General features: G+C 43.1%; 2 protein-coding genes and 1 long non-coding RNA gene across 7 annotated transcripts; 2 read left to right on the plus strand and 1 right to left on the minus strand.

Moving 5' to 3' along the window:
* Positions 1-16462: 16462 nt before the first annotated feature.
* On the plus strand, positions 16463-76271 carry VKORC1L1 (vitamin K epoxide reductase complex subunit 1 like 1). 2 transcript variants are annotated; one of them, XM_061401805.1, is made up of 3 exons: positions 16509-16996; positions 68500-68609; positions 72450-76271. In XM_061401805.1, exons 1-3 carry the CDS (start codon positions 16629-16631, stop codon positions 72674-72676), a joined length of 705 nt encoding a protein of 234 aa, XP_061257789.1. In that variant the 5' UTR covers positions 16509-16628; the 3' UTR covers positions 72677-76271. The 2 variants fall into 2 exon arrangements, with proteins under 2 accessions (XP_061257790.1, XP_061257789.1); XM_061401806.1 differs by lacking the exon at positions 68500-68609 and having other exon boundaries at positions 16463-16996.
* A 1633-nt stretch (positions 76272-77904) lies between these two features.
* On the minus strand, positions 77905-90409 carry GUSB (glucuronidase beta). The gene is made up of 12 exons (XM_061401804.1): positions 90102-90409; positions 88308-88493; positions 87778-87959; positions 87452-87594; positions 87088-87275; positions 86595-86747; positions 86201-86379; positions 85731-85877; positions 83874-83958; positions 82021-82197; positions 80147-80282; positions 77905-78431 (listed from the first exon to the last, which is right to left on the minus strand). Exons 1-12 carry the CDS (start codon positions 90312-90314, stop codon positions 78262-78264), a joined length of 1959 nt encoding a protein of 652 aa, XP_061257788.1. The 5' UTR covers positions 90315-90409; the 3' UTR covers positions 77905-78261.
* Positions 90410-90424: 15 nt separating this feature from the next.
* LOC133238559 (uncharacterized) lies at positions 90425-120724 on the plus strand. Of its 4 annotated transcripts, XR_009733559.1 has the most exons (7): positions 90449-90745; positions 93805-94047; positions 98441-98487; positions 99361-99665; positions 104513-104747; positions 104837-115803; positions 116820-120724. It is a non-coding gene; the product is annotated as an uncharacterized LOC133238559 (long non-coding RNA). The 4 variants fall into 4 exon arrangements; XR_009733557.1 differs by lacking the exons at positions 104513-104747; positions 116820-120724 and having other exon boundaries at positions 90425-90745; positions 104837-110716; XR_009733558.1 differs by lacking the exons at positions 99361-99665; positions 116820-120724 and having other exon boundaries at positions 90433-90745; positions 104837-110716.
* Positions 120725-126770: the final 6046 nt, after the last annotated feature.

A 126770-nucleotide genomic window follows, 5' to 3' on the forward strand; every position in this document is an offset into this window, starting at 1 on the left:
ACTGAGAAGCGTGGCAGACTAAAGTCCATGGGTCACCAAGAGTCAGACATGACTGAGCAACTAACACTTTCATTCTTGTCATCTGACTCTGATGAGTGTTCAGTTAGCAGAGGATTGAGGTCAGAGGGGACAAGAAAGGGAATAAAGTTTTGGAGACAGATTAGTCATAGACTCATTAAGGGAACTCACTTTTAGAGGGGCTAGGTTTCAATCCTACTGGGAATTTGGCAACTTGGTATGGGTTTATTTATTATGTTTTCCTTTAAACCAAAAGCATGCATGTTGATTAGCTCAAATGTGTTCTCATCCTCATATAGTGTAGAAAACAAATGCAAGAAGAGAAGTGTGTGGAAACCTGTTGGTGGTGCAGTGGTTAAGACTCCGTGCTTCCACTGCAGGGGGTGAGGGTTCCATCCCCGGTTAAGGAACTAAGATCCCACATGAGGCGTGATGCAGGAAAAAAATAAATAAATAAAAAAGAAGAGAAAGTGTGGTATGGTGTGTAAGGAGGGTCAGGTGCAACTTGTATTTGGCTTCACTGCTGACTGGAGTGCAGCTTATGAGAAATTAACTCATCTCGTTATGGGTGGCACACGATCCCCTTTAAAGAATCTCAGAAATTCTTAGAGAAAGACCCTGTAAAGCCAGGGCTTTCTACAGTCACATAGATTGAGTATTCAAGGTGATAGAATGTGGGAGAACACACAGACATACAGGTTAACCCAGCAGGATGAAAAAGTGATCTTGAAATTGGCATGAACATTGGTTGGACATCAGGGAGATGTCCCAACCTTTCTCGTGCTGGGACTATGGGGAAAACATTGATTAAGACACAGCAGGTCTCTATGGAGAGACTAGGTTTGGTGAGTGAGAGAATCGAAGAGCTAGAAGGAGAGAAGGGTGTTTCAATTATTCTTACTTCATAATATATCACTTGAAAACTTTAGAGGCTTAACACAATAATCTCTTTTTTTTTTTTTTACAACTGGATTCTGTTAGGTGGTTCGTATGTGGGTCTCTGATGCTGTTGCTATGGCTGGGGCTGGAGTTATCATAAAGGCTTCTTCAGTCCCATGTCTGGTGACTGATGTTGGCGGTCAGTTGAGACCTGAGGCTGTTGGCATCTCTGTGTGGCCTGGGCTTCCTCACAGCATGGTGACTGGCTTCAACCAGCAAGCACCTCAAGAAGACCGCGGAGAAGTTGTTTATGGTCTGGTCTCAAAAGATACAGAGTATCATTTCTGCCACAGTTAGACTCTCTCCGATTTAAGGGGAAGGAACATCACCCCAAACTCTGGATGGGAGCAGGGCCAATATCACGATGCAAAAGAGCATTTCGGGAGATCTGTTTGCCGCCATCTTGGAAAATGCAATCTGACGTGACAGGGAAGAACAAAGGGCAGAATATAGGTGTTTAAGATGTTAGAAACCTGGGCACTCAAAAGGACCAAAGGACCACTCCTGTCGGCTGTTGACGTAGAATGGCAGCAAAGGTCATCACAGTTGAGGAAGATACGGGACAACTAGTCAGGGGAGTTTCGTGGCCGTCTAAAAGGACACTGACATCCTTGGGAAAACAGGGGACTTGAGAGAGGTGTGCCAAAGGCAGACAGGTCAGATGCTATGGTAAAGGCTTTCTTGAGTTTTTGCCTTTTGTTCCCAGGTGGTGAAAGAAAGTAATCTCTGGTGGGGAGAACTTCTCTTTTATTTGAAAAAAGATATTTGCTGTAGGCTGGTAGCTTGTGCAAATATAGCTAACATTTTTTCATGCTCATACATTCATTTGTTCATTCCAAATGTATACTTACTGCATACCTGTTCTGTGGTCAGGTCCTGTTTGAGATTCTGATGCAGTAGCTAACAAAGCAGAAGATATCTGCCTTTGGGGGGCTTATATTCTAGTGGGAGAGATAGACATAAAAAAAGATTTTTTTTAAATAATACATATTATGTCATGTGTGTGTGCATGTTAAATCTCTTCAGTCGTGTCCGACTCTGTGCGAACCTATGGGCTATAACCTGCCATGCTTCTCTGTCCATGGGATTCTCCAAGTGAGAATATTGGAGTGAGTTGCTATGCCCTCCTCCGAGGGATCTTCCTGACCCAGGGATCAAACCCAAGTCTTTTAGGTCTCCTGCACAGGCAGGCAGATTCTTTACCACTAGCGCCACCTGGGAAGCCCACATATTATGTCATATAGTGGTAAATGCTAAGGAAAGAGAAGTCTCAATTCTATGTATGTGTATTAGCTCATAGCACAGGAGCTAGGAGCATGGATCAGGGAGCTAGCCTGCTAGAGCTTGAATCCCAGTTTGGCAACTTACTAGCTATGTGATTTTTGGCAGTTTATTTAGCCTCTCTGAGCCTCAGTTTCCTTATCTGTAAAACATAGATAACAATAGTTCCTACATCAAATGTTGCCGTCAGAATTACATACAGGTTAAGAACTTGAGAAGAAGATGGCAGGGGAGGAGCAAGTCGCCAACATCAGGGTTCCTACTGGAGCTCTGGGGCCATGCTTAGACTGGGTGGTCAGGGTGGCCATGCTGGGTTCATGGATCTTGGAAGCAAGGATCTCATCAGGGGCGCCTCAGGGTGCCATAGGGCGGTGTCTGGGATGGCAGTGAGCAGATGGAATTTCATCAGAGTTCAGCATTTAATCCTGGGTCCTGCCTACCACAGGGCTTCCCCAGTAGCTCAGCAGTTACCCCTGTAGCTCAGCAGTAAAGAATTAGCTTGCAATGCAGGAGACACAGGAGACATGGGTTCAATCCCTGGGTTGGAAGATCCCCTGGAGGAGAGCATGGCAACCCATTCCAGTATTCTTGCCTGGAGAATCCCATGGACAGAGGAGTCTGGTGGGCTACAGTCCATAGTGTCGAAAAGAGTCGGACACGACCGAGGCAATTTAGCACAGCACTCCAGCCTGCCTCATATCACAGGGCTATATTGTTTTTTACAGTACCCTGAAACTTGGTTACATGCAGAGGGTAGATGGAAGAGGAGGGTTGGTGAATAATCCATCCATTCTGGGGGAAAAAACAGAGCTTCCATGTCAAATTGAGAGATGTTTTCTCAGAAGGAAGCCACATCGCCTGGTAGAAAGGCGGGAATGCGTAAACCAGATGGGCGTAGGTACTAATTGAAGGTTTACCTCGTACAGTTATTGGGCCAGGTACTTAGCCCTCTGAGACTTACTTCTTTCTCATGGAAATTGCGGCTAATGATACCTACCTTGCATCAAGCTTATGAAAATATATAACATATCAAGAAGCCAACAAAGTGCTGGGCGTGTAGATGTGTGCTTAGTGGACAGCATCTTTGGTGGGTCGGCAGGTCATCTGTGCACATAGCATGATTTCTAGTCCACTCCTCATCTAGTATTTATTTTCTTTAATATACTTTTTGATGTGGGTGATTTTTAAAGTCTCTATTGAATTTGTTACAATATAGTTTCTGTTGTTTGTGTTCTGGTTTTTCGGCCATGAGGCATGCGGTATTTTAGCTCCCAGCCAGGGTTTGAATCCTGCCCCCTACATTGGAAGATGAAGTCTTAACCACTGGACCACCAGGGAAGTCCTTTATCCAGTGTGTAAGAAAGAGCATTTCCTCTGTACCAGCCATAATGAAATGATATCAGAATTCATTATCTCTTGAAAGAAAAATGGCACATCCATCCGATCTCAGTAGGATATTCGCTGTGAGTGGGATTTTCTCAAAGGACACTGGGAAGCCTGGGATTTCACAGACCCTGCTATAAAAAGATTCCTAGGGAATCCCGTGGTGGTCCAGTGGCTAGGACTCTGTGCTTTCACTGATGAAGGCACAGGCTGGATCTTTGGTCGGGGAGCTAAGACCCAGAAGCTGTGGGGCACAACCAAAAAAAAAGATTTCTAGCCAGCTACTGCCACACCTAAAGGGTCCCTCGGTATCCTTGCTGTGACCTTTCTCAAAACTTGGACAGGCTGCCCTAACAAGGGTCTCAGCACAGCGCCAGCACCCTGTGAGATGATCCTGCCTCCCGAGAGAGTCTTCAGTTTAAGAACTGTCCCAGGGCTTCCCTGGTGGCTCAGTGGTGAAAGATCTACCTGTAGTGAAAGAGACGGGTTTGATCCCTGATCCAGGATGATCCCGCATGCCCCGGAGCAGCTAAGCCCGTGCACCACAACTGTTGAACCTGTGCTCTAGAGCCCAGGAACCACAGCTACTGAGCCCACGTGTCACAGCTGCGGAAGCCTGTGAGCCTGGAGCCCATACTCTGCAGTGGGAGAGGCCACTGCACTTAGAAGCCCGTGCACAGCAACTAGAGAGTGGTCCCCGCCTGCTGCAACTAAGAGAGAGCCCATGTGTAGAAATGAAGATCCCGTGCAGCCAAAAATAAATAAAATTGTTTTAAAAATAATTAACAAACAAACAACAACATAGACAGGTATTCTTGCTGTGACCTTTCTCAAAACTTGGACAGAAAATATACAGTGTTGTAACCCAGCAGAGCAAGTTTGGGGTCATGAACAAGCTTGTAGAAATCTTTTGGGATTTCTGGTTCTGGTATGATGGATTGAGCCAACATAGAAAATACAGAAACACAAGATAAAACCTTCTAAGAAAAAAAAGCTGAGGGCATTCCCTGATGGTCCAGTGGTTAGGACTCTGCCCAGGGGCTGGGTTTGATCCCTGGTTGGGGAGCTAAAATCTCATAAGCCAAAAACAAAAAAATAAATAGGAGAGCTTAGGAGAAAAAAAAAGAAAGAAAGCTTAAATACATAGCCGAGCTCAGTAGGAAGACAGATTTCCAGGTGTGGATGAAAGAGACCTTAAAACCAGCCCTAAGAATGAAGGGCTGTAGCTGCAGTGGCCGAAGGGCATATGGCATGGGATGCTGGCTCCAGAAATTATGACGGTAAACTAGAGACTCTTTCCAACCTGAGTCTGTCCTTTCATGAAAAAGAATTGGAGGTGGCTCTTTGAGAGCACAGATGGGGAGAAGTTTCCAAAATGAGGTGGTATTTAAGCTGGCCCCATTCATTCAGTAACCCATTCATCAAATAATTCTTGAAAGTGAAAGTCAAGTCGCTCAGTCGTGTTCGACTCCTTGCGACCCCATGGACTGTAGGTTTACCAGGCTTCTCGGTCCATGGGATTTTCCAGGCAAGGGTACTGGAGTGGGTTGCTATTTCCTTCTCCAGGGGATCTTACCAACCCAGGAATTGAACCCGGGTTTCCTGCTTTGCAGGCAGATGCTTTACCCTCTGAGCCAATTGTGCCAGAACACAACACAACACGTGAGTGGTCAGTTGTGTCTGACTCTTTGCGATACCATGGATTGTAGACCGCCAGGATCCTCTTGTCCATGGGATTTTCCAGGCAAGAATACTGGAGTGGGTTGCCGTTTCCTTCTCCAGGGGATCTTTCTGACCCCGGGATGGAACTCAAGTCTCCATCGTCTCCTGCGTTGATATGTGGATTCTTTACCACTGGTGACACCTGGGAAGCCCATTGTTGTTCTAGGTACTACCTCCTACTGCTGGGAATACAGACGATCCAGGCACCCTCCCCACAGAATTTACAGTTGGTACAGGCAGACATTGGAGGAGGCAATGGCACCCCACTCCAGTACTCTTGCCTGGAAAATCCCATGGACGGAGGAGCCTGGTAGGCTGCAGTCCATGGGGTCGCTAAGAGTCGGACATGACTGAGCGACTTCCCTTTCACTTTTCATTTTCATGCATTGGAGAAGGAAATGGCAACCCACTCCAGTGTTCTTGCCTGGAGAATCCCAGGGACGGGGGAGCCTGGTGGGCTGCCATCTACGGGGTCGCACAGAGTCGAACACGACTGAAGTGACTTAGCAGTAGCAGCAGCAGAGGCAGACATTAAGTCAGCAATTATAACACAGAAGCTCTGTGTACACCAAAAAAAAAAAAAAAAAAAAAGTTTTACTGAGATATAATTTACATATCATAAAGTTTACCCTTTCAGAGTGGTTTTATTCATAGCGTTGTGCTTCCACCATTCTAGTTCCAGAATGTTAGATTACCCCCAAAAGAAACCTGTACCCATTAGCAATCACGTCACATTTTCCATCACCCCAGCTCTTGGCCACAAGTAATCTATTTTCTCTCTCTAGGGATTTGCCTGTTCTAGACATTTCATTTAAAAGGAATGATACAGGACTTTTCTAGTGGTCCAGTGGTTAAAAATCTGCCTGCCAATGCAAGGGACATAGTTTCAGTCCCTGACCCAGGAAGGTTCCACGTGCCACAGGGCAACTAAGCGTGTGTGCCACAACAAAGACCCAGTGAAGCCAATGAATAAATGCATAATTAAAATGTTAAAAATACATAAAAGGAATGATACAAAAATAAGCTTCAAGAATATATTGCACAACACAGGGACTATAACCAATATTTAATAATAATTTTAAGTGGATCACTCACTATATTGCACACCTGTAACATATAATACTGTATAGCAACTATGTGTACGTTCATGCTCAGTCGCTAAGCCGTGTCTGACTCTGTGACCCCAGAGACTGTAGCCTGCCAGGCTCCTCTGTCCATGGGATTTTCCAAGCAAGAATCCTGGAGTGGATTGCCATTTCCTCCTCCAGGGGATCTTCCTGACCCAGAGATTGAATCCGCATCTCCTGTGTCTCCTGCGTTGCAGGCAGATTCTTTACCACTGTGCCACCTGGGAAGCCCATTAGCAACTATAATTTAAAATAAATAAAAGGAGTGATACAATACTAGGCTGTTATGTCTGGGTCTTTCACTTTGCATAATGTTTTCAAAGTTCATCCATATTGTAGCATATAGCAGTGTTTCATTCCTTTTTATGATTGAATACCAATACACTATTGTATGCATATGCTACATTTTGTTTATTCATTTATCAGTTGATGGGCTTTTTTGGCTATTATGAATAATGCTGCTATGAACACTCATGGACAAGCTTTTGTGTGGACTTGTTTTCAGTTCTCTTGGGAATATACTCAGGAGTGGAGTTCTGGGGTCATATAGTAACTAGTAACTATGTTTAACATTTTGAGAAATTGCCAAACTGTTTTCTGAGAGTCTACACCCAGCAATGTATTGATGTGGTTTCCATCTGTGTATAGTGTGGGTTTTTTTTTTTTTTTTTTTTTGGCTGCATTATGTGGCTTGCAGGATCTTAGTTCCTCAACCAAGAATCGAACCTGGGCACTGGCAGTGGAAGCACAGAGTCCTAAGCACTGGACTGCCATGGAATTCCCTGAATACAAGTTTTAAAGCTTACATGTTTGGACTGGCGCAAAGTGACCTCCTGGAGTTGTGCCCATCAAGCACAGAAGGTCAGTTACCACTCGGCACTATAGAAAGGTTGATGAACCACTTACAAGACAGAGGAGCTTCTTCCGAACAGAGACAAGGGCTCTTCCTGGTGAGCCTCCAACAGTGACAGCCTCATCCAACTTCTTCCCACAGTAGCTTCCTGTCTGCCCAGCCACCCCTTTCTGCTTCTGGGAACAGTGCTTTCTTGTGTTTTTGGGAGAACTGGTTTTCATACACTCTCTTGTAGGGCTACTGGGGGCTAAGGTCTCCAGCACTCTTTCTTTCTAGCTACAGGACTCGTGAGTGATCTGAGTCTGGTCGAGCTGTCTGAATTCTTCATCAGGATTTTATCTTACGTTATGTATTTATTTAGTCTGCACTGAGTCTTCGTTGCAGTGTGTGGGCTTCTCCATTTGCACCGAGCAGGCTTAGTTGCCCTGCCACATGTGGGATATTTTAGGTCCTTAACCAGGGATCGAACCTGTGTCCCCTGCATTGGAAGATTATTTCTTAACCAGAGAAGTCCCTCATCAGAATTTTCAAAGTTGAATTTAAGGGAGGAAAGGCAGTCCTTTCCTGGTAGAGGGGAAAAAAAGGGTGCAAATGGAGAAATAATGGGACCATTTTTTCTTCTACAGGCAGAAAACTGGCTTGAGAAAACAAAATTGACACATAGAGATGAAAGTGGACAGAGAGAGTCTTGATGGGGTTTGAATCCCCAGCCTGATGAGCTGGGTTTGTGTCACCAGAGTCCCAGTTAAGACAATAGAAGTGGGAAAGTCTTCCAGGAGAAAATAAAAATCTAAGTAGTGCCTCAGTTAAGAGTATGAAAGCTCCAAGGTGAAGGTAGTAGAATGTGTATGAGGAATTCAAAGAAGTTTCTTCAATTGTTTGGCAAAAAACCACCATTAACAGGGAAAAGGGGCAAGCCAAAGTATTGGAAACAATATCTTCAATACACATATTGACAAAGATTTGTATCCAAAAAGTATAAAGACCTTCTATAAACCAGTAAGAAAAAGACAACTTGTTTTTTAAAGAGTGAACAAGGCTTAAATAAGCACTTCAAAAAAGAGAAAAATCTAGGTAATCAATAAGCATATGAAAGGTGCTCAGATTCATTGCTCTTCAGGGACAGGCAATTTAAAAACCACCACGATCCCTCTAGAGAACCACATTTTCTAAAACTTAAAGCACGGAACTTGCTGAGGGTTGCTGAGGATGTGGAGTACCCAGAACTCTCATTCTTTGCTAATAGTTTAAATTGGTACAACCACTTTGGAAAACTGCCTAACAGTGTGGTGGCCCTGGTAAAGCTGTTATGAACATTCTGTAAATGTTTTTTGGTGGCTATATGGACTCATGTCTATGGAGAATATATCCAGGAATGGAATTAGAGTCATACAGTATTAGTAAATACTGCCTAGGTCAATTCAGTCAGTCTCCCTTCAAGAGAATCTGCTGCAAAGAGGCTAGATGGCCAGTAGCCTCCAGTTGACACCCCTTTGGTTTTTGTTTTGCTTTTTTTTTTAAGTCTTAAAAAATTATTATTATTATTTTGGTTGCACTGGGTCTTTGTTGCTGCACGTGGGCTTTCTCTAGTTTTGGAGAGTGAGGGCTCTTCTTCGCTTTCGAGCACAGGTTTCTCATGGTGGTGGCTTCTTTTGTTGTGGAGCATGGGCTCTTGGTGCATGGGCTTCAGTAGTGTCAGCACAGGGGCTCAGTAGTGGCGGCTTTCAGGTTCTAGAGCACAGGCTCAGGGGTTGTGGCACATGGGGCTTTGTTGCTCTGTGGCCTGTGGAATCTTCCCCGATGAGGGATTAAACCTGTGTCCCCTGCATTGGCACACAGATTCTTATCCACTGTAGCATCAGGGAAGTCCTCAAGCAATGCTTTACTGGGGCCCTTGCTACAGCAGTGGGGAGTGAGAACAAGCAACAGGTTCCCTTGCTCCACACCTTTGGATCCATCACAGCGTTCATGGTGAGCCCGTGCTCTCCTCAGGCTGCTCCCAGTGCCTGGCAGGACCACTAGAACTGGGTCACTCCTGCCTTGGTCCCTGTCAGCCTGGCTAAGACTGCAGAACTTTCACAGTGGTCAGACCTGCCCTGTGATCTGGAGGCTCTCCATACCTGCTCTTCTTCCCTGTCCCTTTTATTCTTCAGAGACATCACCTCCTGTAAATATCTCTTAGACATCTGATTTCATCTTGGCATCACTTCTTTGGAGGACATGAATTAACCTAGGCAATATTTACTAATACTGTCTGACTCTAATTCCACTCATGGATGTATTCTCAATAGACAAGACACCATACAGCCACCAAAAGACATTTACAAAATGTTTGTAGCAGCTTTACTTATTATAGCTAAAAACTGGCCAAATGTCCACCAACAGTGGACAGACTGGATAAATAAAATTGTGGTTAATCGTATAATAGACTACTACACAGCTGTGTACAATAACATGAATAAACCTCTCAGACATAATGATGAGTCAAAGAAGCCAGATAGTCAATAGATCTCATTAAGTGAGTAGAGGAATCCTGAAGGAGGAGGGCTACCAGGAGAATGAGTGCATTCAGTTATATGAAAACCACCAGACAGTTAGAGCGGTGATCTTTTTGAGGACTGTGGTAGGCAGACTTTAAGATGATCCCAGTGATCTGTCTGCCGGTATTCATGCCTTTGTCTAATGCCCTCCCATTCAGCATAGACTGGACCTAGGGACTTCTTTTTTCCCCCAGTTTTATTGAGATATAATTGACATGTAACATTGTGCTAAGTTTAAGATATACAACATGATTTGATACATGCTGTGAAAGTGCTGCACTCAATATGCCAGCAAATTTGGAAAACTCAGCAGTGGCCACAGGACTGGAAAAGGTCAGTTTTCATTCCAATCCCAAAGAAAGGCAATGCCAAAAAATGTTAAAACTACCGCACAATTGCACTCATCTCACACGCTAGTAAAGTAATGCTCAAAATTCTCCAAGCCAGGGTTCAGCAATATGTGAACCGTGAACTTCCTGATGTTCAAGCTGGTCTTCAAAAAGGCAGAGGAACCAGAGATCAGATTGCCAACATCCGCTGGATCATGGAAAAAGCAAGAGAGTTCCAGAAAAACATCTATTTCTGCTTTATTGACTATGCCAAAGCCTTTGACTATGTGGATCACAATAAACTGTGGAAAATTCTTCAAGAGATGGGAATACCAGACCACCTGATCTGCCTCTTGAGAAATTTGTATGCGGGTCAGGAAGCAACAGTTAGAACTGGACATGGAACAACAGACTGGTTTCAAATAGGAAAAGGAGTACGTCAAAGCTGTATATTGTCACCCTGCTTATTTAACTTATATGCAGAGTACATCATGAGAAATGCTGGACTGGAAGAAACACAAGCTGGAATCAAGATTGCTGGGAGAAATATCAACAAGCTCAGATATGCAGATGACACCACCCTTATGGCAGAAAGTGAAGAGGAACTAAAAAGCCTCTTGATGAAAGTGAAAGTGGAGAGTGAAAAAGTTGGCTTAAAGCTCAACATTCAGAAAACGGAGATCATGTCAGCCGGTCCCATCACTTCATGGGAAATAGATGGGGAAACAGTGGAAACAGTGTCAGACTTTATTTTGGGGGGCTCCAAAATCACTGCAGATGGTGACTGCAGCCATGAAATTAAAAGATGCTTACTCCTTGGAAGGAAAGTTATGACCAACCTAGATAGCATATTGAAAAGCAGAGACATTACTTTGCCAACAAAGGTTCATCCAGTCAAGGCTATGGTTTTTCCTGTGGTCATGTATGGATGTGAGAGTTGGACTGAAGAAGGCTGAGCGCCGAAGAATTGACGCTTTTGAACTGTGGTGTTGGAGAAGACTCTTGAGAGTCCCTTGGACTGCAAGGAGATCCAAGCAGTCCATTCTGAAGGAGATCAGCCCTGGGATTTCTTTGGAGGGAATGATGCTAAAGCTGAAACTCCAGTACTTTGGCCACCTCATGCGAAGAGTTGACTCATTGGAAAAGACTGTGATGCTGGGAGGGATTGGGGGCAGGAGGAGAAGGGGACGCCAGAGGATGAGATGGCTGGATGGCATCACTGACTCGATGGATGTGAGTCTGAGTGGACTCCGGGAGTTGGTGATGGACAGGGAGGCCTGGCGTGCTGTGATTCATGGGGTCGCAAAGAGTCGGACATGACTGAGCGACTGAACTGAACTGAACTGATACATTGTGAAATGATTACCACAATAAGATTAGTTAATGCATCCATCACCGTATCTAATTACCTTTGCCTGGAGAGAGGAAATGAGAACATTTAAGATTTAGCAACTCTCTAAGCAACTTTCACATACACAATACATATTATTAACTACAGATTCCATTTGGTACATTAGAGCTCCAGAACTAATTCATCTTATAATTGGAAGTTTATGCCCTTTGACCAACATCTCCCCATTTTCTCTACCTGCAAGCCCATGCCAACCATCAATAAATGTTTCTATGATTTCAGCTTTTTTATTTTCCACGTGTGAGATTATATAGTACAGTTGACCCTTGAACAACACAGGTTTGAACAACACAGGTCCATTTGTACTTGGATTTTTTTCAATACACACATATACAGTACTACACAATCCTCAGTTGGTTGCATCTGTGGCAGTGAAACCTCAGATATGGAGGGCTAACTGTAAAGTTATGTGGATTTTTGACTTCGCAGTGAGGTCAGTGCCCCTAAACCCTGCCTTGTTCAAGGGTCAACTGTAGTTGACTTTCTCTGATTTATTTCACTTAGCATAATGCCCTCAAGGTTTTTCCATGTTGTCTCAAATGGGAGGATTTCTTTCCTTTTTTGTGGCTGAATAATATTCCACTGTGGATACATACCACATTTCCTTTATCCATTCATTCATCCATGGACACTTAAGTTATATAAGTAATCAGATCAGATCAGATCAGTCACTCAGTCATGTCCGACTCTTTGCGACCCCATGAATCGCAGCACACCAGGCCTCCCTGTCCTTCACCAACTCCCGGAGTTCACTCAGACTCACATCCCTCGAGTCAGTGATGCCATCCAGCCATCTCATCCTCTGGCGTCCCCTTCTCCTCCTGCCCTCAATCCCTCCCAGCATCACAGTCTTTTCCAATGAGTCAACTCTTCGCATGAGGTGGCCAAAGTACTGGAGTTTCAGCTTTAGCATCATTCCCTCCAAAGAAATCCCAGGGCTGATCTCCTTCAGAATGGACTGCTTGGATCTCCTTGCAGTCCAAGGGACTCTCAAGAGTCTTCTCCAACACCACAGTTCAAAAGCATCAATTCTTCAGCGCTCAGCCTTCTTCACAGTCCAACTCTCACATCCATACATGACCACAGGAAAAACCATAGCCTTGACTAGATGAACCTTTGTTGGCAAAGTAATGTCTCTGCTTTTCAATATGCTATCTAGGTTGGTCATAACTTTCCTTCCAAGGAGTAAGCATCTTTTAATTTCATGGCTGCAGTCACCATCTGCAGTGATTTTGGAGCCCCCAAAATAAAGTCTGACACTGTTTCCACTGTTTCCCCATCTATTTCCCATGAAGTGATGGGACCGGCTGACATGATCTTCGTTTTCTGAATGTTGAGCTTTAAGCCAACTTTTTCACTCTCCACTTTCACTTTCATCAAGAGGCTTTTGAGTTCCTCTTCACTTTCTGCCATAAGGGTGGTGTCATCTGCATATCTGTGCTTATTGATATTTCTCCCGGCAATCTTGATTCCAGCTTGTGTTTCTTCCAGTCCAGCATTTCTCATGATGTACTCTGCATATAAGTTAAATAAGCAGGGTGACAATATACAGCTTTGACGTACTCCTTTTCCTATTTGAAACCAGTCTGTTGTTCCATGTCCAGTTCTAACTGTTGCTTCCTGACCCGCATACAAATTTCTCAAGAGGCAGATCAGGTGGTCTGGTATTCCTATCTCTTGAAGAATTTTCCACAGTTTATTGTGATCCACACAGTCAAAGGCTTTGGCATAGTCAATAAAGCAGAAATAGATGTTTTTCTGGAACTCTCTTGCTTTTTCCATGATCCAGCGGATGTTGGCAATCTGATCTCTGGTTCCTCTGCCTTTTTGAAGACCAGCTTGAACATCAGGAAGTTCACGGTTCACATATTGCTGAAGCCTGGTTTGGAGAATTTTGAGCAAAAAACAAAATGGCTGTCTGGGGAGGCCTTACAAACAGCTGTGAAAAGAAGAGAAGCGAAAAGCAAAGGAGAAAAGGAAAGATATAAACATCTGAATGCAGAGTTCCAAAGAATAGCAAGAAGAGATAAGAAAGCCTTCTTCAGCCATCAATGCAAAGACATAGAGGAAAATAACAGAATGGGAAAGACTAGAGATCTCTTCAAGAAAATCAGAGATACCAAAGGAACATTTCATGCAAAGATGGGCTCGATAAAGGACAGAAGTGGTATGAACCTAACAGAACAGAAGATATTAAGAAGAGATGGCAAGAATACACAGAAGAACTGTACAAAAAAGATCTTCATGACCCAGATAATCACGATGGTGTGATCACTGACCTAGAGCCAGACATCCTGGAATGTGAAGTCAAGTGGGCCTTAGAAAGCATCATTACGAACAAAGCTAGTGGAGGTGATGGAATTCCAGTTGAGCTATTCCAAATCCTGAAAGATGATGCTGTGAAAGTGCTGCACTCAATATGCTAGCAAATTTGGAAAACTCAGCAGTGGCCACAGGACTGGAAAAGTTCAGTTTTCATTCCAATCCCAAAGAAAGGCAATGCCAAAGAATGCTCAAACTACTGCACAATTGCACTCATCTCACACACTAGTAAAATAATGCTCAAAATTCTCCAAGCCAGGGTTCAGCAATATGTGAACCGTGAACTTCCTGATGTTCAATATAAGTAATAGAATATGTAAAAGTGGTGGGCTGTCTCTTCTGAGAGTAGGTTACAAAAAAGACTGTGACTTCCATTTCTCTCTCTATCTTATCCCTTGCTCTCAGGGAAGTTAGCAGCTTCTTATGGAGAAATGCAAGTGGCCAGAAACTCATGAATCCAGTCTACAGCCATGTGAGTGAGCTTGAAAGAAGATTCTCCTGCCTTGAGATGCCTGCAGCCCCAGTGAACATCCTGATGGCATCCTTGTGAGAGACCTTGAGCCAGGGAATCCAGCTAAAAAGTTCCTGACCCACAGAAACTATGAGGAAATATGTATTTTCCTTTATTTTGGACTTCCCTGGTCGCTCAGCTGGTAAAGAATCTGCCTGCAATGCAGGAGATCTGAGTTCAATCCCTGGGTCAGGAAAAACCCCTGGAGAAGGGAAAGGCTACCCACTCCAGTATTCTTGCCTGGAGAATTTCATGGACAGAGGACTCTGGCAGGCTACAGTCCATGGGGTTGCAAAGAGTAGGACATGACTGAGTGACTTTCACTTCACTTTCTTTAAGTTACTAAGTTTGGCGAAGTTTGTTACAGATCAATACATAATACAAGGACATCAGTTACTCAAAATCACTACATGAAACAAATCTCTTGGACAGTTCAATTCAGTTCAGTCACTCAGTCGTGTCCAACTCTTTGCGATCCCATGGACTGCAGCATGCCAGGCCTCCCAGTCTATCACCAACTCCCGGAGTTCACTCAAACTCATGTCCATTGAGTCGGTGATGCCATCCAACCATCTCATCTTCTGTCATAGCCTTCTACTCCCACCTTCAATCTCTCCCAGCATCAGGGTCTTTTCAAATGAGTCAGCTCTTTGCATCAGGTGGCCAAAGTATTGAAGCTTCAGCTTCAACATCAGTCCTCCCAATGAATATTCAGAACTGATTTCCTTTAGGATAAACTGGTTGGATCTCCTTGCAGTTACAACCAGGAAAAAGCTAGCAATATCTAAGAACAATATGTTTCTTAGAGACAGTGAGAATAACATACATGTGTTTTTCTTTTAGTTTTGGCCACCAGGAAGCTCAGAGCCAGATTTGTGGCTCAGTTTTAATTATTATATGATACTCTATGGCCTACTTGTCTATGTTCTTACTCCTGGTCTTTCCTTATGTTTTGAATAGGCTTTTTCGTCATCCCAATTTTTTAGTTCATTTTTATATTTTACTGTATTACATGAAGTTATGTTGTTGTTGTTCAGTGGCTCATGAATGCTGGCGACTTCCCCCACCCCTGCCATCTTGTTCTCAAATTCTTAACTTGTATGTAATTCTGACAACAACATTTGATGTAGGAACTATTGTTTCCTATGTTTTCAGTTCAGTTCGGTTGCTCAGTCCTGTCTGACTCTCTGGGACCCCATGGATTGCAGCACACAGGCTTCCCTTCCCATCAGAAACTCCCAGAGCTTTCTCAAAATCGTGTCCATCGAGTCAGTGATGCAATCCAACCATCTCATCCTCTGTCATCCCCTTCTTCTCCTGCCTTCAGTCTTTCCCAGCATCAGGGTCTTTTCCAATGAGTCAGTTCTTCAAATCAGGAGGCCAAATATTGGAGCTTCAGCTTCAGTATCAGTCCTTCCAATGAATATTCAGGGTTGATTTTCTTTAGGATTGACTGGTTTGATCTCTTTGCTGTCTGAGGGACCCTCAAAAGTCTTCTCCAACACCACAGTTCAAAAGCATCAATTCCTCGGCTCTCAGACTTCTTTAGTTAAGCCATCTCAAATTCAGCTCACAGGGAAGCAAGGCATTCAGAAATAATTTTTAAAAATAGTTCAGCTTGCACTTGTTGAATACGAAGTGCGTGGAGGTGGTGATGGAGAACATCAGGGAACGTAAGCGTGGCTCTAGAGCTTGGCTCTGGAATTCTGGCCAATGGCCAAGGTTAATTTGGATTGGGTGAGGAAATACCAAGTGATGATAAAAAATAGCGGAAAGTATGGCCATTGATTAGCCCCCCCAGGAGGTGGGGCCAAGGGCTTATCCAGTCACACACGTTGATATCTTTGAAATTTATTCCTCGCACCCAGTCCTACAAGGACCCGCCCGCGCCACCCCACCCCTACTGGCCCCACCCGACCCCTGCTCGCCCCACCCCACCCCTGCTTGCCCCTCCCCTCCCGCCCCAAAGCCCCGCCCTTCACTCTATGGCCACGCCCATTCTTTGGCCCCGCCCGCTGCGCGCGCCGCGCCGCCTCTGGCTCCGCCCGTCGGCCGGCCTCTCGGGCGGTTGCGCGCTCCGCCCCCTCCCTCCGCGCCCGCGCGCGCCTTCACAGCCCGGCAGGGCTCTCTCCTTTCGGGGCCGTTGGGCCGCGCGCCTGTGGGGGCGGGGCCCGGAGGAGGCGGTCGAGCCAATGGGGCGAGGCGGCGGCGGCGGCGGTGGCGGCGGCGGCGGAGGCGGTGGCGGTAGCGGCAGCGGCTGGGTCGGGCCCCGACGGGCGGCGGCGGCTGAGGTGGAGGCGGAGGGAGGCGGCGGCGGCGGCGGCGGCGGCGGTGAAGGAGGCGGCGGCGGCGGCGGAGGGGGGAAGATGGCGGCGCCCGTCCTGCTGAGAGTGTCGGTGCCGCGTTGGGAGCGGGTGGCCCGGTATGCAGTGTGCGCCGCCGGGATCCTGCTCTCCATCTACGCCTACCACGTGGAGCGGGAGAAGGAGCGGGACCCCGAGCACCGGGCCCTCTGCGACCTGGGGCCCTGGGTGAAGTGCTCCGCCGCCCTTGCCTCCAGGTAGCCCGGCTGGGGGGAGCGGGCCGGGAGCGGCCGAGCGGGGCGAGGGCGGAGGCTGGGGGTGGGGAGCGCGCGGCGGGAGCTCGGGCCTGGGGGGGTGGCGGGGACCGGGCCGCGAAGGGACCGACGGCGCCGCGAGCCGGGCAGGGGGCCGCGGCCGGGGCCAGGGGAGAGCGGCGGCCCGAGGTGGGGGGCGGCCAGAGTGCAGGCCTCCAGGTCTGAGGTGGCGGGGCCGCGAGAGCGACGAGGAGGGAGGGATGAGGTGGCAGAGTGCAGCCGGGGAGGCCAGAGCGGACCGAGAGCAGTTGGGGAGGCTGGGAAGGAGCGAGTGGGGCTCACGGAGGGTGGGTCCCGGCTGGCTTGACAGATTTCTTGGTTCTCGCCCCCGGAGGCGGGTCGGGGGTGCGGGACCCTGCTCGAAGTAGCCGTGGGGTCAGTGTCCACCCCTCGTCCGGGGTCGCCGCTGCTGCCCTAGGCTGTGCGGCCGGCGTGGGCTCGGAGGTTGCATTTCCCAATGTCTTCCCGGTGCTAGGACAGGTGTTTCCGTGGTCAGGCCTCTTTGTACTCTGGAGCGCTGATGGGAATTTTGCAGACTTCTTGAGACAGTGACATTTGCGGGCAAACACGAATTTGACCCTACTCTGGAAGAAGATACCGGCACTCAACATATCTGATTTCTTGGATTCCCCCTCGTATATTTCAGGGTGCCCGGTGGCCTGAGTTTGGGTCTAGTCTCAGCTTAATTTCAGTAAAATATGTCATGTGTGATGACGATGTTTGGGGAATAAGGGTGACTTTTAAACGTTGTCGGTTATTATAATGAAATACCCACCGAAGATTAAAAATGCATAGATTGCTAAACTGAAAGGATTGGTTTGTTTTACTGATAATCTTAGGTTTTTAAGCATGTTGTAGTTGATTTATCTGTTACACTTTATTTTCTGCGTTAGATTTTCCTAGGCAAATTACTTTGAAAAAAAAAAGGAATTTACATCTTTAAAGTGACGGCTCTTTTTTTTTTTTTGAGGAGGGTTCCTTTTTAAAAAGTAGCAAAAGTAAAAGAAATTATTTTACAATTGCTAGGTTACACAGGTTGCACTGTTAATAGAGACATGCTATGCCTAATATTTTGAGTTTGTTGGCGGTAGTCACGTTTGAGCAGTTCTCCTGTTGATCTGTAAATTGCTAGGCAGACAGTCATGTATATAGCTCACTAGTTATTTTGACCTACATATTGGTGATTATATGAACAACCTAGCATTGGAGTTTGTCTTGTTACTATTTACAAGCTCCAGGCTGAGGATCTTTTCCCCTTAATGTTCTTAGTGAGCCAAGTACTCTTTCTCATCTGTAACTTTTTAGTGGGAAAATAGTTATCATTATTGCTACATTAGACACAATGTGTTTAAAACGTAGATACCAGTTAACAGTTAAAATACAACAAAGTAACAAAAAGTTTACATTTGTTGTTGGGTATTTTGAACCAAGTTAATAGACCTAACAGACTCTCAGATATCCTTTTGAGGACTGCTGAGTGTATTTTATGTAAACATTTGTATATTATTTTCACTATCCATTGGGAAGGACTTTTATACTTCAAGTACCTTGCACCCAAAGTTAGCTGAATAAATATATAATGAAAAGACTGTGCAGCAGTATATACCAGGTATTTGAAAAAAGAAGAAATAAAATAAGTTTTGATATTAGATTAATGTGAAATTTAAGCAGAATTATTACCAGTTTTAGCTTTTGGATACATTATAGTCTATAATAAATTTTACTAGATCTGTTAAGTTTTGGGCATGGAAAGAGTGATTTATGTTATCCAGACTGTATATTTAAGTTCTTAAAATTGGCTCTCCTTCAAAAAGAGTGGGTTTGAGTCATGTAGTAAGTACAGATTTTAAATATTTTCCGTTATGTGTCCTGTGAGATATAGGTTTTTGTGCTCTGATTTCATTTTAATAAGGCACCATAAAATAATATAAATAGCATCAAGTGAGATTAAAAGTTTATGTGTAAGACTGAAAAATCTGGATCTCTTTATAATTTTAAATGTGAATTTAATATGTTGTGACTGAAACTAATATTTAATTGTGTAGCTGTGTACATAGACTATTTTAAATTTGCTCACCAAAGGAGGTAAGAAATAAGAGAAGTATGCTAATAAGAGAAGTAAATAGCTATGTATACAGTAAATTTGCCATGTGTACAGTAAAATTCAAGAAATTTATCTAGTTTGACCAACTTGTTTGTAAACTACTTGTAAAGCCATATGTATATATATGTATATATACACTATATTTATCTATTTATATACATTATATGTATATATACAGTGGAGATAGAGAAATGTGGAAATTTGCTTGAGTCTGATTTATAGACCAATTTTCTTTTGGAAGTAGTACACTAAACCTAATTAAAAGTTTTTATTTTGTCAAAGTGAAAAAGGCTTTAAATAAAAGCAAATTATTGGAGGCCTCAAGTAGTAGATCTTTTTATTTGACTTAAGTATTGATTGCCACCTAGCAGTAGTAGTAAAGAATATAGTCACAAACTTTCTGTTCCTATTTTAGGAAGAGAAAGTTTGAGCCCAGGTTTGAGTGAGTAGAATTGAAGATAAGAATGAGAAAAATCAACCAGTGAAACAAATCTTGAGGAAAGTTCCCTGCCCAGCCCAACATTAACTCATGTGATTTTGGATTGCTGAAACTCACTTTATTCCCATTTCTCAATCCTTCAGTGTCCCAATCTAAGTAAAATAGAGATTAATGAGAGAGTCTTAAGGTGTGTGTGTGAAGTCCTCTGTTATTTTGGGAGGCATCATTGTCTAAGGAAGTAGTTACCAAATTTTTTTGGATTTCAGAAGTATCCCCCCCCAAATTGGGAGGCTGCAAGAGAGGTGCCAGGCTTCTTCCTAGTGGTAAAGAACCCACCTGCTAATGCAGGAGACAAAAGACTGTCACTGTCATTTTAAGTAAGGATATTTTAACTCAAATAATTAGAACCAAATCTCAGCATGAAAGACCTTTAAATTGAATCAGTTAGCTTTGTTGAAAAGTTTACTCTCTTTTTACTTTTCCTCATTTACTTTTAAATTACTAAAAAACGTCATTGCAAGTCTGCACCAGCCTGGCAGCTAATCCCTGTCTAGTGCACTGAGCTCGGATCCAAAGATTTTTGGTGGACTCCTAGCTCTTCACTTGTTAGACTGTGACATCAAGTTAGTTGTCATCTTCATGGAGCCATAGTTGCTTCTCCTGTTAAATGGGGATATTAAAACCTACTTTTCCAGATGAACGGTAGGATTAAAAAGCATACACGGAATGAATAAATGGATGATAACTTGGAATAAAGTATGTATTCAATTAGTTACAGCTGTTATTGACCGGAGGTGGAATGATTATTTTTTTGCAGTGTCTCATCATAAATGCCTTTAAATAGTAAAAGTTTCTTGTTTTAGGTGTAGTATTTAGGTATTTTAAGTGTAAATTGTTCTAGTGTACTTTATTGCTGGGGCTTCCCAGGTGGCTCAGTCTTAAAGAATCCTGCCAGTGCAGGAGACAGGAGATGCTGGTTCGATCCCTGGGTTGGGAAGATCCCTTGGAGAAGAAAATAGCAACCCAGTATTATTGCCTAGAAAATCTCATGGACAGAGGAGCCTGGTGGGCTGTAGTCCATGAGGTCATGAAGTGTTAGATACAGCTTAGCAACTGAGCATGCACACATGCACTTTATTGCTCACTCCATGGCATAGTATAAAGACTTTAGTATAAAAACTTAAAGTCCAGAGATCTCCCTGGTAGTCTAGTGGTTAAGACTTCGCCTTCCAGTGCAGGGGACATGGGTTCAATCCCTTGATCAGGGAGCAAAGTCCCACATGCCTAGGGGTCAAAAAACCAAAGCATAAAACAGAAGCAGTATTGTAACAGATTCAGTTAAGATTTTTAAAAATGGTCCATGTTAAAAAAAACACACAGAACTTAATAAAATCCATTTAAACAACTCCAAAGGTATGGCGAGAGACACAAAATAATGAGCAGAATATTCTTTGAAGGTATTTCCTGTAAGTTGCATTAGACCCCTTCTAAGAAGAGCTTTTATTTAAGACAGAAATAATCTTGAAAGATTAATAAGCTTGACAGTTCATGTTCTCAAAAAGTTGCCTTACTTTGCAAAATGTTGAACTAGTACCCCCTCATATCTTAAAGATAGTACCATCTATTTACTACCCTCCTCTTTGAGATACATTTTTGAAATTAGATTAGAACCTAGAAATCTTTGCTGCCCCTAGCTTGGTCCAGCTATACTCACAGGTTAAATGACTTGCCCAGGGTAACAGAGTTAGTGCAGCTTGGGACTAGAAGACCAGCTTCCAGAGAACTTGTTTAGAGGGACCACCACCTACCACCTCCATTTTAAAAAGTAGATTCTTATACAGATAATACGGGCTTCCCTGGTGGCCCAGACGGTAAAGAATCTGCCTGCAGTGCAGGACACCCAGGTTTGATCTCTGGGTTGGGAAGATCCTGTGGAGAAGGGAATGACAATCCACTCCAATATTCTTGCCTGAAGAATTCCATGGACAGAGGAGCCTGGTGGGCTACAGTCGGTGGGGTTGCAAAGAGTCAAACATGACAGAGCAGCTAACACACACATAAATAATATATTCACTGCTTCAAATTTGAAAGATACTAAAGTATATACAATGAATCACCCCTTTCATAATCCTTCTCCCAGGCTTGTACTTCTCCCTTTCCTTAATCAGACATGAAACTTTATAGAGCCATCTTATGTGTATACAAGCATAAATATGACATTAGTCTCCCAGTTTTTTAAACATAAAGCTGCCATATTCTGTGTTGTGATCTGTACTTTCCTCTTTGCTAGCATTCTTTCCATCACCACTATACTTTTAAGTGCTTACATTCATGTTTGGCGGAATGTGAATAGTAACTGCTTCTATGTAAGAGAAAATTTGTTGTGCTAGTTAGTTTTGATCAAGATGAATTTAATAAATAAAACACAGATTCTTATGTGACCATTGTTTCAGGAGCAGTATGAACATCAGAGTGTAAGCGGAATAGATGTCACAAAGAGGTGAAGCTGGATTGCCATGTGTTAGAGATAATTGTTAATACTTGGATAATGTTTACTGTGTGCTAGGCACTGTTCTGAATGCTTTACATATGTTATTTAATTCTTGAAACTGTCCTGTGAGGCATTTTTATCACCATTTTACAGATGAGAAGATTGAAGTACACAGAAGGTAAATGAAACTTGCTTTAGAAAATACAGTGGCAGAGATCACATTTTTACCCAGGCAGTCTGGCTCTTTACCACTACTTTATTTTTAATTTTTTTGCTCTGCAGCTTGTGGGATCTTAGTTTCACACTTTGATTCCAGTTTTCAGGAATCAAACTGGTACTCCTGCAGTGGGAGCTCAGTTTTAACTGGACTATCAAGGAAGTCCCTCTTTACCTCTACTTTAAATTTCATTTGATCTGATAGTGATACAGTAATACCAATATGAGCCAAATTTTACAAAATAGACACACATCTATGCTTTTTTCTTTGTTTTTCATCTCTGTCTAGTTTCGTGTTTTAGCTTTTACTTATTGAGAGTGATCTTTTTGGAAAAGCAAGGACATTACTATGAAGGCATGATGTTCAAGAAGTAACTCCTTGGAGTGTTTGCTTTCTAAGCCTAAACTTGTAAAGATAGGGCTTTTGTCACACCTAGTTAGTGAACAGATTTCTAGTGGGGTGAGGATCAGGAAGACCTGACAGAATAGCTGAGAGGAGAATCATCAGGTGGATCTAGGTACCTGGAGGTATAGAGAGAGGGGAGGGGAAAAGAGTTATTTTGAATTTGTACTAGGGTGGGATAGTCCTTTCTGAGAGAGGTGTTGATTCATAAGGACTTAGAGACTAGAGAGTTGGGCCTGGGGTGTGGTGGAGGTAAATCTCCAGAACCAAGAATTCGAGAGAGATTCATTTCCTGGCTGATTTGAAAGAATTCTAAATATGCGGAAAGGCAAAAATGGTGACCATTCTGTGGAGGGAAGCAAACAGTCATATTCTCACGTAACAGAAACTTACCTGGGTCAGGAAAGGACTGGAATCTAGAGGCTGGCCAGAAAAATGCACAGCCAGGCATTCTTGTAATCCACGTGTTCTTGTAAACATAGATAAGACTTAGAAGCACTGTGCCATGGGCTTCTCTTCTGTAATGTGTTTGTACTAGATTGCACTAGATTTTTACCAGATTATTAATTTAAAGAATTCATTCCCCAGAATCCTAGTTTTATGGTAGTACAACATAGATTTCATAAGCATTTGAGTCACATTTTTACCATTGTAAACTTTAAAACACTGTAAACATTGTTACCCAGGGCTTCCCTGGTAGCTCAGCTGCTAAAGAATCTCCTGCAATGCAGGAGACCCCCGTTTTATGCCTGGGTTGGGGATCTGCTTGAGAAGGGATAGGCTACCCACTCCAGTATTCTTGGACTTCCCTGGTGGCTCAGACAGTAAAGAATCCACCTATTTCCACCTGCAATGCGGGAGACCTGAGTTCGATCCCTGTTTTGGGAAAATCCCCTGGAGAAGGGAACGGTTTCCCACTCCAGTATTCTGGCCTTGAGAATTCCATGGACAGAGTCTGGCAGACTACAGTCCATGGGGTCGCAAAGAGTTGGGCAGGACTGAGCTTATTTCCACTTCACTTGAAACATTGATACACATTCAAATGTTATATCATGCTAAATTTTAACAAATTAAAGACTGCTGATTTGTACTGCCAGATTATCTAGGTTAAAAAAAAAAGTCTTTGAAGGTTACATTCTATACAGTTGCATTTATATAACATTATTGAGATAACAAAATTCTAGAGATGAAGAATAGTTGTTGCCAGGAGTTAGGAATAGGGGAGGGTTAGGGTTAGGAGGCAGTATGAGGGAGCTTTGTAGGGAGGAAACAGTTCTGTATCTCAACTGTTGTTACTCAAAGCTACAGGTGTCAAATGTGATGAAATTGCATAGAAAACACACATGAATGTGAAAGTGGTGAAAATATTAATAAACTCTGTGGATTGTACCACAGTCAGTTTCCTTGTGATCTTGCACTAGAAGTATGTAAGATATTACCATTGAAGGAAGTTAGGTGAAGGGTCCTTGGGACCTTCCTGTATAGTTTTTTGCAAATTCCTATGATTTATAACTATTTTTAGATGGAACATAAAAAAAAAGAAAAGGCAATGTGTTTAGGATGTTTGAGGGAAAATAAACAAAAAGAAAAAAACTAAAATTATCCATAATGCCAACAGCCAGGTAACAATTCTCATAATGACATTTCTTGCTTTCCTTGTGCATGTCCTTGAATTTCTAAAAATTCTGTTGATTGGAAGAATTGTAGCTTTGTTTATATTGTTCTTTTAAAAATTCAGACCAGTGCTTATTTGTTCATGTAAGATTATAGGGGCAAATTTGCTCCTATAGACAGCTCTCATTGCATTGGGCAGTAACTGCTTTGTATATATAATGTCTTGATGTCAGATTAGTATATATTTTAAGCTTCATATTTTTCTTTCTACCAAAATATTTGTGGTTACCACATATTCTTATTGATATTATTAGAGATTTAACTTAGAATTTTTCTACTTGGACTTCTGGACAGGTGTAATAAATCCTTAGATAGCAGTAATGTGCTGTTTTTAAAAGAATGACAAAGACTTATTTGTAACTGCTAATCTCTGTGAATCAGGTTTTTTGTTTGTTTGTTTTTGTTTTTAATACTGTGCAATAAACAAAACAGATTTGTCCCGGTCTTCCAGAACTTAGAGTTTGAGTTCATCAGAAGAATTTCACTGTAAATATTATAAATTTGAACTTTTCAAATACACTAATAGAATAAAATGCTGCTTTGTTTCTCATATTGTAGGTCCATATAAAATTTCACTTAGAAAAGCATTCCTTTGCTTTAAAAAATTGTTTTAAATCCCCTGGATTATGATCTATAAAGTTTCTTTTGTCATTAGCACCTGAAACTGTCAGCATTTCAAGGATGCTGTTGTTACTGTTGTGTGATTATTGACCTTTTGAAAGCAGCATTATATTTAGAAGTAAAGTAATGGAACATCCATGACAAAATAGGAAGTGAGAGGAGTATATTCAACTCTTAGGAGTTTGATTTATTTCCTCCTGTCCATTGTACTAGTAGTTACAATCACAGGCTAGAGCAGATGTATCTGGGTTGAAACCTTGGCTCCGTGATTTGATCTCTCTCGTCACAGTCTCTCCATAAAATGAGGATAATAAAGTGTCTAACTCAAGATTATTGTAAATATGAAGTGCACCAGTGCACCAATAACCTGTAGACAGTCTTAGCTCAGTGTCTGGCAGAGAAGTAAGTGTCCATAAAACTTAGCTGTTATTTTAAAATATGGTTGAGATCATACTGTATGTATTTTATATCTTTTTTCCTCATTTAACAAGTCACAACTCTTTTCTCATGTCATTAAAAATTCCACCTGTAAGGTAAATAGGAGAACATCAGGTGCCCTGTACCTCCGCCAGTATTGGCCATTCTCATTTTTTTACACCTTTATCAATTTCATGTGTGAAAAATGTCATCTCATTGTTTTGACTTCCTTTCCCCCCACAAGTACAAGCAAGGTTTCATGGTTTTCACATTGTTTTAACTGTTTGCATTTATTCTCTAGTCTTGCTTGTATAGATCTAAGAATTTCTATATTGATTTAGAGAATGCTTTCTATATTTAAAGTATATGAATAATTTATTATATTTGTTAATATTTTTGCCATTTTCTATTTCATTAATTTTTGCAGTACTGGGGGTTTTTTAAAGTATATAAAATTTATTTTTCTTTAAGTTTTTGTTAGGTTTTAAGTTTATAAGGGCATTTCTCATTCTGACATCAGAGGAATGTATATTTATAATTTCTTTCAGTATTGAAAAAATTAATTTCTTAATCATCTAAAATGTAGCTTATCAGACTTTAGATGAGTCTGTAACCTAACTTTTGTGCAGACATGTTAATGGGCATTCATATTCCTTCTGGATATTGCCTGTTCATGTCTTTGACCATTTTTTTCCCTTCAGGGTTGTCTTTTTTTTTTCTTATTGATTAGCAGGAATTCTTCAGATATACAGTAGTTAATCCTTTGTTGTATGCATTACACATATTTTTTCAACTAGTGTCTTCTCACTTGTCTTTTAATTTCATTTATGGTGTTTTTATTCATATAGAACTTTAAACTTTTTATGTGGTCCCATCTTTGACTTCTTTGTAGCTTTTGAGTTTTTTTTTTCCTTTAATCTTGTTTAACAAAATCTCTACCATCCCAAGATTTTTTTTTTTAACTCTCATGTGTTTGAAATTTGTTTTTTCATATCATATTTACTCCTTTGGTTTATGTGGAATTTACTTTTTGTCTGATGTGGAGTAGAGATCTTTTTTCTAAATTGACAAGCTTTTCCTAATTTCACTTATTGACTTGTCCATGTTTGAAATGCTGCAAGAATTTCTTTATATACGAAGGGCCTCTGGATTTGCTGGTCGATCCCCGTGGTGTGTTTGTGTATGTTTCTGCAGAATTCTATTACACAGTCCTCCTTCCCCCTGCAGCTTTATATACTACAGTTTGATACTAGATAGAGCGGGGATGCCTGGTGGGCTGCCGTCTATGGGGTCGCACAGAGTCGGACACGACTGAAGTGACTTAGCAGCAGCAGCAGAGCAAATATGCTCATTTTCAGTTTTTTCTTGGCTATTATCATGCATTTATTGTTTCAGGTGAATTTTAAAATTTATTTTGATAAGGTCTAAAAAAATTGCATTGAAATTTTGATTAGAGTTGTACTGACTTTATAGGTGAATTTGGGAAGGAGAGAGCCTCCACTAAAATCTTTTTATCAGGGAACAAACCTGTTTTGGCTTTCTGCTTCTTCTGGAGTTGCTAATCTCATGCACATTTAACCTAGATGCCCATTGTGTTTTGTTTTGTATGTGATTGATGTGGTACTAGAAATTGAGAAATTTTAGGATGGTATTCTGGTGGGATCCAGGAATATTAGAATTCTCTCCAGTCCACAGCCACAGTTTTCAAATTATGGGGCTCCTAAGGCAGAGATTTATATTAAGGATTTGTATTGGCAATAAAAACCCCCAAACTTTGCCTCTTATCCTTGACTAGGACTTGAGCCCCAAACCCCAAGACGGAAGACTCCAATGTGCCCCACTGCTTCTATGTGGAGTTGCTGTTTTTCTCGATTTAGTTTAGCTTCATTTGTTTGAAACTGACCCAGGCCGTGAGATGGATGCCCTCCATCTCCCCAGTTTTTGAGCGCAGCTAGATCTTTCTCCTGTGATGTGGGCAAAGCTGGCCTGACTCATTCCTATCAGTGCTCAGGGCCTTGTAACCAGAGAGAGCCCATTTGCCCCGGCTGACTGCTGATCTGGCCTTGGCCTCCTGCCTCTGGCCTTTTCTGCCCAAGTAGTAGGTTTAGCCCTGGCTCTCCCTTGGAGTAGCAGAAGTCCTCTCTTGAAGGCGTCTCATGCCATTTCAGTCACATGAAGACACGTAAAAGTGAGCTTGCACCTGTGTGCTGACCTTTTCATACCGATTCTGCCCAGTGGTGCAGACCTAACGCTCTCCAATCTTATCTTCTTCCTTCCTGAGAAGCAGGGAGAAGAGTGAGAGGGGCCTTCGTTTCCCACTTCTAAAGACAACATGAAAACTTAGAACCATTCTCAGAAGCATTGGTTTTCTCTTGGTTGTTGCTTTTCCCCAATCAGCCAGAGAGAGGTGGAGTAAAAACTGGCTCGCTGAGTTTTGCACATAACCCATATGCTTTCTTCACTATGCACCAACCTGCAGTGAGTGACTGAGTACTCAGGAGGCATTCTCTTCCTTTGCTTAATGGTTCACCACACACTCTTGATAGTCCTCCCACCACTTGGGTCCTTCTCAGTTTTTTTGTTCTTTTTTACTGGCTTATCCTCCTGGACCTGCCCGTTAAATGTTGGCATACCCAGGATCAGCCCCACACCTTCTTGTCAGTCTTCTTTCCCTAGACAGTCATCTCCCTGTCCATGATTTCCCTGACAGGTGAATACAAAATTTCTCTCTCACCTGGACCTCTCCTTTGAGCTCGAGATCGGCATATCTAATTGCCCACTGGACATCTCTGCCTGGATGTCTCAAAGGTACTATAAATTCACTGTGTTCAAGCTTTAATTCATATCTTTCCCTTGAAAATGCTGTTTCCTTATCTCAGTGAAAAGCATCCCCACCCAAACTGGTGTGCAAGTCAGAAATCTGGCAGTTTCCCTTGGCTGTCTCTTTATTCCTCTCTTCCCCCAGCAAACCCCATCAGTTACCGAGTCCAGCTGACTTTTTAAAATCTTTTTTTTTTTTTCTGATTTGTAACCTTTTCAGTTTTGTTCTAATACATACAGAAAAGTCATTGGTCTGTGCATCTTTCTTTGACGTAGTGATTAAAAAGCATAAGCCTTGTAACAAACATTCAGGTCACTAAGTAGACAATTGTCAGCATCACAGAAAGCCCTCCTTAAAATTCCTGCTTATGAACTATACTTCTGCTCCTTCACTGGAGTGATTTCTGTCCTGACTATATATATATATATATATATATATATATATATAAAATTTTATTTATTTGTTTTTAGCTGTGCTGCCTCTTCATTGCTGTATGGGCTTTTCTCTAGTTGCAGAGAACAGGGTTACTCTTCATTGTGGTCTGTGGGCCTCTCATTGTGGTGGCTTTTCTTGTTGCAGAGCACTGGCTCTAGGGTGTGTGGGCTTCAGTGATGCAGCTTGTGGGCTCTAGAGTGCAGGCTCAGTAGTTGTGATGCATGGGCTTAGTTGCTCTAAGGCATGTGGGGTCTTCCTAGACCAAGGATTGAACCTGTGTCTCCTGCATTGGTAGGCAGGTTCTTTACTACTGAGCCATCAGGGAAGCCCTCTGCCCTGACTCTTACGATATCATATCATAATCACTTTCTTACTTTTCTACCTAATATTGCACCCAAATTTGGTAGTTTAGTTTTGCCTGCTTTTTCAACCTTATATAAATGGAACCATTTATTTTGTATACTTTATTCTGGCTGTTTTCACTCAACATTATTTTGTGAGATTCATCTGTGTGTGATGGAGCTGTAGTTGGTTCATTATTATGGAATGTTCTCTTATACAGATACATCACAGTTGATTATTTTGCTCTTTTTTTTCGATGAGTTGCACCAGTTTAGATTTCTATCAGCAGTGTATGAGAATTCCTATTATTCCACGTCTTTGCCAAGCCTTGGAATTGTCAATCTGTTCAGTTAACCATTCTGGTTTATATATAATGGATTTTTGTGTGTACTCTGAGGTATATGTCATATCCAATAAGTTGCAAAAATTTTAAATGTACACCTTGAAGAATATTTTACATATGCATGTACCATATTCACATGCAAATATAGAGCATTTCCATCACTCCAGAAAGTTCTCTCATACTCCTTTGCAAAATACAGAATCTGTATTTTGATAAAACTGTTTTGACTTCTACTGGTACAAATTTGTTTTGCCTGTTCTTGAACTTCATGTCAATGGGCTCATAACAGTATGCACTCCTTTGTGTCAGACTTCTTTTGCCCAGCATAATAATGTTTATTGCAGTTTATCCAAGTTGTTGGTTTTATCAGTTGCTTAGTCCCATTTTTCATTGCTTAGTCTCATTTTCGGAGAAGGCAATGGCAACCCACCCCAGTACTCTTGCCTGGAAAATCCCATGGACGGAGGAGCCTGGTAGGCTGCAGTCCTTGGGGTCGCTAAGAGCCGGACACGACTGAGCGACTTCACTTTCACTTTTCACATTCATGCATTGGAGAAGGAAATGGCAACCCACTCCAGTGTTCTTGCCTGGAGAATCCAGGGACGGGGGAACCTGGTGGGCTGCTGTCTATGGGGTCGCACAGAGTGGAACACAACTGAAGTGACTTAGCAGCAGCAGCAGCAGTCCCATTTTATGATTATCATTTTTTTTATTGACTGTTGTTTCTAAGTTTGGCTATTGTGAATTAAGCTGCTATGAACATTCTCATGCACATCTTTCTATATATACATACTCATTTCTCTTGAGTATATATTGAGGAGTGGATTTTGGGTCATCAGGCAGGCATTTAATTTGATTAGAAACTACAGAATAGTTTCCCAAAGTGGTTGTACTATTTAACACTCCTTGTTGGTTTTAATTTGCATTCCCCTGATTACTACTGTGATTGAGGAGCCTTTCGTTTATTTATTGACCATCATCTTTTTGAAGGACTCATTAAAATCATTTGCCCATTTTCCTATCTGCTGTTCTGTCTTTTTCTTATTTGTGTGTGTGTGTGTATTTTCGGATACCTATATTGCAGATATCATCTTCCACTCGTGGCTTGCCTTACCTTTTCGTTTTCTTAAAGGTATTTTTGGATTAACAAATTCTCAATTTTAATATAGTTAAGTACGTCAGTCTTTTCCTTTATAATTAGAACTTTTTGTATCCAGATGATGAAGATATATTTGCTATTGTTTTCCGTTAGGTTTTGCTATCCACAGATCAACAGTCTATGTGGGATTTTTTTAATGGTGTAAGATAGGGATCAATTTAGTTCTTTTCCTATATAAATATCCAATTACTGTTGGGTTGACCAAAGTGTTTGGGCTTTTCCCATTACATTGTACAGAAAAACCCGAACAAGGTTTTTGGCCAACCCAGTATTATTGTGGCACTGCTTTTTAAAATGTCCGCTCTCCCCTGCTCTGTAGAGTCACTTTGCTCGTGAGTCAGCTGGTTGTATAGACAAGGATTTGTCTGGGCCCTCCTATTCCATTTCTCTATTTCGTCTGTCCTTATGCCAAAATGCCATTGCATTAAGTAGTCTATTTCAGTAGCTCTCCTGGGACCATGTAGAGTCCCTGAGACCCTTTAAGGGGTCTCTGAGGTCAAAACTGTTTTCATAGTAATAATAAGATGTTATTTGCTTTATTCACTCAACTGTCTCATGAGTGCACAGTAGGTTTTCCAGAGAATGTGACGTGTGATATTGAAGTTGAATGAATAAAGGAGCAGATTTGAGAATCCAGCCATCTCCTGTTAAGCTAGATGTTGAAGAGATTTATGAAAATGTAAAAGAGTGCCACTCTTCTCACTAAATGTTTTGGAAAACAGTCGTTTTTCATAAATTTATTTCTGTTAGCATGTGATAAGCTTCTTATTTTAAAATGAATTTTCTGTTTAGTTTCAAAGGTAAAAGATAAACTCCCATAAACTAAAGCTCTTTAGAGTCTCAATAACTTGTAAGAGTATAAGACTAAAAAAAAGTTTGAGAATTACTACTCTAGTTTGATAAATCTTGATATGCAATAGATAATTCTTGGTTATTTTGGGCTCCTTGCATTTGCGTATACCTTTTAAAATCAGCTTGTAAGATTCCACAATGGTAAGTTTAGGTGCAACTGAAATCTTTATACCAATGAGTCTTCTAGTTCATGAATATTATCTCTCCATGTGTTTTGACCGTCTTTTGTTTTTTGTTTTTCTCAATAATGTTTTATAGACTTCTAGAGGTATTGCATATCTTCCTAACAGAATTTTTGAAGAAAAAAAAGTAATTTAACAATAGACATAAAAATCATCAGCATTAGGCCATAGCTGGGCAATGTCTTTCTTTTTTTAGTGCTACATAAAATAATTGTATCTTTTTAGAAAAATTTTTATTGGAGTATACTTGATTTATAGTGTCGTGTTAGTTTCATATTGAAGGTATCTTGAAGTTCATAAAATATAATCTGTAAACCCAATGTAATAATAATATCTCAAACAAGATTTTCAAAACTTGATTCTAAAATTCATATGAAAGGACAAAAGTGGAATTTTTCACAAAAATTATGGAAAAGCCAGTGTTCATGAAGAAGGGATTAATGCTATTAGAGTCTGTGTTAAAGCAGAAGTAATTAAGAGCACCAGAGTAGACACATTACACTGGATAGAGTTGAGAGGACTGAAGTAGCCTTATTTGTAGAAATGTCAAATGTGATAAAGATGAAAACAAATTTTCAATAAATCGTATTGGGTGTACCACATCCTGGAAGTTGTTTACGCTGGCGTCTACCCACCTTATGCAGGAGGAGGCGGATTCCTCTACTCCGGCCACCTGGCCCTGAGACTGTACAATGTGACTGACCGGGTCCTTCTCTACCCCATCGATGATGTTTATACTGGAATGTGCCTTCACAAACTCGGCCTCTCTCCAGAGAGACACAAAGGCTTCAGGACATTTGATACAGAAGAGAAAAGCAGGAGTAACATTTGTTCCTATGTAGATTTGATGTTGGTACATAGTAGAAAACCTCAAGAGACGATTGATATTTGGTCTTGGTTGCAGAGTGCTCAGTTAAAATGTTGAATTATGTGCAAACTACATTTTACATAGAAATGTATCTCAAATAGTTCCCATTTGTGTTCTCTCCCATTAGAGGTCATTTCTATGTAAAACCATCAAAATTGCCTTTATAGGTTGTGTCCATTTGATGGCCTCTAAACCCTTCAGTTCAGACGGTAAAGCATCTGCCTGCAATGCGGGAGACCTGGGTTCGATCCCTGGGTCGGGAAGATCCCCTGGAGAAGGAGATGGCAACCCACTCCAGTATTCTTGCCTGGAGAATCCCATGGACGGAGGAGCCTGGGGGGCTAGTCCACGGGGTCGCAAAGAGTCGGACATGACTGAGTGACTTCACTCAAACTGAGTAGCCATTCGGGGAAAAAAAAAAAAGCTAGCTTGTGATGTCACTTTAAAAGAGAAAAACCTTGGAGAAGGAAATGGTAACCCACTCCAGTTTCTTGCCTGGGAAATCCCATGGACAGGGGGTCCTGGTGGGCTACTGTCCATGGGATCGCAAAAAGTCAGACATGACTTAACAACTAAACAACAGTAACAAAACCACAAACAACTTGGTCTTCCTGCCTCTCGGAAAATAAACATTATTTTTATTTAATGAAAAAGAGAAACTTTTATTGGAATGCAATTCACAGGAAAGTACACATATTTAAGGGATCAACTCAACAAATTTTTATGTATGTATACACAGAGTACTCACTGCCTTGATCAAGATGTAGGCTATCTCCAACACTTAGAAATTCTCTTATGTTCTTCCTAGTCAATACGACCTCCTCTAGTGATAACCACTATTCTGACCTTTGTCCATAGATTAGTTTTGCCTGGTTTTGGTCTTCACATAAATTGAATCATATGGTAAGTCTTTTGGGTCTAGTTTCTCTTGCTTAACATTATGTATGGCATTTATTTATGTTGCACATAGCAACATAATGAAAGCATTTTTAATATGTATGATTGGTGAAGAGAAAAAAGTTTGATTGATTTAGCTAACATGTAGGGGAATAGCTACTTCCATTTTAGTAATAGTTCTTTTTTAATGTTGTGTTGAATTATTTTGTGTTAATATGTCACACTTTATTCTACTGTTGATAGAAATTTTGGTTGTTTATATTTTTGGGGGTAAAACTGCTGAGAACATTCTTATGCATGTTTGTGGGGAGAGCACAAGTGCTCATTTTCCGTTGGAACTGAGAGGAAATGCTGGGTCATAGGATATGTGTGTGTTTAATTTTAGTATATATTGCCAAACAGTTTTCCAGAGTGACTCTACCAGCTTATATCCACCAGCAAAATATGAGAGTTCCATTTGCCCTGAGTGTTGTGAAACACCAGAAAGAAAAAAAAGAAGAAAGTTTATAAAGAAAAAAAGTTGATGAGTTTGCATAAAGACAGACAAAACCTGTGCATGGCAATAACTAACATAAACAAAATTAGAACTCCAAAGACATACTGGGAAAAAACTTGCCACGCATCATATTTAAGGAACTTGTTGTCGTTCATTTGCCTAGTTGTGCCGACTCTTGGTGATCCCATGGACTGCAGCACACCAGGCTTTCCTGTTCCTCACCATCTCCTGGAGTTTGCTCAGACCCATGTCCATTGAGTCAGTGATGCCATCCAACCATCTCATCCTCTGCTGTCCCCTTGTCGTCCTGCCTTCTGTCTTTCCCAGTGTCATGGTTTTTTCCAGTGAGTCGGCTTTTCGCATCAGGTGGCCAAAGTATCAGAGCCTCAGCTTCAGCATCAGTCCTTCCAATGAATATTCAGGACTAATTTCCTTTAGAATTGACTGGTTTGATCTTCTTGCAGTTCAAGGGACTCTCAAGAGTCTCCTCCAACACCACAGTTCGAAAGGATCATTTCTTCGGTGCTCAGCCTTCTTTATGGTCCAATTCTCACATCTACTCATGACTATTGGAAAAAAACATAACTTTGACTATATGGACCTTTGTCAGCCATGTAATGTCTCTGCTTTTTAATACCCTGTCTAGGTTGGTCATAGCTTTTCTTCCAAGGAGCAAGTGTCCTTTAATTTCATAGCTGCAGTCACCATCCGCACTGATTTTGGAGCCCAAGAAAATAACGTCTGTCACTGTTTCCATTGTTACACCATCTATTTGCCATGAAGTAACAGAACCAGATGCCATAATTTTAGTTTTTTGAATGTTGAGATTTAAGAAGCTAATTTTCTTTCAGAAAACTGGGAGTCCATTATTTAAATCAATACAAAAAAGGCCAACAACTCAATAGACAAGTAGACACAGGACATTCAGGGGCTTCCCAGGTGGTAAAGTATCTGCCTGCCAATGTAGAAGATGCAGGAGATGCGGGTTCTATCCCTGGATCAGGAAGGTCCCCTGGAGAAGCAAATGGCAACCCACTCCAATATTCTTGCTTGGAAAATCCCATAGACAGAGGAGCCTGGCGGACTATAGTCCACAGAGTCACAGAGTCAGACACGACTTAGCAACTGAGCATGCATGCACAGGACGTTCAAAGATGATTGAAAGTAAAAACAGTTTTTAAACAGGAAATAATTTCCAGGTTCAGTCATGATAAGAGAAAAGCAAACAAAGTATATTGAAAGCATTTTTAATAAATATGATTGGCAAAGAGAAAAATGTTTAATTTAGCTAACATGTAGGGGAATAGCTACTTCCATATAGTAACAGGATTCTAAACTATGGAGAGAAGATGGTATCCATTAAAATTAAGAATGCACATATCTCAAGAGTAGTATGGATAAGTTGTGATACATTAAACAATGAAATATTGCAGAGAGCAAGAATGAATGAATTATAGGACTTTCTTGGCAGTTCAGTGGTTAAGATTCCATGCTTCCAATGCAGGTGGCATGGGTTTGATCCCTGGTCTGGGAATTAAGATCCCACATGCCGTGTAGCCCAGCAAAAAAAAAAAAAAAAAAGGAATGAATGAGTTACGATTCACACATCATATAAATGATTCTCACGAACATATTATTGAGTGGAAGCTGCTGCTGCTGCTGCTAAATTGCTTCAGTCGTGTCCGACTCTGTGTGACCCCAAAGATGGCAGCCCACCAGGCTCCCCCATCCCTGGGATTCTCCAGGCAAGAACACTGGAGTGGGTTGCCATTTCTTCCTCCAATGCATGAACGTGAAAAGTGAAAGTGAAGTCGCTCAGTCGTGTCCGGCTCTTAGCGACCCCATGGACTGCAGCCCACCAGGCTCCTCCGTCCATGGGGTTTTCCAGGCAAGAGTACTGGAGTGGGGTGCCGTTGCCTTCTCCGATTGAGTGAAAGAGCTAGACACAAAAGTTCAAAAGCAGACACAATTAATCTATGGTGTTATAAATCAGGGTAGTGTTACCCTTGATGGAGCTCACTGAAAAGGACACAAGAAGGGCTTTGAGGGCTTGTAATGTCCTGTATCTTGATGTGGGTGCTGGTTACACAGTTGTGTTTACATTGGGAAAATTCATCAAGCTATAGATCTAGGATTTGTATATTTTTCTGAATGTATGCTATACTTTAATAATAATTTTTTAAAGTGTATAGTCATTAAGCACATACCTTTGTTTTAGCAATTCCCTTCTATGCTTGTAAGTACACACATAAACATACACGTTTGTATATATGGGGATGAAATAGTATGAACATATTCACTGCTGTGTTTATAACAGCAAAATTTTGGACAAAACCTATTTACCCATCAGTGGGGAGCTGGTAGAATAACTAATGGTTATAGTCATACAATGAATTAGTAGTAGCTCTCAGAAGTTCTATGTGCACTCCTTTAGAAATATCTCTAAGATACATTAAATGCAGAGACCAAGGTGCATGAACACTATATGTAGTTTGCTGTCCTTTCCATGTGTGTATTTTTTAAGGCGTGTACATACAGACTTATATAGGATATCTCTAGAAGGATAGAAAATATACATATATATATATATAGGGACAGAAAAATATGTGTGTGTGTGTATACATTTTTTTTTTCCTCTTTGAGAGTGAGTGAGTGACATAATGGGAAACACTCTCCCATTATTATTTTGTGACTTTTAAATTTAAAAAAATTTAAATTGCCGCAAAATACACAAGCATAAATGTTGCCATCTTCACCATTTTAAGTGTGCAGTTCAGGATTTACTGTTAGGTATATATACATGGTTGTGCGCCCAGCCTCCAGAGCCTTTCGTACCCAGTAAATGACTCTAAAATTTCCTACCTATTTCCTCTTCACCTTGATCCTTAGCTGTTACCATTCTACTTTTGTTTTTTCTATGACTTTGACTACTTTGGATACCTCATAAAAGTAGAGTCATAAAGTATTTGTCTTTCTGCAGTTGGCTTATTTCACTTGGCATAACATCCTCAAAGTTCATTTAAACTATTTTTTGACCTAAGAGTTCTGTACCTTGTTCATTTATTACTTAGTTTTAAGAGATCATTAAAATAAAAAGTTACAACCATATTGTTCAAAGATGGCTAATCAGATGGTAAAAAGTTGATCCTGTGTATTACTCACCTAACCAACATTTAACACCAGTTTTGGCAGCAAAAGCACTTTATGCCAAAGTGCTATTTGAAGCTTTATCTCACCTCTTGTTTCTCCTGTTTTCGTCTGTAGGTGCCAGTCAAACTACAGGCTCATGAAGTTCTCAGTCTCTTGACCATCAGCCTGCTTAGTAGTTTTTCCCCCCGGGCTTACTGTCCAACTTTGGTCTTCTCAAAATCTACCTCCTCACCTCAGGCACAGTCTGGTTCTGTGCCAAGGGAATTGCTTTCTCTTGGCAGCTTTCTCCCCTATTTCTGACTTACCTTAAGGGGGGTTTTCGTTCTGCTAGGTGTTCAGTACTGCTTGAGATCATTAGTCTAGAGCCTTCTGTGGTAATATTGTTTCATTGGAACCTTTGACTGGGGGAATTGATGTGGAGGTAGAGGAACAAGTTGAAATGACTTTGAAGTTTATGGGAGGACTTGTCCCATTAAATAGAACAGAGGGGGACAGGCAGGTCCTAGGTGAAAGATATATGATTTGGGGAAATATTGGCTTGAGATGCTAGCCTATAAAACAGCAGGAGCTGTGATGTAGAAATGGGAATTTAGAAAATAAACTTCTCATTGTAAATATAGTGTTTGTGTATGTAGATGTATAATGAAAATACAGAAAATATATAGAATAAAAAATATTCATAAAACAATTATTCTTAACATTGAATTAACTTTTTGTGTGTGTGTGTGGTTACATACATATAAATGTACATATATAAACTCAAATTTCAAGATGTAGTTGAGCTTTTGCATTTTGTATTCTGCTTTCTGGTGTGTGTGTTCTATTCATGAATGAAGAAGTCCAAGGCCAGTTACATATGGTGCTTCTCTTGTGTTAAGAGTCAGCAGCAAAAGAGGTCACGAATGAAACTGTGGGGCTTGTTGAAATTACACATGGTACTATCCTGCACAGATGGAGAAGGAAATGTGGCAAGCACAGGACTTTGGAAACTTGCCTGTATTTGAGGATTCAAGAATAAATCATAATCAGAGAAGTAGAATTAAAAGAGTGTAGTGAAAAATTGAGAGTGGAGCAAATTCCAAGAAAAAATAGATTTTTTTTTTAAAAAAGAGGGCTGGATGAAAACTAAGACAAAGGCTTTAGGAAATAGTAAAATCAACAGTTGATATACTATATTTTTACCATATTTATTCTGTCCAGCATTGTTTGGAATAACAAGGACTGATTTTACCTTGCTGCCTTGCTATGCTATGCTAAGTCACTTCAGTCGTGTCCGACTCTGTGCGACCCCATAGACGGCAGCCCACCAGGCTCCCCTGTCCCTGGGATTCTCCAGGCAAGAACACTGGAGTGGGTTGCCATTTCCTTCTCCAATGCATGAAAGTGAAAAGTGAAAGGGAAGTCGCTCAGTCGTGTCCGACTCTTAGCAACCCCATGGATTGCAGCCTACCAGGCTCCTCCATCCATGGGATTTTCCAGGCAAGAGTACTGGAGTGGGGTGCCATCGCCTTCTCCGTTGCTGCCTTAAGCAATTAGAATACCAGGCAATATATGAAATAACAGACAAACACAGGAATGTGATCACTGAAAGAAGGGAAGCAAATCTAAGGAGCCCCTGTGGTTGCCCCACTTTATTATCTGGAGGTAGTTTTTGGGCTGCAGAGCAGGAGTGGGGAACCCAAATAGAGCCCAGTGATCTCACTGAGTTGAGAAGATAGAGAAGTTTGAAGGGGCCAAGGCAGCTATAATTTGTGGGGCTTACAGGAGGAAGTGGCATAGAAAACACTGGAGATATGCAGAGGGGTCCCCTTGAGTCGGCTGAGTACTGATCTGCACATGCATGAGAGGAAATCACCTGAGGCCAGAGAAAGAACCGTGCTGGAAAAATGGTGAGCTGGAACTCATCCAGGTTGGGAATGTCTGTGTTCTCACTTGCCAGAGTATGCACAGGGCATTAAAAAGGTAATGCCCTGGTAATAGGGCTCAATTAACCTTAAATTAAAGGCTGTTCTGGACCCATTCCAACAGAGCACAAAAGCAAGCCTTGGAGGATCCAACTGATTTCAAGAAACTTAACTGTACACCAGAACAAAGTCAAGCACTATTTAAAGGAGTATAGCAAAATCCAGCACCCAAAGCATAAAATTCACAATCGAATCAAAAGTTACCAGACATGCAAAGAACCAGAAACTGTGGGCTTCTCTAGTTGCGATGCGTGGGTTTAGTTGTCCCATGACATATGGGTTCTTGGTTCCCCAACCGGGGATTGATCCACGTCCCCTGCATTGGAAGGCAGGTTCTTAACCACTGGACCACCAGGGAAGTCCCTGTGTTTTTTTTTTTTTTTAAGAGCAAAATTGAGACTGTGCTCTTTGTTTTCATTTAATTTTGAATTGTAAGCATTTTGACTTGTAATAAAATATTTGAAAGCAGCAGCTTTTGATGTGTGTGTAGAATTCCACTAAATGGCCAAAATGTGATTTGTTTTGTCCTGGACTGTTTCCCATGTAGGTTTTTTCAATTTGCTGTTTTAAATGCTGTGATGAGCACCCTTGTACACTTTTATGTAAACCTTTACCTCATTTGTTATTTTTCTATAACCAACCATTTTCAGGCTATATTCCTGGAGGTAGAATTGTGAAATTTATTTCTAGACAATTATAGCAATTTATGTTCCCTCTATAGCATGTAGGAATGCTGAATTAATGTCATCCTTGTCCACCTGTAATGGTAGTTAAACATTGCCTAAATGTTTAATATTAAGCATTAAAACAGTTTTTTAAATTGTAGGTAACTTGACTTCCACTCTGAAGGCTTATAAGGATACTGTTTCTCTCAAGTTCGAAAATTCTACCAGAATGTCTTTGTATTAAATTTGGCCAGAAGACAAAATTGTACATTTATTTTTCCTTCCCCTTCCTCCTCCTCTTCCTTCTTTTCTTCCTTTCTCCATTCTTCAGCAGTATATTGTTTTCATTTCTTTGGTTATTGCTTCAGCCTCATTTGTTCTAGAAGATGAACTTTTCCATGTCTATCTTGTTCACTATTGTTTCCTCACTGCCTGACTATATTATACCGTATGCTCAATAAATTTGTAGAATAATGAACTCTTTTCCTTTCTACAGCTCTTATTGGTAAAAGTTGATCTGTATAATATTTCTAACTTTTAAATTTCATTGATCGTTTTGTCCTTTTGATTAGAGTTGTGGGATAATTTGCCCATTTGTGTTATCATGTCACTAATTTTCATTTGGTAATACTTCATCTGCTGTTCACTGCTTCTATTGCTATTTCGAATTTGGCAGATCATGTTTTTCATCTCAGAAAATCTTTTCATTTCTGTGAAGTTGTTCCTCATCTTAGATTATTCTCACTTCATGATTATTTACATATGTGGAATTCTTTTAAATTTTTTTAAAACATTAAATTTTCACCTCAATTTATACCAGCCTTTTGAGACTCTTAGCTTTTTATATCTTTTTATTACCTCTAGGGAATTTAAACCAGTAGGAAATAAAAGAAAATGGAGTATCCATTTGTTAATTAGTTTTGTCATTTGTTTCTTTACCTCAACCACTTCAACACACAATTTAAATGTGGTATCACAAGATACTTAGTAGTAGAAATTTAGGCTGAAGGGTTACTAGCAAATAGTGCTATGTGGGACTATTCTAGAACTTCTTGAGCTATTTTTTGAGACTTCCAAAGGTAGAGAGCTGAATCAAAGAAACAGGTAATCAAAGAAAGTTTGAACATAAACTACCTATTTTTAAGAAGACCACAAATTCAGAAAAATTCAGAACTCGAAAGAGTTGAAATTATTCCTTTCTTAATTACATACACTTTGGAATTTGACCTTGGGAACTCAGAAATGAATAAATAAGAGTTCCTGTCCCCCAGGAGTCCATCGTCTGTGTCTTAAATTAGACAGAATTGTGGTGGTGGAGGTATGTACTGGATGGTGAAGGAGCTCCATAGTTTGGTCTCCGTTTTCTTCTGAGAGAAGCCAGGAGACATGCAGAGTGAAAGAGGTTTCAGATTGCATTTTGGAGTAATAGACTTTAACCTGGGATGAGTGAAAAAATTACAAATTAAGATTAAAAAATTTTTTTTTCTTAGTATGAGTCCTCATACTAAGGTCCTCATACATAAGGGTAGAAAATGACAGTAAAATTGACTCAAGGTAATTTGAAGGAGAATTTGAAGCACTTGTCAAGCAACAGGTGCTTGACAAACTCAGATTTGTATATATAACTGCTTGAATCCTCATTACTTTGCATGTTTAATGTGAAATTAATTGCTAAAGCCTCAAGTTAGAATGGAAGTTTAAAATGTTTTTCCTCATACCTGAAAACTATTCCTGGTAGCAGTATTTCTAATGATCTCAGGCATCCTCTTTCCCAATCCTGATAACTGTCTGGAAAGAATGGCTTTGCTTTCACATTACAGAATGACCCTCAGTAGACTTCCTGGTGTTTCATTTTGATTACTGGCAACATACACCACTGTGAACACTACTGGTTTTGTGTTTTGTATTTTAATTGTGGTGGAAAGGTCTAATATTTTCATCAATGTTAGCTAGGCTAATGATCTACCAATCTCTGAACCAGGTGTTTAGTTAGTTTTCAGATTCAAATTCACTTAAACTTCAGGGAGTCTGAGATTAAAATCAGAACACTTCGATATTTCCAAAGACAATTTTGTTCAGCTTATTACGCTAAACTGGATAGGTTTTGTTCTTTGGAGAATCTTCCTTGTCCCCCCACCCCACCATCAGAGACATCAGTTTCAATGGATTTTGGATTAAATATGGAAATGTGCTCTAGTCCATGCTTTCATTATTTATTGTGAAAACAAGCAATATGTCAGGCCTAATAACTCCTCTGCTACCTGGGGTCTATGAGTACTTTTCACATAAATACCCACAGCTGGTTAAAATATTTTCCTCTACCCATCAGATTTCAAGATATTTAAAAATTTATGTTTACTTTAGGTGTTTGCAAAATCTCAATAAACGTATGTTCAGAATTTACGTGAATTTACTCTGTTGACACTCAGGACACAAGTATCTATTCAAAGTTAGCTCAATGTTTTGTGAACTGTGGTGAAGGAAGAGTGAGATTTCCAGTCAATTATGGACCAATATTTGTGCAAAGTGAATTATTAAAAAATAGGTGAAAACAACAAAACAACAAACATGCTAAATACAAGCTCATGTAGTTTAATCATCTTACAAAATTATACTTTAATGATTAAGCAGTAAATAACAATACAAAGAGTTACAAAAAGTTAAAAAAAATACAAAGAGTTTACAAAAAGTAAAAAAAAAACAAACTATACCTGTGTAGTCAATGTGGTGAATTTCTCTGTTATGTTCTTAATGTAATTTTGTAGTTGTAACTTTAAAAAGTTATGCAATAGCAATTAGGTATTCTAAATACCTAACATACATCTTGAACAAACACTGTTTTATCAATATTTAAAGTTTTTTAAAAAATTTTTATTTATTGTCTTTGGCTGAGCTGTCTTCATTGCTGCATGTGGGTTTTCTCTAGTTGTGGCCAGCAGGGGCTACTCTGTAGTTGTGGTACGTGGGCTTCTCGTTACAGTGGCTTCTCTTGTTGCAGAGCACAGACTCTAGGGTGAACGGGCTCAGTGGTTGGGGCACACGGGCTTAGTTGCCCCGTGGCATGTGGGATCAACCCTTCCCAGGCCAGGGGTTGGATCCATGTTCTTAAATTGGCAGGTGGATTCTTAACCACTGGACCACCAGAGAAGTCCAGTGTTTAAAGTTTTAATGTGATAAGCTCACTTCTTGCTTGTTAACTTATCTAGGTTGAAGACAGCACTACTTTCAGGTAATAACATATAGCTAATCTGTTGTGCTTTGGTTTAACAGTACTCAAGTAGAGAAACCATCTTTACTGAGTTATGTTGATGGGACTGGAAGAGATACTGAAGGCAATGTCGTCAAGCTCAGGATATTCATTTAGAATTTCATCCAAAAACAAGTGCTGTAATCTCAAATTTATCCTTTACTATTCAAGAGTAGCCAATTCCAGTAGTTTAGGTGAACAGTTAAATTGTATTTAAATGAAAGAAATAGGTTTAGTTCTATTACATTTACTCTCTATGGATGCTATTGGGTTGGAAAATTAAATTACAAAATTTCATTGGAAAGTGTGGATTGAGGCAATATTTCCAAGCAAATATCTTTGATGTAATTGTTCATTTGTCTTTTAACAATTGTGTTTAGCGTTTTAGACTTGCAATCCAAAGTGCAAGAATAGGAAGCCTCTAAAACCAACATTTATCGAGAAAATATTGAATTTGTGCTTTTGTTAGCCTAATTAAGTGCTCTTTCTTTCAGAAAATTCTTTTGGCTCTGAGCTTATTTTTGTGTATTTTTGTAAGTGTTGTTCAGTCACTAAGTCACTCTCTGAGATGGCACTCTCTGAGAGCCCATGGGCTGGAGCAAGTCAGGCTTCCCTGTTAACATTCCACTGTCTCCCAGAGTTTGCTCAAGTTCACGTCCATTGAGTCGGTGATGCTATCTAACCATCTCATCCTCTGCTGCCCTCTTCTCCTTTTGCCTTCAATCTTTCCCAGCATCAGGGTCTTTTCTAATGAGCTGGCTCTTCACCGACTTTGTGAGTGCTCCTTAAATTTTGGTATTTTTGTTGCTCCATCAACTAGTATATCTCTGCAGTTAACACACATGATGATAACACTTTACCATCAGTTATGGCTACAAATTGATGATATGGGGCTTCCCTGGTGGCTCAGATGGTAAAGAATCCATCTATAATGCAGAAGACCTGGATTCAATCCCTGGGTTGGGAGTATCTCCTGGAGAAGGGAATGGCTACCCACTCCAGTATTCTGGCCTGGAGAATTCCATGGACAGAGAAGCCTAGCAGGCTACAGTCCGTGGGGTTACTAAGAGTCGAACACAACTGAGTGACTTGAAAAAAAGGCTACAGAACTGAACTCAGTATATAAGGGATCATACTCCTGAGTGAAAGAAGGCCTCTTTTGATCTACATCTGTTTGGAATCACTTCCTTTACCCTCATTTGCTTTGCAGATACAGCACATTCAGAAAAGATGTGTCTTTTCCACTAAAACGTTGCTGAAAAATCTACTGAAGCTTGTTCATCCACATGTAAATTCGGTTCAAAAATCATATAAATTTCACTTCTCTCATTTAGCTAGTGATATTATAATTTAAAAAGCATGATTAAGAATAAACGGCTATAAAATTAACTAGTTATAAAAATGAGTAAACTTGTGTATTTTCTCAGGTTTTTATAAATCTTTTAGGTAGTTGACAAAGTAACCTTAAAGTGTCATATGAAACTTTGTTATACTGTGCTTCACTAGTGCATATCATGCCAGATGCAATTCGTCACCTAAGTCTGATAACACTTGGATCTGTCTGTATTTTCTTCATCAAGACAAATCCACTAATCATGTACTTTGATGTCATGGCAATGTCAAATGTCTATAAAAATTTCTAAGTGCTTACTTTCAGTTTCTAAACTGGTCTCATCACAGATCCACAGCAGATACTTCCTAGACCATCACTGAGGTGTGACCCATGCTTTCAGTAGCAGTGGACCTCTAGTAGAGTTGTAGGCTTGATGTGCACTGATACTTAAATCTGTCGGAAATAACCAGCTTCATTGCATCTTTTTAAAGATTTACTTGATACCCATTACATGGCACAACAGAGCCTATTATGCACTGAATGTGCTTAGTTGCTCGGCTGTGTCTGACTCTTTGTGATTTTATGGACTAGCCTGCCAGGCTCCTCTGTCCATGGGATTCTCCAGACAAGAACACTGGAACAGGTAGCCATACCCTTCTTCAGGGGATTTTCCTGACCCAGGGACTAAGCCTGAGTCCCCTGCATTGCATGCAGATTCTTTACCAACTGAGCCACCAGGGAAGCCCTGTCACACACTGTTGAGGTATGATTCCATAATAAGGTAATATTAAGGCAAGAAACCCTGTACTTTATATTTAGTGTTATTATAATTTTCAAATATTTGCAGTGCTTTCATGAAAAAATGTGCAGGCATCTGTTGTTTTAACTGGAATTTCAGAACACTTAAAAGTAGATATGAGCTGTTTTCTTGGCTGTGCTGGGTCTTCTTTGCTGCGCATGGGCTTTCTGTAACTGCGGTGTGTGGGCCTCTCATTGCGGTGGCTTCTCTTTATGCGGAGCACAGGCTCAGTAGTTGTGGCTCATGGGCTTAGTTGCCCCGTGGCGTGTGGGATCTTTCTGGACCAGGGATCAAACCCAAGTCCCCTTCATTAGCAGGCAGATTCTTAACCACTGGACCACCAGGGAAGTCCTGTGAGCTGTTTATAAGGCATGAATGTGCAGATGTAACTTCTTAATGTTGGTGGAGCTGTCAGGTACTGTTTCTTCCCCAAAAAGCCATCAAGAACCACTGTGTGGTATAACCTATGGCTCTTCCCAAGATCACAGTGCTTACAGCTGACCCTTTTTAGTGCATACTTAACCCCCATGTTTCTGAACTGGTGCCATCAGATGTGTTCTGATTTATGTGATCGATAAGAATGTGTGATGAAATGGGGGAGAATAACCCACCATTTTATTACAAGAATTTTCAAGCATTCAGAAAATGTTAAAGAATTTGAGTGCCTGTATACCCACCACTTAGATTCTTCCATTAACATTTTACTATACTTGTATTTATTACATGCCTGTACAAATGTCTACACTTCTATCCAGCCATCACTAAAACCTTTCTCCTAAAAACTTCCACATACACGTCATTAACTGGAATTCATTGTTTGTTTACAGTCTGTTTTCTTTTGAGCTAAAATACACATACAATGAAACACACAGATTTCAAATGGATATTCTTTGAATTTTGACAAATGTATATGTCTATGTAAGTCAAATCTGTCAAGATATACGGCAGTTGTGTTCATTTAGCGGCGGTTTTGCCTCCAAGGGGAGATTTGACAGTTTCTGGAGTTATTTTTGGTTGTCCAAGCTGGGTGGCGTAGTGCTGACATCTAGTGGGTAGAGTCCACTCACAATTCTTTGTCAGGAGTGCCCCGTTTGAGAAATCATGTAGAGCATTACCCCAGCCCTGGAAAGTTTCATCATGTCTCTGGCCAGTCAACCCCTACCCTCACCCCCAACATTCCAGAGATAACCATTGGGGTGGGTGTTTTTTTTTCCTTACTATAGTTTTACTTGTTCTAGAATATCAATATAAATGGGACCAAACATTATATACTTCACAGCAGTCTTGCCTTAAAATAATAACACAAAACTGCCTCAAGGGAGGCAGTTTTTTCCCCCATTAACTATAAAAGAAATCTTTTGTAGGATTTCACATAAAGGATGCAGAAATATATAGACAGTATTCGCAGCAAAATGCCCGTAAGAAACAAATTACAGGTGTTCCCTCAGTATATGCAGGGGATTGGCTCCAGGACCTACCATAGACTGTAAAACCCACAGATGCTCAAGTCCCTCTGTCAGCCCTTTGCAGTCATGCTTCCACATCCTAAGATTCAACCAATCTCAGATCATGTGGTACTCTATGTATTTATTGAAAAAATGTCTGCATATAAACCTGCATAGTTTAAAACTATGTTGTTCAGGGGTCAGTTGTAAAGGAGTTCACATGACCGTTCCTTCAGACATAATGCCAACGTGAAACTCAGTGCAAGCAGCTTTACATAGAGATAATACTGCCCAAAGACATAGGTTTCTAATAGTCCAGTTTGATTTCAAATTAAAACCCTTAGATGAATGTTTGGGATGATCTTCAGATACTCCCCATGAAGGCTACTTTGTTCAGCAGGATTTGACAAGACATGTACAGCATCCATTTCAAGGTATATACACAGTGTAGACAACATGATGCCAGTTAAGGGGAAATCTACCACCTTTGGAGAACAAATAAGAAACTTGCCTCACATTTAATGTTACCTATACATTATTTTCCTTGAAGGTAGTATTTGAGAATATCTGAAGGCAAAGAAAGGTTTAAAAACCCAAATAACACTGTTGTTCCACTCTAACAGAAGCTCAGATCTCCAAGTTAACTACCACTTTCATCCTTGGCGGCTCTGATGACTAACAGTCATGTTTATTAGTCACTGATTGATGAATTGATTCATTTATGTCAGAAGTCACTTGGTGATGTCATTGTCTCATGAAGTTGAATGTCATGTATGTGCTGCTGCTGCTGCTAAGTCGTGTCCAACTCTGTGCAACCCCATAGAGAGCAGCCCACCAGGCTCCCGTCCCTGGGATTCTCCAGGCAAGAATACTGGAGTGGGTTGCCATTTCCTTCTCCAGTGCATGAAAGTGAAAAGTGAAAGTGAAGTCGCTCAGTGGTAAATAACCCACCTGCCAATGTAGGTGACCAAAGAGACACGGTTTGATCCCTGGATCAGGAAGATCCCTTGGAGAAGGGCATGGCAACCCACTCCAGTAGTCTTGCCTGAAGAATCCCATGGACAGAGGATCCTGGTAGGCTACAGTCCATGGGATCACAAGGAGTCGCGACCCCATGGAAGAGTACTGGAGTGGGTTGCCATTGCCTTCTCCATGTATGTGCTGACATCTCCCAAATTCCTTAAACTATAAAGGCATAAGTCCAATTGCCTACCTGACGTCTCCACTTGGATATATAAAAGGCAATTCAAACTTGATGTTTCCAGAACTGAAGTCTCTCTCTGATTATTTCCCTAAAGCCTTCTCTTTCACATCTCAGAAAATAGCCTAAGTTATTTTTCCTAATAGCCTTGAGCTTTCTAGCAGCTCAAGTCAAAAGCTTGGTATCACCTTAGACCATTTTTATTGCACACTGCACATCCAACCGACTCTTTATTCATTTAGGTCATGCTGCATGGCTTGTGGGATCTTAGTTCCCCAACCAGGGCTGGAACCTGGACCCTCGGCAGGGACAATATGGAGTCTTAACCACTGGACCGCCAGGGAATTCCCTGAAGAACTCATTTTAGTGTGGGTCTTCTAGTGAACATGTTTAGGTTTTATTCATCTCAGAAAGTATTTTCCCTTCATTTTCAAATAATATTTAGACTAGATATAGAATTGTAAGTTGGCAGTTCATTGTCTTTTAGCTTCCCTTTCTGTTGGTGTTGCAGTCAGTCTTACTGTTGCTGATTTAAGAGTACTGTGTCTGTTTCTCCCTCTTCTGTGGCTGCTTCTTTCATTTTCTGGAGTTTTATTATAATATTCCTGCATGTGTTTTTCTTTAAATGTCCTGCTTGGAATTCAGCACCTCTTGACTCTGGCTTGGTATCCATCTTCAGTTTTGGAAGATTCTTAACAATTATCTATTACTTCAAATATTGCTTCTGTCCCACTTTCTCCTCTGTCTCTGGTGACAGCAAAGTGGAAGGTTTGATCATGGGGACGGACAACTGACTTGGGGTTGCTGAATGGGTAGTTGATGTGGTGGGATGATTCACCTATGTGGTGTCCAAGTCTCTTAAAAAGATGATAGGAGTTGGGGAAGAGAGAAAGACTATGAACCAGGAGCCAAAGCCTCCCTTGATTATAAGGCTGTGAGAGTACAACCATCCGTATGATTATAAGGTTGGTGGGTGGGAATGGCTGGGCTTGTATATTGAAACACAACTGCAAGGAGCAGGGAGTTTTGGAAGAGGGAAAGAGAAGCAAAGCCCTGAAAGCAAAAATTAGAAGAAAGGAGCGTATTTTCCTTCCTGGCTCTAACAAATGAATATGAGACAAAACGAAGTCAGCATTTGAATGGGCTGTAAAGGAATTTGTGTTGTCAGAGAAGAGCTAAAGAAGGCAGAAAAGGCTCTTCTAAAAGTTAATGAACAGAATTTCAGAAGACATAATTTGAGAGGTTTGGGAGGTAGGGGAGAAGAATGAGAAATTAGATTTTAATGGGAAGTAAAAGCAGTGTGAGATTAATGTGATGATTTAGGATGTTTGACCTGGCACTGACAGGTACAAGAGGCATAGTGAGAAGGGTCCTGAGAGTTTCTAAAGATGGGCTATCACATTTTTCCTCCTCATTATGAAGGCTTCCCCTTCAGGTATGGAGAAGTGAGATGGTTCTTAATATATCAGTTCTTCTGAGCTTTTTGGATAGGGTGACTTAGCCAGGGCAGGCTTCCCAGTACAGAGTCAGTGTGCTAATATTTTCATATGTGGCTCACTGAGGCTGGAAATAGTAGCTTCTCAGAGAAGGGGTTTTCAGGGTTTTGAGATTTTGAAACCCAAAGCCAGGGCCTTGACTATGACCAGTGAAAGCCAGACCCTTGGCTTTGACCAATGCACCGAGCTAAATACTAATTGTGAGATGTCTGGCAGCCTCACGATTGGTGTTTTTCTTTTTTTGGTTAGTCTTTACCCTCTGTTAAGCTGGACAATTTATCTTTACATTCGATAACTGTATGATCTTTATCAGTAGTGACGTTATTCTAGTTAAATGCAAAGATTGGCTTTTTCTTCTTTTTACAGTAGGTCCTTGTTGGTTATCTGTTTTAAATATAGCAGTGTGAATGCGTCAGTCCCAAACAATTTATCCCACAGCCCCCTTCCTCCTGGTAACCATAATTTCATTCTCTAAATCTGTATGTTCCTATCTTGTAAATAAGTTCATTTATATTATATAATAAGTTCATATATTATATATGTATGTATATGTATATTTAGTTTACAGTATTTAGTATGCAGTATATGTATACATATATAGTATATGTATATATACACACACATATATAGTATATGTGTATATGTATGTATATATATACATATATTTAGTATACAGTGTATGTATACATATATGTATATTTAGAGTACAGTATTTGTCTTTTCCTGTGGCTGACTTTTTCTTTAAGGGCCAGATAGCAATTATTTTAGGTTTTATGGGCCACGTGATCTCTGTAGCAAGAGATAGTACAGATGAGAGTGGTCATGTTCTAATTAAATTTTATTTACAAAAACAGGCAATGGGACGGAATTTGGACCTTGAGTTGTAGTCTTCCAGCCTTTGGGCAAATGAAACCCTTAAGGATATTTTTCATTGAAACCACTGTCACTTTGACAGTACACTTTAGTAAATTTTTTGTGCCATGTGGTCTTCAAATTTTGTGAAAATCTATCTAGTGATTTTTGCAAATGTGGTAACAGACAAATGTTCAACTGCTTAGTTTTATTTATATGAATTTGCTGGGTGGTGATTGACAGCTGTACCTACCCATGATTCTTAAGTCATTGTTAATCACTAGCTTAATTGCCAACTCTAGGAAGTATTTTTTACTCTGTATTTTGCTAATCTTTTCCTCATGGTTTGATACTGAATATTGTATTTTCTGTAAATCCTGTCTTCCTGTAACTGCGCTCCCCTGGTTCTCCTACCACTCTTGCCCATTTTTAGTCACCCTCATGGATTTCTTCTCTATGCTCTTTTTTTCCTGACTGCTCTCCCTGAGCTCTCTTACTTGTGGCTGTGGTTTTTTAGAGCCATATTTCTAAACCCACATTTTAGACCAGTTTATAAACCTTCAGATGTTTACTTTTGGCCGCTTATTAACTGTAATTATCTGTGTAACTCTGAGGTACGTGAAAACTCAGAATGTCAGAACTAAACTCAGTTCTCCGTCGTTCTCACTCCTGTGTTTGTCTTATAAAGAGCCTCACTGTCTACCCAGTCATCCTGGCAACTTGGGAGTCAGTCATCCTTTCCCCATAATTCAGTACATTATCAAATCCTCTCCATTGTACTTCCTGACTATCTTTTGGATCCATCTTCAGTGCTCTGAGTCCTAGTTCACACCATATTTCCCCTAAATTATTATAGTGGTTTGCTAATTGGCCTTACTCTTTTCAATTCTGACCCCTTTGATCTTTGATTGGTGCTGTATACCAATGCCATGCTCCCTTGTTAACCCTCCCAAACAGAATTAAACCCTCTTCATCTAGGTACATAGTTACTTTACAGTGTTTTATTACTTTGCATTATGTTTCTGGATGTCATTTTTCTCTCTATTCTTGAGTATTTATGTATTTATTTAGCTGTGCCAGGTCTTAGTTGCGGAATGTGAACTCCCACTTGTGGCACGTGGGGTCTAGTTCCCTGACCAAGGATCAAACCCAGGCTTCGTGCATTGGGAACGTGGAGTCTTAGCCACTGGACCACCAGGAAAGTCTCTCTGTTCTTTAAGATGAAGCTTCTTGAGGGTATGGACTGTGCTTCATGCATTTATGTGTCTAACTTCACACCCTCTGCTGCTTCAAACACCTGCTGCTTGGCATATATGTATTTGATAAAATTTGAGTTAGTGAATTTTAGATTTCCAGATAAACATAATGGATTTTATGCACGTGTTTATCTCTATACCCTCAGAGAATTCCAAGGAAAGGAGAGTAAAGGAATAAAAGAAATTATATAAAACCACAAGGACAGAAAGAATGGGATAGTAGACATAGCTGTAAGAACACTAGCAGCCAGGCAGCTTCATCATATCCTTACTAGCAATAGGAAACTGGGGGGATTTAAAAAAAAATGTTTCCTAAACATATTAGGAAAAAAATGTTTCTTTAGAAAAAAAAAATCCTCCAGTCTCCTACTGCTTGTAAGGATATGGTGAAGATGCTGGGCAGCCTGGCATGCTGCAGTCCATGAGGTTGCAAAGAGTCGGACATGACTTTGTGACTGAACAGCAACGATATGATTAACTCTGTATTTTATAACCCAGCCATAGTAACATCTCATGTTGATAAAATCATACCCAATAATAGAAATTCCATGCTTCCCTGATGGCTCAGATGGTAAAGAGTTTCCCACTGGTTATATCCCTGGATAGGGAAAATCCCCTGGAGAAGGGAATGACTACCCACTCCAGTATTCTTGAGCTTCCCTGGTGACTCAGATGATAAAGAATCTGCCTGCAAGTCAGGAGACCTGGATTCTATCCCTGAGTCAAGAAGATCCCCTGGAGTAGGAAATGGCAACCCACTCCTGTATTCTTAACTGGAGAATTCCCATGGACAGAGGAGCCTGGTGGGCTACAGTCCATGGGGGTCACAAAGAGTCAGACATGACTGAGCAACTAAACAATAACAATCTTGAAATTAGTGTGTGTTCTCCAGTTGCATTATTTTTAAAAAATATTTTGACTTTTTCTAGTTCTAAATTTTTGTCGCTATCTATAAAAAAATCTCAGTTATTATTATTTTTATTAGAATTGAGTTGAATCTGCATTAATGTCTGAACAGAATTAGTATCCTAACCGTTTTGAGTCTTCCAGTCTTTCTCCGTCTATGTAGGTCTTCTTTATATCATAACTTTTCAGCATGTGAAAGTCGCTCAGTCATGTCTGACTCTTTGTGACCCCATGGACTATAGTCCATGGAATTCTCCATGCCAGAATACTGGAGTGGGTAGCCTTTCCCTTCTCCAGGGGATCTTCCCAACCCAGGGATCCAACCCAAGTTTCCTGCATTGCAGGTGGATTCTTTACCAGATGAGCCACAAGGGAAGGTCTTCTTTATTTTATCATAATTTTCAGCATACAGGTACTATTAATACATGTACATTGTTAGGTTTGTACCTATGTACTTTATTTTTGTGTATGTACTATTGTAGGTGATCATTTTATTTTATTTTATTTTTTTTGGGTGATCATTTTAAATGTTTTATTTCCAATAATTAATTTCTAGTATATAGAAATACGGGCTTCTTCTTAATGAGTAAAGAACCTGCCTGCAATGCAGGAGATGCTGGAGATAAGACTTCAGTTCCTGGGTTGGCAAGATCCCCTGGAGGAGGGCATAGCAACTCACTCCAGTATTCCTACCTGGAGAATCCCCATGGACAGAGAAGCCTGGTGGGTCATGATGTGTTATCCTTCATGTATTTTGCTGGATAGAATTTACAGTGTTTTGTTGAGGATCTTTGAGTCTGTTTTCAGGAGTGTAGTGGTTTTTTGGTTTGTTTTGATGTTATTGTCTGGCTTTGATATCACGGAATCCCCATGGACAGAGGAGCCTGGCGGGCTATAGTCCATAGGTCGCAAAGTCGGATGTGACTGAAGTGACTGAGCACAGCACAGCACGGTGTATAGAAATACAGTTGATTTTTTTTATTTTGATCTTGTGTTGTATAACCTCATAAACTTACTCACCTGTTAATTCTAGGAATTTCCTTTAGTAGACTCCTGATATGGAAATAAATGAAGACCATTCAAAAAAAAGTAGGGCATCAGCCACCATTTCTTGCATTTGGCACAGAATCAGAAGGAAATCTAAAAGGAGAGTATGAAAACTTTTATAATGAACCTGAAGGGAAAGCTTCAGGTTGCCTTAATTGGAAGTTGTTGGCATGAGGAAGCTGGAAGCGGGCCTAACTAGAAGTAGGGCATCCTGTGTGGTTGGTGGGGGGAGCTTATTTGACTTTGGTTGGTCCTAAATTGGAAGTGGGGGCAAAAGTTAGGGAAGCTGGCAGTTATTGATCAAAGCCTGGCAGTTTGGAATTAGTTGCTACAGAAGCTGCGGTCTGCCTTCCTGGACTGGTTGTTGCAGAGGGTGTGGGTCAAGGTTGTTTTTGGATGTGATCTGGCTGTTGTCCTTTTGTATATTCAGTCTCTTACTTGGGATTTTCTATGGAGACAATCACGTGGTCTTGCAAATAGAGTTTTATTTCTTCCTTTCTAATTGGTATGCCTTTATTTTCTTCCCTAATTGTACCAGCTAGGACTTCCAGTACAGTGTTGAATACGAGTGGTGCAAGCAGACATCTTTTTTTTCTTTTTTTCCCTTTGAGAGCAGATGTCTTTGATTTTGTTCCTAGTCTTAGGGGAAAAAATTTAGTCTTTCCTTATTGAATGTGATGTTAGCTGTAGGTTTTATGTAGGTGACTTTTATTAGATAAACGAAAATCCCTTCTCTTCCTAGTTTGTTAGGCATTTTAAAAATCACGAACGGGAGACTTCCTGGTGGTCCAGTGTTCAAGACTCCGCACTTCCAATGTAGGGCACAAGGGTTCCATCCTTGGTTGGGGAACTAAGACCCCTCATGTCACACAGCATGGCCAAAAAATACGTAAAATAAGAATGATAAAATAATTGTTTAAAAAATGATGAGTGGATGTTGTGTTTTGTCAAGTGCATTATCTGCATCTACTGAGATCATCATGTGGTTTTTCCCTTTAGTCTGTTAATGTGATGAATCACACTGATAGATTTTTGAATGTTGAACTAGCTTTCCATTCTCACAATTCATCCCCTTTGGACATGATGTGTTATCCTTCATGTATTTTGCTGGATTGAATTTACAGTGTTTTGTTGAGGATCTTTGAGTCTGTTTTCAGGAGTGTAGTGGTTTTTTGGTTTGTTTGTTGTGATGTTATTGTCTGGCTTTGATATCACAGTAATTCTGGTCTCATAAAATGATTGAGTTGAGAAATGTTGCACCTTCTACTCTTTTCTGGAAGAGATTGTATAGAATTGGTGCTGATATAATATTGGTATTATATATGGTAGAATTTCTATATATATATAGTGCAGCCATCTAGATGTGGAGAGTTAAGTTGTCAAATTTATAGGCATAGAGTAGTTTGTAGCATCCTTTTAGTGTCTGTACCTTGTAGATACGTGTGTGTGTGCTCAGTCACACAGTTGTGTCCAGCTCTTGCAACACCCTGAACTATAGCCTGCCAGGCCTCTGTCCGTGGAATTTTCTAGGCAAGAATACTGAAGTGGGTTGCCATTTCCTCGTCCAGGGGATCTTCCCAATGCAGGGATCAAACCTGCATCTCTTGAATCTCCTGAATTGGTAGGCAGATTCTTTACCACTGAGCCATCTGGGAAGCCCCTATAATGATATATACTCTCTTTCATTTCTGATTTTGATGCTCTGTGTGTGTGTGTGTGTGTGTGGCCACAGCACACAAATTGTGGGATCTTAATTCCCCAGCAAGGGATCAAACCCAGGCCCTTGGCAGTGAAAGCACCAAGTCCTAACTACTGACCTGCCAGAGAACTCCTTGATATTGATATTTTTAATCTTCTCTCTCTTTCTTTTTCTCTTTGTCAAGTATAGCTAGAGATTTATCAATTTTATTGATCATTTCAAAGAACCAGCTGAGCAACAAGGGAATTCCAAGAATACTGGAGTGGGTAGCCTATCCCTTCTCCAGTGGATCTTCCTGACCTAGGAATCAAACCAGAGTCTTCTGCATTGCAGGTGGATTCTTTACCAACTGAGCTACCAGCTTTTTATTCCATTTATTGTTTTTCTGTATCAATTTCATTGATTTCTGATCTAATCTCATTTTCCCCTTCCTCTTTTAATTTTTATTTGTTTATTTATGGCTCCGTTGGGTCTGAGTTATAGCACCATTCATTGCAGCGTGCATGATCTTTGATTGTGGTGCCCAGGCTATTTGTTGTGGACCATGGGCTTCTCTCTAATTGCAGCTCTCAGGCTCTAGAGCACACATGCTCTGTAGTTGCAGCTGGCATGTTTAGTTGCCCCATAGCATGTGGGATCTTAGTTCCCTAGTTCAGTTCAGTTCAGTTCAGTCGCTCAGTCGTGTCCGACTCTTTGCGACTCCATGAATCGCAGCACGCCAGGCCTCCCTGTCCATCACCAACTCCCGGAGCTTACTCAAACTCATGTCCATCGAGTCGGTGATGCCATCCAGCCATCTCATCCTCTGTCATCCCCTTCTCCTCCTGCCCCCAGTCCCTCCCAGCATCAGGGTCTTTTCCAAAGAGTCAACTCTTTGCATGAGGTGGCCAAAGTACTGGAGTTTCAGCTTTAGCATCAGTCCTTCCAATGAACCAGTGATCAAATCAGAGTCCCCTGCATTGGAAGGTGGATTCTTAAGCACTGGACCACCCGGGAAATCTCCTTTACCATTTTTTTTTAATTAAAATTTTGTTTTGGTTTTGCTGGGTCTTCATTGCTGCACATAGTCTTTCTTGAGTTATGACGAGCAGGGGCTACTCTTTGTTGCAGTCCACGGGCTTCTTATTGCATGGCCTCTTTTGTTGTGGAGCACAGGGTCTAGGCACAGGGGCTGCAGCACGTAGGCTCAGTAGTTGTAGCTCAAGGGCTTTAGAGCATGGGCTCAGTAGTTGTGCACTCAGGCTAAGTTGCTCCTTGGCATGTGGAATCTTCCTGGACCAGGAATTGAACCCATGTCCGCTGCTCTGGCAGGTGGATTCCCATCCACTGTATCCCCCAATATTGGATAATTTCTATTAATCTTTCAGCTCACTGAATCTTCCCCTTTTCCATCTTCATTCTGCTTTTGACCTCCTCTAGTGGAACAGACTGGTTCCATATAGGAAAAGGAGTACGTCAAGGCTGTATATTGTCATCCTGCTTATTTAACTTCTATGCAGAGTACGTCATGAGAAACGCTGGGCTGGAAGAAGCACAAGCTGGAATCAAGATTGCTGGGAGAAATATCAGTAACCTCAGATATGCAGATGACACCACCCTTATGGCAGAAAATGAAGAGGAACTCAAAAGCCTCTTGATGAAAGTGAAAGTGGAGAGTGAAAAAGTTGGCTTAAAGCTCAACATTCAGAAAACGAAGATCATGGCATCCAGTCCCATCACTTCATGGGAAATAGATGGGGAAACAGTGGGAACAGCATCAGACTTTTATTTTTTGGGGGCTCCAAAATCACTGCAGATGGTGACTGCAGCCATGAAATTAAAAGACACTTACTCCTTGAAAGGAAAGTTATGTCCAACCTAGATAGCATATTCAAAAGCAGAGACATCACTTTGCCAACAAAGGTCCATCTAGTCAAGGCTATGGTTTTTCCAGTGGTCATGTATGGATGTGAGAGTTGGACTGTGAAGAAGGCTGAGCACCAAAAAATTGATGCTTTTGAACTGTGGTGTTGGAGAAGACTCTTGAGAGTCCCTTGGACTGCAAGGAGATCCAAGCAGTCCATTCTGAAGGAGATCAGCCCTGGGATTTCTTTGGAGGGAATGATGCTAAAGCTGAAACTCCAGTACTTTGGCCACCTCATGTGAAGAGTTGACTCATTGGAAAAGACTGTGATGCTGGGAGGGATTGGGGGCAGGAGGAGAAGGGGACGCCAGAGGATGAGATGGCTGGATGGCATCACTTGACTCGATGGATGTGGGTCTGGGTGAACTCCGGGAGTTGGTAATGGACAGGGAGGTCTGGCGTGCTGCGATTCATGGGATCGCAAAGAGTTGGACACGACTGAGTGACTGAACTGAGTGCATTGTTTAGTTAAATAATTTCAATTTAGCTTATGTTTTATAGTTATTCTTTCTCTTCTGAGAACTTCCATCTTTCTAGTCATTTCTCATTACCTTCACCTGTGGAACACAGATATAACTGTTCTAAATCTTTTTTTCTGATAACTCCAGTATCTAAGCCATTTTAGGATTCACTTTTTTTCCCTTAAGAATTGATCAGTTTGGGGGGTTTTGTTTTGTTTTGGATTTTTTGTTCATTGTACGCCACATGATTTTGAAAGGTACCTTTAGCTCATTGTATTTTGAACATTTTGCTTTTAGACTCTGGGTTCTGTTCAGATCTTCTGAGAATGCTGATTTTTGTTTTGTTTCAACAGATAATCAAGTTGTAGATTAAACCTACAAATTTTGTCTCCTCTGTTGGTGATGGTTTCAATCTCACTTCCATTTTTAAAACCTTTGCCCTCACACACCCCACCCAGTAGTCAGTCTGCCACTTGAGTGGTGGTTTAGGCAGTTTTGGTCTCAAAGACTTGGCTGGGCTTCTCTGATTCTGTTCCACGCATGTGCAACTCAAGGGTGAGGCTGGGACTTTTGTAGCTGTTACACAGCATCAGTTCAGTTCACTCACTCAGTCGTGTCCGACTCTTTGCGACCCCATGAATCACGGCACGCCAGGCCTCCCTGTCCATCACCAACTCCCAGGGTTTACTCATCAGGAGCTCCTTTCTCTGACTCACCCCTTGCTGGGATTTTCTTCCCAACCTCTGGGTCCAACACCCACCCGCCCCGCCACCCACCCCCGACTCCGTGTCTAGTTCCTCTGGCTAGAAAGACAGGTTTCTCACAGAGCATTTTAGGTCCCTCGCTGTCTTAGAGTTCCATGTGGCAGATTTCGCCCTCAGGGTAAAGTAATGAGAACAAAGAGGAAAAAAATGACAGGGATTCCCTTTCCATGCTTCAGAGCATGGGGGCCCCTTTTCTCATTTCTTCCAAGCAGAGACAAGTTTTCTGTCAGTTTGAGGTATGTGGACTGTCATCCCTGAGATTCGGTTTCAGAACACTTGCTCACTTTCAAGCAAGGCCAGGAAAGAAAGAAAGAAATATGGAAGCAAACTGTGGTTGCCCCCACACTATTCAGCTCACATGGGTCCTTTTTCTTCATCTTCTAGCCAGAAAGAGGGGCTCTGGGGCTGTCTACCACCCCTGGTCAGTTCTGCAACTTGAGCTACTCTTGGTTCAAAGGCAGATGGCAGAAGAGAAGAGAAACCCCAGAAAACTCCACAGTACTGATTGTTCAAGTTTCAACTTCTCCCACCTGTCCCCTTGCTGGTTTTTACTTTTTAGAGTCCTCAGGTAGCTGGTTTTTGTATTCTTTCCAATTTTCACTTGTAATCAGTGAAGGAGACAGGCTGTGGTGGGCACAATCTCTTTTGCCCAGCACTGAAATTGGCATTCATATTTTTAATGCCTGTCTACAAGTGAGACATTTGAGAAAAGTCTTCAGTATGGGAGACAGACAAACATAGACGTCCATTAAAGAACTCAGAGGAAGGACTATTCAGAGAAGGACTGGGACAAAAGGCAGGAATGTTACCCAAATGGAGGCATCTCCATGTGGAATGTGAAGAACAGGAGTGATTCAAATATCTGTGTATGTGTTTGCATATAGAGAGAATTTTTAAATTGTTTTTAAAGAATATTGATATTATTAAAAAGCAAGATGATCACACATTTATTGGTAACAGAAATTTAAATACCTAAGAAAAAAGCAAATAATTTCCAAAATATCAGTAAAGCAAGTAAATAAAGGTAATCAGAAGTTTAAACTTGGGAGTATATTTTTCTGTTTAAATGTAAAGGCAGGTATATCCTTAATTCAGTTCTAGTTGTTTCAAAGAAGATATTTCAGAGACTGATGTATAAATTTCAGGGACTGAAGTATAAATTGGTGTAACTTTTATGCACAACTTTTTGCTCAATAACACAATAATTTTTAGGATGCTTCTGCCACCAGATCAAGTCATTTCTTTCTTTGTAGTTTATCTTATAGAAATAATGCAATATGCAGACAGATGTTTTGCACAATATGTTCATTTAATGGTTTTTATAACTATGAGAGGTAGAAACAACCCACCAACTTTTACCAAAAAAGGATATGTTCAGTTAAGTTAATTGTAATACAAATACACCTATAAAATATAGAATATTTTACAATATTTAGGATCAAAATTTAAAAGTGTCAATAAAGTAAGCATATATTTATGGATGGAAAAAAGCTTTATATAAATTCTATTTCAAAACAACTGCCTTGAAGAGAGAATGCCAGGTAGCAGAATGTCTTATGTATAACTCAGTCACATTGCTGTAAGCAGAAATTAAATACAACATTGTAAATCAACCATGCTTCAATAAATTTTATTTTAAATGGTAAACCACTACATAATTATTCTCAACACAGTTATTTCTCACAACAGTCCTGTGAATTGGCTGCCATAATCATCTCCATTCTACAAATGAGGGAATTCAGAGTTCAAGGTTAAATGACTCACCGAAAGTCATCAAACCTGTTGATAGTAAAACCAAGTTTGTCTGATTCTGAAACTCTCGCTCTTGGCCCTGCTGTCTCTGGATGCCTGGCAGGAAGCAGGTCCGCAGTGGGTAGACTTTTCCTTTGTGTAAATTACATTTGTAGGATTATTTTAAAGCTGCTGTAAGACAATCTTATTTTTCTTGAAGATGCCCAACTTTTTGCCATATCACTTCATAATGTCATAATGCCCCCAGCCAACTTTGGAAGTCACTTGGATTTTTCTGTGGATTGCAGCTTACACAGATTGGTTGGTTGGTTTTTTTCAGTAAAGTGTACTTCCCAGAGTTGTATAACATCAAAAAATACAGTTTAAAATGCTAAAATAGACTAATACCAATAGGCTTACATCATGCTTATAAGATCTAAAATTAGAAAATTGTAGGCAAAATATACTTCATTAACCAAGCTGGAATTTAAGAGGGAAAAAAAGCAAGAGTCCAGTTGTCTTGGATATATTTATAAGCGAAAAGTGTATTTTTAAGTGAGGTATGTAAGCAAGCATCTCAGTAAAGTCTTCCTCAGAGTAAGGAAAATACTAGGGGAGCTCTTATATTCTTGTATTCAGTCATTTCCTCTCTTTACTAATTTTGTATTCCTGAATGTTTTAGTCATGATCTTAGAGCTTTGGTAGATTTTCCATGATGAAAGAGATTGTTTCAGTAAAATTTATCATATGCTTTTTATGTATTGAGATTATGATTTTTTTCTTTCATGCTATTAATGTGATGTATCACATTGACTGATTTGCATAAATTGAATCATCCCTGCATCCTGAATGTAAATTCCACTTGATTCATGGTGAATGGTCCTTTTAATATGCTGCTGACTTTGGTTTGCTAGGTTTTTTTTTTTTTTGGTTGCACTGGGTCTTAGTTGCAGCATGCGAGATCTTTTTAGTTGCCGCATGTGGGATCTACTTCCCTGACCAGGGATCAAACCCAGGCCCTCTGCATTAGGAGCTCAGAGTCTTACCCACTGGACCACCAAACAGGGAAGTCCTGGTTTGCTAGTATTATATTGACAGTTTTTGCATCTGGTAGTGTCTTTCTTTTTGCTTTGGTATCAGGGCTGGCCTCATAAGATGAGTCTGGCCTCGTCACATATTTTGGAAGACCTCGGGGAAGATTGGTGCAAAGGTAAGCATTTTAAAGAGTACACTGAGTGACATGTAGTGCACTTGCAGTGCTGCGCATCCATCACCTCATCTAGTGGCAGAACATTTTCATTACCACAAAGGAGGTATTGTACCCATTAAGCAGTCACTCCTCACTGCCCCCCTCCCCTAGCCTCTGGCAACCACTAGCCTACTTTCTGTCTCTATGGATCTGTCTGTCCTGAAACTCTCATACGGATGTGGTCTTTTGTGTCTGGCATTTTTCACTTAGCACAATTATTCAAGATTCTTCCGTGTTGTAGCATGTATCAGCACTTCATTCCTTTGTATGGATATACCATGTTTTGAGTATTGAGTTGTTTTTACCTTTTGGCTATTGTGAATGGTGCTGTTGTGAACAAGTACTTGTACTTGCTTGAATACCTGTTTTCAAATATTTGGGGTATATACCTAGGAGTGGAATTGCTGAATCATATGGTAATTCCATGTTTCACTTTTTGAGGAACAAACAAATTGTTTTCCTCTGTGACTGCACCTTTTTATCCACCAGCAGTACACAGGGGTTCCCAAATCTCCACATCCTCGTCAACGTGTGTTAGTTTCTTCTTTAAAAAAAAAAGTTACAGCCATAGAATCTTTTAAAAATATAATTTATTTAAAAATAAATTGAAAATATTTATTGAAAGGTATAATATTTATTTTATTGAGGTATAATTGACATATCATTTTAGGTGTACAATGCATTGACTTGATATTTGCATATATTGCAAAACGATCACCATAAGAAGTCCAGTTAACAACCATCACCATACACAGGTATACAACATTTTTTTTCTTGTGATGAGAACTTTGAAGAGCCACTTACCTAGCTACTTTCAAATATACAATACAGTATTCTTAACGATAGCCAGCATACTGTACATTACACCCTCAGGGTTTATTCATTTTATAACTGGAAATTTGTACCTTTTGACTCCTTTCACCAATTTTGCTCACTTGCTCCCTGAGGCAACCACCAATCTATTCTCTATATCCATGAACTCAGTTTTTTTGTTCATTTGTTATTTGTTGTTTTAGATCTCACATGTAAGTGAGATCATACAGTCTCTATCTTTTTCTGACTTGTTTCATTTAGCATAAGGTGTTACACACAGCAAACTTCCCTTCTTTTTTATGGTTGAATAACCTGTTATATGCCACGTTTTCTTTACCCATTCACCCGCTGATGGACGTTTTAGTTTGTCTCCATGTCTTGGCTGTTGTAAATAACGCTACAGTGAGGATAAGGGTACTGTCTTTTCAGTTAGTGTTTTTGTTTTCTTCAGATAAATACCCAGTCATAGAACTGCCGGATCATGTGGTGGTTCTATTTTTAGTTGCTTAAGAAAGCTCCATACTGTTTTCCATAGTGGCTACACCAAAAAGCATTCCCACCAGCAAGTGTTCTCTTCTCCACATCTTTACCAACACTCATTTCTTGTCTTTGATAGTAGCCATTCTAACAGGTGTGAGGTGATATCTCACTGTGGTTTTGATTTGCATTTCCCTATGACTAGTGATGTTGAACACCTTCAAATACCTATTGACCAACTGTGTCTTCTTTAGAAAAATGTCTATTTACTTCCTCAGCCCATTTTAAAAATCAGATTGTTTGATTTTTTGCTATTGCACTGTATGAGTTCTTTATGTATTTTGGGTATTAAGTCCTCATCAGATATATAATTTGGAAATATCTTCTCCCACTCAGTAGGTTGCCTTTTATTATTATTTTTTTTTGATGGTTCTTTTTGCCCTGAAGCAGCTGCTTAGTTTGATGTAGTCCCACTTGTTTATTTTTGCTTTCATTGCCTTTGCTTTTGGTGTTAAATCCAAAAAATTGCCAGGATTAATGTCAGGGAACTTACTACATATGTTTTCTTCTAGAGTTTATGGCTTCAGTTCTTAAATTCAAGTCTTTAATGCATTTTGAGTTAATTTTTATGTGTGGTGTATATAGTGGTCTAGTTTCATTCTTTTGATGCGGTTGTCCAGTTTTCCCAACATCATTTACTGAAGAGACTATTCTTTCCCCATTGTATATTCTTGGCTCTTTTATCATAAATTAATTGGCCATACATATGTGGGTTTATTTCTGGGCCCTCTGTTCTGTTCCATTGGTCTGTGTGTCTCTTTTTATGCAACTGCCATACTTATTGGAGAAGGTGATGGCACCCCACTCCAGTACTCTTGCCTGGAAAATCCCATGGATGGAGGAGCCTGGTAGGCTGCAGTCCATGGGGTTGTGAAGAGTTGGACATGACTGAGCGAGTTGGACTTCACTTTCATTTTTCACTTTCCTGCATTGGAGAAGGAAATGGCAACCCACTCCAGTGTTCTTGCCTGGAGAATCCCAGGGACGGGCGAACCTGGTGGGCTGCCGTCTATGGGGTCGCACAGAGTTGGACACGACTGAAGTGACCTAGGAGCAGCAGCAGCCATACTGATTTGATTGCTGTAGCTTTTTGTATAGTTTAAAATCAAAGACTGTGATGCCTCCAGCTTTGTTCTTCTTTCTCAAGATTGCTTTGTGGAGAAGGAAATGGCAACCCACTCCAGTATTCTTGCCTGGAAAATCTCATGGACAGATGAGCCTGGTGGACTAGTGTCTGGCATCGCAGAGTCGTACACAACTTGGCAACTGAACAACAACAACACACAATCAGGCAAATGTGATTTGGGGAAATAGTTCTTGATGGAAATGTGACATAAAATGAAGAGTGAAGTGACCTAGCAATATGGAATACAGAGTTTTCTAAGAAATTAACATTTGTGTATAGAATAATAATTGCAAATATTCAAACAATAAAGTCCATGGCTAAAGAAAAAAAAAAAAGATTGCTTTGGCTATTCAGAGTCTTTTCTGATTCCACAAAGACTTTAGGATTGTTTGTTCTAATTCTACTTTATCTCATCCCAGTTTATAAAATTTTGTCTGACTTGTGATTTGGGGTTTTTTTGGGGGGTGAACTGGTCAAAAGCAGTGATTTTCAAACTTTTTGATAGGAGAACCCCTTTATACTTTTAATAATTATTGAATACCCCTAAAAGGCCTTATGTGGGTTATATCTGTATTTGGTATTTTGGTATTTACTGTATTAGAAATTACAAACTGAGAAATTATTTAAATATGCATCCATTCATTGAAATATAATAAACCCATTATATGTTAACAAAATATTATGAATAATAACTCCCCCCTACCCCACACACGCACACACACGATAGTGGAAAGACTTGCATAGTTTCTCTTATCGCAAGTCTCTTTAATGTCTGCTGTAAGGTAAGACTGTTGATTCTCACATAAGGTCCTGAGATCTGCATGTAGCCTTTGGAAAACTCCCCTATACACTTGTGAGAGAATGATAATGAAGGAGGCAAATAATGTCTTAGATTTCTCCTCAGTGACTGAGGATACCCAGGTTGGAGAGCAATTGGTTTTAAGAGTTGTTGTTTCTGGCAAAACTAGGAGTGTTTAAAAACCTTTCAGCAATTTCTTATCATAGCTTAGGGAATGGTATTGGTTGTTTTGAACCCAAATACAAAATGTTCAAGGAACTTACTATTTGGGTCAAAGATGAACCTTTTTTTTAGAATCAAAGATTAAAGAGGAGTTATCAATTGCATAATCTCTTCTTTTATGTTATCATACTGAAGCAAAATGAACAGCTGTATAACTAGTACTTTCAGAAAACATTTTTTTTTTGCTCAGTCGGTTAATATCGCATCCCACCTTGTTCCGTAAGGTACTTGGGGCAACTCTGCAGATAAGTGGTATAATAGAATTTTGAATACAGATGGGACAAGAAGAAGATGGTTAGAAACTAAGACAAAGCCAAGTGTAAAGTAGCACATACACTTTTGTATAACTTTTAGAAGTGGGAGAAAACTATAGTGTTTTCAAATGTTCCGACTTGAGAAGAAGATTCACTAAGGGTTTTTAATGACTCACACCATCCTTTGCAATTGTGCAGCATAGTGTCTTTAATAAAAATCTGTTCTTACCTTTCCAAGGAAAATAATCTCACATATTGCCAGTCTACTTTGCTAGTTACTTGACTTGCTAACAGTTATTACATCAGCTTTATCAAAATGTATTAAGCTATGCTAAGTCACTTCAGTCGTGTCCGACTCTGTGCGACCCCATAGACGGCAGCCCACCAGGCCCCGCCGTCCCTGGGATTCTCCAGGCAAGAACACTGGAGTGGGTTGCCATTTCCTTTTCCAGTATTAAGCTATACTCAGCATTATTAATTGTATTTGTATGTGTGCTCAGTCATGTCCAACTCTTTGCAACCCCGTGGACTGTAGCCCACCAGGCTCCTCTGCCCGAGGGATTCTCCAGGAAAGAATCTGGAGTGAGTTGTCATTTCTTTCTCCAGGGATCATTAGTTATAGCATGTGAGATCTAGTTCCCTGATCAGGTATGGAACCTGGGCCCCCTGTATTGGGAGCATGGAGACTTAGTCACTGGATCACCAGGGAAGTCCCAGTAATTGCATTTTATAATGTTATGTAGGATAAAGGAAAGAGCACAGCACTGCAATCCAGGAGACCAGAGATCTAACTAAGGTTCCGAGGCTGGATTCCTACAAGCCTAGGCAGTCACTTTTTCTTGCTCGTGGGCAGAGAGGAGAACAGGTTTCTGGAAAGGGGCTAACAATTTAATTTGGGAGATGGAAGCACTCTATAGAGTGTTGAGGTGGTTTTTGTTTTTTTTAATGAAAGGTAAAAAAAACCTTTCTTGCTTCACACTACTAGAATTACTTCACACTGCAGAATTGCTATACCACGATTACAATTTTTATCCCAGGGTTACTCAGGTATTCGTATTGGTCAAAATTGTACAGTTAAGATTTGTGCGTTTATATATATTTTACCTTAAAAAATTAAAAATAATCAAGTGGTTAGTGGGTAAAGGTGGCAATAAAACAAGAAAGGCACAGTTTTCAAAGCTACACGATAGGGACGTGAGGTTACTACCCAGCTCTGTTCACTTTGTGTATGTACATTTGAAGCTTTCTGTGTTTAAATGTTTTTGTTTAAGCAGCTTTCTGCTCTGCCATATTAGAATGTCAAAAGATAGCATTTAGAATTGATAAATCAAGAAATAGCAATGTAAAGATATACTTTAGAAATGTGGAAATAAAAGGGGAAAATAATTAAAAGGTATCAAAGTGGTTGCCTGTGGGGATCAGAGCTGAGTGTAGAGAGGGCTGGAGTAGGAAATACCTCGATTTTGTTTTATAAGAATTCCAGTGTTATTTGATTTTTAAACCTTATGCATATATTCCTTGGATGAAATAGTATATTCATTCTGTGAATTACTGCATTGTTTTCGAGGAACATATCCACAGGATCATATGTGGACAGTTAGTATTAATTCTAAGCACAGACCAATGCTTAGAATAAAAATTGTTTACTTATGATAATTTTGGCAGTATGCGCAGTTATTTCCAGTGCCAAGGTTGATGATTTACATTTGAATTCCTACTTCAGATGCAGAGGGCTCCAGAGTTTGATTGCATAGTTTGTCCCTGCCCTCCTGCAGTTTGTTCTTGACACCATAGTCAAGAGTGATCATTATAAAGTTTCTATTACTCTCCTGTTCAAAAGCCGCCGAGTGGCTTCCCATGGCAGTTAGACTAGAATTGAAAGTCTTCATCATGGCCCACAGACAAGGCTGTAAGCTACATAAGTGATGGGATGGTGCCTTATCTTCTTCTCACTCTCCCTCCTCAGAGTCAGCTGGATGGCCTTTCACACACTCTGAGCTCTTGCCTGCCTCCAGGCCTTCATACTTGCCATTGCTCCTGAGAATGGCTGCTTCTCCTCATTCAGGAATTAATTCCTGAAAAAGGCCTCCCCTGACCATCTAGTTATATAGTAGCTCCTTCCACCCCTTCTCCATGTAAAGCAGTGGTGCTGAGAGTGGTCCTCAGACCAGAAGCATGAGCATCACATGGGAACACTTTGTTTTGTTTGGAAATGCATCACAGACCTGCTGAAATAAAATCTGCATTTTAACAAAATCCTCTGGTATGCAGTGTAAATTTTTCCAAAGTTCTGATCTAAAATAACCCCCCTTCTCAGTTTTCCTGTTAATAGCTCATTTCTGAAGATAACCTGGTCATTTACCTGTCCATTACTTCTCCCTAAATGAAATAACTGTACAACAACAATCTTCATGGTGTTCACTTATTTGTAAAATTGGGGTCATACTATCTCCCACCCTCATCATTATGAAGAGATTCACTATTTCTTGGACTACTGAAGTCATGCAACTAATAAAGAATCATTCATTTATCCTTATCTTCAGGTAGTTTGTCTTCAGAACTGAAGTTTAGGTTTTATTGAGCACTTTGCTACAGCCTGAAAACACTTTCTTTTTGGTATTTTATAAAGCACTTCCATTCAGAGTGCTGACTTTAAAAAATTCACAACGTGAGAGTTGCAAGTTAAGTTTTACTTGGGGCAAAGTGAGGACTGTAGCCCGGCAGACAGCATTTCAGATCAGCAGGGGAACATGACCTTGGTTGGGGGCAGTACATGCAGTCAAGCACGTATTTTCTTGCAGGTATCTTCTAGTCAGGAGCAGCAGTTGTCACTACGAAAGATTTTAGTGCTCTTCTAGATATGAGGAGGTAGAAAAATTGGGCTCATGAAATCAGCTCCTGAACATATCTGACTATCTGAAAACCTGTCCTGTGGGGTACTGAAAATCAACAGCTGCAGCAGCACATGATTTAATCCTTGTAGAGGTAGATGGCAAGTGCCCATTTGGAGTTGACAAGGGTTAAAGTTGTCGTTAAAGGTTTTTATCCAAAGTAAGTGTTAGTCTACTATTTGTATCAAATTTTATTAAATCAGAATTTAATAAATTTTTAATAAGAAAATAAAATTCTGAAAATGGAAAGTCAAATGCAAAATTTTCAGTTAAACTAAAATAAAAACTGATGGGGCAAATAATGCGTCAACTTTTTACTTGTGAGGTAAGATTCTAGGAAAAACTTTAGTTTTGGTAGTCTACATTTAAAGATAATGTTCCCAGGATATGTCTCCTCATGCATGTCCTGGGTCAGGAAAAACTTCATTCTACGTACTTTGAGTGAAGAAATAGGACAGCTTACATCAGTGACTTTCAACTGGGGGTGATTTTGCCCCCAGGGACATTTGGCAATGGCTGAAGACATTTTTGGTAGGCGCAGCTGGTGGAGAGGTGGGTGTAGAGGCCAGGGACCTCCAAATACCGTGTAATGCCCCCCACTGAACAGCTCTCCACCACAAAGAATTATTTAGCCCAGAATGTCAGTGGTGCTGCTTCAAAGAGACCCTGGCTTAAAATTCAAAGAGCCCTTCCTCTGCAAATACTAATGCTATCAGAAAAACAACACTTTGTTCAACCTTTTGGAAAAGAGACTATATAGAAACTGGCAATTTAGAGATTCAGATGAGTATGTGGGCAGGAAATGCTCAGATAGTTCTCCTTTTTTAAAAAGAAGAAAACTCAAATATAGGGTTACTGGTTTTCTTTATTTTACAGATGGGGTCGAGGATTTGGTCTTTTGGGTTCCATTTTTGGAAAAGATGGTGTATTAAACCAGCCAAACAGTATCTTTGGACTTATATTTTATATACTACAGTTATTACTTGGTAAGTATTTATACAGCAATACATAAATAAGTTTGTTTTGTTATATTTCATTTAGTACTTTGTCTCTTTGTCCTGATGTGTCTTTACAGTAAGTAAAAAGCAGATGTTGGTGGTAGAACCACTAGTTTGTAACACATTTTTGTGTTGTGAAAACTTGGTTCACTAAGATTTTGATGACACTCAGCCTGAACTTGGTATCTGTTGGTATTTAATCAGGGATAGGAGCATCCCAGGATGCTCAGAAAAACGAGTCCCATTCAGGGAAATTATTACTCCAAACAGTTTGCCTTGGAAACCTTGTTTCCTTGTTATTTTGTATACTCTGTAGCTATTTTAAAATATTATGCATTGAGAAAACATTAATGCTAAATGATATTCAGTCATAATTCCATCACCTTTGTATAGCCACTGTTGCCATTGTTCCTTACTTTTTTTACTTAATTTTATGTGAGCTCTCTTACACTGTCTATCCTCTTAAGTGCTTTGCTGTTGTGGATATCAGGCTTCAGATTTATAATGTTCTAAATAATACTACAGTGATTAACTTTGTTTAAAGTCCTCTTCTCATACTTCCTTTTCTCTTTGAATTATTTCTGCAAAACAAATATCTAAATGTAGGATGAATGAGTCAACAAACATAGATTTTTGTGGGGTATGGATTTTAATAGGTAGAAACAAACTGATTTTCCCTCAGTTGTCAGGTTTTCCCAAAGCTTCAACCATCCTCATTTTTTTTTCTATAAAATTTCTAATTCAGTAGTTACATATTAATAGCCATATTAATTTTATTTTTAATTTTATAGTATTTTAATTTCCTTTTATTGCCAGTTGAGTTATTGGGATCCTGATAACAGTACATTTCATATTTGTTACAAACATTTTACTCATTCTTTATTCTTGTTTTAGAAATATTGATTTTGTGAATTTTGATTATATAGAAGGTTTTATAGTTTCAGAGTTAAATTCATCCATCTTTGTCCTTGCATTTCAATTGTTAATATTTTATCCTGTTATCTGGCAGGTCTTCTTTCTAGCAACAATAGATTTATTCCAAGGCAAGCTGTGCACCTAAATTTTTCTCAATAGCCTTATCAAGTTTGCCCCCTTCCGTATCTGTATATCCTGCAGAAATAAAAAAACACACACAAGGATATTCATAGCAGTTCAGTTTAAAATAGCAAAAAATTAGAAGTAGCTTGTAAGGATTGAATAGGTTACAAGCATGCTAAAAAATACTATGTAGCCATTAAAGGGAAAAGTAGGTCTACAAACCCTGGAAGATCAAAACCTAGTTTAGCAATTAAAAAAAAAGGCAAATTGTGGTATAATAAATAGAGGATAAGTATATGTTTATATATGTGCAGGGTTGAGACTTTCACCTTTTATTTCATTTAATTGTTTTGTTTGGATTTCTAAAGAAGAATATAAAGTATAAGTTCACAATAAAATAACCTAAGAAAAGCTTCTGACTATGTTAATTTTGGGAGATGGGCTTGAACAGCTCCCAAATTTTGTAATATTTAATTTGTTAATTTCATTTAAAATCATGTGTATCATATATATTTTTTCTAGTCACATTTTAGGCATTCACATGCATTTTTAGTGTTTGTGTCTTTACCACTAGAGGCACATTTGAACTCCCCAAACGTGGTTTTCCAGAGCACATCAGGTTCACTCCCTTCTAAGTTGTTCAAGATAGAGCCTTTTTTTTTTTTTGGCAGCGCTGTGCAGCTTAGTTCCCCAACCAGGAATTGAACCTAGGCCACCACAGTGAAAGTCCTGAGTCCTAACCACCGGACCGCCGGGGAAATCCCGTCCTGTTAGGTCTTTAAATCTGCACAACAGTCTTAAGAGGCAGTCATGATTATTGTCCCACTTTTACAGTTAAGGAAAAGAGTTGCACAGAGAGTGCAAATAACTTGCCTATATCATTTTGAAATTAACTTTCTTAGATAAAAATTAAGGTGCCAGCATTCATTTTTGAAGTTTGAGATATTCGCATAAATGAGGTCAGCCAACTTTGTTTTTTAGTAAAGGGCCAGATAGGAAATCATTTAGGCTTTGCTGACTATCACAGCTACTCAGCTCTGCCACTCTAGTGCCAAAGCAGTCACGGTCATTACATACATGAATGAGTGTGGCTGGGTTACGATAAATCCTTATTTACAAAAGCAGGTGGCATAAGTAATCCAACAGTATCTTAGTGTGGAAAGAGCCTTGTTAAAGCGTCAGGGATGTCTCTGGCGGTCCAGTAGTCAACACTCTGTATTCCCAGTGCAGGGGACGCAGGTTCAGTCCCTGGTCAGGGAACTAAGATCCCACATGCCGCACAGTATGGTCAAATACATAAATTAATAAATACTCCTCTGCTTTAAAAAAAAAAATGATTTCTTCAAAAAACATGTACTCTCTTAAGTGGTCTCTAGGCAAGTCGGTTCCCATGGCTAGGCTACAGCCCAGATGCAACTTCTCATTGTACTGGCAGTGTGATCTCAGCTCCTTAATTAACCTCTTCAAACCACTACCACTTATTTATTTGTATCTGTTTCTGTGATCCTTATCCATTAGTTGTTGGGTAGGAGGGTAGGTAGTTTAATATGCTCTGCTCTCTTGTCCTTAAAAATAAGTGCACATGTTCTCAATACTGTTGGCTACAGGAAATTACAAAACCAAACGTGAAGATGTCAGATGATAGCATCAAGAGTTCAGGCTAGTCTTTGTGTTGAGAACTCAGGTTGTCTCCATCTGGTTTGACCCACATGTGGCCAACTGGCCAAATGTGGTTTTCCTTATGCCCCAGGGTGAGCCCTTTCTGAAATGTTTATCATGATTTTTTTTTCCCTTCAACAGCATGTTGATGTAATCATCTCCCATTATGGGATTTTTGATAAATTTGATCTGAACACAGGAAAGCAAATTTTACTTTCCACAGGTGGGGAGCCTGCCTATAGTGAAAAGGGTCTGTCTGGATGGTCTCACCAAATGTGTCCTGCTTGGAAGAGAAGGTTGTGGTCCTCACATTACTTTTTTCTCCTCCTCTCATTACTTTATTCATTACAGGAGGTAGGGCTGTCAGTTTTACAAATCTGCTTCATTGCATAATGTGATTGCAAAAGTGCATATTTTCTTTACATGCCTTAGCTAAGGCTAGTTTATGAAATATATAATATTTCATCCAGAATATTTACCAGTCAAAAACAGTGCAGCTATGGGATGGACATGTACACATTGCTATATTTTAAGTGGATGACCAACAAAGACCTACTATATAGCACAGGGAACTCTGCTCAGTGTTATGTGGCAGCCTGGACAGGATGGGAGTTTGGGGAAGAATATTGTTGTTGTTTAGTGACTAAGTCATATCTGACTCTTTTGCAACCCCATGGACTGTAGGTCGCCAGGCTCCTCTGTCTGCGGGATTTCCCAAGCAAGAATACTGGAGTAGGTTGCCATTTCCGCTCCAGGGGATCTTCCTAATCCAGGGATCAAACCCATGTCTCCTGCATTGACAGGTGGATTCTTTACCACTGAGCCACCAGGGAAGCCCTTGGGAGAGAATGGATACGTGTATATGTATGGCTGAGTCCCTTCGCTGTTCACCTGAAACTATCACAACATCACAACATTGTTAATCAGCCATACTCCAATACAAAAAAACAACAACACTGCAGCTAGAAAACTTAAGAAAATAGACCTGTAGGTCTTGTCCTCAAATTTCAGTGTTTTGTCTTAAGATCAGTGTTCCAACCCTGAAGCAAATCACAAAATGTTCCCTTTGAACTGGGAAGCTTGTTCTCCAGTGTCAAGGTCTGACTGAGCCAGTGTCCGTTCCTCTTGCAGGCCTGACAGCGAGTGCGGTTGCAGCTTTAATCCTCATGACATCCTCCATCATGTCCGTAGTGGGGTCTTTGTACCTGGCCTACATCCTGTACTTTGTGCTGAAGGAGTTTTGCATCATCTGCGTCATCACATATGTGCTGAACTTCATTCTTCTTATCATCAACTACAAACGACTAGTTTACTTGAACGAAGCCTGGAAACGGCAACTGCAGCCCAAGCAGGACTGACCGCCTGATGAACTCTTTAACTGACAGTCTGAAGTCCCTTTTTCCATTAAGTTTATTTTGCAGCAGTTTGGGTTTTTTTTTTTTTTTAATTATTATTATTATTATTCTTCACAACAGACACTTTCCCTAAGAATCTTAAACTGATTTTTTAAAATCCTATAAATTAGAAGGGGCTCTAGCTATTTTCTGTGTCAATCTTCATTTTAAATATGGATACAAAGGATATACCAAGCCAATCAAAGACAAGCTTTAACTTTACTTTGGAGATGTTTCTGAAATGGTAAAATGTAGCCCTAGCCCCTTCCCCTCAGTTGTAAAGTGAGCAACCATTGCTAGTAATTCTCTAATGTGTATAAATTCAATTTCAGGTATAACAAATGTGATCATGACATGAAAATATTTTAGAATAGATACTGTATTCAATATTGCCATGTTTACAATATGTAATATGTTTTTTAGCCGATGGATTTAAACATGTAGATTCAACTAGAATCCATTTATGTGATATTTGTAAATAAAGGTAGAGATATTGGATCCAGCCCTGTAGAAACTTGCTGTACAGCTTAGTTGGAGTGTAGCAATGAGGAACAATCAGCTCAATGCTGACTGAAGACGTAGTGAAAATACTAAGTCCACACAGAGCATCTTGTGGAAAGGACTGGCAGCTGTGGGTCCAGCACTGACAGCAAAAATAATAGGGTGACTGGTTCCCTTTCATCTCCTTCCTTTGAAAGGAAGAAACTAAATTTGGACATTCAAGTCAAGCTTGTACCTAGTCATAGAACTGGATCAATTAGAAACTTACAGTGTGAGTCATGTGACCAGACTTTCAAGGCCTTCAGGACACTAAAGGTGGGCAAATGGGTAGATTTCTCTGGCAAAAAGCTGGAAATAGTACTATGGCATTTCATAGTCTCTTACAACAGGTGAATTTTCATGCAGATAATTTTCCTTCACATTAGTGCCAGTCAACCAAACAGTATTGGCTTGGAAAATCATCAGTATAAGCCCCAGTCACTCCAGAGTAGGATTACTCTTGGGTAGCTCCATATGTTTCTCCTGTTTCTTTCTTCACTAACTAACCGGACATCTAGTTTTAGAGTCAGATATTAGATTTGTAAACTTTAGGGCTGACATGCTGCTCAATTGGCTTAACTGGGAGGAGTACTAAAGGGAGAAGTATCTCAAGGTGGAACATAGTACTCTTTCTAATAACTACCCCAATGCAGAGTCTTTGAAAGAGATTTGAATAAACCCAAATGAAACAGTGACAGTATGTTTCTCTGGTTAACATCTTCTATCAGAATGTTCAAAGTGCCTTCTGTCTTAAATCTCAAACCAAATATTTTGTGTGTTGAACTTGGGCAGAAGTGTCCTTCCTTCCTTTCTCAGCATGAAGTAGGAAACTTGCATTCTATAGAAAGGTTCTGTGTGGTCTTTTCATTCCTTAGATTGAGAAGGAGTCGCCATGTTTTTGCTTCTATTTCTGTTCATCATTACGTTAAGAAGAAACTGGTAACTACTGAGTGTTCTGCCTTCTTTTGTAGGGAGGGGACAGGCTCTGCTCTGTAAACCATAACGTGTAGAGTCATCAGCTGTCCAGCAGTTTCCAACCAACTGTCATAATTGATGCAGTGTACTCTTCTAGCCCAAGGCAGGTATCAAATTGCATTGTAATGTACTTATAACCAGTTTAAACTAGTTTTGTAAAAGATATCTTAGTTCTGATTTCATCCAGGCTTATGTTTTTTCCCATGAATGTGAATATTTCAATGTCTGTTTTATTATGTATGTATTGTTCTTGTTTCTCTAAAGAACTCTAGAAAGTGTTGATTAGATGTCTGGTATTTATGGAGAAATGAGTTCTCTGGAGAACTGCACGATGAGCTCGTCTGGCAGCAGAGCTTCCCCTCTACCCAGCAGATCAGCAGTTCACTGCTTCTCTTTTCTCCACTAGTCTGGAGACGGCTTCACCGTGATGACATCATGGTATATATATATATAAACTCTGGTTGTGCTAAACAAGTTCCTTGTGTCCCCATTTAAAATTGTTCTTTGCCCTCCTCTGTCAGCGGAGTAGAGTTAAAGCTTGTCTCAATGTTGCGTTCTTGCAAACACCTGCAATTCTTTTGTGAGAAAACATCAGGGTGTTCAGCCGGACCCTTCAAGTTTTTCCTTTGCTTTTCTAAGCCTTGGGGACACCACTGTTTCAGTTGTAGAAAAATTGTTGCCACATTCCTACAACCCCAGAATTCATGTCCTTCTCACTGAGGGATGAACATGTGCTGCCTGAAATAACCACATGGTGATGCCCATCTCTCTAAGCAAAGAACCCCAATGCTGGTGTATGTGATTTGTTATTTTTCCCTGGGAAGAATTTAGGCTTCCCTCTACGTCAATTCTACCCTAGAAGAAGGGGAAAACCCCCTGTTAAAAGTCTGAGGGTTAGTAAGATTACTTCAGACTGAATATTTAAACATTGCAACATTATTAGCTACCAGTGTTGAAGAACAGGTGGGGGAAAATGTGAATTTCTGCTTCTCAGTTTTCAAAATGATTTGTAACAGATGAAGCCTCTTATTTACTTGACAGTCCTATCATTTGAAGAAATAAGAGAAGTCGTGGTTACATGATAAATTTTAGGAAAGCTCAGTGGTTTGAAGGGTTTCATTTCATTTTTTTTTTCATTGCAGCTAGTTGGTATCAGTTGAGGATCAACTTCTGGTGAAGTGTCAGATTTAACTAGCTGTGTGCCCTGGGTGTATGTCACCCCTCCTTAAATCCATGACTTTTAAAGATGTTGATAGCATTGATTATTTTCATTCAGAGAGACAAAGATCTCTCATTTGATACAAGAGATCTTTGGAGCTCCTATGTAGAATACAGGACCAAGACTACAATGAAATTAAAACTGTGAGTTGGCTTTAGTTTTCTTAGACTTCATTTAAGACTATCAGCAGAAGTACAAAGTTGTATCCAGCAAAGCTTGAGACCAGTAACTGCTGACAGATCTTACCCTGAACGTCAGTACTGGACAACTGCCAGCAAGAAACCCACTCTCATTTTTGGTAACCTATTTGGGAAAGAATACCTAATATTCAGCCTTCGTCCTCGTGTATTTTTCTGTATTTTTTCCCCAATGGGCAAGTTCTGGTGAAACACTGCTCTTTATGTATTTTAGGCAGCACTTACGAGTCCTAATTTGTGAGAACTACCCTTCAATAAATCAAGGGATGGGGGTGGGAGTCCAGGCGACTTGGTTAAACTTTTTTTTTTAACATATTAGCCCAGAAAAGGTAAAATGTTTTGTTATAAAACTGTATTAAGCATGGCCTAAGTATTAGGTGTATGATCTGTATAGTATGTTCCATCAAAAAATATTTATTACTAGTGCTTTAAGCTCCAGAGTAAACATTCATTTAAAATGGAGTTCACTGGGCAGATTTCCCCTTTAATATAGATAGAAATATTCTTTATCAGAGGTTTAGGACACAGTTTTGCTAACTGGTAAAAAACAAATGTAAATATGTAAGAATGTTTATTTGTTGCACATAACTTTTTTGGTATAAAATAAATGTAGAAGTTACCTGTGGAAGTTGTGCTGCCCTCATTCTTATACTGCAGTGTTATATTTCGAAAAAGCAGTAGAAATGAATTCAGTCTTAGAAACGATTTTAAGTTCTGGTCACACCCTGGGGTCAGGACCTTAGTTCCCCAACCAGGGATCGAACCTGTGTCCCTTGCACTAGAAGGCAGAGTCTTAACCATTGGACCATCAGAAGTCCCTATAAATGATCCTTGCAATTAATACCATAGCCTCATTTCTACAGGTATAGAGTTGACTCTTTTTCTCTTAAATTATAGGTAAACTTATAGAAGACAGAAGCAGAATTCTTAGAGATTCTAGTTCTTGGAATTCCTGTGGGCTTATGATGTATGTGGTTGTCAAGAATTAATGAAGATGTTACTGCTTATAGTTCTGTGAGCACATAGATTGTATTAATCAGCTGTTTTTTCACTGCTTTACTGTACCTCACCTTGAATACTCCACTCTTATAATCTCCTAAAAAGTTAATATCTGCAAGAAAGATAATTTCGTTGGAAATGCAGTTAGCCATATTTTATTGAATAGAACAAATGTGTCCTTTGTTAGGACCTTAGGACTTGAGAAAAGAATCTTACCCCTAATTTGTAAAACATTTAAGTGTGTCTGTCATGTTTCATTTTTTTTAATAATGTTTGTCAGGTAAAGAATTTTATATATTATTCCTTGACATTAAACTGGAACATAAAACTTGATTACTTCAAGAAACTTGGAAATTTTAGGGTAACAAAAGAAATATACAGCCCCTAAAATTCCTAACTTATTACTGGAACAGACTACACTCGCATTTCTTCACGGAGCTTGGAAAGAAAGGTTAAAAAAGGGCATGTGTTGAGACATGAAATCCCCTACAAGTGGATCAAACTCTGTATCAAGAACTACATTAATTTATGGTCTTCAATTTGATTGGACCGTATTTTTCCAAAGCTTTCAGCTTTAAATCAGGGTTGATGAACACTGAAATCTTAAAAATAACGTACCTTACTTAATGGAGCCTGCAGAAGAGGGGCAGGAGGACAGATTCCTAAGGAAAGGCCGTCCTCGGGAGCAGAGCAGGTGGCGGCACCAGGTATGGAAGCCTGTCCTGTCTGCGGCCCGCGCATTCAGAGGCTGCATCTCCACCTTCAGTGGAGTCGGCTGCAATGGTCCAGTGGGCTTCTACAGCTGTCTATCCCTTTCAGTCCAAACAAGATGACGGCTGCGGTTGGAAGAACATCCCAGCCGCATTGGAAACCTCTGAGCTCCCTTCCAGCTCCGACATTGCTCCATTCTTACCTTTCTTCTGCTTCTGCGTCAGCTTAGCTGTGGTTCACAGACCCCGTGCCTTCTTCTTCCAGCCTGATACTACTTTCTGGGAATTTGCTGAAACTTCAGCCCTTCTGTGGAGTTCCTAGCAGGTGTTTCCTACCGTCACCCACTCAAGTCAAGGCTGGCCCAAAGCGCACACAGCAGGGCTAGTTTGGTGGCAGCACAGTTTGTAAGCCACGACTCTGAGTGGGGCATGAGTGCTGAAGCAGAGGTTTCCCAAGACTCTGTGCTTGGTTAAGGCTACAAAAACAGGCTGAGACGCCGAAAAGAAAAGCAGATGCTTTTCAGCAGTATAGATCATTCAGTTTACGGATGGTCACTTTTAAGCCAACTCTTTATTCTCATATGACAAAAGCTTTTCTTTATTATTATTATTATTGGCCATGCTGTGCAACATGTGGGATCTTAGTTTCTCAACCAGGGATCAAACTCAGGCCCCCTACAATGGAAGTGCCGAGTCTTAACCACTGGACTGCCAGGGAAGGCCCTACAAGTCTTTATTTTCACCTCTAATGTTCCCTTCTAGCAAATGACCACAAAATCCAGGTGAGAAGCTTCCAGGTCTGCCATGCACAGTGCAGGAAACACTTGCTCTGTGTGCGATGACAGTAGCCCCCCTCCCTGGGGAGGAGGAGTTGACCGAGCCAGTGTCTGCAGAGAGGTAGTTCTCGCTTTAAACAGTAAACAGGCCGCTTCCCACACACTGTGACGTCACAGCTGACCTCTGGTACCTGGTTTCATTGGCAAGTTTCCAGTATCTCTCTCGCAACAGGAAAGCTGCACTCTTTGGTTGTCTCTGCCGAGTGAAGATCCCTTTTCTGTTCCCAATCATCCGAACTGGTGCTAAAAACAAGACAAAAGGTGTTTCACATGACTTCTGATGGGGAAAATCAGAACCAGCCTGGAGCCAAGCTGGGGACTCAGCAATGTCTTCATGCTTTAGAGCTGCTCGGCCTGCTGTGGACTCAGAAGTGGCCGCTTAATGGGGTAAAGACTTAAATACCAGTTCTCCCCCAAACACTTCAGCTTTCATCCATTAGGGGAAGAATCCAAAACTGTTTATCTTTTCCTTGCAAGATAATGTTTAAGACATTTAGGGCACCCAGCTGCCTGGTAACTGGAGTGGGGCTGAGACAAAGTTACTCTTCGAAAGGCTGGAGCCCTCTCTGAAAGGACTACTCTCCTAGGAGGAGCCAGAGTCTTGACCACTCACAGGGGCCCAAGTAGATGTTAAAGTAGACGTTAAAGTTCTCCCAGGCAGACTTCCAGCTGGGTCCCCACCCCTGGAGGCAGGTCTGCCGGAGAGGGAGGTAGAAAGAGCAGCTATGCTCCCAGCGAGTCTTCTCTCCACCCCCAAGAGAAGCCACCCCTTCTGTGAAATGGAAAGCTCTCTCCCACTGAAAAGTTCAAGACAACAATCATTTCTCCCATGAAAAGCAAACACCAGGCACTGTGCCAAGCACTTCAAGTGGAATCCCTATGTCAACCTGCGAGGTGGTTGTCGTTATGCCCACTTCATAGGCTTGTGAAAAGGTAGGTACCTTGTCCAAGGTCACACAGCTAATTCCTTACTACACAAAGCCAGTGTCCCTACTCACAAAACTAGGCTTCCATCCAAGTTTATTTCCAGGAGCCACTAATCTCATTTGCCAAGCAGAGTGGAGGCTCACGTTCTCTTTCTTTTTCCTCTTTCACTCTTGCCATTCTGATTTTCTTTTTTTTCTTATTTTGTTTTTTTTGCCATGCTGCATGGCATGAGGAATCTTAGTTCTCCGACCAGGTTTCAAACCCACGCTCCCTACATTGGGAGTGCAGTCTTAACCACTGGACCACCAGGAAGCACCCCCCAACCCCACCCTCCTGAATTCTGATTTTTAGTTAAACTTTAACCTTCCAAAAACCTGTCTTTCCCCAGAAGTAATAAAAGGTAATTCCCACTGTTACCAGTTCTTCCCTACCTCCCCCAGCTTGCTCTCCTCAATTTACAATATATCAAGAAGCTAGTAACCTAGAGGGGTAAAAAGATATAGGAAACATTCATTTGGAAGTTTCTCATTGTTCTCACTTGAGAAAGTACAGACCATGTTCACTCTGAAGGCTTTTAAACACTCCTACATTCAAAACCGTTTGATATTTACGTATATTTGGTGAACCTGCCTTTCATAAGCAAATCATATAAAACAGACTGAAATGTCTTAGGTTTCTCAGGCTTTGTACCTTACCCTAGAATCACGAGTGTATCCCAGTAAATCCAATGCAAGATCCACTTTTTCCTCACACTATTGTGAAACAGAGGAGAGCTGGCCACCTCTGCCTTGAGACGGATGCCTCTCCCATTTACTTCAGAAAACGATTTGCATTACTTGCAGCACACAAGTAATCAGCTGCTTGCTCAACACAACTGACTTTATCCTAGGAAATCCTCTGTGTAGCCTGCTTTGATGATATCAGCCTTCCCCTGCTTGTTTCCAGGGTTCTTAGAACCAAATGTCCTGAACTAACACGCCCACCAGAAACAATGAGAAGGGATACATCCCATGCACCCAAATGCCACTTACACTGGTTAGTCATGAAATCAGCAAAATTCCAGATGAGCTCGCCAACCACATATTCTTTGCGTTTTTGGTCCAGAACCACATGATACTGCTGGAGCAGGCCTTTCTGGTACTCTTCACTGAACATCAGTGGTGGATCCTGGAATTCAAGGCAGAGAGAGAGGTTAGGAGTCACAACCAGCAAAACTGCAAACTTAGACAAAGATCCATCTGAGGATGACCAAAATATCTGTCCTTGTGGTGGGCTATAGTGCCTGCAGGACTTGCTGATACTGGTGGAGGGCCAAGCCAGTGTGTGATGTAGCCCAGGGTTAAAAAAAAAAAAGGTTTAAAAAACAGCAACAACCCCACCTTAATTAGTAACTTCTTTATTTATAAACAGAATTTGTGGGGTTTTTTTTTGGCCACACCAAGCAGCTGGTGGAATCTTAGTTCCCCAAACAGGAATTGAACCTGGACCTTCGGCACTGAAAGCACAAGTTCTAGCCACTGGACAACCAGGGAATTCCCATTAAACAGAATTTAATATTTGCTTTACTTTTTTCCACCTCTATTTCCCACTGCAGTCTTACAACTGAACTACACTAGGAATAAAAATACGTGTCTGGATAATAAATTTAAAACCCAAGGCTGAAGTAGCTGCCAATGCATAATTTGAGCACTGGCGTGACTCAGCTTTAACTTCACTCCAATTCCCCTGTATCTCATCTAGGTAAGGAACTGCTATTTAGCCCATTGACTATTGAACAAATCGTTATTTAGCATCTGCTTATATGCCAGGCATTAGAGGCAAAGAAACTAGAAAGATAGGGTCCCTGCCCTCATGGGCTTTACAATCTGGCAAGACACAAGCTCGAAGTGTAACAAGGGTGAATTGGGAGCAGGTAGTGTGTGGGGGGCGGGTAGGAGGAGGTTAGTAGGGGGCGCAGACGGAGGCGGGGCCACAGAAAGCTTCACTGAAGCTGAGACCTGCCAGGCGAGGAGGGGAAAAGCAGAGGCCACATCTATGGACTCAGCCTCCGGAGAGGAGCTCATGTCTGTCGTGTGCTAAGATATAACGATCTTTGAGATGTTCTTAGAGCTTAAGGTCTGCGTTTTCATCTCATGGGAGTTTGTAGGGGGTGCTGGGTCTTTGACGCACGAGGATGCAGCACTGCAGTCATCTTACAAGAGAACCAACCCCTGTTGGCTTTGGTCCTCCTTCCCAACGAGGATTAAAACGCTATTATACAGGATGCACTGCAGATACAACTGTGGAGTTGTAAGGAAGCCAAGGGAAACACAATTTAATCTCCCTCCTGGAGCCCCCGGTCTGGTCAAGGAGAGAACCAAAGAGAGCATGACAGCTCACGGTGTTCCTCTGTCCAGCTAGGTGGGGTCCTCCTCCCCAAAGAGTGGACACCTGAGCTGAAGCATGACCGCTGAGTCAAGTTCCATTAGCTGGGGTTATGGAGCTAAGAAGGGCTTCCTGGTCAGAAGGAAGAGGCCAGGCCAGCACAGGAGCCACCAAACAGAACAGACCAGGATCTGGGACTGAAGGCCTGGGAGAGGGCAGAGGACGCGGACAGCCCCGAGCACAAATTACGGCTTCGTCCTGTGGGGTCAGGGAAAGCCAGGGACAGGACAAGGCTTGGATTTGTTCCAGGGACCACTTGGGCAGCTTGTGGGAGGCTATCTGAGGACCACGCACATGGAACAGAGGCTGAGTCCGGGCCGGCCGTGTGGAGAGGCGGCTTAGGGCTGGCCTGGTTAGCTGTGGGAGGTGGCCAGGACAAGGGAGGGACGAGGAAAGAGGCAGATCTCTAGTCTGGGGCCGTGATGACTGACATCACTGTCCGAGAGAGGGAAAACATAACTCCCATCTTCGATGCACTTACCTCGTGAAACCCTTCAATGGCATCTGCTCCGTACTCGCTCTGAATCATCGGCTTCTGGTAGGCCTTATACCAGTTCTCGAACTGGGTTGCCAACTGCAGCTGAATCACCTCCATGTGCCCATAGTCGTGGTACCAGGAGTAGTAACTGTTCACACAGATGACGTCCACGTACGGCGCCTGCAAGAGCATGGGGAGAGTCCACCAACCAGGAGAGTGGAGGACTCACACTCGGGGTGCTTCTGGTAGAGGAAGTAAGGAATGAGTGCGGAAAGTGCGTTAGATGCGCACGTGTAGGAAATAATAGTCAGAAGGGACCTGAATGGAGCGAGTGAAGGGAGCAAGCCTCTCGTTCTGGGCCGGCACCCCTGACCTGGCTGCAGCTGGGCTGTGGGGAGGGCGATGAGAGGCAGAGCTGGCCCCAGGCACGTGGGGAGGGCGATGAGAGAGCTGGCCCCAGGCACGCGGGGAGGGCAATGAGAGAGCTGGCCCCAGGCACGCCGGCCCAGGGAGCACATCCAGACTGGACTTCCTTCATCTCTAGGTGGTGCTCCTGTCACTAGTCATGCCCTTGGCCCAACTGAGGGCCGAAGGCAGTTTTCTCCTCACAGAGCCTCCCGAGTCCCCTTTCTGAGCTACTGTCACGGGCCCTGAAGAGACTGGACAGTTCCCTCCTGGGAGGGCAGCCCGGGTTGGGGGCAGCACCGCCATGAATCTGAGCAATGTGCCGCTCAGTGGACCCCAAAGCTCACCTGAACCCACGCTCGCCTGCAGAGTCTGCACTGGGACCCACGCGGTCCATCTCTCCCAAGGGGCTGCAGCACCCTTCTGAGCTTGGGGCGGAAAGATACCGCGGGGAAGCGGTACCTCTGTGTGGGCACGTCACCACACTCACACATCCCAGCGGGTGAGCTTGGCAACCTTCTGGGGGAACCAGCACAGGCTCCCCTGCCCACTAGAGCAGGAAGGTATGCCACTGAGACTATGAGACGCCCAGGTCGCCTGTGCCCCGCTGGTGTTCCACCACAGTCGTGTTCCTTTGAAGGGATGGCCCCGGATCACTAGGGCTGCAAACCGTCAGGTCCACGTGAAAACAACAGTGCTCACACTAACACTTGAACACAGTGCTTTCTTATCCGCTCTTTCTCGAGAGCATTTCGCTTTCTGGAGCGCTTCTTAGTACTGGCCTCAGTTCCCTAGTGAGGCATCTTCTTGCTCCTGTTTTACAGCTTTTGCGCAACAACTCAACACAGTTTCTGAGGGGCTGCTGTGCCCAGGGACCGTGAGAGGAGCCATGGGGTCCAACCGGCTGGGTGAGCCTCTCCCTTCAATTTTCAGTCCCCCTGACGTTGGATCTCAGCAGTGGTTCCCAAAGCTGATTGATGCCTGGAATCACTGAGGAGTTTTTTAGAAACTCCGATTCCTATCCTGGACATTATAAATCAGAATCACAAAATCCGGACCTCTGTACTTTCAAAAAGCTTCCCTTTGTGGCTCCAATGATCAGCCAAGTTGGAGAAACACAAGTCAATGATGACTTTAAGCTCCCTTAAACCTCTGCCCCTTTCTGAGCATATTAAACTTGGGGGCATAAAATTAAATCAAAGTGCAGAGAAATCGATGAATTGAGAATGAACTGAGAAGGAATTCGACTTCCCTATGCATGACCTCCTTAGTGTCAAGAAGCTACACTGCCTGGCAAATCACTCCCTGGCAGCTCTCTTTAACCCAAAGACCATCTATGGATATGGTCAGACTGGCTGCTCGTGGTCCCTCCCAGCAGCTCATGTTAGCAAGCATCAGGGCAGGACAAGAGGACAGGCAGAAGGAAGATGTGCAGAGACCCCCAGGCTCACCCCCAGGTCTGCTTCATAGTTGGTGTTGGTCACAAAGGTCACGGGCCGGGAGGGGTCCAGGGCTTTAGTGTGGGCAATCAGCGTCCTGTCCACGGAGGGCAGAAGACACGGTGCCGTCAGTATGGGGAGGGCCTCAGGTTCCCCTCCTGAATCCTCTCCTTCCCATCTTCCCAGACAGAACACCCCCAAGACACGGCTCTCCTCCCTGCCTTCTAGGGCATTTCAGGTAAGCAAACGTGCTCCTCGAGACATCATGTTCCCTGACATCATTCTCTCTTCCTCCCTCCCCATATCTTAGACCCCACCCATCACCCAAAGGGGGCCATCCTCAAGAGAGGAGAGGCGCAACTGAGATCTTTGAGCTGGGTGCTGCCAAAAGCAAGTTTCCTCATCTCTGATGAAACTAGATGTTGTGCGGGTTAGGATGAGTATTAATGTAACACATCACTAGGGAACGTGTCCTGGGAGGCAAGCTGTGCACTGGGCACTCACTAGAGACTTAAATACATGTATTGGCTTGGCCAGAAAGTTCATTCGAGTTTTTGAACAATGTTATGAAAACACCCAAACGAACTTTTTGCCCAAGCCGGCCTCCAGCTGTGTGTCCAGAGCTCGTCTTTGCCCAAGAAGGTCCACTACTCAGAGCCTCCATCCAGGACAGGGGGATGCAGGCAGTGTCTCCTAGGGAGTATTTCCATGGCCTCTGCTGCCTCCGCAGTAAGTGAAATAATTCCCCACGCCCGGCTACGCTACAACTGCAGGATGGCAAGAAAGAGAAGAAACCAAGGAACACGCCAGGAGGCTGGCCCACTTTTGGGAGATGGCCCCTCTGGGAGGTTTCTGCCCAGGACAATGCCTGGGGGGTGGCGGAAGTTACTGGTATGCAGTGAACGGACAACGAACTTCAGGTGACCTGGTCCCCTCTAACAACGTAACTTTAGGATAGTCAGAATATGCACGTCTTTGAAAATCTGTTTATAATTATATGCCTAGGTAAGTCAGCTTTATAAAGCTTAAATCCCCTTTACAGGTGAACTCAAAAGCATTGCAAAGTGGTTTTGTGCAGTTCTAACATGTACTAAATTTCCCAGGAATGGGGACAGCATAAAAATCAAGGGAAGACACAGGTGGCTTAGTGGTAAAGAACCCGCCTGCTAAGCGGAAGATGCAGGTTGATCCCTGGGTCAGGAAGATCCCCTGGAGAAGGAAATGGCAACCCACTCCAGTATTCTTGCCTGGGAAATCCCAAGGACAGAGGAGCCTGGTGGGCTACAGCCCATGAGGTCGCAAAGAGTCGGACACGACTTAGCAACTAAACAATAACAGCAGGGCTTGGTTTTGACTGGAGCTCTGTCAGCCATGGCTCAGTGCCTCAGAAAAGAGCAGAACAGAGGGAAATGCTGCTCGCGGCACCACAGTCGCTGGCTATGCTTTCCAGCTCTGTCATCAGCTTCTGTAGCTCTGTTTTCAGGGAGTTTCCCAGAAGGTGCAAGCGCCTGACTCTTTCAATGGCCCTTCTGGAAAGTCAGGTCACAGATTTATGTATTCTTTGACAAACGTCTCTTCCTTATGTCCGTCAGGCCACGTCACTATCTTTTTTCTTTAATTTGAAGTTTTGGGTTAACTCCTCTGCATTTCATTTCAGGTGTGTCTAGGAGACACTTGGCTGAAATCATAATCTGGGTGGGTGAGTATCTTGTCCCCTAAATTGACCAGGGATGGATGCACCTGGGCTGGAAGCAGCCCACACCCACCGCAGGGCCCACCGCCACTCCCGTGGCTGCCAGGCAAGGCTGAGCTGGGCCAGCAGGCTGTGGTCTCAACGGGGACCAGCCCAGGCAAGGCAGGAGCACTCACTTGAAGTAGTAACCAGCCGGTTTCAGGAAGGAAGCGGGCTCATTGGCCAAGGACCACATTACAACGGCCGGGTGATTCTTGTCCCTGCGGATCATTTCCTCCATCACCTCCAGGTGGTGTTGCAGAGACACGTTGCTGAAGCTCTCGCTGCAGGCCAGGGGAGGAGAGGGAACAGGTCAGTCTGATTTTCTTTCCCTCTAGTAGAAACTCTGGGCTTCCCTGATGACTCAGTGGTAAACAACCCGCCTCCCAACGTAGGAAACACAAGTTCGATCCTTGGGTCAGGAAGATCCCCTGAAGAAGGAAAATGGCAACCCACTCTGGTATTCTGGCCTGGAGAATCCCACAGATAGAGGAGTCTGATGGGCTACAGTCCACAGGGTCCCAGAGTCAGACATGACTGAGCGACAGCATACACGCACAGGCTGCGGAACTGGGGGTGCTGCGCAGTGCAGGCAGCAGGCACTCACACCAGCACGATGCCCACACCAGGGCTCTCGTCGATGACCACGATCCCGTAGCGGTCACAGAGCTGCAGCACCTCCTCCGCGTAGGGGTAGTGGCTGGTGCGGAAGGCGTTGGCGCCCAGCCAGCGAAGCAGGTTGAAGTCCTTCACCAGCAGCGGCCAGTCAAAGCCCTTCCCTCGGATCTGGAGGACAGCAGAGACAGGTGAGCCCCTGCACTTGACCCCATCCCAGACACGTTTCCGCCAAGAGCTGGGCCCGCCGGAGTCACCCTATCAGCCTGCTATCCAGGCCAAGCATAGGCAGTGGTTTGGGGCAGTTTGTTCTGAGCTGTCCTCAGCCACTCCAGGGGATGGGGAAGGGGATGGCAAGAAACAGGGACCCAGGAGCCCCTACTCACGTCTGCATCCTCATGCTTGTTGACCCCTCGGAAATAGAATGGCTTCCCATTGATGAGGAACTGGCTCTCGGTGACGGCCACGGTGCGGATCCCCACCGGGAGGGTGTAGAAGTCAGACATGGGCCCCACGGCCGTCTGCGCCGTCAGCTTCACCTGCGAAATCGAGCACTGGGCGTGAGGCAGCCTGACCGGCCTGAGCCCCACGCAGCCTGAGCTTCGCAGGACAGCCCCTGGCAAATCACTGTGGCCCACCTCTGGGTCTGCAGGTGGAGAGAGGCAGAAATTATATCTGCCGTGAGCAAGAAGAAACTTTTGCCCACACTGCCGCGGGGCTTCTCTTCCAACTCAGCCTCCCCACCAATGGCTGAAAAAAATCAGGCTGGGGACTCTTCAATCCAATGGACCAGGAAGCTGAGGGGACCAGGCCTGCTGAAGCTAGGGCTGCTGGATGGGGGCAAATGGCCTCCCCCAGCCCAATCCTCACCACCATTACCTCCAACGAGTACAGGTAGGCAGGGTGCTCGTGCATCAGGTACGGCCACCAGAGGTGGGCACTGGGCACCTGCAGCTGGCCCTCGGCCCCTGCCCCTTTGGCCATAACTTTGCCTTCCTCATCCAGAAGAGACACGTCCACTTGGAAGTGGTCACTGCCCTGGACGATGATCTGGTAATTCACCAGCCCTACAGGAGACGAGAGATCAGATGAGAGAGAAGAGGGGGGCATGTGGCCTGCGGTCCTACAGGTGAGAGCACCTTGAGGAGGTGGATGGGAGAGCCCGTCTCCAAGGGGATCTTTCCAAACAAGGAACCAAGCCACTCTGGGCCTGGCTGAGGGCAGATCCTGGCAGGAGCCTCACCAATGTCTTGGTCCATGTCGGTGGTGACGGTAATGTCATCAATGTAGGTGGTAGGCGTGGTGTAGAGGAGCACGGACCGATGCAGTCCCGCGTAGTTGAAGAAGTCAAACTTTGTGTTCTGGACAAAGTAACCCTTGGGGTACCTAGGACGGAGCAAGGGGACAGTGGCCTTGTTCTGAATCCTTCGATCTCAACTCACATGTCTCCCTGGCCTCCAAGAGCCAGGGCCTCACCTCTGCTGAAGCCACCCTGTCCCCTGGTAGGAAGACGTCTGGGCAGGGTAGGGAGTGAGGGTGGGAGCGGGGGCTGGGCAAGGTGCTGCTCACATGGAGGGGTCCGTCTTGTAGAGGATGGTCCCAGGCGGCAGGGTGTGGGGGGACAGCGTGTTGTTGACGGCGATGGTGATGCGGCAGGAGGACAGGGGCCCGCTCTGGACCAGCTTGCTGATGTCAGCCTCGAAGGGGAGATGGCCCCCCTCGTGCTCTAACACATGGACCCCATTCACCCACTGCAGATACAGGGAGACAAGCGGGGATGGGGGGCCCGACAGTTTCCGGCACACCCTCACACACAAGTGCAGGATGAGGGAAGCGGGCAGAGTGGGGCGGGCTGAGGGTTCTGCCAGTTGCCACCGACCTCGGGAGTGGAAGAATGGGGCTCCAGGGGAATAGAAGGGACCACTCTCCGCCACCCAGGGCACAAACCCAGTGTGGGGCCTTAAATGAGCCCCCGCCCCCGCATGTACCCCAGAGGCAGGCTGTCAGGTGACGGCTGGGAACAGGCACCCCAGGACAGCCCATCCCCCACCCTGCCCCACGCCTGGCCACCCGCTCTGCCTGCCACCCACTGTACTGACCACAATGGCATAGTAGTGGGCGCTGCCGATCCTCAGAACCACTCTCGTGCCCAGGTCTTCGGTCCACCGCTGGGGCAGGGTGATCTCCCGTTCATACCACACCCAGCCGACAAAACTCCGAAGCTGCCCATCCTGGCCCACGTCGTTGAAGCTGGAGGGCACCGGCATGTCCAGGGTGGGGCCCGACTGAGGAGACAAGGGTGGGAATTAGGTCCAGATCACCCAGGAAACTAAAGGGCCAGGTCCCCCAGCAATTCTGCCTGCAGGACAAAGCTGGACAAAATGACTTCTCCCCAGGGCCCTTCCTGGTGGCCCAGCAATAAGGAATCTGCTTTGCAATGCACGGGACACAGATTCGATCCTGGTCTGGGAAGATTCCACATGCTGCAGGGCAATTAAGCCCAAGCACCAAAACTAAGACTGGATGCAGCCAAATACTTATTAGGCTGCACGTTAAAATATAAAAAAAAAAAAAAAAAAAGACGTCTCCCAGACCCTCCCGGATTCCAGACCACCCTACCAGCAACTCACCAATGTCTTTCATGGACTCATTTAATTTTTACGACTCCATGAAGCAGACCCAGTGACTCACTCACTCACTCACTCACTCAAGGGTGCACAGGGAACAGCGCATGGCGTTCTAGGCGCTGGGAATAGAACACTGAACACGGCCTCTGCTGTCAGTGAGCAGCTCTGTGTAGAGAGTGTGGAGAGGCGCAGGGAGCTATCTTGGGGTCAGGGAAGGCCTCTGGGGGCCAGGACCCATGAGATACAGCCTCTGGACATCCTGGCAGAACCTGAGCCCCAAAGGAACCCACTGAACCTCTTGACCCTGAACACCTCAGGAAGAAGGCAAGGCAGGAGCGGACAGATAGCTCAGTGAGTCTGGAAGCAGCTTGGGGAAGAGCTTCCGGAAGACACAGATGGGACACGGAGCTCGGAGGAAGCGGGATTCCCTGCCCCTCACAGCTGTACGCCCAGTGGCTGGTCCATGCCCTGCCACACAGTGAGGACCCAGTAAATTCTGACTGAATGAATGGATAACTTTCTGATGACACCAACAGCAAGCATGCTTGTGTCCCAGGTCTGGTGGGAGCAGAAGTTCTTTCTCAGGGCAGCGGGCACCGGAGTTTCCATGGAAAGGGGTGTGCCCAGGGCCACAGCCAGCCTGGGGCAAGAAGGATAGCCAGAAATGAGACCCTGACTAAGAGGAAGATGATCAACTGACTGCCACCGGGAGGAAGGCTGGCCGGGGCCGCTTTGCGGAGGAAACTGTGAGTGGGGCACGTGCCCCGCTCCCCCGCCCCTTTCTTCCTGTGATGAGGGCTGAGCGGCAAAGACTGAAAAAAGAGGATGTAAGGGAGGTGACCGTTGGATGCTCAAGGCCGACCCCCAACCCAGTTCTCTGCCCACCCGACCCAAATCAGAGGGAAGACCTAGAAGGGGGTGCTCGGCTGGATGCCAAGCCCCGTTCTCTACCTAAACCTTGGAACTCAGGGTTCTTCCTGCCAGGGCAAAGGTGCGGCCCCAAAATGTCCAAAGACTCCCCTCCAGCCACGGGGCGGCCACTGGCATTAGCTCGCGGCAGGGACACCGCTCCGGCTCCGCCTCCCCCACCGAAGTCCCGCCCGCCCATTTCCTCCTGCCGGTCATACTCCGGGTGGGTCGACCCCACGGCCCCTTAGGGCCGTCCATCAGTTCCGAGGCCACAAGGGGAAGGCTCCCCACGCCCCCCACACCGGGCTTCCAGGAGCTCCCGGGCCCTGGCCCAGGTCCCGTCTCCCGAGCACGCACCTCTCGCAGCGGCGCCCGGTACCACTGCTGCTCGAAGCCCTGGCGCCGGTTGTCGGAGAAGTCGGCGCGAAAGCTCCAGAGGCCGTCCAGCTCCTTGCGCTCCCGCGACCGGCTCTCCCGGGGATAGAGCATCCCGCCCTGCAGCAGCGACAGCCCGCAGCCCCAGAGCAGAGGGCCGAGCACGGCCCAGGCGCCCGCCGACCCCCGGAGCATGGTTGCAGGGTGGCTGCGGGCAGCCAGCTGCCGGGCGTCCCGGGCAGCGCGCTGATAACGGGGCCGGGGCGGGGCCTAGAGTCACGTGTCCCGCCCCCGCGCCATCTTGGCCATTCGGGGCACCCCCTCCCCGCGAGGCCCGCGCCCCTCACGCCGCGACCGGTCCTCCTTCCTGCCCGAGGGCGGCGCGGCGGAGGGCCCGCCGGTAGCCGGAGCGCCAGCCCGGACCCGGAAGGGCGGAGGTCGTAGCTCGCAGGCTCCGCACCCGCGGGGTCACCGCCCTCCTCCTCCCGGGCGTCCCCAGCTGCTGGCGCCCAAGGCGGCTCGTCCAGACCGGACCTGAGAGACTGCCGGGTTCCCCGCCACACACACCGATTCTTCAAGGAGACCGGCTGGGGACACCTCCACTCGCTTATGCCTGCGGGACAGCGGTAAGCTCAAGCGAAGCCTGTATGCCTAGTGCCCTCCGGCCCACAGTCCCCGGCTCTTGGCCTTGACCCTGGGCGTCCACCAGCAGTCCCCTGGTCCCCAAACCCCTACCCAGGGGCCCTGCGCTCCTTGGCATTACGGACGTACACGTAATGAGATGGAGTCTATGGTACCAGGACCCTGGCCTGGATACACTTGTTCCTACAATTACTTGATTTTTAAATTATTAATTTTTCCTCTGATTCCATGTTCACCAAAGCAGCCTTCTGGCTTGGACCTTGACACTAAACAAAGTAGATCCCGCGATAGTACAAATAAATAAATTGAAAGAATTGGCAAGGCCTAAAGATTTTTTTCTCCCAAATGCTTACAATATAAAAATAAGAAAAAGGTGCAAAAGTTTATACTGTATGACCCTGGTAGTGCTAAAATTAAATCCACACAGCTGTAGATAGATGTGAAGTGTTATTATCAGTGCTACAGGTGATTTCCATTTTCTTCTTCATATGTTCTGAGTTTTTGAAAATTTCTATCATGAACATACATTAGTTTTATAATCAGAATGAAAACAGTGGGAACTTGCCTGAAGTTCCAATGGATAAGACTTTCCCTGCAATGCAGGGTGTGTGGGTTTGATCCCTGGTCAGGGAGCTAGTATCCCACCTGCCTCTAGGCCAAAAACCAAAACATAAAACAGAAGCAATAATGTAACAAATTCAATAAATCCTTCAAAATTAAAAAAAAAGGTCCACATTAAAAAAAGAAAGAAACCAATGATCTTCTTAAAACTCGAATGTGGGCACAAATAAGTTGATCTGCTTCTGTATGTCTGTGTGTCCAGGCGCTCTGTTGCTCAGTCGTGTGCCCCTCTTTCCAACCCCACAGGCTATAGCCTGCCAGGCTCCTCTCTCCATGGGACTTGCAAGTCAAGAATACTGGAGTGGGTTGCCATATTCATCCAAGTGCATATTCCTGACTCAGGGATCAACTCTCGTCTCTTGCGCCTCCTGCTTTGGCAGGCATACTCTTTCCCATTAGCACCACCAAGAAAGAAAACAATAACCATTTTAAAGCTCACAAATGGGCACAAATAAGTCAAGGTTGATCTGCTTTTATAAATTAATAAATTGATTTTCCATTTGAGAGTCAACATGTATATACTTAGTTGAAAGTTGATTTTCCACTGTTTCATAAGAGAACACAGAAAACTTGGTTTCCGTACGCATGACCCCAATAACCAGACCTTGAGGGGTGAAGTCCTTTGGCCAGTTTCCTTACCCCTTTATTTTGCACCTGTGCATAAACTGAATCTGGAGATTAAATTTTGGGAGTTGCCAGCAGTGAGAATGGATGAGGTCACCAAAGAACGGAGGGCAGGTGGATAACAGATCCCAAGATTAGCCCTAATCACCCTATGTTATGAGTAGAGGGGACAAAGAGGATGAATGAGCAGGTCACCATCTCCTTGAGGATAAATGCAGACCCCTTAGTATAGTCTGTTATGGTCTGACTGGTCCCCCTGATCCCTGGCTCTGAGTTCCAGAACACACCATGCTCCTGCTGGCTTCTGGGCCCTGGCTTAGGATCTTCCCTCTGTCTGGAAGCCCTTCCACCCTGACTGGTTAACTCTTCCTCTTCCCCATCACTCTCATTCTTCAGGGATCATTTCAGAATTTTGTTTGTTTGTTTTTTATGTTTGTCTGTTTTTAGCCACACCATGTGGCTTGTAGAATCTTAGTTCCTCAACCAAGGATGGAACCGAGGCCCTCAACAGTGAGATCACGAAGGAATTCTCTTTTTTTCCAAATACCTTTATCTTCACATCTCTTGGCCTCTGGTTCATTCCCTCCGCATATGCACAGGCCCCATATTCACTGAGCAATTTGGTCCTTGGCTCGGGTCCCCTCTCCATCGTAACTACTGTCCCTATCAGTGGCCTTCCCATCCTGGGCCTTTGTTCTGTGACCACCCTGACTTCATTTACCTTTCCATTGCCCATGGTGACTCATTTACTGGATCATGTTCTAGGTTCTTTTAATTTTCTCTTCCCCAAGACTTCTGAGATTCCTCCTAGCCTACCATCTCCTCTGATTTTCATTGTCCCCACTTACTCTAAATTTGCTCTTTTACCAGATCCACACTCTGTTTTTCTCTATCCTCCTTTTTCTTTTTAAATGTTTGGTCCAACCTCGCAGCATGTGGTATGTTAGTTCCCCAATCAGGGATCGAACCTGTGCCCCCTGCATTGGAAGGAGAGTCTTAACCACTGAACCACCAGGGAAATCCCTGTCCTTGCCACTTTTCTGAATTTAGCTCTTCTCTCCCAGTTTTTCAGGCTGAAAGCTATTCTAAAAGCACACCCTGACTCTTGCAGGGGTCGCCCACCATTCTGTAGCTTTTCTTCTGGAATCTCTCCACTCCTGTGTCCCCTTTTCTCTTCCTCAGTTGCTGCCACCACCCACTTCCCCCTTGGGAGAATCTTCTCCCCTGCAGCCACCAACCCTGGCGGGAATGAAACCAGCTTCCTCTTTGCTGCTTGCAAAGGTGGGCACACAGACTCTTTCTGTCCTAAGGATGCGTCTACACACGGAGAAAGGGGAGACCAAGTTAACAACACAGGGAAGTTACTGAGTTCCATCTCTCATGGGCTCTGGTCTGTAGTTGCTGCTTTTCTTCTGAAACTTTCCTCTACTTACTTATTTTTTCATATTTATTTGTTTGTTTATTTGTGCCAGGCCTTAGTTGTGGCATGTGGGATCTTCGTCCTTTACTGGGGATCAAACCCACACCCCCTGCATTGGGAGCATGAAGTCTTAGCCACCAGACCACCAAGGAAGTCCTGAAACCTTTCCTTTAAAGATCTGTCAAAGGATTTGCCTGCATTGGCCAGCAGATGGCTAATTCATCTTTTCTCTGGTGAACTGTTGAAAAATCTGAAATGGTCTTGAGGGAAGGAGGGATTCTTCCTTGACAGTAACTAAGGCCCCTTCCCCACCCGCCTCCCAGGGCATTGCTTCCTATCTATAAATTGCTAACTCCAGGCTTTTCCCCCTCACTCTAGTTTATCTAACAAGACAACTGATGTGTGAACCGCTTTCAATCTCAGCAAGATCCCAGTGAAGCCCACAGCAGGACTGGTGCTCCCCAGTTGCCTTTCACTTCACGCTTGGAATACTGGAGAGCCAGAGGAGCAGGCAGGATGTGCCTGAGAGAGACGCTGGAACTCCAAGTAACGGGGGACCAGGGAAGGAGGATACACCCTGTGTGGAGAGCTACTGCCTCAGCCATTCCCTCCAGGACAAACGTGAGTTCCTTCAGAAAGGCAGATTAAAGCCTGAAGCTCAAAGCTTAAGCCATTGGGCACCTGACTAACTAGAGCCCCTTCTAAGGTCCTCAGGGGCATGGGAGCAGTTGATCACACGTTATAACAGATGCCTCTGGAGCCCCGTTTCCCATCCCCTTTGGCAGCCTCTAATTTCTGTCCAAGCTGAGTTCCCTGAAAACGCAATTAGCAATGACCAGTCCCCTGAAAACAAAGGCTCTCTGCCTGCAGGCTCTGAATGGCTCAATTCTGCTTCTTCAATAGAGCTGAGAAGTGGAGGTGAAATTAGTGTTAATAATCTAGAGACATCATCATTCAAAGAGAGATAGGAACCATTGCATAAGTGTTTCAGCCTTTCCTGCAATGGGGACATTATGTACGATCAAGGTGTGACCTTGATTATGCACTTTGATATTAGCTTTTCATTCTTTTCTGTCTTCCTCTTCCTGCTACCATATCTGGGAACATTTTCCAAATCAGTGCCTGTGTGGAATAAACCTTTGCCCTGGGGCTTCTCTGCTGGTCCAGTGAGGAAGTCTCAGCCCTTCCACTACACAGGGTGTGGGTTCCATCCCTGGTTGAAGAACTAAGATTCTACATGCTTCACACGGTGGCCATAATAATAATAATAATAGGCCTTTGTCTTCAGCTCTGCTTTCAAAAAACCAACTGGAAGTGTTGCAGAAACCATTACTCGAGAAACCAAGGACCACACCGGAGAGTTGGAGAACTCAGGTTTATTATGCCAGCAGGCCCAGAGGAGTAACACTCCAAGCTCTGAGCCCTGAACAAAAGGATTACAGAGTTTTTTTAGACAGACTGTAGTGGGCAACACTAACTCTTAGTAGACTGGTTAAAAGTAAGGGGTTTCGCGTGTGCAGAAACAGTGATCCAGATGGGAAGGGGGATGCCTGCCCTGGACAGGCATGATTAAGCAGGTTTGCAGGGCCTGGGCAAATGCAAAGATCAAGACAAGAGTGAGTGAGATAAACTCCAGTTCCTAGTATTGCAAGTCCCCACTTTCTGAGACTATGTGACCTACGTGATCTAGACTTTGCAAGGAGTAAGCTGAGTTACAGAGGCAGAAGGAGAAGGACGTGATGTAAAATTTTAACTTTTCCTCTTCATTCCCCCCTCTTGATGCTTCTTTCTATCACTCGTTGTAGAAAGCGTCATCTCATATTTTTGGTAGGACACTCAGAGCTCCCCATCGTTTAGGGGGCTATATTGAACTGTTACCATTTGTAACTTTATGGATTCAGTCTGAGAGGTTATGAACTGGGTAATAGCACTGAGAATACAAGGGCCAAACAAGAGCGCCGCAAAGAGCATGAAGAGAGGACCTGTTAAAGGGAGAAGTCACGACGCCCTGCTCCAGACATTACTCCAATTACCCCAGGAATTAGCTAGTTTTGCTCTCCTTTTTATGATTTGTTCCCTTCGCTGTTGGGCCTTGTCCCCGTCTATTTCTGATTGGTTTACATAAAAGCAGCAGTCTTCATTCAAGAAGCGGCAGAGTCTTCCCTTTTCAGCTGTCAGTTAGGTAGGTCTAGCCTTCTTCTGTTTTGTAAAACCACCTCAGCCAGGGAATCTAGTTGCTTCTGTAATGCCACTGATGAACTGAACTGAATGCCACTGAAGATCTGGCCACTCTCTCAATGTCGTCTGTGAAGTCTTTGAATAGTGTATGGTAAAAGGTGGTTGATGAAGCAATTCCTCCTATTCCCATACCTAGCGCAGCCGTGATTCCCAGACCAATAAGCTGGATGGCTGTTTTTGACCATGTATGTGCTGCCAGAGGTACGGTGAGAGTCTGGCTGTTAGGGACAGTGTTCATCTGGGGAGTGAGGAAAGCTAAGGTGCAGATACCCATCTAATTGACAGGTAGACATAAGCATCTGTCCCACAAACAGAGAAAAGGCCTTGATGGGGGCAGCACCGTCTGTTACAGCAAGGGACACCAGAAGGCTGCAAAGCAGCCTGCACCTAACAGATAACTGAACACTAGCAAAAGGTTTTCTCCCCATCTTTGAGTTGTCACAGCTATAGCAACTGAGCCTATCGTGAAGGGGGGGTCAGCTATACTGTGGAGCAGTTTAGTTAGTAGGGAGAATTGATCATAAGAGACTTTTAATAAGAATGAGGCTTCCCACTACAGTGAGATAATAGACAGCTAACTGCGGCTTCTGACCCAAATCCCAGTTCTGGGGTGCAACTAAAGCTAGTCTTTTAGTGAAGAACACAGAAATAATAGCAATCAGGGATACAGTCTAGGGTTGACAATGAAAATCCATTGATATTTTGATAGCTGGATCCTCAGGCTTCAGCTGTGCATTGACCTCCCAGCTGCTGCCAGCTGCTGGAGTGTGGCTAGAGCAAGGCTGAAGAATCCTCAAGCTTCTGCCGTGCATTGACTAGTCAGCTCCCAGAGTGACTAGAGCAGGGGTCAGCGTCCTTCGAGGGTGAGGGTCGCTGTTTTTGGAACCAGATCTTGAGGGGGTTTTTGGGGTCCCGAACTGCTTTCCGGGTGTCCTCATTACAGGAAGCCGCTGCCTTCTTGACTCTGGTGTGGTGGATCCAAGGGATGACACCTATAACTCATTTCCTGGCTGATAGGGATGAACCCAGTTGCCCAGTGGAATGGGTGTCCTTTCTCAGGTTTCTCAGACAATATGGCGGAAGACTTTCCCAGGGCCTGGAGGTATTGGGACATCTCCAGGTCAGCTAGTTGTTGGTGATCTCCCTTGAGCTTTTTCATCACTGGGGGTGGTCTCCCGTATAAGATCTCAAAGGGAGAATAGCCTGAGGACCTTGGGGTGCCTTTACAGAGGCCATAGAGAGTCCACAGAATAAGGCAGGTTGTTCTAGCATTGTCTGGGCGTTGGCCGGGGAATATTCTTGTCATATTACTACTACTTGGAGAAACAAACTTAACAAGAAATTTAAAGATACACGGCTCGAAGATTAATAGAAGTAGGAATGCTGCTGAGGCGCTAGCTAGGAGAACCAGGTCCAGACATTGGTTCAAGACATTAGTGTTTCTCTAGGTATGAGAAGATGCAAGAATTCAGACTCATAAAAATTTTATCTGAAAACATCTATCTGAAGGCCTGTTTTTCTGGGTTTTCCCAGAGCACAGAGTGCCTTATTTTTTGTCTCCACCCTGAAGGCCTTTCAAGGGGGTATTGACGGTCAACATCTTATAGTAGTCATGATTTACTCTTTGTAGAGGCAGCTGGCAAGGGCCAGCTTCCAGGCAGCAGGGCCCTTCATAGCCACATATGTGACCATGTTTTGGGGCATTTCAAGGTCATTGTGTCCCACGGTGCTGGGAAGGCTCACTCCCAGGTCTAACAAAGATTCCACTGACAGGCCACTCAATGTGTTGTCACTAGGCCAGGCCTTGTAAGTAGCAAGTCTCTGGACCATACCTGTCTTATTAGCCTCTTGGTCCAGGAAAATATTTCCTCTTGTTGCTTCTTCCCACATCTAGAGTTACATTATTACAATTATTGATCTCATATGGAACTGCATATCAGCATTTTATCACAGGCTCAGTCACACCTTTGGTAACGTAAGAAATAATCTTCTGAAACAAGCTACATAGAAAATAATATAGTTAGCAGTTATTAGTAAGGTCACAAGCAAGAATTTAGGTCAAGAACTTTCATTGTATACAGCCTGGTATTCCCCAGGTCATCTGTCTGAGTTAAATGATTATAGCCAGGTGTTAATCTCCTGTACCTCATGGAGCATCTGAGCTTTATCCAAAGACTGGTTACTGAGATAAGCTTTAGAAACCATCTTAAGAGTGTCCTTTTTAATAATTAAACCTTTTAGCAATATAACATAACAAGGAACTATCTCAGAAGTGAGTCTTAGTAAGCACAGACTTTAGTTAACAAAACTAGAACTTAATATTTAGTGAAACATAATGTTTTCATTTTTAGAGAACTAAGAGCAGACTATCGCCATGTTTTAAGGACATCAAGATAGCAAAAGTCTAACCATAAGGGATTATTTTTTGTAGAAGCAGAATGAGCTTTGTCTACATGTACCATAATCTTAAATAATATTTATTTTGTTTACTAAAGTAATTTTTTCTTTTTTGGAGAACTCATTGTGAGGGCATTAACACTGTAGGCAAAGTTAACAAAAGATTTCAAAGGTAAATATAGAACAGATCAATTAAGAGGTTAAAAAAAAACCTTAAATCTATTTTTAAAAGCAGTTCAACATCTGAAGAAAGTATGTCCTCTTAGAGAGAAAGGCCAAATTTAAATTTTTGTACTAGCTTACTTCAAACTCATTTAGGTAAACTTAACTAAATTTATTTTAAACTTAGTCCTAACCACGCACAAAACTTTTTTTTCAGGTTCCATCTTCCAGAAACTTTTTAATCACTTTCTATAACAGCCACCTGTAAGTCAGACCTACTTTCTTTTCCCTTTATAAAATGCAATTTTATTTTTTATATCTTCTTTATTAAAAACATACATCCTACTTTCTTATTAGATAATTAAACAAACATTAATACTAGCTATTTAATATTGAATATTTTCCAGTTCATATGAATCTGAAATTTATTTAGTTAATTTTTCTTGTATTGTTTGTATTGTATTGTTTGATTCATAAACACGTACTTTTCTTTAAGCCAATTAAATTAGCACTCATTTACAACTTCAACAATATTATCAGAAAAAAGACATAAACTGAGACATACATAAATCCAGACAGACAGATTGACAGAGATCTTATAGTTTTCTGTCTGAGATTTAAAATATCTCTTTGACACCCCCCCCTTTTTTTTTCTTTGCTTGAAGTTCTAATTTTCCCAAGGCTAAGGTCTCAGACAAAGCTGGCTGCGTATTTCAAGGACACGGAAAGGGTTAATTTCAAGCTTTTCCCTGGGCAGGCCTTTTAACAAGTTAGTTGTTTTTATTGTATATGCAAAAAGAATTGGCTTTGTAGTTTCCAAAAAATTTCTCTCACTCCATTCAATCAGCAATCACACACTCAAAATCATTCAGAGGCTATCACAATGCCCTCCTTCTCCTGAGTCCCCTAGGTTTCCTTGCTCCCTTCCTGGGAGCCCCAAGGAGGTTATCATTCATGATTCCTCCCTTCTCCTGAGTCCCCAGGGTTCCTTTACTGTTGCTCCCTTCTTGGGAGCCCTGAGAAGTTTATCATTCATGATGCCTCCCTTCCTCCCAAGTCTCCAGATCTCCCTAGTTGATGTTCCCTTCCTGGGAGCCCATAGAGGTGCTCAGTCTCCTCTTCTGCTCGTTGGGATAGGTTCCTGCCTGGGGACTGACCCCAGAGTCTTACCTTATCCTGTGGCCATTCCTGGCGAGTTGGTCCATCCCACCAATGAGTCCAGCTGGGGCTCGGCCAAATGAAGAATCGGAATGCCGGTCTGAAAGAGAACCCGGAATACCATCAGGTGGCGCGCCTCCTCCTTCATCTCGGGGTTCCTTCGCTCCAGCGAGGCAGAGCCACCAGTCTGGCAGCTCAACGGGCTGGCGTGGTTGGAGTCTTGCTGGGGCCTTCAGAAATGTTGCAGAAACCAGTACTCAAGAAACCAAGCACCACACTCAGAGGTTTGGTGAACTCAGGTTTTTAATGTCAGCAGGCCCAGAGTAGTTAACACTCCAAGCTCTGAGCCCCGAACAAAGGGATTACAGGTGTTTATAGACAGACTGTAGTGGGCAACACTAGATGTTAACAGGCTGGTTTAAACTAAGGGGTTTCGGTGCGCAGGAGCAGTGGTCAAGACGGGAAGAGGGATGCCTGACCTGGACAGGCTTGATTAAGCAGGTTTACAGGGGCTGCTGCTGCTGCTGCTAAGTCGCTTCAGTCGTGTCCGACTCTGTTCGACCCCATAGATGGCAGCCCACCAGGCTCCGCCGTCCCTGGGATTCTCCGGGCAAGAACACTGGGGTGGGTTGCCATTTCCTTCTCCAATGCATTAAAGTGAAAAGTGAGTGAAGTCACTCAGTCATGTCCGACTGTACATGACCCCATGGACTGCAGCCCACCAGGCTCCTCCATCCATGGGATTTTCGAGGCAAGAGTACTGGAATGGGGGTGCCATTGCCTTCTGGGTGATTGCAAATGGCAGGACAAGGGTGAGTGAGATAAGGTCCAGTTCCTAGTATTGCAAGTCCCCATTTTTGAGACTGTGTGACCAATGTGATCTAGACTTTGCAAGGGGCAAGCTGAGTTCTAGAGGCACAAAGGAGGTTTTGTGAAATTTTAACTTTTCCTCTTTGGAAGTGGCTCTGGGAAGTGAGCCCTTGGAACAGGATTCTGGAACAAGACAACCTTTGCAGTCATTCAGCAACAAGGGCCCTGCTGTCACTCCAGTGAGTGGAGGGTGTAGCTCCTGAGGTGCCCTAACACTGGAATCACTAAGATTACCTGTTATGAATTGAGATAAGCTACAGGTGGAAGGGGAAATAATAGGCCAGGCCATAGAACTGGAATGAAATGTGAGTAAGGTTAATTTTAAGGACTGTAATTTTAAGCTGGCTGGGTTTGCTAAGTTCCCAGAGACACTTTAAGAAAAAGAATGACAGGCTATCTCCAGCCAAGTAGCAATCCAGGGCCCAGTGAAGCCACAAGGCCTACTTGGCACTGTTGACAGAGACCTTCATCTCCTGTAGTTGTAGGAAGACTGTACTGAAAACTGGGCCTGCATTGAACCATAAGCCGCCAGAGCTTATGATGTGAGTCCTATGAGGCTCATAGGGAAGGACTGAGAGCTGAGACGTGGGATGTGGACCTTTGGGTGGTTGAACCTGAACCTCTTGAACCCCAGCTTTACCTGAATCCTCTAACCAGTTAAAGAAGCCCTACCTGCCTGGAGAGTGGCCTCCCCTTGACAGAAACCACAGGTGAAGATCTCACCTGAGGGGACTTCCCTGCTGGTCCAGTGGCCAAGACTCCACGCTCCCAGTGTGGGAGAACAGAGTTCGATCCCTGGTCAGGGAACTAGATCCCGCATGCTACAACTAAGACCCAGAGCAGACAAATACATAAACAACTTGGTTTAAGAAAAAGGATCTCACCTGAGGAGGCTGCCTCACAGGACGTCCTCCTCTAGATCGCAAGCCTCCTCCCCTCTGGCCCAGACCAATAACTGGGTCAGGTCTCGGCACAGGATGCGCAGGGAAGTACAAGCACTACTGTGAGCAAAGAGCTCAATCGTGGAGCATTGCAGGAGCCACCGCATGTGTCCTGACTGAAAGGGCGAGCCTCTAAAAGAGCAGTGCTCAGTCTATGAGACCAAAGTGTGGAGGTAAAGCTAGATAGGGAGGGTTTATTGAGAGAGGGTGAGGCTACTGGTCTGGGATCAGGACATAACATTCTGGAAAGATCTGGACTCAATCCTATGACATTGCTGGGAAGGTTCCTCCAATCTTGATCACAATGGCGGTGAACTAAATGAGGGGTGTTGGAACTGCCTTGGAGTATTAACGAAGACGAAGTGGAAGCCCTGGAGGCTCCCAATCCACCCCCCATCCTACCCGCCTAGATAGGAAACCAGAAGCAGTACTTCACCCCACTGGAACTGCGGAGTGGAGCCACCTTCCGAGACAGGGTGTGCAGGGCACTGGTCAGCACTATATCCCCCTCCAGTGCCCCTCCACGGCCCCTGCAAAGTTCACGTTAGTGGGTTCAGTGTCAGGAGCCTTCCAGGGGTGTGCCTGCTACTCACTGTGCCAGCCTGCTTACCTGCTACCCTGATTCCCAGGTGTGGGGCCAGAGATGACCGCTTGGTACATTGTCACTGGGTGTATATGGGTTGTGGAGGAGAAACGAGGCCAGAAGTTACAGATAAGTACTATTGCAAGCAGATAATTCATGCTTGTTGATCCCTAGTCATAATGCAGGATAATTTCTTACACAGAATAGCCTCAGTAATTGAGAATGCACTCTCATCATTATACATGGGCTTCCCTTGTGGCTCAGCTAGTAAAGAATCCGCCTGCAATGCAGGAGACCTGGGATCAATCCCTGGGTTGGGAAGATCCCCTTGCAAAGGGAAAGGCTACCCACTGCAGTATTTTACCCTGGAGAATTCCAGGGACTGTAGAGTCCATGGGGTTGCAAAGAGTCAGACACGACTGAGGAACTTTCACTTTACTTTATCATTATACATACATATGTATACACACACACACCCTGTTTTCTTTTCTGGAAGATACATGTAATAGAATTTATTCCAATGCCTGTGTCTGTAGGGTACAAACCTGTGCCAGTACCTTAAACAGAGGTTACATCATTTTGTGAACTCACACTCCAGTGTATCAGCTCCACCTTAGCATTGCTGGTGCATCTTGTTCTGGAAAGTCTGGTGCTTCCAAACAAAATAGTGTGCTAAAAGGCTGTCAATAAAGCAGAATGCCCTGAAGAAACAGTGACAAAACTCCCCATCAGGCAAGGACTTGTTCCCACAGTGAGCCCTCCTCTGGCATGGAGACTATTTTTGCCTTGCTATTGAGTCACTAAATCCAATGTCCAATGTTTGTCTCTCAGTCATGTCCGACTCTTGTGACCCCATGGGCTGTAGCCCACCAGGCTCCTCATCCATGGAATTTCCCAGACAAGAATACTGGACTGGGTTGCCATTTTCATGCAAGCCTGTTTTCCTCACCCAGGGATCAAACCCTCGTCTCTTGGCATCTCCTGCTTTGGCAGGCAGATCCTTTCCCATTAGCACTACCAAGAAAGAAACCAATAACCGTTTTGAAGCTCGCAAATGGGCACAAATAAGTAAAGTTTGATCTGTTTCTATAAATTAATAAATTGATTTTCCATTTCAGAGTCAACCTGTATATACTTAATTAATTGAAAGTTGATTTTCTAATGTTTGTTATGGTCAGAGGAAACTTAGTTTATGAACACTTGACTCTGACAACCAGACCCTGAAGGGTGAAGTCCATTGGCCAGTTTCCTTCCCCCTTCATTTTGCAGCCATGCATAAGCTGAATCTGGAGATTAAATTTTGGGAGTTGCCAGCAGTGAGAATGGATGAGGTCACCAAAGAACGGAGGGCAGGTGGATAACAGATCTCAAGATTAGCCCTAAGACACCCTATGTTATGAGTAGAGGGGACAAAGAGGATGAATGAGCAGGTCACCATCTCCTTGAGAATAAATGCAGACCCCTTAGTATAGTCTGTTGTGGTCTGACTGGTCCCCCTGATCCCTGGCTCTGAGTTCCAGAACACACCATGCTCCTGCTGGCTTCTGGGCCCTGGCTTAGGACCTTCCCTCTGTCTGGAAGCCCTTCCACCCTGACTGGTTAACTCTTCCCTCTTCCCCATCACTCTCATTCTTCAGGGATCATTTCAGAGTTTTGTCTGTTTTTTAGCCACACCATGTGGCTTGTAGAATCTTAGAACCCCAACTAGGGAAGGAACCGAGGCCCTCAACAGTGAAATGGCAGAGTCTCAACCACGAGATCATGAAGGAATTCTCTTTTTTTCCCAGATACCTTTATCTTCACATCTCTTGGCCTCTGGTTCATTCCCTCCACCTATGCACAGGCCTCAGATTCACTGAGCAGTTTGGTCCTTGGCTCAGTTCCCTTCTCCATTGTACCTCCAGTCCCTATCAATGGCCTTCCCATCCTGGGCCTTTGTTCTGTGACCACCTTGACTTTATCTACCTTTCCATTACCCGTGGTGACTCATTTACTGGATCATGTTTTAGGTTCTTTTCATTTTCTCTTCCCCAAGACTTCTGAGATTCCTCCCAGCCTACCATCTCCTCTAATTTTCATCGTCCCCATTTACTCCAAATTTGCTCTTTTACCAGATTCAAGCTCTGTTTTTCTCTATCTTCCCCACCCACTCCTTTTTTTTTTTTTTTTTAGGTTGCACCTGGTTGTATGTGGTATCTTAGTTCCCCAACCTAGGATCGAACCTGTGCCCCCTGCATTAAGACTCCCCCCCTGCAGAGTCTTAACCACAGAACTGCCAGGGAAATCCCCATCCTCCCAATTTTTCTGAATTGAGCTCTCCTCCCCCAGTTTTTCAGGCTCAAAGCTATTCTAAAACCACACCCTGACTGTTGCAGGGATCGCCCACCATTCTATAGCTTTTCTTCTGGAACCTCTCCACTCCTCTGTCCCCTTTTTTCTTCCTCAGTTGCTGCCACCACCCACTTCCCCCTTGGGAGAATCTTCTCCCCCACAGCCACCAACCCTGGCGGGAATGAAACCAGCTTCCTCTTTGCTGCTTGCGAAGGTGGGCACACAGACTCTTTCTGTCCTAAGGATGCGTCTACACACGGAGAAAGGGGAGACCAAGCTAACAAATGCAGGGAAATTGCTGAGTTCTGTCTCTCATGGGCACTGCTCTGTAATTCCTGCTTTTCTTCTGAAACTGTCCTCTACTTACTTATTTTTTCATATTTATTTGTTTGTTTCTTTGTGCCAGGCCTTAGTTGTGGCATGTGGGATCTTCATCCTTTACTGGGGATCAAACCCACACCCCCTGCATTGGGAGCATGAAGTCTTAGCCACCAGACCACCAGGGAAGTCCCCAAACCTTTCCTTTAAAGATCTGTCAGAGGACTTGCCTGCATTGGCCAGCAGATGGCTAATTCATCGGCTCTCCGGTGAACTATTGAAAAATCTGAAATGGCCGTGAGGGAGGGATTCTTCCTTGACAGGTAACTAAGGCCGCCTCTCCCCACCTCCCCTCCCCGGCATTGCTTCCTGTCTACAAATTGCTAACTCCAGGTTTTCTCCCTCACTCTAGTTTATCTAACAAGACAACTGACAAGAGAACCAGCCTTAAATCTCAGCAAGATCCCAGTGAAGCCCACGGCAAGACTGGTGCTCCCCAGTTGCCTTTCAGTTCACGCATAGAATACTGGAGAGCCAGAGGAGCAGGCAGGATGTGCCTGAGAGAGACGCTGGAACTCCAAGTAGTGGGGAACCAGGGAAGGAGGATACACCCTGTGTGGAGAGCTCACTGCCTCAGCCATTCCCTCCAGGACAAATGTGAGTTCCTCCACAAAGGCAGATTAAAGCCTGAAGCTCAAAGCTTACGCTGTTGGGCACCTCACTAGCTAGAGCCCTTCTAAGGTCCTCATGTGAGCAGTTGATCACATGGTATAGCAGATGCCTCTGGTGGCCCATGTCCCACCCTCTTTGGTAACCTCTGATTTCAGTCCAAGCTGAGTTCCCTGAAAACGCAATTACCAGTGACCAATCCATGTGATCACTCACCTAGAGCCGACATCCTGGAACATGAAGTCAAGTGGGCCTTAGGAAGCATCACTACGAACAAAGCTAGTGGAGGTGATGAAATTCCAGTTGAGCTATTTCACATCCTAAAAGATGATGCTGTGAAAGCGCTGCACTCAGTATGCCAGCAATTTTCAGAAACTGAGCAGTGGGCTCAGGACTGGAAAAGGTCAGTTTTCATTCCAGTCCCAAAGAAAGGCAATGCCAAAGAATGCTCAAACTACCGCACAATTGCACTCATCTCACACACCAGTAAAGTAATGCTCAAAATTTTCCAAGCAATGCCTCAGAAATACATGAACTGTGAACTTCCACATGTTCAACCAGGTTTTAGAAAAGGCATAGAGGACCAGAGATCGAATTGCCAACATCCGCTGGATCATCGAAAAAGCAAGAGATTCCAGAAAAACATCTTATTTCTGCTTTATTGACTATGCCAAAGCCTTTGACTGTGTGGATCACAACAAACTGGAAAACTCTGAAAGAGATGGGACTATCAGACCATCTGACCTGCCTCTTGAGAAACCTGTATGCAGGTCAGGAAGCAACAGTTAGAACTGGACATGGAACAACAGACTGGTTCCAAATAGGAAAAGGAGTACATCAAGGCTGCATGTTGTCACCCTGCTTATTTAACTTATATGCAGAGTACATCATGAGAAATGCTGGGCTGGATGAAGCACGAGCTGGAATCAAGACTGCCATGAGAAATAGCAGTAACCTCAGATATGCAGATGACACCACCCTTATGGCAGGAAGCTAAGAAGAACTAAAGAGCCTCTTAATGAAAGTAAAAGAGGAGAGTGAAAAAGTTGGCTTAAAGCTTAACGTTCAGAAAACTAATATCATGGCATCCAGTCCCATCACTTCATGGTGAACAGATGGGGAAACAGTCTAAACAGTGGCTGACTTTATTTCTCTGGGCTCCAAATCAGAACTGACTTGGAGATGCAGATGGCGACTGCAGCCATGAAAATTAAAAGACGCTTACTCCTTGGAAGGAATGTATTGATGAACCTAGACAGCATATGAAAAAATAGAGACATTACTTTGCCAACAAAGGTCTGTCTAGTCAAGGCTATGGTTCTTCCAGTAATCGGGTATGGATGTGAGAGTTGGACTATAAAGAAAGCTGAGCGCCGAAGAATTGATGTTTTTGAACTGTGGTGTTGGAGAAGACTCTTGATAGTCCCTTGGACTCCAAGGAGATCTAACCAGTCCATCTTAAAGGAGATCCGTCCTGAGTGTTCATTGGAAGGACTGATGTTGAAGCTGAAACTCCAATACTTTGGCCACCTGATGTGGACTCATTTGAAAAGACCCTGATGCTGGGAAAGATTGAAGGCAGGAGGAGAAGGGGATGACAGAGGATGAGATGGTTGGATGGCATCACCAACCCAATGGACATGAGTTTTGGTAATCTCCAGCAGTTGGTGATGGACAGGAAGGCCTGGAAGCTGTGGTCCATGGGGTCACAAAGAGTCGGACACAACTGAGCGACTGAACTGAACTGAAACCCCTGAAAACAGGCTCACCACCTACTGGCTCTGAATAGCTCAATTCTGCCTCTTTAGTAAAGCTGAGAAGTAGAAGTGAAATCATTGTTAATAATCTAGAGACATCACCATTCAAAGAGAGATAGGAACCATTGCATAAGTGTTTCAGCCTTTCCTGCAATAGGATGGAAATCTGGGAGACATTATGTACGATCAAGGTGTGACCTTGTTTATGCACTTTGATATTACCTTTTCGTTCTTCTCTGTTTTCCTCTTCCTGCTACCATACTTCAGGGCACATTTTCCAAATCAGTGCCTGCATGGAATCGGCCTTTGTCCTGGGGCTTCTCTGCTGGTCCAGTGGGGAAGACTCAGCCCTTCCACTACACAGGGTGTGGGTTCCATCCCTAGTTGAAGAACTGAGATTCTACATGCTTCATAGGGTGGCCAAAATAATAATAGTAACAATAGGCCTTTGTCTTCAGCTCTGCTTTCAAGAAAACCCAACTGGAAGTGGCTCTGGGAAGTCAGCCCTTGGAACAGGATTCTGGAACTAGACAACCTTTGCAGTCATTCAGCAACAAGGGCCCTGCTGTCACTCCAGTGAGTGGAGGGCGTAGCTCCTGAGGTGCCCTAACACTGGAATCACTAAGATTACCTGTTATGAATTGAGATAAGCTACAGGTGGAAGGGGAAATAATAGGCCAGGCCATAGAACTGGAATGAAATGTGAGTAAGGTTAATTTTAAGGACTGTAATTTTAAGCTGGCTGGGTTTACTAAGTTCCCAGAGACACTTCAAGAAAAAGAATGACAGGCTATCTCCAGCCAAGTAGCAATCCAGGGCCCAGTGAAGCCTCAAGGCCTACTTGGCACTGTTGACAGAGACCTTCATCTCCTGCAGTTGTAGGAAGACTGTACTGAAAACTGGGCCTGCATTGAACCATAAGCCGCCAGAGCTTATGATGTGAGTCCTATGAGGCTCATAGGGAAGGACTGAGAGCTGAGACATGAGATGTGGACCTTTGGGTGGTTGAACCTGAACCTCTTGAACCCCAGCTTTACCTGAATCCTCTAACCAGTTAAAGAAGCCCTACCTGCCTGGAGAGTAGCCCCCTCTTGACAGAAACCACAGATGATGATCTCACCTGAGGGGACTTCCCTGCTGGTCCAGTGGCCAAGACTCCACGCTCCCAGTGTGGGAGAACAGAGTTCCATCCCTGGTCAGGGAACTAGATCCCGCATGCTGCAACTAAGACCCAGAGCAGACAAATACATAAACAACTTGGTTTAAGAAAAAGGATCTCACCTGAGGAGGCTGCCTCACAGGACGTCCTCCTCTAGATCGCAAGCCTCCTCCCCTCTGGCCCCAGACCAATAACTGGGTCAGGTCTCGGCACAGGATGCGCAGGGAAGTACAAGCACCGCTGTGAGCAAAGAGCTCAATCGTGGAGCGTTGCAGGAGCCACCGCATGTGTCCTGACAGAAAGGGTGAGCGTGTGAAAGAGCAGAGTTAAGTCTGTGAGACCAAAGTGTGGAGGTAAAGCTAGATAGGGAGGGTTTATTGAGAGAGGGTGAGGCTACTGGTCTGGGATCAGGGCATAATGTTCTGGAAAGGAGATCTGGACTCAATCCTATGACATTGCTGGGAAGGTTCCTCCAATCTTGATCACAATGATGGTGAACTAAATGAGGGGTGTTGGAACTGCCTTGGAGTATTGACAAAGGCCAAGTGGAAGGCCTGACAGCACCCCAGTCCGCCCCCCATCCCACCCTCCTAGATAGTAAATCAGAAGCAGCACTTCATCCCCTGCCCCCTGTAACTGCGGAGTGGAGCCACCTTCCAAGACAGGGTATGCAGGGCGCTGGTCAGCACTGTATCCCCCTCCAGTGTACCTCCATGGCCCCTGCAAAGTTGTTGCTAGTCGGTCCAATGTCAGGAGGCTTCCAGGGGTGTGCCTGCTACTCAGTGTGCCAGCCTGCTTACCCACTACCCTGATGCCCAGGTGCAGGGCCAGAGATGACCGCTTGGTACACTGTCACTGGGTGTATATGGGTTGTGGAGGAGAAACGAGGCCAGAAGTTACAGATAAGTACAATTGCAAGCAGATAGTTCATGCTTTTTAATACCTTGTGATAATGCAGGATCATTCCTTACACAGAATAACCTCAGTAATTGAGAATATGCTCTCATCATTATACATGGGCTTCCCTTGTGGCTCAGCTGGTAAAGAATCCGCCTGCCATGCAGGAGACCTGGGTTCAAACCTTGGGTTGGGAAGATCCCCTGGTGAAGGGAAAGGCTACCCACTGCAGTATTTTACCCTGGAGAATTCCATGGACTGCACAGTCCACGGGGTCGCAAAGAGTCGAACACGACTGAGCAACTTTCACTTCACTTTATACATACATATGTATACACACACCCTGTTTTCTTTTCCATAAGGTATATGTAATAGAATTTATTCCAATGCTTGTGTCTGTAGGGTACCAACCTGTGCCAGTACCTTAAACAGAGGTTGTATCTATTTTGTGAACTCACACCCCAGTGTATCAGCTCACACCTTAGCATTGCTGGTGCATCTTGTTCTGGAAAGTCTGGTACTTCCAAACAAAATAGTGTGTTAAATTGCTGTCAATAAAGCGGAATGGCCTGAAGAAACAGTGACAAAACTCCCATCAGGAAAGGACTTGTTCTCACAGTGAACCCTCCTCTGGCATGGACACTATTTGCCCTAGTATTGAACCACTAAATGCAGTGTCCAATATTTGTCACTTAGTCGTGTCCAACTCTTAAAACCCCATGGGCTGTAGCCCACCAGGCTCCTCTGTCATGGAATTTCCCAGGCAAGACTACTTGAGTGCGTTGCCATTTCCTTCTCCAGGGAATCTTCATTGCAGACAGACTCTTTACTGCCTGACAACCAGGGAAGTCCATTAAATCACTATTGTGAAGTATTCCAACACATCCCAGAATCATCCGTCATGAAGCATAGTCTCTCATCCCAAGTTCCCCTCCACAGTACAGTTTATCAGAATTTTCTATGTTCTGGGTCACCAGATTCTTCCATCCCGTTTACTCCCACTGTACTCCAAACAGGATTAACACTCCATGGAAACTATTTAGGCTGGCCAAAACATTTCTGTAACATCTTTCCAAAAAGCTTGAATGAAGCTTTTGGCCAACCCAGTACTTGTCATCATCATCAATTCTGCGTTCTTAGATCCAAATTCCCTTGCAATCTTACTCTGGGTAACCTTTGGCTTGGGTGTTCAAGGAGAAGTGCCTTCGCTTCCATGAAGCTACATCCTCTTCATTTTCCTCCAACCTCACTGGCCATTTCTCTGCCTTGTCTTCTGGCTCCCTCTCTTTTGTCCCATCTTCAGATGTTGGGAGTGTCTCAGGGTTCTCTGTTCTATATCCTCACCACACCAAATTAACTCATCCATTTCCATGACTTAGTACAGTATATGCCAAGAGAATCTTTTGAAACTTGTATCTCTTTATAATCTCTTCTCATATCATATGAGGGTTGGTCTATGTGAGATGAACAATGGCAGAATTGATGGTATGTTGCTTCCAGGACAAGGTCATTGTGTAATTTCTGCCTATTGGTGTTTCTTGGATCGCATGCTTCAGGGGAAGCTAGCTGCCATGTTCTCAAGAAGCCTATAGAAGTGGCACAGGGTGAGAAATGGAAGCCTCCTGCCAACAGCTGTGTGGCAGCCCATTCTCCAGCCCTCATTAAGCTTTCAGTTGACTTCCATTCCAGCTGACATCTTGACCACAACTTTATGAGACCCCAAACCATTATTACCAAACTAAGCCACCCCCAATTTCCTAACCAACAGAAACCATGAGAAAATAAATGTTTGTTGTTGTAAGCTGCTAGATTTGTGGGTTTCTTGTTATGCAGCAGTAGAACACTTATACAGTCCCCAAGTTCATATCTCTAGTGTTTTGCACTCCACAGATCTCCAAATTCATATACTGAAGTACTACCTCCATGATCAGCTTCCCTGGTGGTTCAGTGGTAAGGAACCCGCCTGCCAATGCAGGAGACTCGGGTTCAATCCCTGGGTCACAAAGATCCCCTGAAGAAGGGAATGGCAACCCCCTCCAGTACTCTTGCCTGGCAAATCTCACGGACAGAAGCCTGGCGGGCTGTAGTTCATGGGATCTAAAAACAATGAGACATGACTTGGCAACTGAACAACAACCATAACCACGTGGTATGAACCCTGAAACATCAAAAGCACCTCATTATTAATATGGACAAATAAAAACTCTTGATTCAGAAAACTTACTACCACCAGCTTCTACTCCAGAAGAAATCTACATCCCAAGAGCCACTCAGCTTCTCAGGCCAGAAACCTAGGAGTCATTCTCGATTCCTTCCTTCCCTTCACCCTCCACAACCCAACCATCAGCTCTACTTCCAAAACTGATCTTGACCTTGTTTGCTCCTTTCCACCTCTATTGTTGCTTTGCTAGTCCAGACCACAGGCATCTCTCACTTGGACTGTTGCTTCTTAACTGATTTCCCTTCCTCCATGCTTGCTCATCCCTCGGAGCAAGCAGAATGAAGGGTCTTTATAAAAATTACACCTTGTTACCTGGTTAAAATCCTCCAGTGACTTCCCAGTACACCTTGGAGTAAAATTCAGACTCCTTACCATGGCCCTGAAGAACCTGTGTGTCCCAGCCCTGCCACCTCTCACTCTTATTCACCATTTTCTGAACATGAGTCATCTTCCTGTTCCTCAAATGCTGCAAGCCCATTCCTGCTTTATGGACTTTGCATGCAATGTTCTCATAGTTTCTTCTCAGTGATCCAGGTCTTGGCTTAAATGTTACCTCCTCATTGAGTTCTCCTATACTTACTTTAAAGTTGAATTGTAATAGTTAACCTGGTAATCTTTAGTGTTTTTCACCAAACATTTTTCTGGTGTTGCCCTTTTCTAGACACTTGATCCATGCCCCTTGGAAGTTAGGTGTGACCATATGACTCTTTTTGCCAAATGAGCTTTATTGATTGATTGATTGATTTTTTTTTTTTTTTTTTGCTGTGGCATGTAGGATCTGAGTTTCCAGACCAAGGAGCGAACCCATGCCCCCTGCAGTGGAAGCATGGAGTCTGAACCATTAGGCTGCCAGGGAATTCCCCCCAAGGAGATTTAGATAACAGAAAATTTAAGAGCCAGTGCCTGACCTGCCACATCCCTTATTCCTGCCTTGTGATCTTGGAAGCATGTGTCCAAATGGAACTTCCATCAGCCTAAATTCCTGAGTGACTTAGGATGATAAATGCCTCTCTTCCAACCTCTGATGGATGTGTGGCATGAGTGAGATATAAACCTTTATTGTTCCTACCACAGCGTATTACTGTATTCATCCTCATAACACCCTCTTAAGAAAGGCAGTGTCAAGTATAATGACCACAGTTTTATAGATGGGAACACAAAGACAAATGGAAGTAGTGACTCTCCAAGATCAGACAAAAACCTGCAGCAAAATTAAGGAGTAATTTTGTGTTTTTATAAATTCAAACTTTTTTCCAGTTTCTTCTCATGATATGTCTCAAATTTAACTTTGGCATTACTTTACCTATAAATTAGCATATTTAGAATCATGCTAATGATTATAATCTAATTTTATTTGAGAAATGTGCACCATAACCTGGCAATTTCTAATTGCATAAATATATAAAAAAGCAAAAAAAATGCTTATTACTATTTCAAACAACTGAGATTGTTGTTAGTTACTCCAGCATAACTAGCCTGACTATCATGCCAGGTACTTACCTGGGTGTTTTACATGAATTAACTCATTCACTTCTCCAACAACTGTAATTATTCTCATGTTAGAATTAGAGTGACTGAGGCACAGAAAAGTTAAGTAAGGAACAGAGGTAGAATCTGAATCTGGTAAGAGGTTTATGCTCTTCGTCACTCTGCTATACTACCTCTCAAAGACATTCAAACTCATGTTCAAACAAGGAATTGCAGAGTCATGGGTTTCATTACACATTCATACATATATAGAGAAGAAGGAACTGCCAGTTTTCGTCCTTAGAGTGTGTGTGTATTTTAGGAATACAGGGATGTCCCTAGAAATAGCAATTACTATTTTAGTGTCAGTACCAGGACAAGAATTATCAAATATAACAACCAATTAAAATAACAAATATTTTAGAAGTTAAAGATTATTTTTACAAGATCTAAAGACAAGTCTGAGTGTCTGAAAAGACCCTTCCTCACCTTGTAGAAATAGTTTCAAAGACTTTTCCCCCAATTGTCTAAAACAAATTCTCTTGAGGTATAGTTTACAAATGATGAAGTACACACTTGTTCTAAGTGTACAGTTTGATAAGGCTTGACAAATGTGTGTACCTGAATACCTGCCAGCACCATCAAAACACAGAACTTTTGGACATCCCTGGCTTTTCCACTGCAGGGGGCACAGTTTTGATCCCTGGTCTGGAAACTTAAGATCCAGCCAGCCATGTGGCGCGACCAAAGAAAAAAGAACTTTTCCACCGCTCTGCCCAGTCTACCTTGCCTCCATCCCTGGCCTCAGGCAAACATTGATCAATGCTGTGTCACCATAGAGTAGATCTGGCTTTTCTAGAGTTCCACATAAATAGAATGACAATGTGCTTTTTTGTGCCTCGTTTCTTTTGTTCAGTATCATGTTTTTGAGATACTCCATGCTATTGCATGTGTCAGTATCTCATCCCCAAGAAGAGTTTTTAGTAAAAGAAGATAGAATAAATTTCAACTCTGGGCAGAACTTTCATGTTAGGTAGTTATAATAGGAAAAAGGAGTTCAGGAGGGCAGTGGCTAGAAGACAAGGAAGGGAAAAGCCTGCAAAAATTGGGCAAAGGAAGGTCCGAGGACCAGAGTGAGGACCTCAGGTAGAACAAACAGAACTCCAGGCTGGCCCGATTTACATAGGGCAGGCCCAAGGGGAGGAAAAAAAAACATAAAAAGAGGAACCAAAGGGCCAGGGTCCAGTCTCTCCCGTGCTCATGCACACGCAGGTGCTCTCTCTCTCTCTCTCTCTCTCTCCCCCCCCATGTCTTTTGCGTCGGCATGCCCTCATGCCTCGAGGATGTATTTTCCTTTCATTTTCTAAATAAAACTGAGGTGTAACATGGAGCTGTAACACTGATCTGTCCGAGAGCTGAGAGCTGTAACACGGTCTGTCTGAGGGCTGAGACACATTCTGTCCGAGGGCTTTAACATATCCGTCACTTCAAATTTTTGTTGTGATGAGACAGAACCGAGGAAATTACACACTCCCCTGACATCTTTCATGCCGTGGCTCAGATTTAACCTGGCTGAAACAACCTCGGCACAGCCCCCGCAAGGAGGAGGCCAAGCACAGCAGGAGCCTAACTCGGCGAAAGCTCCTACGGTGGGAGCTGAACACGAAGAAAACCCAGTGTGGGGGAATTGACAAGCCCAATGTGCTGGAAACTGGGACAGCTAATAACAAACTCAGCAGAAAGTTCATGTAGCTCAGTCTCAGATTCCAGAAGACCTCCAGTTAAGGTAGGTCTCGCTCCTGTGGCTGGAGGCACATATGCCTAACAAAATCTGAATTCCTTTACAATCTCTCATTTCTTCTTTCCTCAAACCTCCAGTGAACAGGCAAGGGGCAGTAGGTGCAATTGAGGAACTCTGGGGAGTCTACTCCTCTGTATGTCCCAAAGACACTATCTGCAGAGCCCCAGTAGCTGTTATCCAAGCTGGTGGGGGTTCTTCTGTCCTTAATCTTATTTGTGCCAATGAATGAACCTGGGGAGTTCATCTTTCAGTGTCCTATTTTTTTGCCTTTTCATACTATCCATGGGGTTCCCAAGGCAAGAATACTGAAGTGGTTTGCCATTCCCTCCTCCAGTGGACACAGGTCAGGTATTTAGCAGATTTTCTGACAGGCTATGAAAGGGATACGTCAAAGGTAAGAGAAACCCCAGTAAGAGGGTAGGCACTGAGAGAGGGCATCAGAGGGCGGACAGATAGAAACCACAATCACAGAAAACTAACCAATCTAACCACATAGACCAAAGCCTTGTCTAACTCAATGAAACGAAGCCATGCTGTGTGGGGCCACCCAAGACAGATGGGTCATGGTGGAGAGTTCTGACAAAATGTGGTCCACTGGAGGAGGGAATGGCAAACCACTTCAGTATTCTTGCCTTGGGAACCCCATGGACAGTATGAAAAGGCAAAAAAATAGGACACTGAAAGATGAACTCCCCAGGTCAGTAGGTGCCCAGTATGCTACTGGAGATCAGTGGAGAAATAACTCCAGAAAGAATGAAGATACAGAGCCAAAGCAAAAACAACACCCAGTTGTGGATGTGACTGGTGATAGAAGCAGGGTCTGACGCTGTAAAGAGCAATATTGCATATGAGAGAGTCATTTCCTAGGCAGGTTGATAGGGAGTCTAGGGGTCCCCAAGGAGAGAGGGGTCTGGAATTCTCAAGGAGGAAGAAAGGACAAACTTTTTTCTTTCTCCACATTCCTTAGGATTATATAACAATAATGTATCCTGCCTAAGGACAGTCTTTGGATTCAACCTTCTGTTATCTTAAAATGTTAATTATGGGAGTAGACCTGGTCTTTACAAGAATGTATCTTGCCTGAGGACAGTGTTATCTTAAAATGTAAATAATGGGAGTAGGTCTGATGAGGTCTTTACAACCTCCAGACATTCTTTGGATTATATAACCTCATCGTTAACACTAGCAAGCGGGTACTCTTTCTGCCCCCTTCTGATGCCTATGTCAGAAGCTTTCTCTATCTCCTTTATACTTTAATAAAACTTTATTACACAAAAGCTCTGAGCGATCAAGCCTTGTCTCTGGCCCAGGATTGAATTCTTCTCCAGGGCCAAGAATCCCGGTGTATTCGCGTGATTGAACGACAACCTTTCATCTTGGGGGCTCATCCAGGATCCTTCAGGACAAGGTAAGGATGCTTGGAGCTTTAGTTATTTGTTCTCTTAGCGAACACGTTTTCTGCTGTACTTTACTAACTCTACCGTGTGCTTGTGTGAATGAATGGCATGCCCTGCGTGAAGCAAGTAAGGAGCCCTGCTCTGCGGTTCCACGGTGATCTCATACGGCTTATGGCAGAAACCTGTCAGGGGTTATACCGACCTGTCAATGCCAAGAGGCACCCAATGTCTCCTTCGGGAACCGACCAGAAATGGGCAAAGCGTGTGGACCGAACTCTCCTTTCTCGGTCAAACTTTCCACTCTCTGACCATTTCATAAGTCCTTGGGAATTAGAAGTACTAACCTAATCTATCGGATCATAGACTTTCAAGGGACTTGTGATCTATACTGTTATTGTGTACTGTGGCTTAGGTCCCAAACTTGAATTGGTAGTCAAGAAAGCGCCTAGCCTTGCTAGGAATCGAAAGTTCGGAAGCTAGATGGAGCTCTAGCTCCCAGAACATCTCTGAGGTTAAAGGTTACTCAGATTGGGACTGCGATGGGTTTTTTTTCCTTTGGTAATGCCGGCTCTTAATGGATCAGAGGACGCTACTATACTGGTGTGGTGATGCTTGGAAAGAACATCTCAGTTTTATGTTCGTGTCAGTCTTATTGTGGTCAGGAAATACTCAGGGTCATGCACAGGCACTCAGGTGACGAATGTTTCCCCTAGTAGTCTTAGCTTGGGAGGCATTCTGGAAGGTTACTCTGATTCACCCTGGGTGACATCAGAGGCAAGCAAGATTAAAGGTGAAGAGCTGGACGTCAAGTAGGGATGCTATCAAGTCTACCCCTGGTACATCCCCACCCCATTTCGGTGGTAGAACCAGGAGGGACCCGGACTGCACCTGCGTCGGTAAGGGACAGACTAAGTCCGACCAGGATGGAAAAGCTTTCGGTGTAACGTCTGTCTACACCCCCATCTAGAGCAGGGAGGGACACCTCTGGTAGAAAAATGGTGCTGGTCGCTTTTTTTCTCTCTTACAGATGGGAGCTAACAATTCCAGCCTCACTCCTTTGAACTGTATCCTGAAAAACTGGGATAGATTTGATCCCCAGGGCTTAACGAAGACACACCTGGTCTTCCTATGTGATACTGCATGGCCACGGTATCCACTGGAGGATGGTGAATGGTGGCCGGTTGGAGGGTCTCTTAAGTATAATACTGTTCTACAATTAGACCAGTTCTGTAAGGAACAAGGGAAATGGGTAGAAGTAGCATATGTGTTGCCCTTTTTCTCTCTACGAAATATGCCAGACTTATGTCCTAAGGGTATAGATTTGGGCGTTGAAACCTTCAGCTCCCTCCTTTACATCTCCTGTCTCAGTACGACCTCAGACTACTCTGGTTTCAGTAGAAACTCAGACCATCGAAGTAAGAGATGAGATGGAGGACAGGAGACAAAGAGAAGAGGAAAAACAGGTTTCTCCAATCTATCCCTGGGATCATATGCACAGAGCAGCCAAAGAGACTGAGGAACAGCCACACAAGCTGTTGCCTCTTTATGAAACACCCACAGGGAGAAATAATCAGTCTGTGAGAGTTAATAAGCCTTTCTCATATCAAGAAATACAAAGAGTCAAGGAGGATCTGGGAGACTATTTAGAGGACCCAGAAAAATATATTAGAGCTTTTAAAGGTGTTACTCTGCTTTATGACCTCACTTGGAAGGATGTGATGTATATCTTGGGACAAACGCTGACTCCCGAGTCAAAGACTTGAGTTTTGGGAAAAGCGGTTGCTTATGGGGATGAATGGCTTGGTAATGAATCAGTAGGGAAGAGGGAGAACGAGATAGCGGCCCTCCCCACTGGGAATCAGGCGGTCCCAACTATAGAACCAGACTTGGACTACAACACAGCTAAAGGAAGATGGGATCAGAGTCATTTTGTTAGATGTATTCTTGAAGGACTTAGGCAGGCGCGTTCTAAGCCTTTAAACTATGGCAAATTGGCAGACATAGAACAGAAGGAGAAGGAAGCTCCTGGTAAATTCCTAGATAGACTGAGAGAAGGCCTTCGCAGATTCACTGAGATTGATCCTGAAAGTGAAGAGGGAAAAGTGATCTTAAAGAACAGATTTCTCACTCAGTCGGCTCCAGATATCTGCTGTAAGCTATTAAAACAGGCGAATGGACCAAATCAGTCTTTAGATACTCTGTTACAACTGGCTCAGACAGTCTATTATGGTAGGGAATATGAGGAAAAGAAAGAAAGGCAAAAAAAGACAAAGGAAAAGGCGGAAGCCTTCGCCATGGCTATGAAAAATGTTCTTAAACAGCCTGAGAAAAATGCCCAGAGGGACGCAGGTGAAAAGGGATGGGCTTGCTATTACTGTGGAAAGGAGGGGCACCTCAAGTGGGATTGCCCTCAGGCATCTAAGCCGCCCCCCCCCCCAACTCCATGTCCGGTCTGCAAAGGACCACACTGGAAGAGAGACCACCTCCAGAGGCGTAGGTCTCCGGGGTCGGACTCTCAAGACAATCAGGACTGAAGGTGCCCGGGGGTCCCCACACAAGCTCCTGTCCTAATTACACCTGAGGAACCCCGGGTATTAATAATTGTGGGGGGCCAATCCGTCGATTTCCTTTTAGATACTGGGGCAACTTATTATGTGCTTACTGAAGCCCCTGGCCCACTTTATTCCTGATCCGCTTCCGTAATGGGACTGTCTGGACGAGCCAAAAGGTATTATTTCAGCTATTCTTTATCTTGCAACTGGGATTCTGTGCTGTTTTCACACGAGTTTCTGATCGTGCCAGAATCTCCCTCACCCTTTTTGGGAAGGGATATACTGAGCAAGGTCCATGCCTCTGTTTCCATGAATATGGAGCCCTTCCTTTCTCTCCCTTTAGTTGAACAAAATGTAAATCCTAGAGTATGAGCTGATGGAAAATCTGTGGGTCGAGCACAAAATGCTATTCCTGTAGTTGTTAAGCTCAAAGACCCACACATATTTCCACATAAGAAGCAGTATCCACTGAAACCTGAAGTTAAGGAAGAGTTAAAACCCATCATCAAAAATTTAAAGGAGCAGGGACTATTAATTCCCTGTAACAGTCCTTGCAACACTCCTATTTTGGGTATAAAGAAATCGAATGGTAAATGAAGACTAGTTCAAGATTTACGAATAATAAATGAGGCTGTAGTTCCTTTACACCCCGTGGTGCCTAATCCTTATACTCTATTGTCTGAAATTCCTGAACGGGCCAAATATTTCTCAGCAATTGATTTTAAGGATGCTTTCTATTCAGTGCCTTTGGCGGAAGAAAGTCAATTTCTATTTACCTTTGAAGACCCTACGCAGCCAGCTTCTCAGTTAACCTGGACAGTTTTGCCCCAGGGATTTCGTGACAGTCCTCACTTATTCGGACAAAGTTTGTCACGGGATCTACAAAACTTTAATAGCTCTGAAGCAGTGGTGTTACAATATGTAGATGATATTTTGCTCTGTGCTGAGACAGAGGAAGCTTGTTCGCGAGCCTCAGAAGATTTCTTAAACTTTCTGGCAGACTGTGGTTACAAGGCATCAAGAGAAAAGGCTCAGCTTTGTCAACAATCGGTTAGATATCTGGGCCTAATCATATCAGAAGGGACTAGGGCCATAGGCCCTGAGAGAATTAAACCTATACTAAATCACCCCCTACCTATGACTTTAAGACAATTGAGAGGATTTTTGGGAATCACAGGTTACTGTTGCATTTGGATTCCGGGTTACGGGGAACTTGCCCGGCCTTTATATAAACTTATAGCTGAAACTCAGCAGACCCAAACCGACAAACTGGTTTGGTCTCCAGAAACTCAAAAGGCTTTTAAGATTCTTCAGACTGCTCTCCTGCAAGCTCCAGCTCTGAGCTTGCCCACAGGGTCAAATTTAATTTGTTTGTCACTGAAAGAAAAGGTGTGGCATTGGGAGTTTTGACACAACCCCGAGGGCCTCACCAGCAACCTATTGCTTATCTAAGCAGAGAATTAGATGTAGTTTCACATGGGTGGCCCCACTGCCTAAGAGTAATTGGGGCAGCGGCTTTATTAGCACCTGAAGCTTTAAAAATAATTAATGGATGAAACCTTACTGTACTGACTTCTCATGATGTGAGTGGAATATTAAATTCTAAGGTTAATATTTGGATGACAGACAGTAGGCTTCTTAAGTATCAGTCATTGTTGTTAGAAGGACCAGTAACTAAGCTTAAAGTTTGTGGAAATTTAAATCCTGCCACTTTCCTTCCTGAGAAGGAAAATGAAACACCTGATCACGGTTGTTCTCAATTCCTAACTTTAAACTATGCAGCTCAGGAGGATCTAAAGGATACCCCATTAGACAATCCTGACATGGAAATATTTACAGATGGCAGTTCTTATGTTTGGGATGGAAAGCGTAAAGCAGGTTACGCCGTGGTGACTGCTGAACAGGTTTTGGAAGCAAAATCTCTCCCCCAGGGAACCAGTGCTCAGTTAGCGGAGCTTGTGGCTCTGACCCGAGCTCTAGGGTTAAGCAAAGGGCAGCGGATGGGCCTGATAATCTATGTGAGTCTACTTCTGCTTGTTAGGTAGGTAGAATAGGGAAAAAGAGTCCAAAATGGCGGTGGCTAAAAGACAAGGAAGGTCCGAGGACCAGAGTGTAAACTTCAGGCAGAACAGACAGCACTCCTGGCTAAGCCCAATATGCATAGGGCAGGCCCAAGCGGAGGAAAAAACATGTAAAAGGAGGAGCCAAAGCGCTTTCTATCGGACTCTCTCTCCCGCATGCATGCACACGCGCTCTTTCTCTCTTTCTCTCTCTCTCTTTCTCTCTCTCTCTCTCCCTCCCCACGCACTCCTCCACTCTCTTCTCTTCGAGTCTTGGATTCTCCTGCTATCTTCTAAATAAAATGAAGCTGTAACACTGATTTGCCTAAGAGCTGTAACACGGTTTGTCCAAGACCCGAGAGCTGTGATGTGCCGAGGGCTTTAATGTCCGTTGCTCCAAATCTTTGTTGTGATGAGACAAAGAACCGAGGAACATACGCGTGACATGCTGACTCCAAAAATCCTGAGTCTGCCGTTGGATCCTCAAGACAATGTCTTCCTGTCCTGGGCTCACTCCTATACTGCATTCCACAATTGGTCTAACTGCTGGGTCTGTGGAGCACTCCCCTCTTCAAGTGGAAGGCTTCCCGTGGTGGACATCCCCACTTCAAGTAAAAGACTTTCTCCAAGTCTGTGAATACCTTCGACAACAATCACATGCGATGCCTCTTCTTCATCTGATGACAGTTACCAACCCTAAAATGGACTGGTGCAACACTTTGTACTCTAACTATGGACATAATGTGACTTTTAATTTTGGTTATACATTGTCTCAGTTCAATGACTATTTTGCTACATATAAGGTAAATAGGTCTAGATCTAATGGTTTTTTACCTGACGTATATCAAATATGGGATGAGGTTATATGGCTAACTCCTGAAAAAGGACGTTTAATATCTACTGCCTCCATATGCTGGAAACAAACAGAGCCGTCCCCAAAAGTTAGCCAACAACTTAATTACAGTGATTGGAAACAATTGAGATTTTTGTCTCAGGAAACATGCAATGTAATCATTCCCATGTTTTCCAATCCCAGTTCACGTTCTCCCTTTGTCTGGCCAGACACAAATTGGGACTGGATATCTCAGTCACGCTGGCTTGCTCCAAACGGGACTTATTGGATATGTGGCTCTTACCTATGGGCATGGCTCCCCCTGGTTGGATAGGGAGATGCACCCTGGGTCTAGCCTTTACTCATGGCTTTATATTTTCAGAGCTTCCAGAAAAGCCTGCTAATTTACCCTACCTTAAAACTCGGTGGGCAAGGTCTGTATTTCATTGGTATGATTATTTGGCTGCAGCGTTTGTTCCCTCTTTGGGAACTACAGATGTTATGTTACGAGTGGATGCTTTGACTAATTTTACTCAACAGGCATTACAAGATTCTCAAAAGGCTATTTCAGCTCTTAATGCTGAACAAGCACAAATTAGAAAGGTGGTTTTACAAAACAGATTGGCTCTAGATATTCTGACAGCTGCACAAGGAGGAACTTGTGCCATTATTCATACCCAATGCTGTACATATATACCTGATATGAGCACGAATGTTACTCATTTTACTAACCACATGAACAAGATGATTAGGGCCATGGATACTCCTGAAGCCTCAATTGCCTCACTTTGGGAGACGTTAACTAGTTCCCCATGGTGGACAACTATCTTAATTACAATAATTCTGGTTGTTTTGTTCTTGCTGTTTGCTCCCTGCATCTGTAATTGTATAACTGGATTTGTTTCTAGCCGCATGAAAGCTTTTAAGTTACAAATGGTTGCTCAAACTCCTGCTACTGCTGTAGCTTTTTCCAACTACTATATGGGGCCCCTGGATCAGATATCCTCAATATGAGGATTAGGAGAATATGTTGCCTCACCAATTTAGGGACAACGCCCCTTGTCAGCTCGGAAGCAGTTATGGAATGAGAACGACGCCCCTTTTCCCTAGGCAACATAATTCTCCTAAAAGAAAAGGGGGAATGAGAGAGTCATTTCCTAGGCAGGTTGATAGGGAGTCTAGGGGTCCCCAAGGAGAGAGGGGTCTGGAATTCTCAAGGAGGAAGAAAGGACAAACTTTTTTTTCTTTCTCCACATTCCTTAGGATTATATAACAATAATGTATCCTGCCTAAGGACAGTCTTTGGATTCAACCTTCTGTTATCTTAAAATGTAAATTATGGGAGTAGACCTGGTCTTTACAAGGATGTATCCTGCCTGAGGACAGTGTTATCTTAAAATGTAAAATATGGGAGTAGGTCTGATGAGGTCTTTACAACCTCCAGACATTCTTTGGATTATATAACCTCATCGTTAACACTAGCAAGCGGGGACTCTTTCTGCCCCCTTCTGATGCCTATGTCAGAAGCTTTCTCTATCTCCTTTATACTTTAATAAAACTTTATTACACAAAAGCTCTGAGCGATCAAGCCTTGTCTCTGGCCCAGGATTGAATTCTTCTCCAGGGCCAAGAATCCTGGTGTATTCATGTGATTCAACAACAACCTTTCACATAGGAACCTGGAATGTCAGGTCCATGAATCAAGGCAAAGTGGATGTAGTCAAACAGGAGATGGCAAGAGTGAACATCAACATTTTAGGAATCAGCAAACTAAAATGGACTGGAATGGGTGAATTTAACTCAGATGACCATTATATCTGTTACTGTGGGCAAGAATCCCTTAGAAGAAATGGAGTAGCCATCATAGCCAACATAAGAGTCTGAAATGCAGTACTTGGATGCAATCTCAAAAATGACAGAATGATCTCTGTTTGTTTCCAAGGCAAACCATTCAATATCATGGTAATCCAAGTCTTTGCCCTGACCAGTAACACTGAAGAAGCTGAACAGTTCTATGAAGACCTACAAGACCTTTTAGAATTAACACCCCAAAAAGATATCCTTTTCATTATAGGGGGGCTGGAATGCAAAAGTAGGAAGTCAAGAAACACCTGGAGTAACAGGCAAATTTGGGTTTGGAGTACAGAATGAAGCAGGGCAAAGGCTAATAGAATTTTGCCAAGAGAACACACTGGTCATAGCAAATACCCTCTTCCAACAACACAAGAGTAGAGTCTACACATGGACATCTCCAGATGGCCAACACTGAAATCAGACTGATTATATTATTTGCAGCCAAAGATGGAGAAGCTCTATACAGTCAGCAAAAACAAGACTGGGAGCTGACTTTGGCTCAGATCATGAACTCCTTATTGCCAAAATCAGACTTCAGTTGAAGAAAGTAGGGAAAACCACTAGGCCATTCAGGTATGACCTAAATCAAATCCCTTACAATTATAGGAAGTGAGAAATAGATTTAAGGGACTAGATCTAATAGACAGAGTGCCTGATGAACTATGGACAGAGGTCCATGACATTGTACAGGAGACAGGGATCAAGACCATCCCCAAGAAAAAGAAATGCAAAAAAGCAAAATGGCCGTCTGAGGAGGCCTTACAAATAGCTGTGAAAAGAAGGTAAGTGAAAAGCAAAGGAGAAAAGGAAAGATATACCCATTTGAATGCAGAGTTCCAAAGAATAACAAGGAAAGATAAGAAAGCCTTCCTCCGTGATCAGTGGAAAGAAATAGAGAAAAACAATAGAATGGGAAAGACTAGATATCTCTTCAAGAAAATGAGAGATACCGAGGGAACATTTCATGCAAAGATGAGCTCAATAAAGGACAGAAATGATATGGACCTAACAGAAGCAGAAGATATTAAGGTGTCAAGAATACACAGAAGAACTGTACAAAAAAGATCTTCATGACCCAAATGATCATGATGGTGTCATCACTCACCTAGAGCCAGACATCCTGGAATGTGAAGTCAAGTCAGTTTTAGGAAGCATCACTGTGAACAAAGCTAGTGGAGGTGATGAAATTCCAGTTGAGCTATTTCAAATCCTGAAAGATGATGCTGTGAAAATGCTGCACTCAATATGCCAGCAAATTTGGAAAACTCAGCAGTGGCCACAGGACTGGAAAAGGTCAGTTTTCATTCCAGTCCCAAAGAAAGGCAATGCCAAAGAATGCTCAAACTACCACACAATTGCACTCATCTCACACGCTAGTAAAGTAATGCTCAAAATTCACCAAGCCAGGCTTCAATGATACGTGAACTGTGAACTTCCAGATGTTCAAGCTGGTTTTAGAAAAGGCAGAGGAACCAGAGATCAAATTGCCAACATCTGCTGGATCATCGAAAAAGCAAAAGAGTTCCAGAAAAGCATCTATTTCTGCTTTATTGACTATGCCAAAGCCTTTGACTGTGTGGATCACAATAAACTGTGGAAAATTCTTCAAGAGATGGGCATACCAGACCACCTGACCTGTCTGTTGAGAAATTTGTATGCAGGTCAGGAAGCAACAGTTAGAACTGGACATGGAACAACAGACTGGTTCCAAATAGGAAAAGGAGTACGTCAAGGCTGTATATTGTCACACTGCTTATTTAACTTATATGCAGAGTACATCATGAGAAACACTGGGCTGGATGAAGCACAAGCTGGAATCAAGATTGCTGAGAGAAATATCATTAACCTCAGATATGCAGATGACACCACCCTTATGGCAGGAAGCTAAGAAGAACTAAAGAGCCTCTTGATGAAAGTGAAAGAGGAGAGTGAAAAAGTTGGCTTAAAGCTCAACATTCAGAAAACGAAGATCATGGCATCTGGTCCCATCAGTTTATGGCAAATAGATGGGAAACAGTGGAAACAGGGGCAGACTTTATTTTGGGGGGCTCCAAAATCACTGCAGATGGTGATTGCAGCCATGAAATCAAAAGACTCCTTGGAAGGAAGGTTATGACCAACCTAGACAGCATATGAAAAAGCAGAGACATTACTTTGCCAACAAAGGTCCATCTAGTTTTTCCAGTAGTCATGTATGGATTTGAGAGTTGGATTATAAGGAAAGCTGAGCGTCAAAGAATTGGTGCTTTTGGACTGTGGTGTTGGAAAAGACTCTTGAGAGTCCCTTGGACTGCAAGGAGATCCAACCAGTCCATCCTAAAGGAGATCAGTCCTGGGTGTTCATTGGAAGGACTGATGCTGAAGCTGAAACTCCAATACTTTGGCCACCTGATGGGAAGAGCTGACTCATTTGAAAAGACCCTGATGCTGGGAAAGATTGAAGGCGAGAGGAGAAGGGGACGACAGAGGATGAGATAGTTGGATGACATCACCGACTCAATGGACATGAGTTTGGATAAACTCCAGGATTTGTTGATGGACAGGGAGGCCTGGAATGCTGCGGTTCATGGGGTCACAAAGAGTCGGACGCAACTGAGCAACTGAACTGAACTGAACCGAATGGAACTTTGTGGTGACGCACCTCACCACTAGGCGGAGCTTGTTCTATTATTTTCTGTTCTAAACATTAAAAAGTCTTGTGGATGATGTGCCATCAACAATGGTAAATGTAGGGAACTCCCCGGTGGTCCAGTTGATAGGACTTGGCCCTTTCACTGCCAGGTCCGGGCTTCAATCCCTGGTCAGGGAACTAAGATCCTGTGTGCATGTGTACATGCTAAAGTTGTTTCAGTCACATCCAACTCTTTGCAACCCTATGCACTGTGGCCCACCAGGCTCTTCTATCCATGGATTCTTCAGGCAGGAATACTGGAGTGGGTTTCCATGCCCTACTCCAGGGGATCTTCCTGACCCAGGGATCAAACCCATGTCTTATGCCTCCTGCATTGGCAGGCAGGTTCTTTACCACTAAGAGGCACCTGCGAAGCCCACAGGATCCTGCAAGCTGTGCGGGGGAAAAAAAAAATGGACAATGTGGTTTTGGGTGTGTTTCCCTGAGCAAGTCATTTCACCTTGCCTCTCATTCAGCTTCAGTTTCCTCATCTGTAGCAGAGAACAAATAAGTCCACTTTACAGACTTCCAGAGCAGAAATTCTGCTGGGAGTGGGGGGAGCGGGGAGAGTGTGCTGTTACTAATGTGATCAAGCGGTAGGAATCCAGGGAGCACTCTAAAGGTCCCAGATCACCTTTACTCAAGTGATAACCTGTATTCTCTCACTTATGGGGTGAGGTCCATGTCACTGTGGTTATGAAAGGAGGACTGGCTGCCAGACTCACAGTTGGGCTCATGCCAGGCAGCCAGGCCTCCAGGTCAGGGCCCTGACTGCAAATGTGGTCGACAGCAGCTATCCCAGGAGGAAGTTTTGTCCCATCAGTAAACAAAAGAGCTGACATCTGAGCCAAGCTTAAAAACATGACCCAGAGAATAGGAGGAAGAACTATGCAGCCTCCAAGAGAAACCTGGGAAGGTATTTCTGGGGCCCAGGAGCAAGAATACCAGTATAAAAGTTACAGGGAAGAACTGACGCCATGTTAGATCTGTTTCTTTTACTTTAACCTTT

The sequence above is a fragment of the Bos javanicus genome, chromosome 25 (genome assembly GCF_032452875.1).
Source record: "Bos javanicus breed banteng chromosome 25, ARS-OSU_banteng_1.0, whole genome shotgun sequence".
Lineage (NCBI taxonomy): Eukaryota > Metazoa > Chordata > Mammalia > Artiodactyla > Bovidae > Bos > Bos javanicus.

Coding starts and splice junctions, on each gene's coding strand:
- VKORC1L1 (XM_061401805.1), top strand. CDS start 16,629: ATGGGGCGAGGCGGCGGCGGCGGCGGTGGCGGCGGCGGCGGAGGCGGT. Junction 16,997..68,499: donor TCCGCCGCCCTTGCCTCCAG/GTAGCCCGGCTG, acceptor TTTATTTTACAG/ATGGGGTCGAGGATTTGGTC. Junction 68,610..72,449: donor TATACTACAGTTATTACTTG/GTAAGTATTTAT, acceptor TTCCTCTTGCAG/GCCTGACAGCGAGTGCGGTT.
- GUSB (XM_061401804.1), bottom strand. CDS start 90,314: ATGCTCCGGGGGTCGGCGGGCGCCTGGGCCGTGCTCGGCCCTCTGCTC. Junction 86,748..87,087: donor CCTACCTGTACTCGTTGGAG/GTAATGGTGGTG, acceptor TCGATTTCGCAG/GTGAAGCTGACGGCGCAGAC. Junction 80,283..82,020: donor CCATTGAAGGGTTTCACGAG/GTAAGTGCATCG, acceptor CTTGAATTCCAG/GATCCACCACTGATGTTCAG.